The sequence below is a fragment of the Anabrus simplex genome, chromosome 1 (assembly GCF_040414725.1).
Source record: "Anabrus simplex isolate iqAnaSimp1 chromosome 1, ASM4041472v1, whole genome shotgun sequence".
NCBI lineage: Eukaryota > Metazoa > Arthropoda > Insecta > Orthoptera > Tettigoniidae > Anabrus > Anabrus simplex.
In genome coordinates this window covers 1,500,616,165-1,500,760,343 of record NC_090265.1, presented here as the reverse complement: position 1 = coordinate 1,500,760,343, position 144,179 = coordinate 1,500,616,165, and the positions used below count along the sequence as shown (strand labels likewise).

The 144,179-nt window shown below is 40.8% G+C and overlaps 1 protein-coding gene across 1 annotated transcript; it reads right to left on the bottom strand.

The window, feature by feature from the left end:
- Positions 1-47,641: 47,641 nt before the first annotated feature.
- LOC137498528 (uncharacterized) lies at positions 47,642-125,233 on the bottom strand. The gene is made up of 2 exons (XM_068226129.1): positions 125,023-125,233; positions 47,642-49,941 (listed from the first exon to the last, which is right to left on the bottom strand). The coding sequence occupies exons 1-2, from the start codon at positions 125,231-125,233 to the stop codon at positions 47,642-47,644; spliced, it is 2,511 nt and encodes an 836-aa protein (XP_068082230.1).
- Positions 125,234-144,179: the final 18,946 nt, after the last annotated feature.

Genomic DNA, 144,179 nt, shown 5'->3' with positions numbered 1-144,179 from the left:
GATGTTATTGTCGGATTGGACCGAATTAGTTTAAATGCTTAGGCCTACATTTGAACTAGATTTGAGGTCAATATTATGCTTATTGGCAGTGGCAGAGTATGATATTTGATTCGCTAGTCACCAGACGGAAGTTTTCTTTGACATTAAAGTAGACTCATTTTTTTGTTATGGTTATTTTGCAACCATCTTAATTAGTTGATTCTAAATTTCTCCTGAATGCTGATTACATGGACAGGAGGAATATGATTTGCTTAGTTAACTGTTCAGATTTGATTTGGAGAATGTAATTGAATTTTATTGTAGTCTGATAGAGGCATTAATTTGGGAAGTGATCATTGGAAGATTAATCGTGGTGAATCTAGGCCCACGCGTCAAAATATGCTATGTCATTAGGCCCAGACGACAGTATATGTGTGTTAAGATAATTATGTGATGATGGATAAGCCACTACGGGCAATTATCTCAGTATGTGAGAAATGAGGGAATGATAATGAGGCGATGAGCCGGATAAATATAATGGTCAGCCGAGGAGCTGAGAGTTAGTAGTCAAGCCATTGAGCTTAATACACGGAGCGATATGCAAGCTCTGACAGCTTGATATCACAATGTGCATATATGTGCCGGCAATGTGAAGCCGAGGTATGAAAATGAGCGGGAGGACCAGATGCCCCGTGAAGTGAAAATGCATTTGTAATATCTATTATCACGACGAATTAATAAATGTGGCGACATGGCATAGCATATTGTACTAGATAAGTATAGGTAAAGATAGCAGGTTAAGTCTGCAATAGTACTCATGAGGATAGTTAAATCCCATTTTATATGCCAACATCGCATTATAATAAGTGTTTTGAACTTTGGTTTTAAATAGGAGTTTGTGAACCTCATTTTTCGTAATGTTGTTGTGAGTTGATTTTGAGTTGATTTAATTTTAATTACTCCTTGTTTTTTTTTTGTAGTGAATAGAGTAGGGGAGCCATGAAACTGATAATTGGACATGGTGAATCAATATTCTTAACCAGAGAGTTGAAATTGCAGGACTCTGGGCAAGATAACATGTTTATCGGTGACGATGCAATCTACATCATATTATGTTAAATTCATTTACGATTATGAGTGCGTGCATGAATAAGCAGCGGTATAGGAAATGTAAATATCACGTGGACTCGTACGTTGATCATCTCTCAACCCTGACGAGTATATTTTATTGATGTGTAAGTTAGATTATTCTCTGTGACTACAAGGTAATATTATTAGTTTACGTAATTTTAAGTCCATTAGTGTGATAGGTGATTTGTTCACTCATTTGTAAATAGTACGGCAGTTCGTGTAACGTAAGTACAGGATGTGTTAGGTTCGTGTTATTACGTCACGGAACACGACACAACAGATTTGTAGGACTTACTGAACGAATGTTTGTCGTAAATTAAATTGTATTTTATTAGGAAGCGATGTAATTGATTTTGATGATTAATTGCCATAAGTTGGTTCTGACAGTAATACTGGCCTTGATGCATAAACTTGCATATTTTTGAGTGTGTTAAAAGATGAGGTTTTATCTTTTTAAAGTTCAGTAAGATCCAGGGTTTAGAAGTTAAATTTGCAGAGTTCATAAGTATGATTACGTCACGCTGCACAGCGGTTTATTTGTGTTACATCTATCCTCAGGTTTTCAATGAGTGTATTTAATGTTAAATAATGGACATAGAGTTTGGAGATTGTACTCCTAGGAATGTTGGAATGTTCTAGATTACATGTAAGCTTAACTATAATGCATTACACGTTAGTAGAGTTCTTGTTTATGACACTATGATATCTATCGTAAACACACCATATTATATCGATCTAGTTGAATCAGTAAATGACATTTTATTGGGATATTATTGTTAAACGCACTATTTTGGTGTACTTGAGGTTGCATTTTGGTCAACGACTCACTTCACTTATATTTGTTGACAATTTTATTTGGATCATTTTTAATTAATTATTCTATTAATCAATTAATTTATTGATCACATTCAGATTAGTCATGATTAATTGCAGGTATTCTTATATTGCATCTTCAACGGTGACACTAAACTTGATTGAGCTTTGGTTCAAGCCTTATGCATACTTACTAAATTCTTGCTTTGTCAATAAAGTTTATTTATTACATAATCAGTCCGTGTCATGGTGGTTATTTTAGACTATTTACTGGTAATCCTTAGTTAGGCAACCCCTATGCACCAACCCACAGGCGACCTGGAACTGAGCACACCCGAGAAAGAATCTCTACGATGCGGTAAGTATATTTTTTCTAGCAGCCGGAGACAGCATATATCAAGAGGAACCACAGCTCTACCGACAAAAGGGTGCAGTATGTATTATAGACAGAAATTTTAGAATGAAGTTAGTCAAGGAAAAGCCTATATACAGTATACGTGTGCTAAGAACGTGATATTTCTGACAAGGAAACTAGACGTTATTTTAATGCATACCTACGACTGCTTTCACCGGTATCCAAATGATGAAAAGGTAAAGCGTAATTGGCTTAAATACTCAGAAGGAAAATGTGTAGCTTCTGAAACCAAATTAACGGTGGTAAATGATGTAATAATCTGAATAGGTGAATAGCTTCAGTTAGATTTATCTGGGGTACGCCAATAATGCCCTTCAGGGGTACCCAATATCCCTTCAACCGGTCCTGTTCCACACCAACACCACTGTGCACCTTACGTCGTATTTTCAGTTCCACCAATCACGAAACTTTAACTGGATTGATTACTAGACTGTTCGTCGAACCATCGTCTCCCTACATATACGGACAACACGACGTGCGATAACGTTAATGATACAGTCTCAACTGGAGCAGTGGACTGTGCTCAAAGCGTGATTCAATGGAGCCCTCTAGTGCGTAACTGCGGGATTTTAGGGATAAACGACTTGAAAACATGGGCACTGCATTCTGATGCGATTCTGCTCGTTCGAATGCTGGAGTGTTCCATGTAAGATGTTTACATGTTTGAGGACTGCTACACGTGAGAGGAATATCAAAAATCGCGTGGCCCAGGATACTATCCCTCGTGTTTTTCTGTGCATGGGGTTCCTGGTTAATAGATGGTGCGTGTAAATAGGCCTATGCATTGGCTTTTATTATGGTTGTTATAATGTTGTGTGTATTTTTTTCTTCAAATTAGCCTGTATAATATGTATATCATTTATTTGGAAATAGGTTTCAGTATTGTTCATAGAACTAATTTGCAACAGAAATCTCCTTTGGTCTGTTGCAGACTGGCCAGAAGTGAATCTTGCAACCAGAATCGTTTGGTATTGATTGATAATTATAAAGCAAAGATAAAGGACCTTGAACAACGTCTCTCTTCGGCTAACAACTTCATTAGTACGCAAAAGGATGCAATCAGTAACCTGAAGACGCAGGTAAGTTCAGTTACTATTATATTTAACAAATCTACTATTTGAGACGTAAAATGCATGTGGTTCATTATACGATGGTTGGGGCAAAAGTCATGGCAATTAGTTTTTTCTTGAAGATACCAGTCCGGTTGGCAATGTGACGATACAGACGAAAGGACAAGGCATTAACTGCATGTGTGGACATGAATAGCACTGAAATATCGTAACACACTAAGTTATTACGGTACTATACAGGGCAATATGGCCTTCCCGGTGCAAAAGAATGACAACACAGTACACATAAAGTTGACATGACAAACCTGGGCCTAATGACCTTCAAAGTAGTCCCCTGCTACTGACACCACACGCTGCCAACGATGTGAGAGGGGCTGAAAACTATCTACCTCAGCATTTGCCGCACCATGTGTGAATCGGGTCACCTGTTGGCGCACAGCATTAACAATGTCCTCTCGTGCTGCAAACCGCCTACCACGTAGTGGTTCCTTAATCCTTCGAATGAGATCAAAGTCACAGGGCGAAATGTCGGGAGAGTACGGTGGGTGCTCCAATTCTTCCCATCCCCAACGTCGCAGTAGTTGCCCTACACACTGTGCTTTATGTGGTTTTGCATTGTCGTGCAGGATCATTGTTCTGTCCACAAGATCCGGACATTTCTCCCGAACGCCACGTCGTACCTGTCGCACCAGGAAGTCCCTGTAGTACTGTGCGGTCACTGCTCTGACATGTCGAACAAAGTGGCAAACAATGATACCCCTGATGTCATACACGACGATCACCATCAATTTGACTGGGGAAGGATTCTGACGGACCTTCTGCCTCCTTGGTGATCCAGCATGTCGTCACTCCGCGGACTGACGTCTCAGTTCTGGTTCGTATGCCCTGGCCCAAAATATATCGATGGCGATTATTCGTGACAAGAATTGATCGCCATCCTGTTGCCAGCATGCAAGGTGGTGGGAGCATATTGCATAGCGCACCCACCTTTGAACTTCCGTCAGTGCATGCGGTACCCACCGCGATGCGATTTTGCGCAGTTGCAGCTCATTACGCAATATCCTGTGGACGGTGCGTTTCTCGATGCCACTTGCCCTCTCTAAGTCTAGTAGCGTCCATCGTCTGTCTTCATCTAGGAGTTGCTCGATGACGACACGTGCCACGTCGGTCCGCACACTGACAGGTCGTCCCGAACGTTGCTCATCACTGGTTGACCCGCGTCCTTGCTGAAACTTTCCTACCGACCGTGTTATTGTACGGTATGGTAGGGCATTATTCCCAAGGTCTTCCACCAATTCACTCTGACATTCCATCGCATTTCTCCCTCGGAGAACGGCTATTTTGATGTAAGCGCGCTGCTCAACACGGGTTACTTCCATCTCGCACGACACTCATCAACTGAATGATTTCACAGCCCTCGCTGCGCTACTACCAGATATCACAGAGCCATCTGTTGTTCTACATGCACACTATACTTGCAGAACTTCCACACGACACATATACGTTTGTGATCCGTTCACATATCTACAAGAAAAAAAATAGTTGCCATGACTTTTGCCCCAATCCTCGTATTTTCTTGTGAGTATCCCATATTTTAGCAAATTTTTTCCAACTGTTATTAACAGTAAAAACGTTCTATTCACTACATACTTCCTCCGACTTCCTCTAAAATTTGACAGTCAAAAAAATGTATTTCCAACATGAAAATATCTAAAAATTATAATATAACCTCTCTCAAAAGACCAATTCTACAACACTTTGCAAAGATTTAAAACCAATAACTCAAATTCTGTGGGCAGAAAATCGGGGAGTTGTTTAACCCTGAAAGCGTCTCACTTCGAGAGCGTGTAGTGATGGCCAGAGAGTACCTAACAGAATCCTCCATTACGTCCATTTACTAATGAAAGGGACACCATTTTCAAGAGATGTTCTCTTCCAGAGGTGCACATGGTTCTGAGGTTCAAACTAAGAAGTACCAAATTAATTCCTGGGGACAAAGGCGGCCGGGTGTAGAGCTAACCACTCTACCTCGCCAGTGGAAGCCTTTTCCTCCCACCCCTTCCAATATCTTCATGGTCTGTACGGAGATGACTTTGCTACTTTGCTTTCCTTTTTGCACATGTATGTCCAACCCTCTTCCCGTTTCTTCACAGGGTCGGGTATGAAATGAGATGAAACCTCGTAGAGAGTTTTTATGAACGGATGCCGTTCCTGACGTCAACCTCATCATAGGATTTAATGCGATAAAATTAATGGTGTGATACATGATTGTAGGAAGGGAGAGGGTGAAACCCAGTACTGGCAAATAGCCTAATCCTAACGAAGAGCACCAAGCGGTCTGCTCAAAGCTTTGCGTCCCCATCCGACGTATGAATCACCAACAGCGTCGTATGCCGTAACTCCATATGAGCACTGCACAGATGTTTGGAACTGAATCCGGGCTTTTGGTATGCAATCTAGTGATTGGAAATTGTACACCACCACTTCTCCTACCTTGCTGGCTAACATTCTGATGGCGAAATATCTCTCGATCAACAGGAATCGAACCGGCTAACCACGATGTCAGGCCATATAGACTTCACGCCTTAACGATCATGGCCACCAGGAGGGCTTTATTTCCACATCATTTACAATTATTTTCTATCGGACCTCCCTTGGTCAACCCTTGTTCTTCGCCAGTCCTGACGGAATTAGGTCTGTGAAGCCTTCTCTACTCATGTTACCTGCATTCTTCGCTGTGTCAAACTCTTCTAGAGGTCGCCTACTGGCGTCAAGTCAAAAGACCTGTATCTGGCGACCCGAACTTGTCCTCAGACACTCCCGGCACTAAAAGCCATACACCATTTCATTTTTTCAAAACACTACACTACAAACCACCATAGAAACACACAATAGTGGTCACATCCCTCCGTATAGGGTTGGCATCGACCGTAAAAAAAAGCTATATTTAGAGTTAAGAAGGGATGATTATTCCGTTATAGTGTCCCTTCAATTAAAAATCACCAACAGTTCTAAGATCCGAGATTCATAACTCAGGACTTTTGCCACATGTACGTCACGAACATGAGGACATTGTACCTTATTTCTAGTTCCGGAGTACTTATTTCTCCTTCAAAACTTACCAGCCAGTTCCGCCGACAAGTCTGTTCTCCGGGGCTGATTACAAGACATCTCTCAACTTTCTGCTAGGAAGTTTTTATAGCCGCAATTTAACTATTTAAAAGTTGAAATTATCTTACGTGGTGCATGATTAAATTATAATTAAATTATAACATATATAAGTTATAGACAAATTCGGCGTTTTCAACTCAGTATTTTTTAATATGAAGTAACAGATTTATCATCATCTACTTCTTTTACAAACGGTTAACATGCACCCTCGGCTTCGCCCGCGTTTGTTAATTCGACCGTTAGATGTTTTTAATTCAAAGCAAAATAAAAGCATTATTTTTATTACATTGTTTTAACATAAATTGCATGAATTCCTTTATTTTTATTATATAGTTACTTTCAGTTCTTAAGATACCGGTTTTGTGGATGGTACAAATAATATTAAAACAATATCAAAGACTATATTATCTATATAAAAAAAGCAATCTGATTTTTTCCGGATAAACTACATTGTGTCGTTCCATTTGGAGCTATGATGTATAATGTATTTGCCTACCCAATTCTTGAACAATTCACGTACAGATGCGAGAAGCACCGTTTTCGAACATCGAGTCCTACAACCTAGACGATTGCCCTTGAGCCTTGTTGATGCACGTAGCGAAGTTGAAACAAACGGTGAACTGCAGACGCCTAAATCGGAACGGTTTATCCTTCCTGGGATGTCCAGTCATGATAGTAGGACAATAATATTCAGCATCAGTTTCTTGACTATGAGTCGTGTTCCGTTGCAGAGGGAAGGAAGGCTCGTATTCCTGAATATGATAATCGGCGTCACAATTGCACTGTCCAGCTACATGGCTGGCGTTTGGTCACAGTGGTCCCGGGATCGATTTCCAGCAGGGTCGGGAATGTTGACCATAATTGGTTAATTCCGCTGGTATGGGGGCTGGGTTTGTGTGTCGTCTTCATCATAATTTCATCCTCATCACGACCTGCAGGTCGCCTACGAGCGTCAAATCAAAATACCTGTAGACTATCTGGCGACCCGAACTTGTCCTCGGACACTCCCGGCACTAAAAGCCACACACCATTTATTTTTTCAAAACACTAAACTACAAACCACCACAGAAACACGCAATAGTGATCATATCCGTCCATATAGGGTTAGCGTCAGGAAGGGCATCCGGCCGTAAACAGGAGAAAATGCATTATGTGCTACACGGTTTGCACCCCCGGAAGAAGCTGTAGAAGAAGAAGAAGATAATGATGATGAAATGAAATGTCGTATGGCTTTTAGTGCCGGGATATCCCAGGACGGGTTCGGCTCGCCAGGTGCAGGTCTTTCTATTTGACACCCGTAGGTGACCTGCGCGTCGTGATGACGATGAAATGATGATGAAGACAGCACATACACCCAGCCCCCGTGCCATTGGAATTAACCAATTAAGGTTAAAATCCCCGACCCGGCCGGGAATCGAACCCGGGACCCTCTGAACCGAAGGCCAGTACGCTGACCGTTCAGCCAACGAGTCGGACATAATGGTGATGATGATGATGATGATGATGATGATGATGATGATAATAATCGGTGCTACAATCGTCCGCTCCTAAGATGTGAGAACGTTCTCCAGTTGACTCCAGGTTGTTAAAATATATAAAGATTTACTTAAGGGGTTATGAAAAGGGTTGTTTAAGCCTTTTCTTTTTTAGTTCTTAAAGTCCCAATTATCCCTTTTTGGATTGAATAAAATTCTCGTATTAGAATATTTTGAGCATAAAACACAAACGTATTTGCAAGGAACAATAAATTAAAACCTTAGAATGCGGGCTCTAATTATCATGATTTCCCTCGCATGTTATAAATGTCGACAGGTTTCATATTTTTTCCCGCAGAAACTATGTGGATATATTTTTTTCTTACTCTGCCTCTGGTTATATTTTGCAGTTATTCCACCTGAAAATTCAAATCTCGAAAACAACGCAACAGAGAAACGAGTACCTGGATCAGATACATCGACTGAAGACTAACATGAACGAGGAGGTACGTAGGTAGTGAATGCTTTGTGACTGCTATTAACGTTTATTTAGGTCTGTGTAACCGTCGGTTCGTGTTCTTTGCAGATTGCCCACGCCATGACAGACCTGGAACAACGCGTGAAGCTGGAGGTAGCACAACATCAGATGAAAGAAGTGCGCAGCTACTACAAGAGACAGGTCTCGCAGACAGAGCAGAAACTTAAGGAGACCTCGCACCAAGTGGAGCAGTTCACAACCACTGTCGAGGTATGACACTTTGTGAAAGAATACCAGACAAGTAAATGTAGCCAAATGAGGCCGCCTACTTCTTCATATCCCCCCCCCCCCAATGCCGTGGTAAAAATTTGTGATGGAACATTTGAATCTGATATCTACTTAACCTACTACTAACAAACTCAGAATATTATCTTTCTTGTTTGACCTCCCTTGACTCTCGATCTACTCCGACCACAACAAATTAGGCTTTTACACTGACTGACAGAGCAAATGCAACACCAAGTAGGAGTGGTTCGAAAGGGATGAAAGTTGGGGAAAAAACAGAGACGGCACGGACGAATAATTGATCTTTATTTCAAACCGATATGCAGGTTACACAATGCGCACGGCATCGACTCACTAGGATGTAGGACCACCGCGAGCGGCGATGCACGCAGAAACACGTCGAGGTACAGAGTCAATAAGAGTGCGGATGGTGTCCTGAGGGATGGTTCTCCATTCTCTGTCAACCATTTGCCACAGTTGGTCGTCCGTACGAGGCTGGGGCAGAGTTTGCAAACGGCGTCCAATGAGATCCCACACGTGTTCGATTGGTGAGAGATCCGGAGAGTACGCTGGCCACGGAAGCATCTGTAAACCTCGTAGAGCCTGTTGGGAGATGCGAGCAGTGTGTGGGCGGGCATTATCCTGCTGAAACAGAGCATTGGGCAGCCCCTGAAGGTACGGGAGTGCCACCGGCCGCAGCACATGCTGCACGTAGCGGTGGGCATTTAACGTGCCTTGAATACGCACTAGAGGTGACGTGGAATCATACGCAATAGCGCCCCAAACCATGATGCCGCGTTGTCTAGCGGTAGGGCGCTCCACAGTTACTGCCGGATTTGACCTTTCTCCACGCCGACGCCACACTCGTCTGCGGTGACTATCACTGACAGAACAGAAGCGTGACTCATCGGAGAACACGACGTTCCGCCATTCCCTCATCCAAGTCGCTCTAGCCCGGCACCATGCCAGGCGTGCACGTCTATGCTGTGGAGTCAATGGTAGTCTTCTGAGCGGACGCCGGGAGTGCAGGCCTCCTTCAACCAATCGACGGGAAATTGTTCTGGTCGATATTGGAACAGCCAGGGTGTCTTGCATATGCTGAAGAATGGCGGTTGACGTGGCGTGCGGGGCTGCCACCGCTTGGCGGCGGATGCGCCGATCCTCGCGTGCTGACGTCACTCGGGCTGCGCCTGGACCCCTCGCACGTGCCACATGTCCCTGCGCCAACCATCTTCGCCACAGGCGCTGCACCGTGGATACATCCCTATGGGTATCGGCTGCGATTTGACGAAGCGACCAACCTGCTCTTCTCAGCCCGATCACCATACCCCTCGTAAAGTCGTCTGTCTGCTGGAAATGCCTCCGTTGACGGCGGCCTGGCATTCTTAGCTATACACGTGTCCTGTGGCACACGACAACACGTTCTACAATGACTGTCGGCTGAGAAATCACGGTACGAAGTGGGCCATTCGCCAACGCCGTGTCCATTTATCGTTCGCTACGTGCGCAGCACAGCGGCGCATTTCACATCATGAGCATACCTCAGTGACGTCAGTCTACCCTGCAATTGGCATAAAGTTCTGACCACTCCTTCTTGGTGTTGCATTTGCTCTGTCAGTCAGTGTGTTTATCTTTCGTTTACTTTTCGTCTTAAGCTCTCTCTTCTTCATGTATGAATGGTTTTCACGTATTATCATTTATCAGGCTGTAAGAGGGGTGGGTTCCCCCATACAGTTACCAAATATATACACTAAAGGTAGCACTGGCGCTTTCGTCGCTTGCGAATCTGAAAGAGAGCGCTGTTTGCCAAAAGCTGGTCCGTCTGGCACTTTCACTACTGGAGCTTCCTGATAAATTGTACAGTAGCATATACCTCTCTGATGGAAAATTCCAGTTTCTATGTTCGCACAGAGAGGTTCATAAAGGGTAATGGCTATCATTTCACACGGATGTTTCTTTGAAATTCATTTTCGTGCGTATAATATAATATTTTGCGTGACACGTGTTGGTATGTGGATTGACCTACTCATGTCGACTTCGAGTTCCCCCTCTTCCTCTCCATCCCGCTCCTACTATATGAGTGACTGAGGTTTTGGACCTTACCTTGAGGACTATAATCAATGTTTTAGGAGATATAACGGATGACATTTGTCTTTCACTGTCTGGCCAAGCTGATTGTGAAGGTGAATACGAATAAATGTATTGGCAGGTCATATATGCATAATCCTAATATCAGAAGTTGGGTAACAAAGGCCATTTTTGCTTCGTAACCAGTAGATTGATACAATGTTATTCTTCATTATAATCAGAAGGTAATGTTGATATATCGACTTATTTCTTACAGTACTGATAATATTGACGGGTATAATGTATCGTGTCCACCTCTGTGGTGTAGTGGTTAGTATGATTAGCTGCCACTCTCGGAGGCCCGTGTTCGATTCCGGCTCTGCCACGAAATTTGAAAAGTGGTACGAGGAGTAGGACGGGTTCCACTCAAAGTCGGTAGGTCAACTGAGTACGCCCTCGTTCGATTTCCACCTCAGTTATCCTCGAAGTGGTTTTCCGTTTTCTCTCCTTCCCAAATGATTCCTTTAAATTTAGCCCAAAGTGTATCCACATTACTCCCTTCACTTATCCAACAACTGAATTGTGATTTAAGGTAAGTCCCAAATTCATCAACTTTAGTTTTTCTGTACAATTTCTTGTCTTGTGTGACCCTCTTATTAAGCCTTTTTAGTACCAGTCCTACATCCATTATTACAGCCTTATGGTCACCTATTCCTTCAATTACCTCAGTTTTATCAACAGTTTCCCATGGTTTAACCAAGAATACATCTAGTAAGTTATTGAGACGAGTCGGTTCTTGTACTATTTGTGTAAATCCTCCCTCCCAAATTAACTTATTCGCCAGTTTCTGTTCATGGGCTTCACTTGCAGCTCCATTCCATTCAACTTCAGGCAAGTCTAGATCTCCCCTAATTATTACCATATCATTATTATTGTTTTTATGAGTATAATCTGTTATTTTCTCAAATATTTCCATGTCTCTTTCCTCTCTTCCAGGCTGTATGTTCCTATAATTCCCACCTCCTTCATATTATCACAAACTAATTTTATCCCTAATATTTCATCCCTTTCATCGGTAAACCATTCATGTGAACAGTTAGTTTCCTTCACCAGATTAAACACCCCCCCCCCTCCCTTTTTATCTCCTCGGTCTCTACGATAGACTGTGTACCCGAATGTGTGTGCAATCAGTATTCTTAACATCGGGAAACCAGCTATTTCATAAAATACCCTTTTGTTGTGTTTAATAGCTTCCTGGGTTGATGGAAATTTTACATATTTTCCCAGATGTCTGGCTAAACATTCTGATACCTCAGCAATAATTCTACTGACATAGGACTGGCTAATACAACGGAAATCTCCACAAACGATTTGAAATAATAACAATAATGTTGTCCTATTGTTACTTACAAAATTGGCAGAGAGTACCTACGTATTCATATTTTTAAAAATTGAGCTTTTAGTTTATATCAATTATTTTATATCAACCATTAGTAACCTATTAAATAGCACTTTAGATGTAATTGGTCGCAGAGCAAGGAATTACACTGGGGTTTTGGTGGTGGTGGTGATTATTGTTTAAGGAGAAGTACAATTATGCAACCGTTCTATATTAACATTAATCAGAGGGGAAAATGGAAGCGATACAACACTTCGGAAAATGAAGATATCGACCGAAAAAAGACAATGGCCACGAAAGGCGTGAAAATCAAAGATTCTCTTGGCCTCGCATACCTAACACCGTCGGGATCAGAAGAGAACAAGAGTTGATCAAGGGAGGTCGGATAGAATAGATATGTGAGAAGTGTGGCACAAATAAGTGGAAGCATGTCAGTACCCATCTAAAGGTCCCGTGGTCGCCAACCGAGGCTCCCAAGAGCCCCTCGGGTCCCCTTTAGTCACCTCTTACGACAGACAGGAGATACCGTATGTGCTATTCTACCACCCACAGCGAGGTATATACGTTACCGCTATGTACATTATGAAATGTGCGAGTAAAACTGAAGTGGGATTGAGAGGTTATGGTTGTCTATGTGTACTTGAAAACGTGTACAGTAATAATAATTAGGGACCAAATACAGAAAAAATATTCTTAATTGCTCCTGAAACAATAATCACGACCACCACCACCACCACCACCACCACCACCACGTTACTTATTGAATATTAGTAGTAATAATAAGTGTTACTTGCCCGCATACTGCCAGTTGCATAAAATCTTAGAGCAGTCAATAATTTGATATGTACTGGCAATGGCAGTCCTCTGCTGTTACGATATCCAACATCTTCTGGCATCACCAGCGGCATTATAATGTTATTTACACATTCCTTAGAGAATCTTTATCGTATTTTGAATGCACGGTATGTGAGAGTATCGAAGGGATTTTCACCATTTCTCACAATAACCCGTGGTATCAGCAAATAATCATTGCACACGTAATCCAAGAATTCTTGGAAATCATCGTCTTCGAAATCCATTTCAATCCTAATCGTACTGAACAGATGTCATTTAGGCAAGCTGTAGCAAGAAAGTGAGGTGTAAGGTTGGTCTCCAGCTGTTTTGAATCTCACTAAAGGTTAACACTTAAGTGTAAGTTAAGTTTGATCTTTGAATACCAACTCAGGCTTTCCTACGCGTGAAAGGAAGATGTAAGTGAAAGTTAAGTTGAAGTGATGTCACAGTCTAATATATACAGTCGCGAAGCAAGTGACCGACCATGGTAGAGCGCTGGCCTTCTTAGCCCAACTTGGCAGGTTCGATGTCGGTCGGTCGGTCACTTGTTTCTTGGCTTACGCTGCGTGAACCGTCAACGATAGACCCTAAGTGTAAGCGTACGAATTGTAGAGCATAGAAACCTCTACAAAAAAGTCCGGGATGGTATATACCTATTTCGAACCGGTTGCCCTCTAGAAGCGATTTTATGTTATAGTCCGCGGTAAAGAAAAATAACTCCTTAAGATTAAATAAATATTTCGATATTATCGTCGAACTCCTCATCGAAATAAATTATTTGACCTCCTCCACTATTTAATACGGATTACAATTACCTTGTCAGGACATTATTTGCATGAATGGTTCAGAAGTTATGACCATTTTAGACTGTAGTGGTAATTCGTTCCCATTTTGTCTGCTAGCAAGTTGCCTCTACCTCGCCACTTGGAGCGCTGTAGTCGCCTAGGATGAACAATATCATCAGAGCTTCACGACTGTATATATTATACCGTGGTGATGTCTCTGAATACGGCAGTATTTGTGAAATTTCGAAGTTCTAAAAACTTTAGTCACCCAATGCAAGGTTGAATGGGAAACATCACAGGATCATCGCTCTTTGTTCCCTTACATTACATATTTCCCAGTAGGGAATAGAACCAGAGTCCTCAGACTTGCCAAAAATTCTACATTGAAACCACCAGTTTACAAAATTACATTAAAAGAAAGGAGGTTGAATCCTTCCCCCTCCCCCCCCCACTCACACACACTAAAAATATCTACCCGCAGGAGCTATCAAATGTCTAGGTAAATTCTGCCATTACCTTGCGTCGCTGCATCTTCCTCGCGCAGGCCTCGCCCCTGCTTCCCTTCGGCCTCCGTCAAGTCGCACTCCTCAAGCACTGGAGCGATTCAGACAAGACGGCCCTGAAGTGCCCTGCTTTTATAGTATCATAAGGTAAGCTTCCAGAACTCTTTACTGATAGGCTGGATTTCTGTACACACTCCCGATTTGAATTGGCTAGAGAACACATTTCCAAGTATCTGATAGGTTGATTACAGTCGAGGAGGAACCAGCTGACGTTTTGACAACTTCGGTACATAAACAAAACAATCCTCAGAAAAAATTGTTTACAACCCCAAAAATAAGTATTACTCTATCCACTAGTTAATCTTTAGTCCAGAGGAGGGAGCAACTAAATCGATGTTAGAGATATCTAACTGTAGGAGACGAATGTTTCTGGGAATTCACAAGTTCAGGTCTGTTTAAATAGATGGCCTTAGAGAAGGTGAGCAGTTTAATAGTCGGGGAAGGTGTATCCCTGGAACAATTATTATTATTATTATTATTATTATTATTATTATTATTATTATTATTATTATTATTATTATTATTTTCATGATTGGTCGTGTGATTTACAGAGGAAAATGTTCATGTGATTGTTGTTCTTCTTCTTCTTAATCCATTTACGTCCAGGTTTCGTTTCTCTTTGGGCTCAGCGAAGGAACGCACCTTTACCGCCTCAAGGGCAGTGTCCTGGAGTGTGAAACATTGGGTCGGGACACCAGTACCTCGTCCAGGCCGCCGCGTCTGCTATGCTGAACATGGGCCTTGTGGGGAGGATGGGAAGATTGAAAGAGATAGACACGGAAGAGGGATGGAAGCGGCCCTGGCCTTAAGTTAAGTACCATCCCGTCTTTCGCCTGGAGAAGTGGGAAACCACGGGCTGAGGTGAGAATCCAACCCCCCCCCCCACACACCTTTTCTACTCACTTGACCTCCCCAGGCTAATTAGACCCCGTCCCAGCCCTCGTACTATTTCTTAAATTTCGTGGCAAAGCCAGGAATCGAACCCGGGCCTCCGGCGGTGGCAGCTAATCACACTAATCACTACACCACAGAGGCGGGCAATGTATTGTTATGCCTCTAAAATTAACAGTCGCCTCCATTACTTCACGATAATATGACATATTCACAAATAACTACACAGTTAAAAAATAGGGGAACATGTTTTGTAACTTTTGGTATGTGAACGTTAATTTGTTAGATAGATTTCCAATGGTCGTACAGCATACCTTGAGATCTTAGCTACTCAGGGTATGTTAAATTAAAGTTATACTCCATCTGTAGGTGTAGCCATACATTGAACAGTCAGGTGACACCTCAAAACAAACTGAATAGCGATGCGTCCGTGTGTCGTTGTGAGGTACAGAGGCTACTGCGGTCATTTGAGCACGTTGTACGTCAACCAGCACAGGATGACCGATATCTGACCATCTGTGCGTTACGGCGTCGTTCAGCAACTGCCGGAGAACTGCAATAAGACCTGAGGAGGATCACTGGAGTCACGGTGTCTGACCAGACAGTAAGGAACAGGTTAAGAGAAGTGTCCTTACAACCCAGACGTCCTCTTCGAGTGCCCCGTTTAACCCAGCAACATCGCGCAACTCGCCTTCTGTTGGCCCGTACCCACATCAACTGGCAACTTCGCCAATTGAGACCTGTGTTGTTCACAGACGAGTCCAGTTTCCCCTGACACAGCGTTATGGACGTCAACGTGTATGGAGACGCCGTGGTGAGCAGAACATGCCAAATGTTGTCCAGGAAGGCGACTGATTCAGACAAGCTTCTGTGATGGTGTGGGGTGGCATCAGTATTGATGGCCGTACGGATCTTGTCGTCGTCCGTGGCAATCTTACCGCTGCGGGTTACATCGAGCAGACACTGCTACAGCATGTGTTGATTGCTGCATACCATGTTGGCCCTGAATTCGTATTCATGCACGACAATGCCAGGGCTCATGTAGCGCGCATCACCAGAGCTGTCTTGCGAGAAATGGACATTCAAGAGATGGAATGGCCAGCGATGAGTCCCGACCTTAATCCCATCGAGCATGTGTGGAATAGGTTTGACAGAAGTATTCGTGGGCGTCCTGTTCCACCACAGACTCTCCAAGACCTCGAACAAGCTCTCATTGAAGAATGGGACCTGATACCACAACGTGACCTCCGTCGACTTATACGGAGCATGCCACGTAGGAGCCAAACTGTGATAAATTGTCATGGAGGACATACACCATACTAAAGCTCTCCAACTGTGATAAAAATCCACCCTGGAGGACTGTTATCACTTTGTTTTCGCCCCTATTTGGACATTTCCGTTTGTGTTCTGAAAATAAACGCGAATCCATCGATGTTCTTTTGTATACTTCAACGGTAAAGAATAAAGGTTTAGTTGGTAATATACCTGGGTGTGAGGTATTGTTTTGTGGAGCTTTGTATACTTTTTAAAACATGTTCCCCTAATTTTTTTGAACTGTGTACATACAGTATAACTGAATTTCTTCCTTCTTGGGCTGAAGTGGTGTACCGGTACGGTTGTTATCTGCAGCAAATGTCTGAAACTAAATTCAAAACACTGAAAATCTGGCGAAGTATTCTAAAGCTAGTTAAGCGTGGAACATTTCTGAGTGTCGATTCTTTCATCCGGTGTCCTACAGCGTAACCAACATAGAACCCTAGCTGAGAGGTATGGTAGTATTTTTTTTTTTTTCAAAACATGCTAGCAGGGTTATTTTACACGCACGATGTGGAAATAGTGGACTTTTCTGTTCTTCGGAAATCCAAACGCTCGTCATAACAAACTCCCTGTTTGTCCACAGATCTTTTTGAAGCTGGTGCAGGATCATCCGATAGATAAGAACGTCGAGCCAACGACAGAAAACTCTTCGCGAAGAGAAGCCCAGGAGATAGCGTGCAGCATCTTGAACCTTACTCCCAGTCAGCTCCAGGCATTGGCGTCCGACAGCAGTGAGGCGTTGACCTCACAGAAACAGGAGGTAAGAGCGTCTTTATAGGGATAACTTTCTTATGTAGAACTCCTTCCACTTCGAGATCGGGAAGGAACAATGTTGTTAACATCATGATAAGCGCTACACAACATCTACAATGCAAAACGCACCTACAAGAAGATGATGTGTTGGTGCAATGTTGTAAGTTACATTTCACAAAAGTGGTCTTTGCCAGAGGTCATAAAATGATCAAAGCAAGCTTTCAACTAACACCATGAGCAGTGAATTTCCACAACGTTCACTCCTTCTAAATCAAAAACAGACTTCGCTGGTATAGTAAATAGTAAACCGTACAGGACAATCATATTAATTGTGTAACGTGGTGATTCAATATGCGCCCGGCTCCTTAGGTGACGATCAGCGTAGCGGCCTTCGGTTTAGAGGGTTCAATATTCAATTCCCGGCTGGGTCAGGGATTTTATCCATGTCTGCCTATTTCCTCTGACTCGAGGAATGGGTGTTTGTATCTATCCTAACACATACATATTCATATACACACAACACATCACACTACTATCAAAAAGAAACACGTAATAGAGAATATACATCCTCCACATAGGGTTAAAAGGTCACCCGTTCGTAAAACTAAGTCAGTTCGCATGTAGTGCTGGCTACAGAATAAATTGGGAAAAAGAAGTGATTTAATATGCCTTCTTGTAGAGTAGGTGCACATATGATTATCGTGAATGGCTTGCACACACTGATGAAGATTGATTTTGATTTGGAATGCATTTTTTGTGATTAGGGCCATGATTCGTTCTGCACTCGCTGTGAACGCTGACGACGAGCACTTTGCGAAAAGTAACTTCTGTCTCGTGCAGATCATCTATTAAAATTTTTCTGTTCATCCCATGGGAAAAGTTCTAATATTGCCTGTACGAACTGGAAGCTGTGTGGCGCTTTTAATGATATCAACAATAGATTGTTTCCACTAACTTGTGCCAGGCTCCTTACTTTCTTATATCCTATCCGACCTCACTTGGTCAAATCTTATTCTTTTCCGATCCTGACGATATTAGATTTACGAGGCCTAGGGAGTCTTTCATTTTCACGCCCTTCGTGGCCCTTGTCTTCCTTTGGCCGATACCTTCATATTTCGAAGTGTCGGACCTCTTCTATTTTTTTCCTCTGACTAGTGTTTAATAGAGGATGATTGCGTAGTTGTACTTCCTCTTAAAACAATAATCACTACCACCATCCATCAACAATATAGTGAGTGCTTTCCTGACCTAGAAGTGGGAAGGATTTCACGGACTTACGAGTATGTATAGATTGTTATGGTTCAAGCCCAGAAATATATTGGGAGTCATTATAGTCGATTTAGAATATAAAATAAAACAGAAATTATAATTACGCATTCGTGATTTATTCCAAGTGGAATTCTTCAGCCGTTACACACCTCTGATAGCGATTAAAAATAATTAAGTTTATATCCGCCAGGAATTCAATTCCTTCACCCTCTCTCTTTCTGGTGTTCTAAGTACTTTATGCTGGTGTTCAGACATCTGAAAAGACACTGTTAGTGAGGTTAAAATGGTGGATACAGTAAATTTTCGTACATCGTACATCGTTTCTATTATCTTAAACAAATGTGGAATTGCTATCATGTAGGATGGCTGTTCAGAATGTAATAAGTCTATTTGATTAGCAGTCAGAAAAACATAATATGCGGCACCATACAGAGTTCCACATCTTTAATAAAATAATACATTCTAGAGAAGTCAACTTCCTCTTAGGCATATGACTCAGGTACGAAATATCTGAAAATACAGACGAACAATTGCCTTTAGGTCTCTACATGACGTTATGTAGGGCAAATGCCTTAGCTCAAGAGCTAGAATTTCTCGGTTCACTCCCTCACATGTGACAGAGACGCCTCTTAGGCCAACCAATAAATTGGGGCGCTATATATTATGGAATGCCAGATCCCATACAAAATGTCTTGAGCTGTTATGAACGGCGCTGCGATGTATGCGGACCTCAGAAAATCGTCGATTAACTATCGAACTATCTGGTATGTTTAAGATGTTCAACTGATAGATCCAGAGAAGTACCTTAGCCACCGTAAACAGTAGAATCCATTTCGGGATCGTCAAGAAATACGTAAACGTTCAAAATAATTCACACAGGTGCACTTTTCTACCTCAGTCCATAAATGCTGTATGGGATTAGGATCACGGAAATAAGTGGGAAACTAAAATAAAGTGACTTCACTGCATACCACTCGAACCACTCCTAATGTTTGGTTTCCTCGAATAGCGGCAGCTTAATGGTGGTGTTGATTACTGTTTTAAGAGGAAGTACAACTGGACAACCATCTTCTGTCGGCAACGTCATCATGAAAAAAGGGGCATGGTTTCCTAGAAACCGTTGACCGCCATCTGGTGTTCGTAGGAAGTGCGTGGCTTTGGGCCGATGACCTACGAAGTTAGACCCCTTTAAACAACAAGTATCATCATCATCATCAAATACATGGCTCGCCTCAAGATTACCGACCGTTTCTATTTGACAATTCTGTCCATTATTAACTTGTAATAAATTATAGCACATTACTCTTAAGATTCAAGTTGCTCTCATAGTCAGCTGTGTACTGGATGCTCGAGGGCACATGGTGAAAGAAATGTAACGCCTAGGAGTTGGAAGGAAGCGGCCATGGCCTTAATTAGCCTAAGGTACAGCCCCAGCATTTGCCACGGAAAACCATCTTCAGGGCTGCCGACAGTGGGATTCGAACCCACTATCTCCCGTTTGCAAACTCACAGCCGCGCCCCCTAACCGCACGGCCAACTCACCCGGTGAAATGTAACGACTTGCCTTCCAGGGTGTAATATTGTTTATGTTAGTAGCTACTTCTGACCTTTGAAAATAGCAGACCCCTGGGAATGCCGGGCGCAGTTTCTGGTGAAACGTTGGGAGCTGCCAACCTAATTCGAACACGGTCTACAAGGTCGATAGACAATTTACTTAATAATAATAATGTTCTTGTTTTTACGTCTCACTAACTACTCTTGATGATTTTCGGAGACGCCGAGGTGCCGGAATTTTGTCTCGCGATAGTTCTTTTACTTGGCAGTAAATCTACCTACACAAGACTGACGGATTTTAGCACCTTCATATACCACCTGACTGAGCCTAGATCCAACCTGCTAAGTTGAGTTCAGAAAGCCAGCGCCTCAATAGTTAGAACTACTCAGCCCGGTAAATTTATTCTTGGGATATTGTGTGTTAAAAGATTTGGTTTGAAAGAGCCCTGTTTCTCTCATAGGTAGCTTGAGGACACATGGTGAAAGAAATGTACCTACTTGCCTTCCATGATATTGTTTATAGAAAAGTATAAAATTATTTAGCTGCTGTAAACAATAGAAACCATTATAGGACTGAATAGGTTAGCTCAGTGTGTTGCGGCACAGCCCGAGAGACAGGTGGGTTCGAATCTTCCGTCGGCCATCGTCGACATGGTTTTCCGCGGTTTCCCATTTCACCTCCTGGCAGTTGCCGGGATGGTATCTTTCCCAAGGCCACGACCACTTCCTTCCGATTCCTTGCCCGTACAATTTCACCTCACAGCCAAGACCCTCACACAGCGGTACATGTAGTTCAACCCCATGGGGTGTACCGCGACGACCAGCTACAGATATGGCGAGTCGAACATGTCCTCGGACACTCCCAGGACTAAAAGAAAAGCCATACACTAAAATAAAAGGCATTACAGGATCAACAAAAAATACATAACGAACTAGTTGTTCCTCGGAAGAGCACGGTTCATCAAAAGGTTATCGACCGTTTCTGCTTGACATTGCTGTGTATTTATTGTACGTAAATATACTCGTACCTCATACTCTTAAGATTAAAGCTGTATCTCCTGTTAAGTTACTGTGAAATATTATTACTATTATAAATTAATTTTACAATTCGTGCATAGAGAACTGAAATAGTAGGGTGAAGTAAGATTTTTTGGTGATAAAGGTAATTTGGTGATAATGTTTTAAACGAATCCCACCACAAAACCTCTTCTATTTTTGAGCTCGTCTGTTGTCAGCTGGGTGTCCTGCGCTCGGGCAAATACAGTAGAGACAGTACGGGACACTTCCGGATTTAGCCTTGATGAAATGGGAGACAATTCGCAAGTGGCGCACCTAGTGGCGTGACCTGAAAATCAGCGCTAAATTCAAATATCAATGGAAATGCATATACGGAAATGAATAAATAAACAACATCTAGAAAGAAAGGGTTACTAAGGTATTAACTTCAAAGTTGCTAAAGCAATTCTGGATAAATAAATGAAAATTTATTTAACAGGTTATTATATAAAGACTGAAATTAGACATATAACCAAGATGTGAAATGGACTTCTGTGAAAGAGCTTGATCTTTCATTGATGCATTACATTTTTAGCTTTAGTATTCCTACCTGAACTTTCTTTCTTTTCTTTGCTAGTGGATTTACGGCGCACCGACACAGGTAGGTCTTATGGCGACGATTGGAGAGGAAATGCCTAGGACTTGGAAGGAAGCAGCCGTGGCCTTAGTTAAGGTACAGCCCTAGCATTTGCCTGGTGTGAAAATGGGAAACCACGGAAAACATCTTCAGGGCTGCCGACAGTGGGATCCGAACCAGCCTGAACTTTCGCGGCTAGATTTGTCTCTTTTCTCATTTAAAAGCATTGTATCATCACATTAAGACACTTGTCAATAAAAATATCGGCACATCCTTACACACATGATTCAATGAATTTATATTTAAGAGATGGATAATTTTCCTTTTAACTTGAAGCCTACTAACAGAAAGAAAATCTATAAATTTACCCTCAAGAACATTTAAAATTACCCTATAAGCAATACTTGCCATCATATTAGGGTAAAGCAAATTTGCATCGTCATATTGTTTCAACAAAATATGTACATTTCTTAAATCACCCATATTTCCTTAAGTGCTTGACAAAGCATTACGGTATTCCAAATGGGGTAACTTGATACACAACCAGCCACACACATATCCATAAGCATTTTCTTGAATTAAATCAAAACCCACAGATCACACTTAAAACAACACATCGGTATTGAAGGTTAACTGCTGCACTATACAATAAAATAAGATTATATTTTCAACCAGTTAAAATATGGATCGCGCAGGTCAGAAATTTTGGAAGTACTATACAAATCTCTTTGTTGCTGGAAGAATATCTATGCGAACACAATATTTTCTTACATTTTCTTCTCACGAGGGAAACGGAAGAAAGACGCGAATCCTTCTGCACTTCATAGTCATTGCACCCAAACGCAGCATATATCTTTCCACTCATAGTGAGAGGAGATATAAAGGAATGACACACGCTACTGTTCACTTAGGTCAACTTAATGCAAACGCAGAAATAACGTCAAAAACTTCACAAACAAATACACGTGCTCTTATGACAGAATCAGTAATTCTCAGGTCACTCCGCTAGACAGAGCTCTAATCGCTGTCCCTCGATATCTCGCAGAGTGTCGCGTATTTAATCCTTGGACCATTTAACTTACTGAGGTATGAGATTTCGTAACATTCAGCTGCAGTAATTTGGCAAGTGCAGACTTATTAAATACAGCGTGCTATTCCAGTGAAATAAACTGTGGCAATATACCGTTTGTTTTAGTTAGTATTGGTGTCAAACTGTTCGTAAAAAGCGAGTTACTTTTTGCATAGGGAGAAAAGTTGAATGCAATAGTCATTTTCTGCACAAACCTTAAGATATTACCGAAATACTTAAGCAGTTTTTACTCAGCTCATTGTAACCGACACTAATGTTATTTTCTATTTCCAGCTTGGTTCTTTGAATATCTGAAGGAATGAGAATTTCATATATGTTTCAGTTGTAGGTAGTGCAAATTAACAAATTTCGTCATCATTTTCAGAAAAAAGACTATCACCAAATTATCTTACGGTAAAATGCGGAAAAAATCCAAGATGAAACGAAAGCCTTGACAAGATGTTAATCCTTAAATGTATAAGCAGTACAACAGTGCAGACTTAGTGGAGGCTGCCAGATTAGTGACTGAAGGTAGAATGGCATTGTACCGAGCCTCAAAATTCAAAGGTGTTCCGTGGTTGTCTCTCAAACGATGGTTCCAAAACAGTGAAAAAGGAGGTATTGCAGAAGGTATCTTCCCCAAACTTGGATTACACGCAAAATCATCCCAGCAGTAAACTAGACCAGTTTAAGTTCCGTTTATTCTTCAGTCCTGCATTTATTTCAAGTTTCTCCCATGCCAACATAACAGATGGATTTAGAAATTTGACCTCTTTTGCAGCTATTGCCTCATCTCGCATAACTGAGGGACCTTTATCAAAAGGAAGTGAATCTGCAGACTCAAATTCCAATGTTGAGCACTTCGTTTAGCTTCCTAGTGAACCAAGAATTGAAATACTCACAAAAATCAGAAGAGACTCTTCCGCAAAGTGCCACACCCCTCCCGAGCAGCGACAGTACGAGGAAAGAAGACCTAGCAAGGCTGGTGTTGACTTATTGATTCCTTGGACCTTCTGATGTGAAGTTAGATTTGATTGGATTGATTGGATATGTGTCATGTGCAAAACAAATCGTATTCTAATGATTCCAAACGTAAAACTGAGGCAAAGTGGGTTCAGTGCAGCTCTTGTAGACACACAATGCATGAAGATTGCCAGACACAAAATACTGATGAAAACATAATAGTGTCTATTTGTCACGTGTGTTGTGAAGACTCATCAGAGGAAGAAAATTCCTGTGAAATGTAGGTTTACAACTCTTGAAAGTAAGAAGTGTTCTAAAATAACGATCACCAAATTACCTTGCTAGTATCACCAAATTACCTATATGTATCACCAAATAACCTGACTCAATTGAGTTGCACAAAATCATATCAAAATTCAAGATGAAGTAATTGCAAGAAAACTTTCGTTATCAAAACCTATAGCTGATGTTCTATTCTATACGATACATGGAATTAAAATGAAATAAATCATTTATGTTTCCCCTTTATGTTGCTATAATCTACAATTATCACCAAATTACCTTACTTTGCCCTACTAATTATTATCTTTAATAATGATATACTTCTGTTCTTGAAATGAGCGTACAAAAAATGAGCAACTACAATTCGTCAGAATGCATATACAAATACTGTAACGCATGTGCAACACACATAGCAATCAACGAGCAGTACACGTAATCAAATTTTAAATAGTAATGGAAATAAAACTCTCCTCGCATTACTTGTATGCTTACTTTATATTTACCTTACCGGCACATTCTTTGTATTTATATAATTTGGGCAGTACTGTCACTGTTAATGTATATCTTTTACCCTGCAGCTGATGGAGTGGACTAACTACTGTAAGAAACTCTTCAAGATGGGCGACTTCTCCCAGAACCTGGCGGAGTTTCTTTTCAAGGTGGTGTTGACGCATTTTGAACCTGACGTTAGCGAAGAAGACTGACACTTAGATAGCACTGTGTAATGTAAAGTAATGGCCAATGTAAACAAAAATATTCCTTAATGGAGAGGTCATCGACATGTTATTTCAGTGATCGATTGTAACGTTTGTACTGAGTGATTAGTTTACTTCGCTTAATATTTAAAAACCCTTATGTCAAAAATAAGTTGTTTCTACAATTATTATATGTTTATTTTCTTTCCTAGCACTGTATTTCACCAAATTGAATATTTGGTGAAAAGTCTAAACTACTACTATAAACGTTTTCATTCCCCACCCTGAAGGGGAGGGGCGAGCCACCTCTCTCTGGCCAGGAGATTAGACGGGGTTTGGGAGAATTGAGAGAAGAGGAAGATGGGTAAAAGGCGGTTTGAATAAGTAAAGGAGATGAGAATTAAGGACGTGTAGGTTATCCAGCGCTTTATTGACAGATTTACAAGTACAAAGACATGTATAACAGAGATGCAAAGAAGGGAAGATTTAACCAAGGTTGCAAGGAAAAAGGTGAAGTGCAAGGATGTGATAGAAGGAGGTGAAATTAACAAGAGAAGTGAGTAGGAGGCTGAGGAGGTGAGAGGTTGGCGATGGTGGCGAAAAGTAGCGTGGTGGGTGTAAACAGTCCAAACGTTTCGATTAACCGTTTAAATCAAAGCTAATCGATAGGCATATAGAAGTGTCAATTATTCATTGAATCTCCAATACTAAGTGCCTCAATACATTTTCTAACATCAGTATGAAAGGTATTAAGTGTAAGGTCGGAGCCATGAACACTCCAATAAAGACGGCATTAGTTAGCATTACAAACCTAATTAAGACCATGGAATAATATCTTATGAAGTCACTGCTTGTTACTCGTGCAGTTTTGGGAAAGGTAAAAGGAATTATTAAACGCATAAAAACTCTTGGCGCAGTAGCACAACGGGGATGTCAGCAAGGGCCTCCTGGTATAAGATAGGCATGCTGCTCCAATACACAACTCAAAAAGAAGAAAAGGTGACATCCTTAGATGTTTCTAACTACATTACAGGAATGTAAAGTGCGATGGGGATTAAACTATTACGGCAGTAACATGTCCTGTTTGCATAACAGGGGGCTCCACTGTCATCCGGATGTTTGGGAGGTGTCAGTGTCAGCTGAAAGGTGCGAGTGCCTCAATTCAAAGCGTATGTGCGAAGGATGGTCTGTGTGGAGTATTTACAAGTCATAGCTGACCTTGCGGACCGAGAAAGGCAACGGACGAAGCAGTTGTCAAATGAAGCCACTCCTGTACTTACACTGCTTCAAGAAGGCTACGCGCAGGGTGCGTTGCCAGAATGGTAGGGGTTGCTCCAAATTCGATTGGCAGTCTTGTTTGTACAGCCGGCCAAGCAGGTTGTCTGGCCGGTCCGCCGTTAACTTGACGAGGACGGTAGTGTGTTTGTTTATTTGAGGTTGAAGTTACTGAAAGAGTATAGTTAGGCAAAATGGCATCCAAAATTACACAACAAAACACACTGCAAGTTGTATTCGGCACGGAGCAACAGAGACCAACGGCCCACGAAATTCAACAGTGGATAGAAGACGTTCAAAAGGTATGGGATGATGAACTACAAACAAAACTAGTAGGAAAACAGAATACAGCCTATCTCAGATTTAATATTGACAGAAGCTACCAGAAGTACTTGCATTTCTTTAGAGGTAAAAATTCTCTTATATTAATGAATGGCGATTCAGTGACCGTAAGAATCATCCCTGTGAAATAGAACTTACCACTGCACGATTAATGAATTTACCGCCGAACATTCCGAACGATCGGGTGCAGTACCTTGTGAAAAATTATGGCAAAGTGTAACAGATAGGAAACGAGAAGTGGTCAAATGGATAATCGCTATCAAGTCGATACAGGAATAACGGTAGTTCAGATGTCAATTGATAAACGTATTCCTTCAACCTTCAATGTAGCGAGTTTTGAGGCATATGTAACCTATACCGGACAAGAGCAACACTGTTTTTCATGTGGAAGTTCTTCTCATATTGGGACTAATTGTCCCACTGTATTTATTAACACCAAAACAACGACGGCATCTAGATCACGCCTCATATTGAGCGATCTATTCAAACCTCCCTCCTTTGACAGCCCACGGTCAGATACAGAGCCTGCTCTCACGGATGTAAACAAACCAACGTCCGTACAGAACATGGTAGAGAACGGTGCAGTGGAAAGGAACATAGATAGCAACGTCAACCCTACAACATCTGGCACAAGTCATGACAATAATTTACAACACATGAACGTAGTAAACACACCAGTGTTAAATGCCAGTTCACAGCATATAGCTAACACACCTACAGGGAACCAACCTGCATTAGATTCCAATGACAGTTCAGACTCAGATACCATACCAGTAGAATAAACGTTAGATACCTACCAGGGACATACTCGTATCAGATCAAGGAACCGTAGAAGAAAATAAAGCGATCACAAACACATTGAGACAGGTAGACCAACAACTTGATACAATGGCCATCACTCTTCAACCTTTGACAAAGTCAGAAGCTGAGAGCCCGCGCCTTCAGGAAAGTACTTATCTTCGTCTGATATGGATAGGTCTGTCAATGCTGAACAGAATCCTTCCACTCCCGGATCATGGAACAGTCAGATGGACCTCGAGGAAGAAGAATTGCAGAGGGAGGACCCAGTAGCATAAATATCGGTTGAAATAACAAAATGTAACCCCGGTCAGCTAAAAGTACGTACGTTAGTTAGTAAACAACGAAACCATCCGTATAAGACAGGGACGAGTAAGCAAAGATTACCTCCCCCGTCTACGAAGAATAGTTTGATAGAATATCTACAGTACATGTGGACGGCATTCTATGTTTCTCTCTGTTGTAGTGTCATGACCCTTACACTGACAGTGGGTACAATCAACTTCAACAATAATTCATCACCAACTAAAATGTATTCTGTACTGAAATTTCTACAGTGTCATGGTATAGATCTAGTAATGATACAGGAGGTCTCTGTCAATTATTTTTCTTCGGTATTAAACTACAATGCCTGTGTAAACACTGGAAGTGATAACCAAGGTACTGCTATTCTTACTAAGTCAGGTATTGAACTGCAATCAAAAGAGAAGCTTCCCTCTGGTGTGGACTGAGTGGCACATTTCAAGATTGCCTGTTTTACAATGTTTATGAGGTCCCTTTAAGCCGAGCAGGAGTTTAGAGACTTTAGTTACAAACCTCCAACTGTGTTATGCTTGGGTGCTAAAACATAATTCGCCAGGATTTACTTTCTTTTCTTCAAATTCAGCAGCAAGACTGGATCGATTTTATGTTTCACAAAATTTAGCTAATGAAATAAGTCGTGTGTAAGTAGTACCAGTCCCATTTTCTGAACATGCAGCTGTCATCCTACGTATAAGATTAAATATAAATTGTATACCTAGAGGACGCTCTTACTGGAAGATGAACGTAACCTGTCTTCAAAATACTATTATTCTTGAAGAACTGAAATTGTTTTGGTCAGAATGGAGTAAAGGAAAGATAGATATCAAGATTATGCTGATTGGTGAGATCGGTATGTAATTAAAGCCGAAAATTACATATTTCTTTAAGCGAAAATCTTACGACCTTTATCAAGACGAAGAACGTCTAGTAAACCTTTATTTTAGGTGTATTCATGGCTTACAAGAAAATTACCAGCCATCACCATAGCGAAGAAGTAAAATCAGCCGTATAAAGCAAAAATACTTGCTATATATCATCAACGAATGCGGGGACTCAAGATACGCAGTCGGGTCAACGATCGAATCGAAAATGAACGGATCAATCATTACCATTTAATGAAGGACTTCAAGCACCGCAGATCATCTCTCATACTGAAAGTTCGAGACCCAGAAGGAAAAGAGTACATAACACAATCGACTATAAGTAAGGCTTTCGATTCATTTTATAGACAACTGTTTGATGCCGAGCCAACCCAAGACAATGATTTTTTTCTGACTAAGCTTCCGTCTCAAGCCTAGAAGGACCCATAACCAAAGAAGAAGTTTTAAAAGCGATACGTCAAGGGAAGAGCTCAAAAACACCTGGGAATGATGGAGTACTTTAGAAAGTTTACTCTACCTGCTGTTCGATAATCGGAGAAGACCTCACCTATATCCTGAACACTATTTTACAGAGGAAACAACTTTGTGAATCACATCGTCGAGGGACTGTTGTACTGATAGAGAAGTTCTCTACAGTTACCACTGTCAAAGACTATCGCCCAATCATCCTTCTAACTTCGGACTACAAAATATTAGCCAGATTTCTCGTCAACAGATTACGACCATTATTATCCTCCTTCATTCACCCTGAACAACATTGCGGAGTGCCTGGACGAACAATTATTTATGTTACCTGTTCGCTGCCTGATTACTTGGCGTCAACCGAACGCAATCATTCACAGAGCTCACTAGTGTCCTTAGACTATCAGCGTACATTTGGCAGTGTGAATCATCAGTATCTTCTAAAATGTTTAAAATGGCATGATCTTAGTCCCACATTCATCTCTTGCATTCATTACCTGTACATAAATGTATCTGCGATTTTGCAAATTAACGGCTTTCACACTGAAACCATTCCCATTAAGAGGTTAGTTAAACAAGGATGTCCGGCTTCGATGGTGCTGTTTAACTTGGCCATAAATCCTCTCATTTGCAAGCTGCATAAGGAAATATGAGGAATAACACAAGGAAGCGCAAAGCTCGCGGTAGCTGCTTACATGGATGACGTCAGTGTAATGTTACGTTGGATAACGATATACTTCAGATGCGAAATACTCTCGCACAGTTCACTGCAATATCTGGGTTGTGTATCAACTACCGTAAATCCAAAGTGATTTCCCCTAGGAGACTGGGCATCATTACCTCAACTTCCAACCCTACAAACGGTATAAACACACAAGATACTTGGAATATAGTACGCGCGAAAGACCAGTGACATGCATCAATAAAACTTGGCACCTGTTGTCAACAAGATAAAAGTCTATGCAAAAGAACTCTATTTGCCGAGACCTCTCTCTAATCCAAAGGATCTGGACTGTCCACACATACCTTCTATCACAATGCTGGTATCTTGCAGAAGTACTACCACTGCTCTCAACGTTTGCTAGACAGATTATATGTGTTAGTTCCTGGTACATTTGTCATGGAAATATCTTCCGAGTACCTATAACTTACCCTGTATCTTCATCCAACAGCTGGTGGACTTGGGTTGGTAAACGGCATCATTCAATATCAAGCCCTCTTCTTGAGTCGTGGAAGAAAAATAGAAATGAACCACCGGAGCTTCTCATCTGCTTGGTTGAAACACTAGTCTACTGTGACAGACTTGCCCAATCCACCTGATCTTCGGATTGCCCCGCCTGCCCTAAAGTGTCTCCGCATTTATTTGCAAGAATGGTGCTATTTGACAGATTGATCTGTCTAAAGCATTTGATAGGGTGGATCATGAAAGACTACTGGCAAAAATGAGTGCAATTGGACTAGACAAAAGAGTGACTGCATGGGTTGCTATATTTCTAGAAAATAGATCTCAGAGAATTAGAGTAGGTGAAGCTTTATCAGACCCTGTAATAATTAAGAGGGGAATTCCTCAAGGCAGTATTATCGGACCTTTATGTTTTCTTATACATATAGATGATATGAGTAAAGGAGTGGAATCGGAGGTAAGGCTTTTTTGCGGATGATGTTATTTTGTATAGAGTAATAAATAATTTACAAGATTCTGAGCAACTGCAACGTGACCTCGATAATGTTGTGAGATCGACTGTAGGCAATGGTATGTTGATAAACGGGGTTAAAAGTCAGGTTGTGAGTTTCACAAATAGAAAAAGTCCTCTCAGTTTTAATTACTGCGTTGAAATGAAATGAAATGTCTTATGGCTTTTAGTGCCGGGATATCCCAGGACGGGTTCGACTCGCCAGGTTCAGGTCTTTCTATTTGAGGCCCGTAGGCGACCTGCGCGTCATGATGAGGATGAAATGATGATGAAGACAACACATACACCCAGCCCCCGTGCCATTGGAATTAACCAATTAAGGTTAAAATCCCCGACCCGGCCGGGAATCGAACCCGGGACCCTCTGAACCGAAGGCCAGTACGCTGACCGTTCAGCCAACGAGTCGGACATTACTGCGTTGATGGAGTGAAAGTTCCTGTTGGGGATCATTGTAAGTATCTAGGTGTTAATTTAAGGAAAGACCTTCATTGGGGTAATCACATAAATGGGATTATAAATAAAGGGTACAGATCTCTGCATATGGTTATGAGGGTGTTTAGGGGTTGTAGTAAGGATGTAAAGGAGAGGGCATATAAGTCTCTGGTAAGACCCCAACTAGAGTATTGTTCCAGTGTATGGGACGCTCACCAGGATTACCTATTTGAAGAATTGGAAAAAATACAAAGAAAAGCAGCTCGATTTGTTCTGGGTGATTTCCGACAAAAGAGTAGCGTTACAAAAATGTTGCAAAGTTTGGGTTGGGAAGAATTGAGAGAAAGAAGAAGAGCTGCTCGACTAAGTGGTATGTTCCGAGCTGTCAGCGGAGAGATGGCGTGGAATTACATTAGTAGACGAATAAGTTTGAGTGGCGTTTATAAAAGTAGGAAAGATCACAATATGAAGATAAAGTTGGAATTCAAGAGGACAAACTGGGCCAAATATTCATTTATAGGAAGGGGAGTTAGGGATTGGAATAACTTACCAAGGGAGACGTTCAATAAATTTCCAATTTCTTTGAAATCATTTAGGAAAAGGCTAGGAAAACAACAGATGGGGAATCTGCCCCCTGGGCGATTTCCCTAAATACAGATCAGTATTGATTGAAGTCAAGTTCGTACCAGAAGTGCAATTAACACATTGGGTTTATGCTGATTTATTTCGTCTAACACCCACACCACTCTTGCGTTTACTTCAACATGTCCCTTCAAACATCGACTTTCAACAACTTTGGAAGAACATTAGTTCTCCTCACCTCCCTGCTAAAGTGCGATCTACATGGTATATGGTAGTCCATGACATTGTACCAACAAAGGAATGGCTATATCGAATACGATTGATTGATTCAGACTCCTGCTCATATTTTGCTCAAGGTGACTCAATACTTCACAGACTGACCAATTGTCTGAGGTTCAGACCGGTGTACATGCAAGCAAAAGCATTCTTTCAACAAATGAACTTCACAATCAATAGAGAGGACCAATTCATAAAACCAAATTACCTCCTTACTCCAAGGACAAAACACAATTCTACACTCTGGATAATTGGACACACTGTCCATTTTATAATGACTACTGATGGACAGCTGGACAAGGAGATTTGCAGTGCATACCTGAAGAGAACAAGACGGAAGTTGTTGCTACCCGAGATAACGAAGTGTGTGGACATTATCTAAGTGCTTTGTAATCAGTAGGATATTTGTTTTTGGTGTTTTTGTTTTATTTTGTTACAGGAGTTGAGAAAGTGCAACAGGAATTTCGAACACATTACAGACTCTAGATTCTCAACAGAAATAAATTAAAACACAATATAGTAATGTCTTTATTTTGTATAAACCTAAACTACAGTAGTGTGTATCACTTTCTAAGTGTTTCTAACATTTGAATGACTGTCGATAACAAGTAAAATGTAAATAGCATAGAAAAGGTAATCAATCAATCAATCAATCAATCAATCAATCAATCAATCAATCAATCAATCAATCAATCAATCAATCAATCAATCAATCAATCAATCAATCAATCAATCAATAAATCAATCAATCAATCAATCAATCAATCAATCAATCACTACTGATCTGCATTTAGGGCAGTCGCCCAGGTGGCAGATTACCTATCTCTTGTTTTCCTAGCCTTTTCTTAAATGATTGCAAAGAAATTGGAAATTTATTGAACATCTCCCTTGGTAAGTTATTCCAATCCCTAACTCCCCTTCCTATAAACGAATATTTGCCCCAATTTGTCCTCTTGAATTCCAACTTTATCTTCATATTGTGATCTTTCCTACTTTCAAAGACACCATCCAAACTTATTCGTCTACTGATGTCCTCCCACGCCATCTCTCCACTGACAGCTAGGAACATACCACTTAGTCGAGCAGCTCGTCTCCTTTCTCCCAAGTCTTCCCAGCCCAAACTTTGCAACATTTTTGTAACGCTACTCTTTTGTCGGAAATCGCCCAGAACAAATCGAGCTGCTTTTCTTAGGATTTTTTCCAGTTCCTGAATCAAGTAATCCTGGTAAGGGTCCCATACACTGGAACCATACTGTAGTTGGGGTCTCGCCAGAGACAAATATGCTCTCTCGTTTACATCCTTACTACAACCTCTAAATACTCTCATAACCATGTGCAGAGATCTGTAGCCTTTATTTATAATTCCATTTATGTGATTACCCCAATGAAGATCTTTCCTTATATTAATACCTAGGTATTTACAATGATCCCCAAAGGGAACTTTCACCCCATCAACGCAGTAATTAAAACTGAGAGGACTTTTCCTCTTTGTGAAATTCACAACCTGACTTTTATCCCCGTTTATCATCATACCATTGCCTACAGTCCATCTCACAACATTATCGAGGTCATTTTGCAGTTGCTCACAATCTTGTAACTTATTTATTAACTCTGTACAGAATAACATCATCTGAGAAAAGCCTTATCTCTGCTGAAATGAAATGTCGTATGGCTTTTAGTGCATGGATATCCCAGGACGGGTTCGGCTCGCCAGATGCAGGTCTTTCTATTTGACGCTCGTAGACGACCTGCGCGTCGTGATGAGGATGAAATGATAATGGAAACAACACATACACCCAGCCCCCGTGACATTGGAATTAACCAATTAAGGTTAAAATCCCCGACCCGGCCGGAAATCGAACCCAGGACCCTCTGAACTGAAGGCCAGTACGCTGGCCGTTCAGCCAACGAGTCGGACTTATCTCTGATTCAACTTCTTTACACATATCATTGATATATATAAGAAAACATAAAGGTCCAATAATACTGCCTTGAGGACTTCCCTCTTAATTTTTACAGGGACAGATAAAGCTTCACCTACTCTAATTCTCTGAGTTCTATTTTCTAGAAACAGAGCCACCCATTCAGTCACTCTTTTGTCTAGTCCAGTTGCACTCATTTTTGCCAGTAGTCTACTATGATCTACCCTATCAAATGCCTTAGACAGTTCAATCGCGATACAGTCCAACTGACCTCCTGAATCCAGGATATCTGCTATATCTTGCTGGAATCCTACAAGTTGGGCTTCAGTGGAATAACCTTTCCTAAACCCAAACTGCCTTCTATCAAACCAGTTATTAATTTTTTTCAAACATGTCTAATCAGAAAGAATGCTTTCCCAAAGCTTACATACAATGCATGTCAAACTCACTGGCCTGTAATTTTCAGCTTTAGGCCTATGTCTATCATCCTTTCCTTTATATACAGGGGCTACTATAGCAACTCTCCATTCATTTGGTAAAGTTCCTTCATGCAAACAATCCAGTGCCGTACCGAAATTACAACATTTCTTGAAGATGTAACTTTTTTAAAAATCTGTAATTGGCTTATTTGATAAATAAATATGTTAAAAACCAACAAAATTGGAGCACAAGAATAAAATACGATTTGGTATACGGGAGACTTAAAGTGTTGGCAAGCACCCTGGCACGGACTTCCAAAATTAATACAACCCCGTGGCAGGATCGTTTTGTGCTTCTACAAGATCTCCGAAAGCGCCAAGTTACAGCACGAGCACTACAGTTGTACCTACAGCAAGGTTAGCAGGGTTATGGAATACCAATTAGTGACCAGACAGACAGAAACAGACTTCGAGAGACTAATTTATGATCCCGACAAACCGTTCAAATACTATGATGGATAGACAACACCGTGGCAGGAAAAAGCAGTTTGCTAGAAATCATCTCCACTGGCAGCTAAGAAAATGACGTCCTCTGCTGTTCTTGGATGAATACTGTTTCGCATTATATCGCTCAGATGGTCGTCTGCGAGTCTACAAAAGACATGGGGAACGATTTCATTCAACAGCTGCACAATCTACCCTTGCTTATGGAAGTGGATCTGTTATGGTGTGGGCAGGGGTGATTTTTGACACGAAAACGATCCCCTAAGCATTCGCAATGGATTCTTAACTTCCGACGGTACATTGACGAGATCTTAGTGTAGCTTCTCGCGTGAATTAACTTGGAGAAAGCGCCGTATTGATTAATAATAATAGCGTGTGGCCTCCGGAAAGGCCTGGTGCAGTTCTTTCGAGTTGACACCATATAGGCGACCTGCGCGTCTACAAGGATGACCTATGATCAATTCTAACGGAGAAGACGTCACACACCGAGCCCTCGAGCCATCGAAATTATGCAATGAAGGTTAAAATCCACGATCGGGCCGAGAATCGAACCCGGGAATCCCGATACCAAAAGCCAGCACACTAACCATTTAGCCATGGAACAGGACATTCATGTATGATAACACTAGAGCGTATGATGCTAACATCGTTCAGAGATTCCTGCCAAAGCTCCACGTAGGCCTACAACTAATAAAGTAGCTATCGATAATTCCCGACTTGAATCTGATCGAGTAAGTCTGGTAGCAACTGGAGCAACGCATCCCAGTGAGAAATCAACTGCCCCAAACATTACAACCCTCTGAAAACGCTCTTTTGGAAGAATAGTGACGTCCGCCTCAGCTAAGCATGTGGCGCCTTGTCAGCAACATCAGAAGGCGTTATAATGTTCTTATCCATGAAACGGGTGGTTATACTCCTTATTAAAACGTTAAATTACCACATAGTCATGTTGGTGTATAACTAGCGGCCACGTTGTTTATGTCACGTTATGCTGTGACGTGTATTGAATGTCCAAAGATCGCTTTTTAATTTCAATTCTTAATTGTTGCGAAGAAAAAGGATTGTTTTCATTGCGTGTCTGGTTTTATTCAATATGTATGAGTATCAAGTCGGCCCCTTTTTTTTAGCAGTGTGTATTTATGGTGTATCCAAAACTTCACAACAAATGCCGTGGGGGAGGCGGATTAGAAAACTGCCCCTTCGAACATATAAAGTATGTCCTACAATGCGTTATTTCTGTGTTACGTGCGATGGAGTTACTGAACATACAGTACATTGGCCACGTCTATGTGTTCACCATGAGCAGTCTCAGTGAAGCCGCTCGAAGACACCAGTCCTGTGGAATAGCTGAACAGGCTGTTCCAGATCGTTGATGTCGTTGATCGGAGCAGCGTTCACCAGACTTTGCATGTGGTTTCACAAATTAAAGCCCAATGGTTTAAGATCAGGGACTGGGCAGACTACTACTACGCGCGATCCACTGTCTTGGGAAGATGTTCAAAAATTAGCGTTCATTTCAAGCGAAATGCGCTGGAGCCCCATCGTGCTTGGACCACCGTACGCGGCGAACTGTTAGGAGCATATGATCTAGTAGTAGAGGCAGCGTGTCCCTCAAGAAAATCAGATATGTTGCTCCATTGAATCGTCGTGGTAGCATGCATGAGTCGATCAGCTGATCATGGATAATACCACACCAAACATTGTGCTCACCATTTTAATTAACGACAACCGTACTACGGGAATGTTCAACTGCCCACGTGTATGTATTATGCATATTTATGAAACCATCTCTTCCAAATGTAGCCTCGTCGGTGAACGAAAAAGACGACGAACGACGAACGAAAATAACGTCATTATGGTAGTGGCAATGTGCAACGGTAAGGTAAGGGTTATTCTGCCCGAAGGCAGGTTGGAACCTCCGCAGAGGTGTTCCTGAGCCGGAGTTTACGTGCGGTGGGGTGGCCAGTTCCTTTCCGGTCCTCCATTCCCTCCATTCGCACCAACAGAGCGTGGCAACCCATCCAACTTCTCACCACGCTCAATGTTGCTTAACTTCGGAGATCTCACAGGATCCGGTGTTTCAACACGGCTACGGCCGTTGGCAATGTGCAACGCCTATAGCTCAATACCAAAGCATTGTAGGACATATGTTTGTAGGGACGTTTTTCTTGTATTGATCCCAATAATCACCCCTCCCCCCTCTCCCTCCGACATATGTTACAAATGTTTAGATGTAACTTGTATATATGTACAGTGTGAGCCTTCTGCCCCTCCTATTTTCACACCAGGCAAATGCTAGGCTGTACACCTTAATTCAGACCACGGACGCTTCCTTCCCACACCTACACCTTTCCTATCCCTTCGTTGCCATAAGACCTATCTATGTCAGTGGGAAGTAAAGCAAATTGTAAAAATAAATGAAAATATTCTGCCCCTGCCGGGCTGAGTGGCTCAGACCTATCTGTGTCGGCGCGACGAAAAGCATATTGTAAAAAATAAAATATTCTGTCCCTTCCGGGACGAGTGGTTCAGGCGGTTGAGGCGCTGGCTTTCTGAGCGCAAGTTGGCAGGTTCGACCAGTGGCGACGCGTGACGTTTTGAAAAGTGTTTCCACACTCCTCCTTGAGAGTACTGTATATTGTGGCTCACACCGCAGCTTTTGTACTAGTAGTACAGATGCCATTTCATAACAGTGGTAGGCTTAATAATTTATTTCTGTATAAGATAACATAACTTGAAAATGGGTAGTAGAGGTCATAGGCCTATGCACTATTTTCCACAAGGCCTGATTTCGTGTAGAGGACAGAAAATTATCTTTTAAGTTCTATGCAGTCGGAATTTGGTCCATGATGTCAATTATCCTGTACTAAGGTAAGTTTTCACCACACTGAAATTCTTGTAACACTGCAAGGAGATGTTTAGAGAAAGAAAGAGCAGAATGGTCAACGCTTACATAACATAGCCATTGCAGATCGCTGTACCACGAGTCATGAAAATATCGTACTGTCCTTATCGATTCCTTGACCAAATGTTTAAGAGAAGGTCTGGGTCTAACTTTTTCAATTATGTTTTCGTTTTCTTCAAAGGTTCTTAACGAAATTGGTGTGTTCATTAAAGTTTCTATTAAACATGAGCATTCTGGGCCCACCAACTCACTTAATTTCGAGGTGGAAGTGACAGTACTCGTTTTAACGTTTAATAAGTTGTGCAGTGCCTAAGACAAATATAAATTCACACTTTAACGAGAAAAGTCACATCGTATTTTAGTAGAAAAATAATTAACACAATTTATAACAATGCACTGTTGAGCACGGCGAAAGAACGGACAATACTGCTCAGCACCAACATTTTAGGCATTCGTTACCTATTTCATTGCGGTAACACGACTGGAGAACATAGTAGGACACATCTCAGTGTCGGATGGGGGGGTGGAGGGGCTTTGCTCAGCGCATGCGCAGTAATATTCGCCTAGCTGTCAGAAGAGATTCAACTCGTAACCACTGCCTGGAATTGGTAACAAACGGTCACGGTGGCTATCTACTGAAATAGAATTCTCGTGACACGCCCTGACGAAGAAACAAATGTATTAAATATTAATATTAATGAATACGGTACCAGATTTTTATATTTTCATTCTGTTACCAGTGGTAATAGTGGATACTAGGACGCTTCGCTACAGGATTCGATCCTGGCTCAGTCCGGTGGTAGTTGAAGGTGCTCAAATACGTCAGCCCCGTGTCGGTAAATTTACTACCACGTAAAAGAACTCCTGTGGGACAATCGGGGTCTCAGAAAACCGTAGAAGTAGTTAGTGGGACGTAAAACAATAACATTTTTATCAATATCTTCTGTCGCTTTGAATTTTAAATCTTCGACCACCCTTCAAACGTCAGGAACACGTAAGGTCTAAATTCCTTTGCCCACATTTGATATTGTTCCATGGCAATGAGTAGAACTTGCAGAGGACATTAGCTTCTAAGGTTAGAAAATGCCAGATGTCATCACAGCAAGATCGTTGTAAAACATGCATGCATCTGGAGGTTACAAAATGTTTATAATTGTTAAACAATAATATTTTCGAGCCGAATGAACTAACATTGTAAAATATGAGAAGAGAACGATACAGAGGTATTAAAAGTGACTGGGTGAAACGGAAGTGAACGCGCGTTAAGTAAGATTTGTAGACGTTTGACACGTGTGGTCGGCGTAGCTCAGTCGACTAAACAGCGTAGGTACTGTCCGTCGCGACGTTCGCTGATGGTTTGTATCTAACCTCGAAAGATGTTTGTGTTTTGCAATCGGAATTGCGGCTATTAAACACATGCCTCTTTTTGCCGCGTTTGACCAATAGGATAAGGATAAGGATGGTAGCCTTCTCCGGTCAAATATCGTAGAATGTAGTCTCAGTAGTGTTGTCCATTCCTTCATTAGGTTTTCAACGGATGAGTATGTAGATGTGTTTCTAATTTACAGTCGTGAATCAAGAGCAAACGCACTACAGGCACAACGCATTTACCAAAAGAGGTTTCCACACAGACGTCAACCAATCGAACTTACTTTCAGTAAATGTGGAACGCCGTTTGAGTACAACAGGGTCAATCTCTCGACTGCCTCCACTTGGAGAGGCACCTGCGACTTCTAGTTAGCGCTGTGAAGAGGAGGCGGTCCTACTGTTGATTGAATCGGATAGTACGATTACAGCGCTCCTCCGGTGATCTCCGGTACTACCGACGGAGGCAAAGCAGTTACAGAGCTCCGGAGGTTAACTGGAGGGCCGCCTCCTATTCGCAGCAGTAGCTTCGAGTGTAAGGACGTAGTGGGCTGTAATTTCAAACTTACGTCCATGAATGTAGGCGCCTTATAACAATCGTTGCCTATATATTTCTACACAAAAAAAATCTATATAATCGATATTCCATACAATACCCCTTAACAAAAAACGTATAGTCATTCAGAACAATTAATGCACCTTCTCATTTGTTATCAAGAAAATTTTTATTATCATCGACACATAATTCATATCCCATGTACCCGTAGGTATAAACCCCGCAGATACAACAAACAATATAGTTAAACAGGTTCAGTTGTTTTTCAGAAAAGTGCAGGCCCTACCTGTGCAGAATTTACACAGTATATTTCGTTCATTATTATTATTAGTATTATTATTATCATTATTATAATGACCGGGCGAGCTGGCCGTGCGGTTAGGGGCGCGCGGCTGTGAGCTCGCCCCACTGCCACGGCCGCTTCCTTCCCACTCCTAGCCCTTTCCTATCCCTTCGTCGCCGTAAGACCTATCTGTGTCGGTGCGACGTAAAACTTTGTAAAAAATATATATTATAATGGAATTATTCCCATTACATTGGCCATAGAATACAGTAGTTTTAATTTAAGTTTGAATTCGCTTTTAATTTCTGTACATATGTAAAAAACGCGAAAGACGTGACCAGAAATATGGGATGATTATTTACGAGCTGACGGAGGAGTTCAAGTCTGTAAGTGCTGCGCTGTAAAACATGGCACAAATGAATCGTAAGCTCCGGGTGAAAGTGCACCTGCAAAGGATATTACTACTACCACCTGAGTTTTCATTCCATCCTTGTTAGGGACGGTGGGCCTCCTAGACGGTAACGCCATCTCTCAGACCAGGGAGATTTTATCCGGTGAAGATGTTCGGTCAAGATGAGGGGGTTGGCGTCTGTGGCCTTCGGCATTCGCCTTAGTGCCGGAGAATGGAAAACCCCGGAAAACCATTCTGAGGACTGCCGACGGTGGGGACCAGCCCAGGAGGATATAATTCTGCCCAATAGCGATGAGGACAAGAGCCAAACAGTTGATGGAATCGGTTCCACCAGACGTGAGTTCACCGAGCAAGTGACCGCGTAGTTTGGGTCACGTAGCTATCAGCTGGCATTCGGAAAATAGTTGGTTCGAACCCGCTGTCCGTGTTTTCCCATTTTCACACCAGAAAAATTATTGGGCTTTACCTTAATTAAGGCTAGAGCCGCTTCCTGCCCACTCCTAGTCCTTTCCTATCCCATCGTAGTTGCGACGTATTAAAAAACCCAACACGTGCGCTCTCTACGGATTTCCCTGGTACAACTGCCGGATGTTTTGCCCCACTGGAAGGAACGGGGCAATCGGAGGCGCGCGGTCATCAGTTGCTTCATTTACACTGCACAGGATTGAACGGAAAGGAACGGGACTAGAGGCGATATTTGTCATTTTCAAGTACCGTACTTACTGATTCCAGGTACGTGTTTAAAATACTGACGTTTTATTGTCTTCTGTATTACGTCAGGTCTGGTTGTTGTACACTGCTTTTAATTACATTAGTTATGCCAAAACGCAAATCAGAAATCTGGAATTTCTACGAAAAGTTTGAAGGTGGAAAGAAAGCCAAATGTGGTTTGTGTGACCGGTCTTACTCCTTGAGTGGAGGTAACTCCAATCTCAATGACCATTTGAAGCGGTTCCATAAAGATTGCGTCAGTCGAGATGTAAACACATCTAACTTGACGGTACCAAAATACACCCCTGAGAAGGCTGAAAAAGTGAAAATTGACAAGGCTCTGAGAAAATTTATTGTTTGTGATAGCCACCCCTTTTCAATAGTCGATGAAGAGTCATTTCGGGCCTTTGTTGAGGCTCTTCATCCGAGATACCCATTACCATGTCATCAAACGTTCAAAAATGTAAGTTAAATATATCTATTCGGGTTACTTTCGAGCAGGAAACGTGCGTAGAAACAAAGTCAAGAATTATTCTTTATATTCCTTATTAGGTGATATATTCATGTCCCATGAGGTCTCTTTCACCCATTTTATAGACTTAAACAGACTAGAAACCTTTAGGTCCATACTGCACACAAAAATTTAGTTCGTTCCCCTTCATGTTTGTCTCTAAAGGGGAGAAATGTCGCGCGAGATAACTGAATATGTTTCCGACGTACAATTTCCTAGTAAATACTTGTGGATTGCGTAATTTCTTCGTATCTGCGTCATTGTTCATGGAGGTTTATATGTTTACAGTATATGCCAAAATGTGTTTCTTTCCACAGGACATATCACAGCGCACGTATAAGGAAGTGAAAGATATTGTTGTGCAAGATATCGCATAAGCGACCAGTTTCCTTGACTGTTGATGCATGGTCATCTATCAGGCAAGACTCATATTTTTTTACTACAGGCTTTACGTCCCACCGACACAGATAGGTCTTATGGCGACGATGGGATAGGAAAGGCCTAGGAGTTGGCAGGAAGTGGCCGTGGCCTTAATTGAGGAAAAGCCCCAGCATTTTCCTGGTGTGAAAATGGGAAACCACGGAAAACCATTTTCAGGGCTGCCGACAGAGGGATTCGAACCCATGATCTCCCGGGTGCAAGCTCACAGCCGCCTCTACGCGCACGGCCGACTCACCCGGTAGACTCATATTTAGCCCTGAAGATGGTTCTCCATGGTTTCCCATTTTCACACTAGACAAATGCTGGGGCTGTACTTAAATTAAGGCCACGGCCGCTTCCTTCCCCCTCCTAGGCCTTTCTTATACCATCGTCGCCATAAGACCTATTTGTGTCGGTGCGACGTAAAGCAAATAATTCATAATAATAAAATGTAATTCTAAAATATCTATGTCATTAGTGGTCCTGTCGATAAATACTACATAACTGAAGTTATATAGAATTAAATTTCCGATTATTTATGTCTTATACATTTTTACCGTACCGGTACCAGCTATGATAACAGAGATATTGATGAATTTCGATTTTTGTTGCTAAGTCCATATCAACGCCGAACCAAAGAAAATGGGTAGACGGAATTTAATAAAAATCGGTATGGTAAGTCAGGGAGTAAGGCGATACAGTATAGGCTGTAAATAACTTCATTCACGCTGGATGTGATGGTAGTTGAGGGAAAGGCACCTAAAATGTACTTTTTAAATACGTATGTTATTGGCCCTTTCTGATTATTTATGACTTATCCAATTTTACAGTACCGACTATGATAACAGAATTCATGGTGTAGTCCATATCAGCGCCAAGCATTACTGACATGGATATATTGCTCAGTAGTGTTAACTGGCGATGTTTTTGTCATGATTGTCTTAAGGTGTAATACCGCCTGGTCATCGATCCATATGGACAATCAAATTATTAAGATAATTATCAAAAAGGAGAAAAAATTGCGAAGGTCGATCACTTGAAGTGGGAGTCATGAAAGAAGGACTCTCTTTACATTAGATGCTCTAATATATAGAATCGGAAGAAAACTAAATAAAAGGCGTACAATATCGAAAGCTCATAAAACTGATCAACAATAGCATTGCATTGTTGTGATGTGTTTTTCTCTTCTGCTGCTACTCATCTCTGATAGATGGGGTTACTGTTTCGTCCCGAGTAAAACAGCCTGCCTGGATATTGGCGGAAAGTATCTGGGGATTTAGAAAAATGAAATGGCGTATGGCTTTTAGTGCCGGGAGTGTCCGAGGACAAGTTCGGCTCGCCAGATACATGTCTATATATTTGACTCCCGTAGGCGACCTGCGCGTCCTGATGAGGATGAAGACGACACATACATCCAGCCCCCGTGCCAGTGAAATTAACCAATTAAGGTTAAAATTCCTTACCCTGCCGGGTATCGAACCCGGTACCCCTGTGACCAAAGGCCAGCACGCTAACCATTTAGCCATGGAGCCGGACTGGGGAGTTAGATAACTTTGCACATGCTGTATGACTGTCACGTCAAGGGCGGGTACTGCAGCTAGTTATAGCAAAGAAAATTGTAAAGATGGGAGAAATGCCCACTTACCCAGCTCAGAATTTGGGGAACAGCATGAGGGGTGGACAAAAAAAAAAAATTATCATGCACATGCTAAGTAATTATCCCGTCAACTACGGGTATTTCAGCTAGAGTTATTATACGTATGATTGTCCGCACGAACAGTAGGCTATTAGTATTATTTTATTCAACGTAATTCTCAACAGAAATATGGAAGGTCTAGTGAATAAGAACGATCCTTATGTACTTACGAAATGTTTCCTAGATTAGTGCTTAAAATTAGATATCGTTTACAATATTTACCTGGTTTACCTGATTTACCTGGTTTACACACAAAAGCACGCACATACACACATTCAGCAGTTCTTTAAAAGAATTTTTCTTTATGTACCATTGGAATTTTGGAAGAGACAAATTCTTGACATCCCCTGTTGGTTTTGCGGAGAGTCAATAAAAACTACTGTATACTAGAAGTTAGAGGTGCGGGCAAAAAACGGAAAATGGGTGACTCCTCCTCCTTTTCCTCCTCCTCCTCCTCCTCCTCCTCCTCCTCCTCCTCCTCCTCCTCTTCCTCCTCCTGTCTAGGGCTATAAGAATTGAAATAAACTGTTACGTGTAGCAAAATACATCCTTGGCACGGGAGTGCATTTACCTAGGACTGCCTTTAAATATAAACGGTAGTCTCACCTTGGTACCAATATCTTCTACGTTCTCCTCCTGCCTTAATGCTTCTCGCAGGTAAATGTAATTCTCCGCTCATAATTTCTCTTTACTACTGCCTAAGTATCCAAATGATGATAGTGAAGAGTGCTTCAGGCCGGCGCAGAACTAGATGAAAGGATACAGTGGGAGAGTGCACAGAAGAAAGAGGAATCAACGTAACGTCAACAGAGTGTTTGAAGGGGAACGGTGGGAGGACAGAGTGAAGCTGAGGATATTAGGACATTGCCCTACCTGAAGAGAATCTAGATGATGATGGTGATGGGTATTTTACTCATGTGTATTTTCAATTTTACACTATAATCAGTATGCATATTCAAATAATTGATCTTCGAACTAATAAAATTTCACAGTTCTGTGTCGAATTGATCTAGAAATATTTCAATATTAAGTATAGTTCCGCGCACCTTTTAGGGATATTTCTTTGTACGGGGGGTGGAGGAAGGAGGGAGCTCTCACGGTTCCGGTTATACTGCCAACTGAATGAAAATGAAATCTGAATTGAATCGATAATATGATCGATCGATTTGAATTTTCTAAACCTTTATTATCTTAAGCCAACAACTGTGTCATACACACTTTATATAACATTATATAACATTTCTCTATGCGAATCTTGTTCCCATCATGAATTCTATAGTTTGGCTTTGCTGTGTAAACAACAAGCTTACTAGTACGTAAAGTGTACGCCAGATGTCACACAGCGATGCATAAGCGATTCATAGTTTGTGTTTCAAAGGTTGCCAATACGAATCTCGAAGATACCCGAGGTCGACCTATTCAGCACTAGGGTGCCCATGTATCGGTAAAAGGTGCGCGTATGGTAGGGGCCTACTGTATTTTCATCGACACCCCGCTTCCAGCGATCAGCAAAATTAAAAACTGGAATATTTGGAACAATTCACATAAATTTACATTTCTGATCTGCCGTTGAAAATATCTTATATTTTTAGTGAGACTGTCTTTTAAATTCGTGCAAAGGTAAAGCAAAGAATATAAGTATGAATATATATTTATTTCTTAAAGTTCATTTTACATACAGAAATATAAGTATTTAGTGTAATTAGAGACATTTCATACTCTATTTCATCCTACATAAATTGTCTCCTAGATTCGGAAGACATAATACTTATCAAAACTCCACTGATACGTTCTAGATTTCCATAAGAGCACACATTTAAATAGGTAGTAAAACTCACACTGAAGGCATAGAATAATAAAAAAGAAATAACACAGCTATAGCAGTGAATGGCAGTCAGTATTTTATTGAAATTGCAAGACCTGTGACTCAAGTGCCATAGCTGTACTTCGTCTCATTCCCAGTTTGGGAACCAACGACAGACAGTACCACGTGAGAGAGAATTGTTTTATTTCTCAGTCACTTGGAAAATGTTTTACCTTGACTGTATATAGCCACTGACGAATCTAGTAACATGACCACGTTTTAAATCTTTAATGGAAGTATTTTATGATAATATAGTGAAATCATTAAAATAGGAGAAGCATGAAACGAACACTGTGAATACATAAGTTCAAAATTCTGAACAAAATCCTCTGTTTACAGTAAATTACATAAAATAACTGCTTGATATGTAGAAAAGTAAAACGACTGTACTAAAGTAGCTGGTTTGATGAAGTAAACGTGCCTCTTTCTTTGAAAATAATTATGTATGTTTCACCTCCATGGGCCTTAATAATAGAAAATAAACAGATATCTATATCAGATTGAGTGCCCTGTTTTGAATACTGTTTGTCATGATATTCACAATAAAATTCAATGAAAAAATAAATAAATAGATGAAAATGAAGGTAATTCCACAACTAGCACGGTAACCTGTTTGCCATGCAGATCACTGTGCGGATATTTTGGAAACAAATTGTCTGAATCCCAACAACTCAGTCATACTCGAAATGCATTTATCTCGGTCTTTTATTTGGTTCTGATTAAATATTGAGGTGATATCTTTTTTCACAGGTCGAAGCCGTCTTCCGTGTAACCGAGCGAGCTGGCCATGCATTTAGGGTCGCACCTGTGAGCTTGCATTCGGGAGATGGTGGGTTCAAATCCTACCATCGGGAGCCCTGAAGATGGTTTTCGATTGTTTCCCATTTTCACACCAGGCAAATGCTGGTTCTGTAAGTTAATTAAGGACACGCCCGCTACCTTCCCAATCCAAGGCTTTTCCCCTCGTCGCGTCACCGAAACCTTCGATGTGTTAGTGTGACGTTAAACCACTAGCAAAAGAGCGTCGTCTATGTCTCCGCCGCGGGCCACCATGGTTCCCACTTCAATTCAAGAAACCCGTTTCGTAATAAAATGTGAAGCCACTCATACAATTTAACTGTTCATTTTATTCAAATTTCACTCTGTGCCAACGTATTGAAACACTGTCTGCTGAACATAACAGAGGAATCATTTCTCGTCCAGTCTGAAGCTGAAAAACTCGAAGGTTATGTGGCAAAGACGAAATTACATTTTTCTTCCGATATTAATTTCCCTTTTTGTCAATTAAGGTAACCTTTCACCCTCTTCTAAATTATATTGATTATTCATTTTAGTGATTTCGTAGTCTGCAGCGTAAACTTTATAAGTATTGTTAGGTTATATCACTTCACATTAATTATGGTCTATCTTCGTTTATGATGAAAACAGGAGATGCTAAAACAAATTTAAATTAATTTAATTTAAAGTTATGGACGACTGGTATAATTTCTAATATTTTAACATTTTCTTATCATCAGAAGCAAGTGTTATATAAACTAAATTCTGTGCAGGTATTTAGAAGAAAATGTCTAGTCCTCTGTTAAGATGATAGCTATGTCTATCAGATACATTTTTGCTTATATTTATTAACGCCTGCCATCTATGCTCATAAATATACATTTTACTGCATGTATATTTAAAGTAGTTAAAGCCGTATTCAAACGCATTTCGAGCAGAAATATCTGAAAATGGCTTTGTGGTCCTCTTAGTCCCTGAAAGATTGTCGTCATCCTGGAACATACAGCCAAAGTGAATAGTATTATACTTTGTCCTGCTGCATCTTCAGTCCCTTCAGTTTATACAGAGGATGATCCTAACAGATCGCTATAGGAAGGTGTGGATGACATTCACTGCTCCAGAGACCGTAGTCATTCATGCAAACGTGCCAAGGTCGCGAGAACTGGCATTCACACCTCACAATGTAAAGCTGAAAAACTCGTCATTATTGTGAATCATTGTATCATGTCCCTTTGATTCTGTCTAACACGTACGTACTTATTCATAGATTGTACATCATGTTGTTATTCATTGACTTTACACCCTAACTGAACACTGAAGAGGCTGAAGAACAATGCTATTTACATAGCTGACTGTGAATCTAAAGTCTATGACGAGGGTCGTCTTCTACTCTTGGGTATCTAGCAGGTGAGTATGGTTGTTGCTCCTGGCTGTGGACGTAGAACCTCCGGCCAGAATTATATGGTCTGCCGTCATCCTTGACGGTCAGGCTCGTGCCAACTTGCATGGACCAGTGTGCAGGTTGGTGAGGATTGTAATCACGATAGGGCTCCGGGGCAGGGTTTCCAATGGTACGAGGTGGTACACTATTCGGCTTCCGGAACTGTTCATACGTAGTTCCCCCGGGTTGATTTGGCTGATAAGGGGCTGGAATTCGGTTATATCTGGTCTGGGAATCAATATCTTGGTATGGTCGCTGAGGGTAAGGGGCTCGAACAGGTGACCGAGCCGGTACTCTTTCAGCGTCGATGATGGTATAGCTGGTGGGAGTAGAGGTTGGTCGATAGCGATCTCGATATCTGTCATCACGAGCAACTCCAAGAGACGGTGATCGAACGACTGGATCGTCGAATCTACTCTCCCTTGGGAACTTGCTACTGGAGCGCCCGAAATCATAGCGGCCATATTCTGTACCCGTTGTACTGCGATAAACATCTCGAGGATCACCTTGGCGAACAACCTCAGGCAAGTTTGCGTAGTAGATAATCCTTCTTGGAGCCAACCGTCTGTCATAATCTTCCAGTCTACCCTCTCGAGGTCTGTATGTATTGTCTGAATCTCGTATAGGGTATTCATACCTCCGGGGTTCTTCCAGGTACCCTGACCGGTCTCTTTCTGATAGAGGAATTTCGTTACTTCTGTAACTGGCAATATCGGCATTCGTAGAAGGATTCACATTACTTCTATCGCTGTATGTTCTCAGTGGGTCGGAAGTTGATTCTACGGGTCCTCGCTTGGTTATGAATTGAGCATTTGGTAAATTTTGAGGTCGCCAGTGAGATGGGTTTTCATCAACTGAATCAACTGCTGGCGAGGATGTCCGCTTGTTTCGTAACAATAATTTATGAAAATATCGTGGAGCATCCGTCAGTGTAAACCCTGGTTCCTTATCCATTAGCGCTTCGCGCTTCTGAATGTTCCTCTCGGGTAGCGGTTCCAATAGATCAGCAACTTCATTCGTTCTATTCCTTTCGCTACCCACGTGATATGAGTTATTTCTTGCGGGGAGCACTGAAATAATACCAGAATGTGCCGAGAAAGACTTGGTTTCAAAATTGTTTTCAGTGGGATAATTCTCTGCTGATCCATCCATGTTCTTAGGAACATGGTTTTTTGAGTTTGATAAGGTTGGATCGTTTTCATCTGATACTTTGGGGGAATCCATGGACACACTTGGTAATATATTAACAATAGTCGGTGAAATGTTTTGTGATCCTACCGATTCTGGAAGGTCATCGTTACTTTCAGAGAATGTCCCAGTATTATCAACGCTTCTAAAAGGAGTATTCTGTATAAATCGTTCTTGTGGAACATCAACGGCTACAGGAAAACGTTGTTCTGCAATGTTAGAACCACCTACTACGACACCTTGGTCTGATGTTTGTTGATATTCCTCAGAAGGGTCACGAGGTTCTTGAATCACAGTGTCCGGTATAATTTCAATTATAATCGGTATTTCTTCTATTGGACGTCTTTCTTCTATTATTTCGTTGCTTGTATCAGGCAAGCCACTCCTATTATCTTCAGCAGGATACCTGTAATCGTTTTCATTTCTTACCTCGTAATTTTCCACTGAATATGGATTATCGCTTGTTTCGGATGTTTTCTCAGAAAGTTCATCGATTCCATCAGAAAAACGTGGAGTATAATAACGAGATTCTATGTTGGATAGAGAACCGTCCGTCTTTAGTCTTTCACGCGTTTCTTCCGCAACGCTCGAAAAATCCTGCAGGATTACTTTCCTTGATGGTTCTTCGCCGGTTCTCTCGGATGAACTTAATTTGTAAAAGAAAGTATTTTGGACTGGTTGTTCTTCAATTAATCTTACTGGTATCGCGTTTACAATCGGAGAAGAGCCTGTAAAAAGTAGCTGCCTGTCACGTGGTCCACTTATAGTGTCTGAGTATTCTTGAAATGGGGCGTGGGATTGAGGATAATTTCGCACGAGAATAAACTTTGCCGGTACAGCCGCTGCTTGAAAAGCATCAAACCTATCTTGTTGTGGTGTCTCTACTTCTTGCTGCTTTGAAGAAAACATAAAGAACTCATTTGATGGAGGAGGATCTTCAAATGGCCTGACTTGTTGATTTGGTATCACCGCCGAGTTGATAAAGTACGGCAAAGCGCCCAAAATCCAGTACGTCAGCATCTCTCCTGCACCTGAAAAAATAAAAGCAATTGTGTCTCATAATGCCAAATAACATTTGTTTATTTTATTTATTTTAGACTATTCGACTATTTTTATTTTAAAATTCCTTTTAACTTTAATAAGTAGCTAACCATCCTTATTTCTATAATAATGGTAGTACCGTCCAGCCGAGGCGGTAAAGGCGAGCTTGGTTCAACGGAAACGACGTGGTATCAATTATGTCAGAAAGTTAAGACCTTTGAGAAGGAGACAACTACTGTATTTGAGAGAGGTAGCCTACATGCATTGGGGTTTTCCTTGAAAACGAGTATCAGGTTAATACCTAGCGGGAGGGGGATGGGGGAAGGAGAAGGGGGACAGGGGAGGGGTAAAGGTGCGAGGTCATACTACTAATAAAAATCGTCATTATATAATATTCGAGATAGATTAGTGGTTTGGACTTTATCCGGTCATAGTTTGAGCCAGTGGGTCACTGTAAAAGTCTATTATTATTATTATTATTATTATTATTATTATTATTATTATTATTATTATTATTATTATTATTATTATTATTATTATTATTATTATTATTATTATTGTAGTAGTAGTATTGCCAGTAGTGCGTTCTAGGGTTGGTGAGCCATCCTCTTAACCGGAGGATCTGGGTTCAATTCCCGACCACATCAGAAATTATTAACTGGATCTGGTTGTTTGAGATCCACTCACTCTGCAAGAGTGCAGTTGAGGAACTATCTGGCGGTGAAGTAGCGGACCCTGTCTAGAAAGCCAAGAATTTCGGCCAAAAGGATTCGTCGCGCCGTAATCTGCAGGCTTTCGAACTAAACAGCGGTCGCTTGGTAGGCCAAGGTCCATCAGGGGTGTAGGGCAGTGGTTTTTTTTATTATCAAGATTATATCATGCATTGTGTAATGTATATTTCCAATAAATTACCCCTGTGAAATTGAAACTGAGAATGTATCTCTAGTTTATTTATTATTTTCTTTAAATGTCGAAGCTTAGCCCCTAAGAACTTTCGGATCCATGCAAAATATTCTTGTGTACATAGGTAAACGAGAAACAGACTACGACTTTACTCAACGGGTGGTAAATTATACTCGTGAAGGGAAGACGTCAATTTTAAGTTCCGGTTTGAGCACTTGCGGTAAAGAGAGTGATTCTGCCGTCTTCGGCCAAGGCAATGGGTGCACCTGACTTTTATCGATTTAAAATGGATAAAAAATAATGTGATATTCAATCTCGTGTGCTTAGTCTTTGTAAAGATATCCGGTAAATATGTCTTGTTGTGGGGTCCCGGAAGTGCTTGCAGAAGCAAAACAAAGTTGACTGGCGGTTCACACAACATACCACTGTACATTTAATCGTTTACTTGTGCTGACTGCTGGTATGTGTTTATATTATCAAAAAAAACTTCTAAACAGCGGTCGCTTGGTAGGCCAAGGTCCATCAGGGGTGTAGGGCAGTGGTTGCGCTACTCTAGGCTTGAACTCGGGAGATGATATATTCGAACCCCACCGACAGAAGAAGTCTTAATCGTGTTTTCCATTTTTCACACCAGGTAAAAACGCCTCCACTTACTAATACCAGGTTCCTCTCTTTTATTTTTTTCCTATCTGACCTCTCTTGGTAAACTCTTCTTATCTTCCGACCTCGACGGTATTAGGTTTGTTAGGCTTAAGGAGGCTTTCATTTTCACCCCTGCAACTCAATAAAGCTACAGCTGATACCTTCCCAGTCTTAGTCCTTTCCCATTCCATCGTTGCTGAAACCCTGTATGAGTTCGTGCGTCGTTGAGCACTTAACTTGTAGCACTTGCCTGGTGTGAAATTGGGAAACCACGGAAAACCCTTTTCAGGGCTGCTGACAGTGGGGTTCGAACCCACTATCTCCCGAATATTAGATTTTGTAGTTTTGTAAACACAAAGTAATGTTAGGAACTTCTAAGTATGATTAGGTAGGCTAATGTTACTCTTTAAAGTAATTATTAAAATTAAAGAAGTTTGTGTTGATTTAAATCAACCTGTCTCAATGTAGTTGACGAAGGCCACACATTTCTAAGTTGCAGAAGAAGCAATGGCCTGTAGGAAAATTACACCAAAGAAAGAATCATACGGAGCTAGTTGGTGGTTATTATACTTGTAAAATACCTGTATAAATGGTAAGATATTATTATTTTTAATCGTTTATAGCTAAGGAGTAAGGCGTAAAAAATACACACTATTTTTTACAGGTATGTTGTAGTGTTATAATTCATATTCAAATTGTTTGTCTGTCCGGCTCCATTGTTAGGGCCATTTTCCTTCGTGGTCAAGTTACCAGGTATTCTCGTACTTACCTATAGCTGACTGAATATAGAATATCGCATTAAGAGAAAGTAAAGCTGATCAAATATGAGTGAGAGTTAAAAGTACAATTGTAAATTGTAAATCAGGGTAATAATTGTTTAACTAAGTCGATAAACCTACATTTCTGAATATCTCTAAACATCCACTTTCAGACCATGCTAAAAATAATATACAATTTTGCACTTTCCAGTTTAGTATGTAAAGTTTAAAGATTGAGGTATGTTTACAAACAAACTTTTGCATTAGAGAGAGATTTAATCAATTGGATTCACTTCCCCTTAAATTGAATATATGTGGCTCAATAGCAGAGCCAGTTAACTTGTTAATGTTAGGTAAACGTTGACAATAAAATAACCTCTGACTGAATATTGTGACGGGCAATGAGAGGGGACCTAACAGTCCGCGCACGAATTTCCGGGGTTTTCACCTCACTTCCGGTCTACAGGATTCAATGCCATGCGAGCGATGGTCACACAGATATCGAGCAAGGCTCCTCACGCCAACGGCATTAGCTGTTACCTGCTGTTACACCTCCATCGAACTAGGAAAAATCAAGTTCACTTGATTTAGCTACGTTAAGAGAATCCATTCTCGATGCTCAAGGATGTCCTGTTGGTTCTAAAATACAAATATTTTCATTCCAAAAATGATCTAAGAATTTATTCCATATTTGCGTGTCTCTGTACATAAGAATGAAGACACTGAATATACTGAATATAAATTGCTATATTTTTATTTTATTTTTTTATTTTTATTGTTTTGCTAGTTGCTTTACGTCGCACCGACACAGACAGGTCTTATGGCGACGATGGGACGGGGAAGGGCTAGGAGTGGGAAGGAAGTGGCCATGGCCTTAATTAAGGTGCAGCCCCAGCATTTGCCTGGTGTGAAAATGGGAAACCACGGAAAACCATTTTCAGGGCTGCCGACAGTGGGATTCGAACCTACTATCTCCCGAATACTGGATACTGGCCAAACTTAAGCGACTGCAGCTATCGAGCTCGGTATTTATTTTCTTTACGTCGTACCCATACAGATAGGTCTTATTACGACGATGGGATAGGAAAGGCATAGGAGTGGGAAGGAAGCGGCCGTGGCCTTCATTAATTTGCCTGGTGTGAAAATGGGAAACCACAGAAAACCATCTTCAGGGCTGCCGACGGTGGGATTCGAACCCACTGTCTCCCAGATGAATATAAATTGCTATCTTTCAGCTTCTCATTGAACTCTTATTTCTTAGTTTCCTTGGCCACGTCTCGCTCCTGGCCCAGTGGAATTGCCTCAAGTATTCCGAAGAATAGCGTGTTATTCATATTAAATTCGTATTGAATTGTATATATTATTTTCTAACCTATTTACTGTATGTCCACCACTTAACCCTTTTCCTGGAGGTTAGGGGGACTATTTAATCCATAATACCAAGCTCCTTGGCTGAATAGTTCAATCCTTCATCGGGCCGAGGACTGAGCCACGTCTGGTTAATTTCTCTATCTTAAAGGCTGGGAGTTCCTGTTAATTCACATCTCCATTTACATGAAACATGTCACAGTACCAGTATGCACAGCGGTGGAGATAATTGTTTTAAGAGACGTTATCAAACATACATTAGTCTCATACATCCTCTACATAGGGTTGGCGTCGGGAAAGGCATCCAGCCGTAAAAACTGGGCTTAATTCAGATGTAGTTCTGATCCTAAATAACTGGGGAAAGGTCAGGAACAATATGTATTGTTACTATTGTTAATAGTAGTAGTAGTATTAGTAGTAAACGATAAGTAGGTAGACAAGGGAAGAGCTGGTCAAATACAAAGAAACATATCGACATTTTATTGAATTCTTACAGGGGAGCTAAAATACCCAAAAAGGGTTTTTGATAGACGGGATTTACTGATATATTCTTGAAACATTTTTTAGATACCTACTTAAGAGACCTTGGTAAAAATAGATGAAATATTCGAATTCTCAACGTTTGCACAGCCAGAATCCTCCTCTATTGAAAAATGTTGATTTCGCACAGTCGCGATAATTTTTCAGTAAGTCGAGGCTTTATTTAAAGGACGTTGCATGGCCATTTACATCTCTGCATGAACTCTTATTTCTTAGTTTCCTTGGCCACGTCTCGCTCCTGGCCCAGTGGAATTGCCTGAAGTATTCCGAAGAATAGTGTGTTATTCATATTAAATTAAAATCCTCTACATACATCTCTTGCTGGACTGACTCCTGAAACCCATAAAAATATGTTTGTTCTGGTACCAGCATCAGTGCAATTCAAAATTTTACCTGTATATAGGAGACTACCTTCAACAGAATTATTTCAAAATGTTGCCGAGAATCTGAACAAAATACCAATGAAACCCGTCATGCATCGATATGGAGAAAATGTCCGAAAGAGGCCTTTGTGTCATCCAAAAGATTGAGCATAGATGTTTCTTAGACCATTGGAAAATTCATTATGGGATGTAGTGATACACTGGAACTGAAAATATCTCTACGAAATGAAGAAATTTCACCAACATATATTAAATTAGCTACACCAAGAAACCAAAAGGAAAACATTCCAATCAACAGTCTGTCTCTCGTCAGAACAAAACAGCCAGGGGAAAAGTGAAGATCTTGAAGGTGCAAAGAGAAGGAAAAGATAAGAAGCAGGAAGGCAAGACCTATGGTGCTGGTGAATTTTAAGAGAAAATGTTGACTAAGCTAAGAGTTTCTAGTACGTTTAGACTTCAAACTCAATTAGGCCTATCGCATAACTTAATTTTTTGTCATATGTAATATTCCAGGTGATCCCAATTATTACCCAGCTCTCATAAAAACTGGTTTACAGATACTACATGATCATAAAAAAATCATTAAAATGTCAACGAAAATTGAAATGAGTTAACTGAGTAAATTTTAGGAGATTAAAATATACTCGTTTTTTAATGTAGTGGAAAGGTATTATTTTTCACACTGAAACGGTCATTTAGTTAACGAGCATGTTACAAATTTCCGTGCAACAGGAATTAGCTAACGAACCGTTAAACGCGCCCGTTAACTAGCAGACTGTTAGGAATATTGAACGAACCTATAAATGCGTCCTAATAATAATGTTATTTGCTTTACACTCCACTAACTACTTTTAAGGTTTTAGGAGACACCGAGGTGCCGGAATTTAGTACCGCAGGAGTTCTTTTACGTGCTAGAAAATCTACCGACACGAGGCTGACGTATTTGAGCACCTTCAAATACCACCGGTCTGAGCCAGGAGCGAACTTGCCAAGTTGGGGTCAGAAGGCCAGCACCTCAACCGTCTGAGCCACTCAGCCCGGCATAACTGCGTTCTTTCAACTCACTCTGAGGGCCGGCTTCATCAGTGTTCCTTAAAAAAACAGAGTTTCAACCTCATACAGTACACGCATTTTTATAATGCATGGGGCATTTTTAAATATAGTCTATCCAATTTTTCAAGTTAATCATCATCAGTCATGTAATCCGGCTAAAATGGACACACAGTTCCATTACTAGTATTCTGAACATAGAGTATCACTAAAGTTTCAAACTGATTGGTGGAAAACTCTAGAAAATGTGTCCCAAGGTTCCTTAATTACATTCTGAAATTCAATACGGATACAATGAGGGATATTTGACTATTTTACTGCGATTCATGCAGAAAAATAACAGAAGAATTTATAATATTGCACAATCAAAGGTCGGTAAAAGAATTTCAATCATAGCTCATTATTTAACGACCTACGGGATAGGAATCTGGAGCACTGTTGAAGAGTTCAGAATGGTTGAGAATGGTGATGGTGGGTGATGATAGTTTAAAGGAGAAATAAAATGAGATTATTAGTTGGATTTTGTCTTTTCTCACATGGTACAGCACAACAGATATTACTATTGTCGGGTAATGTGTAAATACGTTACCAAAGTTAAATCCATCTTTCTTATATGGTATAATAAGTCAATATGTGTGTGTGTCAGTAAGTTCAGACGAGAGTAGAGAAATCAGAAAATGACTAATGTAGTATACCACATCCTTACTTACGTGCAGTGGTCGGCGATCGCTCAAATGGTAGCTAATACAATCCCGCAGAGAAAATACGTTCCTAAGGTCAGACAACATTAATTCTTTTCTCGTCTGGTATTGATACATAAGTAGTGTATCCGTAAGTTCATAGACCACCAGCAAAATAAGGTAAGAATAAAAATGTGTGGAAAATGTAACTATTAGCTTGGTATGAGCACTAGTGTCAAATATTTATAATTGTATTTCCTTATCCACATCAAGTCATAGAAACTGTTCAGTTTCTGACTACATAACCTTTCTCTATAATCGGATACTCATTACACCCTCAGAATACACTGCGGACGAAGTGGGCAGATGCCGGAGGTGACGGCTACTACTTCCCTATTCTTAACCCTTTTCTACTTCTTTGCTAGTTGTTTTACGTCGCACCGACACAGATAGGTCTTATGGCGACGACGGGACAGGAGAGGCCTAGGAATGGGAAGGAAGCAGTCGTGGCCTTAATTAAGGTACAGCCCCAGCATTTGCCTTGTGTAAAAATGGGAAACCACTGAAAACCACCTTCAGGGCTGCCGACTGTGGGGTTCGAACCCACTATCTCCTGGATTCGACCTCACAGCTGTGCGCTCCTAACCGCACGGCCAACTCGCCCGGTCTTTCCTACTTCAATATCGCCGAAAATGTATCAGAGTTTGCACCATTTAACTTATTATCCAGCTTACTCGAGGTATTTCTGAGGTCGTTGGAGCCGCCTGGCCCATATTGATTTTGACGAGGAGTTTAAGGCCGAATGCCGTTCCTGATTCCGCGTGATTGTTCAGGTGATAGTTCCAACCAGAAATACTGTAGACCGGGAAATAGACTCAGCCGTCCAGATGGAAAACCAGTGGGCTATTCACGTCTCCCTACACCCCCCTCTTTCCTCACCACCTTCTAGGGGGACATTAGATGAATTGAAAAAGAAAACAGAAACTGGGGTGGGGTATTAATTCGGCAACTAAGTGAGCAGTTCTTTTCTTAACAGACGCCGTTAGAGAATGGCATATATTAGACGTGTCCCACCCCATAATTTTCGGTTTGATTTTAGTATATTGGAAGGCCTAACAGTGTTCCACTGTAATATACTGTGCCCGTTCGCATCTCGTAGACCATTTACAAAATGGCGGCGTAGGAAGGTTTGGCCCATGCGATCTATTAAGGCAATGAACTTCTTATTAATACGGCATATAGGAGACCATGCACGTCACGGAACGGACTGATTTGGAAGACACTGCAGGACAGTAGAGGCTCATTTTGAATTGTTTTGAAAAAAAATATAGCAGCGGAATGATTGTTTAAAGATATACTCTAAAAATTTCAACTTGAAGTGAGACGCAAATACAAGCGAAGCTTTACATCTGAAGATTATCCTAAACTCCTGGGGAAGATATTGACTGTTTTTACAATCGGCGATAACATCTGATAAAATAATTTACCGGCGTATGTTATAAAGGAGACGAAATATTATAGAAATAAGCAATTCGAGGTGAGATACGTCTGACTTGGATCCGGTGAGCAGCCACTCTGCGATTGAAGAAAAAGGATACACCATATTGCAGAACTGATAATTTCGTATGAGAAGAAAGTTACCCCTGTGGTTATAAACTTAATATCTATATACGGAGAACTTATTCCAACCGAAGAAAACTTCGTCGTTTAGAATAAGCAGTAGAACTATGGAATATATCATGACTGATTGCTCCGCAAAAGGAATTTTCTACGTTGTCTGCAGATTTGGAATGATGACTGCTTGCTAAATCTACATGATGGACTGAACTGGGGATAGTCACCGGCGAGCCAGAGGACCAGCTGATGATGATTGGATCGGCCAGCCAGAGGACCGGATGATGAGGATGAGCACCGGCGAGCCAGAGGACCAGCTGATGATGATTGGATCGGCCAGCCAGAGGACCGGATGATGAGGATGAGCACCGGCGAGCCAGAGGACCAGCTGATGATGATTGGATCGGCCAGCCAGAGGACCGGATGATGAGGATGAGCACCGGCCAGCCAGAGGACCGGATGATGAGGATTTGACCGACCAGCCATGTGACCAGCTGATGACCAGGAAGACGTTATCCAACCGGAGATCCAGATCCTAACAGAGGGTCTAACCACAACCAAGGAATGGAGCGACAACCAGACCAAACGTAGCATCTGACGAGCTAAGTCCATACATTTTTTTTAGTAGAGTAGTTTCTTGCAATCTACACCCTCACTCTAACTTCGGCATGTGCTGAATAATTGGTGAAATTTATGAATTAATTAAGAACGTGTGTGAAACATAAAGTGAAGTGTGAGATATTTAAGGCTATAAGATAAGATGGCAGTGTAGAATTAGAATTCTATTATATCATATACAGGCTACCGCACTTGCATACATACAGTAGAAACTAGCATGAGTAAATGAAAGAAGTGTTACTTGTGAAGACCTAATAGCAATGAGTCTATATAACAAGTGAAATTTCGATTAATCTCGTTTACCTGTACAAAGATTACGTCACGAATTTACCTGCGCGACACAGATGAATATAGTTAAGTTACGTATTCCTTTCTTCATAGAAAGAGGGCATTGAACTCAAACCGCTGTTTTTAAGATAAAAGGTTATTCAAATGCGTTTATTACAAGGCAATTCTAAAATGTTTGGCATATAGTTTTGGGTGTATTCGGCTATATGCGTACGGCAATATGTATGCCGGTGGTATGATAATGTGTATTTGAATGGTGTTGAAATGTGGTTACTTCTTGGAGCATATTAAGGAATACTTGAAATATAGATGATTGTTTATATTCTGCGGTAAGAGAAAGAATTGTCCGCCTCTGTGGTGTAGTGGTTAGCGTGATTAGCTGCCACCCCCGGAGGCCCGGGTTCGATTCCCGGCTCTGCCACGAAATTTGAAAAGTGGTATGAGGGCTGGAACGGGGTCCACTCAGCCTCGGGAGGTCAACTGAGTAGAGGTGGGTTCGATTCCCACCTCAGCCATCCTGGAAGTGGTTTTCCGTGGTTTCCCACTTCTCCTCCAGGCGAATGCCGGGATGGTACCTAACATAAGGCCACGGCCGCTCCCTTCCCTCTTCCTTGCCTATCCCTTCCAATCTTCCCATCCCTCCACAAGGCCCCTGTTCAGCATAGCAGGTGAGGCCGCCTGGGCGAGGTACTGGTCATTCTCCCCAGTTGTATCCCCGACCAAGGGTCTGAAGCTCCAGGACACTGCCCTTGAGGCGGTAGAGGTGGGATCCCTCGCTGTGCCCGAGGGAAAAGCCGACCCTGGAGGGTAAACAGATGATGATGATGATGATGAAGAGAAAGAATTGCTATTCGCCGAGGAAACGTTGTGTTAGATTTACATAAGGTGAGTTTCTGTGCCATATGGAAAGAATATGTCAAAGTGTGAACATCGCGCAGATGAACATTTTAAGATAAGATTGACATGTATTTTGGTAGAATTGTGAATCGTGACAGTTTTTATCTGACATTGGTAAATGGCATGTACCGAGTACAAGAGAATTCTTTAACATACGGTTTACTAGGCTCATGACTATACATGTGATATTCTTTGGTGCGGTGACGTTTCAATATAATACGTATTAATTTCATTCTGTACTGTCCATACGAGTTGAGTAGCTCGTACATATAAGAGATATTGAGTAAGAGCAGTTAGCTAAAGCACATTGAGCCGTTGGTGGAGGAGTGTGTGGATCGGAAACTACTTGAACAGTTAGATAGATGTTCATTTCTTTTCATGCAGATATGATTTCAGTTGAAGTGTTTTAAATATAAAGAATAGGATAATGGTTAGTTAGGAGCCATATGTCGTAGGCTCTAGGGAGGTATTGTCTTAGCCCGTAAGTTGTTATTTATGCGTATTCAAGATAAGTGACCAAATAATCAGAGTTCAGATTTATGAATGGAAAATTTGGAGAGCAGTTTTACGATTTCACACTCACGCAAGAGTTTGTTTGGGAAATACACTGACTGACAGAGCAAATGCAACACCAAGAAGGAGTGGTTCGAAAGGGATGAAAGTTGGGGAAAAAACAGAGACGGCACGGACGAATAATTGATGTTTATTTCAAACCGATATGCAGGTTACACAATGCGCACGGCATCGACTCAGTAGGATGTAGGACCACCGCGAGCGGCGATGCACGCAGAAACACGTCGAGGTACAAAGTCAATAAGAGTGCGGATGGTGTCCTGAGGGATGGTTCTCCATTCTCTGTCAACCATTTGCCACAGTTGGTCGTCCGTACGAGGCTGGGGCAGAGTTTGCAAACGGCGTCCAATGAGATCCCACACGTGTTCGATTGGTGAGAGATCCGGAGAGTACACTGGCCACGGAAGCATCTGTACACCTCGTAGAGCCTGTTGGGAGATGCGAGCAGTGTGTGGGCGGGCATTATCCTGCTGAAACAGAGCATTGGGCAGCCCCTGAAGGTACGGGAGTGCCACCGGCCGCAGCACATGCTGCACGTAGCGGTGGGCATTTAACGTGCCTTGAATACGCACTAGAGGTGACGTGGAATCATACGCAATAGCGCCCCAAACCATGATGCCGCGTTGTCTAGCGGTGGGGCGCTCCACAGTTACTGCCGGATTTGACCTTTCTCCACGCCGACGCCACACTCGTCTGCGGTGACTATCACTGACAGAACAGAAGCGTGACTCATCGGAGAACACGACGTTCCGCCATTCCCTCATCCAAGTCGCTCTAGCCCGGCACCATGCCAGGCGTGCACGTCTATGCTGTGGAGTCAATGGTAGTCTTCTGAGCGGACGCCGGGAGTGCAGGCCTCCTTCAACCAATCGACGGGAAATTGTTCTGGTCGATATTGGAACAGCCAGGGTGTCTTGCACATGCTGAAGAATGGCGGTTGACGTGGCGTGCGGGGCTGCCACCGCTTGGCGGCGGATGCGCCGATCCTCGCGTGCTGACGTCCCTCGGGCTGCGCCTGGACCCCTCGCACGTGCCACATGTCCCTGCGCCAACCATCTTCGCCACAGGCGCTGCACCGTGGACACATCCCTATGGGTATCGGCTGCGATTTGACGAAGCGACCAACCTGCCCTTCTCAGCCCGATCACCATACCCCTCGTAAAGTCGTCTGCCTGCTGGAAATGCCTCCGTTGACGGCGGCCTGGCATTCTTAGCTATACACGTGTCCTGTGGCACACGACAACACGTTCTACAATGACTGTCGGCTGAGAAATCACGGTACGAAGTGGGCCATTCGCCAACGCCGTGTCCCATTTATCGTTCGCTACGTGTGCAGCACAGCGGCGCATTTCACATCATGAGCATACCTCAGTGACGTCAGTCTACCCTGCAATTGGCATCAAGTTCTGACCACTCCTTCTTGGTGTTGCATTTGCTCTGTCAGTCAGTCAGTACATACGTAAAGATATGATCAGATTTACATTCGCAATCTGACTTTATCCCATTTAATTTTTATTACGTTTCAATTTAGCAAACCATCCATTTTTATCACAGTGAGATGACTTGAATGTGGTGAGAATAATTTATATAATTAGCGTGACAGTATTCACAACGAGTATTTATATGGAGACCGTGATTGCTCAGTGATCTCTTGAATATAATTGGAGAAAATCAATTACATTTCCGAACATGGCTACGAATATAGAAGTAAATAACTAATATGAATTTGAACATTAAATGAGAAAGAATGTAAATAATTTAAAGCTTAATTATTTTACTTTTATTTGAGCCAGCGCTGACTCTAATCCTTTATGCTTAAATATTATTAAGATAATACTACCCAGAATTCACATTAACTTACATTGAACATGATTTATTCAATAAATTTTCTTATATTTTTCTTTTAGAAAGTGCCTGTGTTTTGAATTCCTTTTGGGTAACGGCTAGTTTGTAAGTTAGCTAATAAGTTTTGTAGATATAAGTAATTGATGAGTTTGACAAAAAGAAAGAGATTCTTTTTGAGGTTATCGGCCACAGGTCCTTACTTGAGCGTATAGGTATTCCCATGATGTGCATCTCAACAGACCGAGTCTCTTACGAAACCACGTAAAAAAAACTAACCATATAAAATCACAGATTTTATGAGCGATAGATGGAATACCCTGAGAAGAAATTGAGTTACCGGGAGAACTTGGCACTGACCGCTCGATAGGCGGGTGCAATACTGTCATGCAAATATTCTAATGTATTCAGGCCAAGGAAGTAAGGCTCAGTCATCTTCAAGACTCTTGTTAGTCATCAGAAAATGTTGAGAATAATCATTATACTGTACGACAACGTTGAGTGACAAGTTCAGACAGCCCCACGCTTATCAGGTGTGACATTCTCTGTACTTCTACTCATGGCAGTCGGAGTGTAAGGAACATGGGGCATATTGCTACACACCCAGACCGCATTTGACGACAAGAACATTTGACGACTTTAAACAATGACAGGAGGACACAATTTGGACTTTGGATCTGGTTATTAAAGCAAGTATGAAATAGAAACTTAGATTATTGACATCTGGTGAACTTTTATTATTATATTCAATGCATCCAGTAATCAATCTCCACTGATCTGCTGACTCCGTAACAATTGTTTACTAAGTTTTTTCTTTTCTTGTGGTTTAACGTCATATTAACACATCGAAGGTTTTCGGTAACGGAAGGATGGGAAAAGGCTAGGATTGGGAAGATAGCGGCCGGGGCCTTAATTAAGGCACAGTCCCAGTATTCGCCTGGTATAAAAAATGGGATAACATGGTCAACCATCTTCATGACTGCCGACGGCGGAATTAGAACCCACCATTTCCCGAATGCAAGCTCATAGCTACGCGACCCTATTCAAGTCTACTTCTTAAATGCTATTCAAAGATCTTAGAAATTTAAAGATGATCTCCCTCTGTAAATTAATACAATCCCTAATTCTTCTTCGTAAAAATAAATATTTGCCACAATTCATCCCCTTGAATTTCAAATTTATAACCATGTTATGTTTTTCCTACTTTTAAACTCTAGTCAAGCTTATTCGTCTACAAATGCCATTCCACGCCATCTCTCTGCTGACAGATCGGAACGTACCGCTTAGTCGAACACTTCGTCTCCTTACAGCCAATTTTTCCCAACCCAACGTTTGAAACGGTTTCTTAACACTACTCTTTTGTCAGAAAACACCCAGAATAAATTGTGCAGCTTCCCTTCGGGTCTTTTCCGATTGTCGAATCAAGTAATCCTGGTCAGGGTACCATCATACATTCGAACAACAGCCAACTCGGAGTATTATCAGTGGCATACGCCCTCTCCTTCACATCCTTACCGAGCTCGATAGCTGCAGTCGCTTAAGTGCGGCCAGTATCCAGTAATCGGGAGATAGTGGGTTCGAGTCCCACTGTCGGCAGCCTTAAAGATGGTTTTCCGTGGTTTCCCATTTTCACACCAGGCAAATGCTGGGGCTGTACCATCATTAAGGCCACGGCCGCTTCCTTCCAACTCCTAGGCCTTTCCTATCCCATCATCGCCATAAGACTTATCTGTGTCAGTGCGACGTAAAGCAAATAGCTTCACATCCTTACTACAACCCCAAAATACTCTCATAACCATATGCAAGAGATCAGTGACCTTTATTTGCAATACCATTAATGTGAATACCCGAATGAAAGATCTTTCCTTAAATTAACATCTAAGTACTTGCAGTGATTAGGTACCTCCACTCATTCGACATTGTAGTTATAACTCAGAGGACTAATTTTCCTCGTGATGAAACTTACAACCTTACTTTTATCCCCGTTTACCCTCAAACAACTGTCTGCTGTCCATTTCACAACACTGTCGATAGTTTCTTTTTTTCAGTCGTTCACAATCCTGTATGTCATACATACTCTGTATGGCATAAAATCATCCGCAAATAGCCTTATCTGTGATTTCAGTTCTTTACTCATATTATCCTACATACAATATATAAAACATAAGCGTTCAATAACACTGTCTTGCGAAACTTCCCTCTTCATTACCATAGGATCATATAATGCTTCTTCACCTATTTTAATTCTCTGAGATCTGTTTTCTAGAAATTTAGCACACATTCAATCACTCTTTTGCCTACTACAGTAGCCCTTATTTTCGTCATTAGTCTCCCATGGTCTACCCTACAAACGTCCTTGGATAGGTTATTAGCAATGCAGCCCACTTGACCTCCTGAATTTAAAACAGCATCTGCTATATCTTGCTGGAATCCTACAAGTTGAGCCTCCCTGGAATAATCTTTCCTAAAACGAACTGCCGTCTATGAAATCACTTAGTAATTTCGCAAATGTGCCTAATAGAATCAGAAAGAATACTTTCTCAGAACTTACAAACAACACATGTCATGATGACTAGAATGTAAGTATCCGCTTAATGTTTATCCTCTTTCCTTTGTATACAGGGCCTAAAATAGCAACTCTCCATTCATTTGAAATAACTCCTTTAAGCAAACAGAAATAAAAAGTACTTAAGATATAGTACTATATCCCCACCCATTGCCTTTAGTACATCCCCAGAAATCTTATCAATTCCAACTGCTTTCATAGTTTTCAAATTTAGTGTCATTTTTTGTAATTCTTTTATTATAGATAAATTACAGTAGTTTGCCAGTATTCTTCACCACCCCTACCTTATATCCAACTATCTTTCCATACTGATGAATGAATTATTTTGCCTTCTGTAAGTCCTCACATATACACTCCTCTTGTTCATTACTGATTGCTGGAACCTGCCTCTCTATACACACTTTCTATTTATCAAAAAATCACGAAAATCCACAGCCTGTTTCCAGTCAGTGACCGGGTCAGGTATGGAATGAATGAAGCCCCCATCTAGCGGCGAGGATAGGAATTGTGCCGGCTGCCGAAGCCTGTCGCACTCCTCTGGGGCAATAATTAATGACTGACAGATGAAATGAAATTATATTTGAGAGTGTTGCTGGAATGAAGGATGACAGGGAAAACCGGAGTACCCAAAGAAAAACCTGTCCCGCCTCCGCTTTGTCCAGCACAAATTTCACATGAAGTAACCGGGATTTGAACCACGGAATCCAGCGGTGAGAGGCCGGAGCCACGGAAGCTCCTAAAATGTATATGGCTGCCAATTATACTTACCATCATGTTATCCTTAGCTGACTCCTTCGCTAAAATCAATTTCCTGGTAAGTTCCTTCAATCTGTCCTTACTTCCAAATTCATATCTATTTCTTTCTAAACTGTCCGGCTCCATGGCTAAAATGGTTAGCGTGCTGCCCTTTGGCCAGAGGGGTCCCGGGTTCGATTCCCGGCAAGGTCGGGAATTTTAACCATCATTGGTTAATTTCGCTGGCACGGGGGCTGGGTGTATGTGTCATTTCATCCTCATCACGACGCGCAGGTCACGTACGGGAGTCAAATCCGGAAGACCTGCACCTGGGGAGCCGAACATGTCCTCGAACACTCCCGGCACGAAAAGCCATACGCCATTTCATTTTTCTTTTTCTAAACTCTATCTCCTTCTTAATCTCTTCATTTATCTGTTATAATACAGTGCGTCTTTACCATTCCTCACCACCTTCAAATGTAAAATCTATTTTTTTTCTAGTTGCTTTACGTCGCTCCGACACAGATAGGTCTTATGGCGACGATGGGACAGGGAAGGTCTAGGAGTGGGAAGGAAGCGGCCGTGGCCTTAATGAATGTACAGCCCCAGCATTTGCCTGGTGTGAAAATGGGAAACCACGGAAAACCATTTTCAGGGCTGCCGACAGTGGGGTTCGAACCTACTATCTCCCGAATACTGGATACTGGCCGCACTTAAGCCACTGCAGCTATCGAGCTCGGTGAAAATCTATTTTTACACTCCTCAGAAATTGATTTTAACCCATACCATAGGCTGTTTACATTTTCACTTACCATTCTCCACCGATCGTAATGGTTAATTTTTTTAAACTCCCTCTTGCCTGTCTTATCAGCCATGTGGTGGTGCCTAATAGTCCTACTTTTACAACGTTCCTTGCTTCGACATATATTTACTTATCCATATGAGTTTTTTAATGTGTTTGAAATGTATGCGAGAACGAATCCCTTTCAGTTCTGTTACCGGAGCTGAATTTTCAACGCAGTTATAGTAGGCATATATAGTATTGCAACTTTATTTTAGCACACTGTATAAGTTGAGAGTAGCTTAAAATAATTGTTCAAATAAAAATTACTACCTAGTAGTTTAAGAAAAGCAGGGTTACATTGCTCTGTAAGTTTCCCTAAAAAATTGGTAGCTAATGACGCTTCTGCCCATCTCTGTGATTTTGTTCTACCGATCATTGGCTTACATGTGCAATATTACAATTCGTTTCCAGCCTGTCGTGAAAATGGGGAGCTTTGCTTTGAGTAGTTCACTATCATGTGAGTACAGTGACAGAGCAAAATAATTTAGTTTTTAATGTCAGTAATGATCTTTCACAAGTTAATACAAACAATTATGAACAATATCATATTATAGGTACGTTAAGTGTGAAACTATTACGCTTGATTTGCTTAGAACATGGTGCAATATTCCTTACGATTGTGTTGGTACTGACAACGAGCTTGGATATATTTGATCATTAGCATCGTGAACCTCTGCATGTAGAACAGTCCAATTCGAAGCCCAAATAATTATATACGCAAATACACATAATACGCATATTGGACTGTTGTACACACATGGGTCCATAACGACTTGGGTGAGTGTAAAAATAACAGGAAAGAAAATACACTTAACCTATTACTACCCAAGGACAACGATCTTTTCATTTTTTTTATTACTATTAATTCCAATCGTTATCTTAACAATCACTGGTAGCTTGTCGTTTACTAAACAATCGATAAATACATTTGTGTGAAATTTGTGTTCAGATAGGACACGTGGTATAGATATAGATTTATTTCTATAAGTGCTATATCTTCCAGACAAATACAAATAAAAAATAAAGAAAAGGCTGCTACACTGAGATATTAAATATAGTTTTGTAAATTCGTGAAATGTATTTATTTGTTTCATTTAATATTTAATCAAACAAATCCAAGGTACAAACCGCCACCACCCATCGAATTGGCTGCGTGGTTTGGGTCACTTAGCTGTGAGATTGCATTCGGGAGATAGTGTGTTCCAACCCCACTGTCGGCAGCCCTGACGATGATTTCCCGTGGTTTCCCCATTTCACACCAGGGAAGTGCTGAGGGGTTGTACCTTAATTAAGGCCACGGTCGTTTTCTTCACAGTCCTAACCCTGTCCAGTCCCATCTTCGTCATCAGACCTGTCTGTGTCAGTGCGACGTAAAACAAATAGCAAAACGCCATTGAGGGTTTTGGCATGTCAAAGCGACTATCGTCCTGTCGGATGGCTGGTAGATATTGGATGCCATTTAGTCAGCGTGACGGTATCCTCAACCTATTGCTTGACTTTAATGGCCAGGTCCTCTGCCTCTCATATCAAATAGTTCCCCACTTGGTCTCACGGGGCTGAGTAAACTCCGTTCCAGCTCTTAGCCCACAATGAGAATCCTTGGACGAGCCGGGAATCAAAGAGCCATGTACGCTTCCCGTACATCACAGGGAGGGGGTGGGGGTGACCAGTTGAATTATACGTTCATTTACATTATTTTATATAAACTATATACGGTACAGTACTTGATTAACTTCCCGACAATATCCTATAAATAGATACGGTATTCAAGTGTAAAGAAACATATCATAATGACCCACTTTCAAAATTAAATATAACACTGGTTTAATTCCCACTACCATAAAATACTTTGGGGCTCATAATCACATCTCACGGGATAACCCGTAAAATAAAATATATGAAAGAAGAAGCGTTATTTTTACACACATAATAATTAAAATACTTATAATTTCATGTTAAGGTAACAATATTATTCACATAACTGACGTTTAGAATGTTGTACTTCATAACTGAGTTCGCGGGCACAACAATATATATGGTTGAATGTTTGAGGTACTGACATATTAAGTCAATAACAGTTCGAATTTTAGTCATCTTCAGCAATTTCAGTACTAATTAAAAGCACATTTGGCTTTTGGATAACAGATGAATGAAGAAAATTGTTCATGACTAACGTACTGTATGTAAAAATACACACTCCATTAACCGGCTGTGTGAGTACAGCTCAGATAAATATTTTTGTAATAGCTCAGATTTGCATGCTTGGCTGTAAGTAAAGAGACCTTTTGCATTAATATCCATCCTATGACTGCATTCCGTAGTTCCCCATTTCAGTTCCATATAATAGCACAAGGATACCTTTATCAAGTCACTTGATTCTCAATTCTAACCTCAATTAATTATAAATATCCGAACTTCTGCGTATACTGTAGTAAAAAGAAAAAAAATAGCAGTAAGCTCACTGCGTTGATGAACCAAATGTCCGAAGACATGCGCCAAAATGAAACTACATCAATTTATTTTCATATACACCTCTAAAATATGTATTTAAACGACATTTTCCATATATTATAATCATATACCCTTTCGTCTAAACTATATCAATGTTTATTTCATAACAATTAACGATACTGCTTCTAATGACATTAGTATGAATGAGATAGATTGATGTTTGGATCGTTAATCCATAGACTCGGTCGATGTAGCTCCACATACCCTAACTTGTGATAGCGTTTTATATGTACGTCAACTATTTCAGCCAATATCATCTCTGAAATATGTATGCACGATCCATATTCTACACATTATTATAATCTTATACACCTGCACCCGAAATTCAGAATGCAAGGTCAGGATTAGAACGCATCCCACCAACACACCTCCTCCTTCAAGTAAGTTCTGCCAACACCTGAATTCAGTATTTCTATTTAATAAGAGGAGAAAAGAGCTTACCAGAGAAAATATGTAAGTACTATATCGTACCTGAAAAACTGATCCCATCAGTCCACACTTCACTCAATCGTCAGCAAAATCAGCGTAGCCTATTAACAAACTGAACTGACAACGAAAAGCATGAAGGTTGATTTTGGGTCATATTGTAAAATGATGAAATACACACAGTGGAAGTGCTGTCCGTTATGGAAACATCCTGTTCTCTCGGTATTTTATTTTTATGATCTTATCTCTATTGTAGCCTACGCCCTGGAAAAAAAATCTTTTTGTTGTAGCAGTTGAAGGCTGTTCGGGGCCATTGAACTCGGGACCAAGTTATGAGAGCAGAAACGAACTGAACAAGTGTGAATTATGTTTCTGTTATTCATCTGATATTTTCAGTAATTTCCGGTTTTCCAACACAGTTAACCAAGCCCTACGTTAATTTTTATTTGCGTCCTGTAAAACTAAAGCCGTAGGGATTTATTCTCAGAAATGATATAGTAGCCTACTTAGTATTCTTTGGTAAACTCTTGTATTCAATTATTCGCATTATAATAGTTAGATAGATAGATAGATAGATATTAAGTGGCAAATTAAGAGACAGCCATCTATCTGAGATTTAAGTACATCTAGAAAAGTGTACACGTATTTAACTTTAATGTTGATTCTATTCTGTTTAACGTTTATTGAATTTTCGGAAATATATCTCCACTTTTACCCTTGGCCACTTCCATAAGCATTTAGTTATGATCATTTTTGTTACATCCAATGAATTCAAACGCGAGTGTCTCATTATCCTCATGGGAACCAGGAAGTGATCCAAACAGAGGAATGCACATCTTGATACTATCATTTTTAAAGTTTCTGATGGATTTTATTCCCCTTTTTCAGCTACTTTTGGAAGACAGAACCTTATTTACCCACAGTTTTGTTACTCTGGCTCAAAACATTTCTAATCAAACAAATAGAAACTTACTGAAATTCCAAAAATAAACTGAAATTTAGGTTATAATTTCTAAGGACGTGTTTAAAAATATAGGTTTGAGACTTCTGTAACTAATATACCATTTTGTTCAGCCAGATAAGAAAATTCAACTTACTAACTGAAATAAGTAGATAAAATTATGCTCACGTACGTCAACATTTCAAAATAAAAAATAATACTTGGAATTTATTGGGAAAAAGTATATAAATTTATTTATTACACTTATTAGTAACTTACTTCTAATTTATATCTTCTAATTTTCAGCTTTCGATGTCTAATTGTTCCTAGAACAATGCACCTACGTTTATGACGATGTTTTAAATATAAAACTTAGTATTACAACTTAACAACCCCGCAATCCTTTCAAATATTTTAGAATCTAAATGTGCATGTTACAAAATAAAAAAAATATACCCCCTTTTGCTCAGAGGAGAAGTCATTGCTATAAAAATAACAAAAATCATGTTTTGATCCTTTCACGCTTCCCGGTTATTATTATTATTATTATTATTATTATTATTATTATTATTATCATTATGTTTTTATGATTTATTTTGCTAAGAAAGAAGCTATACGTTTTCATTGTCGACTCAATTAATGCAACTGTAAAGCTTTACAGTCCATCGAAACACAACGACCTTTCTTCGCTATGGTGCTTTTTTACAGGTATGTTACAGTGCTAATTGTGTTATAATTAGTGTTTGGACATATTGACAAGCTTTAAAGTTGAATTTCACTGGAGGAAAGTGACGCATGCAAAGCTCTGGGGTAAAAGCAAAAGGATCTCCTTGAAGATATGATGACAACATGGCCGCTTCGTACCTTCAGGAAAATATATTTTTCTAATATTTGTTACCCTCTACCATCACATCAAAAAAGATCTTGAGTAAAATACTGTAGGTATACACGAATTCGATTCAATTACGTATTCGTAAATAGCGTGACGATCATCTGAAAAAAAAATAAAGTATTAGTTTGGTTAGCTGTGAACAGCTATAACGATTGTCTTTGTGTCTTTACCTTTCTTTATATCTAAAGTTGCTACTGAAACAGGTGGGAAAAATTTGAAGTAAATAAATCTAATGAGGAATAGTTCAAATCCATGGTATTTACAGAGTGACACACCCAAATGTAACGTGAAAGAATTACTTGTGAGGCAGACCATCGTAATACAAATAGTATCGTAACGTAACTTTTAAACATATTTGGAGAAATGAGGTTTTTCTTTTCTTCAGTTGATGCCTTCAAGTCTTGGAGTAAAATATATACCGGTAGTTATCATGTGTTTTATACTGTGTGAAATGGGACAACTTGCAGGGAAACTTAACGTTTTGTGAAGACATTGCTCTGCTTCCTCAGAGGTGAATTAGGACGGTTATAATAATGCCGAAAAGTTTGAATTGAATTTTACTACACTTCCCTTGATGAGCCAACGGCCGCAGCCGTGTTGAAACGCCGGATCGCGTGAGATCTCCGAAGTTAAGCAACATTGGGCGTGGTCAAGAAGTGGATGGGTTGCCACGCGCTGTTGGTGAGGGAAAGGATAAGGAAATTCAGAACCTCTTGAAGACACACGCCGAAGTGGAAACAGTTCCTCTAACAGTGCTTAGCTTCCTTAGCGGAAGTGTGTAGTGGTTCCGCCCTGTTGGAACACTTGCTTGTCAAAATCCAAATCGTTAAATTGCATGACACCGCTCTATGACTTGCTCCCTGTATTCGATAGGGTTTACGTTTATTGTGTTAATTATGCATGCATTGCCAACAACGCCATGGATTGAAACTGCTGCCCGTACGGTTACGTCGAACCCCTTCCATTTTTCCCGCTGATTAGTGTAATAGAGGAAGGTTTCCCAGTTGTACTTCCTCTTATAACAATAATCACCACCATCACCACCACCACCAACACTCTGAGTGAAGTGAATTTTGCGCTTAATTATCTGGCTTTTCCCAGCCAAGGAAACACATGTTTTGTTTGTTTACATGCCCACAGAAGAAGAGTCGCCATCGCACGTCCACAATATTGCAATTAGGTATGGTAGAGGCATGATTTTTTCGCATTAACGATAAGCGCGACAAAAAATATTTTGAAGCGATTTTGCGATATCTTTACGAATCATATGTTTCTGGTTAAAAAAATATGGATATTATGTTCGCAAATTAAAGCGAATTAAAGCGATAAGGCCATTTTAAAGCGAAATTCAATTATTTCGCGATAAGCGCGATATTACAGCGAAATCTGTAGTGAATAACGAACTTGACATTTTGTTCCAAGATTATGTATGAAAAGAAAAGGAAGAGCAAACAAGGAGTCATCAATAGGAAAGAAATATGTTATCATGAATGTTCTGGAAAATTTCTTTAAGACATGGTATCAAAGAAAAGCGGTTGGCTCCATGCTTCTTGCCAAACGAAATGTTTGAAATGTTGTTCTTGTGGTGGCTGGTAATCCCACCCCAGTCTGTCTCCTCACGGCATGACGTCTACAAGCAGCACAATTGATTGGTGTATTTCGGCTTCGTGGTCAGGTAAAATTAAGAAAGTGATCACAGACAGTAGCGAAGATGGGTCGCTCGACAAGTGTTACGGTGCACAGCAGAGCTAAACAGTTTGCGAGTGAAGGTTTATACGTTTCGGAAAGCAATATTTTAATGTGTAAATTTTGTAATGTTCGTATAGAGTGGGAGAAAAAGATCTATCTATCTTCTTCTATCTTAATCTGTTTACCCTCCAGGGTTGGCTTTTCCCTCGGACTCAGCGAGGGATCCCACCTCTACCGCCTCAAGGGCAGTGTCCTGGAGCTTCAGACTTTGGGTCGGGGGATACAACTGGGGAGTATGACCAGTACCTCGCCCAGGCGGCCTCACCTGCTATGCTGAGCAGGGGCCTTGTGGAGGGATAGGAAGATTGGATGGGACAGGCAAGGAAGAGGGAAGGAAGCGGCCGTGGCCTTAAGTTAGGTACCATCCCGGCATTTGCCTGGAGGAGAAGTGGGAAACCACGGAAAACCACTTCCAGGATGGCTGAGGTGGGAATCGAACCCACCTCTACTCAGTTGACCTCCCGAGGCTGAGTGGACCCCGTTCCAGCCCTCGTACCACTTTTCAAATTTCGTGGCAGAGCCGGGAATCGAACCCGGACCTCCGGGGGTGGCAGCTAATCACGCTAATCACTACACCACAGAGGCGGACGGGGGAGAAAAAGATACTGTCTCAAAACATTGTTTTAAAAATAAGGAACATTCAGGACGTAAATTTAGCACTCCAACAGTGAAACGGCAGGCAACAAGAGAACTCTGATTAGATATGCAAAAGAAAACTAAGAGTGAAAAAAATAGAATTTAGTCACGAAACAACAGCGATGCTACTCAAAGCCAACATCCCGCTGGAGTCCGGAAACGGCTTCAAAAGTATGTACCAGGCATGTACATTCTATCAATTAAACCTCCACAATCAACGATCAGTGATAGTAAGACTAGGTTTTCTAAGACCTCTTTCTGATAAAGATTTTTCTTTTTTCTGTTGGTTAGGATCTGGGGACCTTTCCACAGCCAACCAACTATGGAAACAATACGTCCCCCGTTGCTCAAACGAAGTACTAGCAAGCAGCAAACAATCTTTGGAAGGGAAAACGGACTTGGCTCTTAGTAATTTATACATCTACCATTCATATAAATAATTCAGAACCACAATAATGAAACCTTTAAATATTAATTTTAGAATTTCATTAAAGCGAAATTAAAGCGACACGGCAAATCTATTTCGCGAAATAACGTAAAAATTAGTATCCTTTTCGCGAAACCGTTCAAAAATTAATGCGAAAAATTCATGCCTCTAGGTATGGATATCCTGAGGCTTCAACTCATGATTCATCTTTATGCGATAGTAGTGAGCTCCAATGATCTCTACCGTACGCATGAAACCGGTTCTTTCTATAATTCTTTCAGCTTTTCAATGGAGACCAGAGGACTTTATCCGTCACTCGACCGACGTTTTCATTTGTTCTAGTTTGAACTGACTTCGTACATCATTTATTAATTGAACAAATTGGGGTTGGTTGTAACGAACATAAGAAGTATAGGAAGACCTAAGATACGATATTTAACGTCAGTGTTACATGATTTCTAGATAAATCGCGAAGAGGCAGAACAAGGCACAATGTTATCTGTAAACGAAGAATTACGGGGACAATTCACTTACATAGCCTAACATTTGGATGGTGATATTTACTTTCTATGAGCTGCCTAGTCGAAACGATAAAGGTTCACCCGGAAGGATGCGGATTTGATTCCCCGTCAAGAAGTCAACAAATTTAGAAACGAGATACCCACTTCTAGAGAGCCACACAAATTAAGGTTCACACAGCATACTCCAAAAGTGAGCACCAGGTTATTTCCTGAAGATTAAAGGTCGTAGGGCATATACTTAAAAACCGAGCTCGATAGCTGCAGTCGCTTAAGTGCGGCCAGTATCCAGTATTCGAGAGATAGTAGGTTCGAACCCCACTGTCGGCAGCCCTGAAGATGGTTTTCCGTGGATTCCCATTTTCACACCAGGCAAATGCTAGGGCTGTACCTAATTAAGGCCACGGCCGCTTCCTTCCCACTCCTAGCCCTGCTCTGTCCCATCGCTCGCCATAAGACCTATCTGTGTCGGTGCGACGTAAAGCAACTAGCAGCATATACTTAATAATAACATCCCACTATATGCCGAGGTTACGGGTAACCCTCACTGTCCACTCCTCCTTGGGCCTTTACGGCCTGTACGGAGATAACTCTGGTTTTATATTTACTTTCTTCTTCCTAACTTCTTAAGGCTCGCTCCCACCTAATGGAATCGAATCGAACCGAACAGCCGAAATTTCCACTCGACCGCTCACATCTAGCGGAACAGAATCGAACGGGATTCTACGGGAAACTTCAGGCTTGTAATGGACGGTCTGATAGAAGGAGTGAAGAGGCAGAGATCGGAGAAGTTTCTGGGTGCATGAAATTAACAAGATAGCTGAAAGAAGACTATTCAAACTTATTAGAATGTTTATTGCGCGATGAAGCTGTCTCGACGGTACCTCAGAGTTAATGTATTGCAATTTCAATCACTATTTCAGATAGCAGAATTTAACAGAAAAGTCCAATTTTACAGGAGGGAAGGGCTAGGACCGTGGCCTTAATTAAGGTACGGGCCGAGCATTTGCCTGGTGTGAAAAATGGGAAAACCACGGAAAACCATTTTCAGGGCTGCCGACAGTGGTTTTCGAACTCACTATCTCCCGAATGAAAACACATCTACGCCACCCTAACCGCACGGCAAACTCTCTGTAACATTAATTAAAGACAGTGAAGTGTAGTTATTGTCCACAACAGAGCAATTTTGTATACAGTAGCCTACTATTTGTTAGGAACACATATACGACAGTTTGAAACCTAAGGAATGCGACTTAGAAATCGTTCACTGTAAATATAATAAACACTTAAATATAGATCCCATATGAGATGTGGTGTCAATTATCGTACTGATATACCGTATGTGGACTCCAACATAACATGATTTTGTGAGGAAGTCAACAAAAATTATGAAATAAATTGTATATAGACTACAGTAACCTACCGCAAAATTTTATATTCTAATAAGTTTGGTTTTTCATAGCCTTGCTTCTTTCCTCCAGGCATTATTTTTACGTTGTTGTAGTAATGCTCGTGGGTCTTGTAGTAGAGGAAATTATATTTTTGAATTAAAATGGTAAGTTTTCCGTGTCTTGTATTAATAAACTAAATTAACTAACACAAAGCAGAACGTTCCCGACCGTATCCAAGAAACAGCTGACTTTCCAGCTGAAGGTGATACACATTTGCCGCCAAATGTTCGTCCGAAAGATTACGACCCGACCGTCTACGAAGTTGCACGAATCTTGATAATTCTGTTCGATTCCACTCCGCTAGTCGAAAAATATTCTTGGCAGAGAATCCTGTTCCGTTCGGTTCGATTCGATTCGACTCGTGGCGATCGCCAGCTCTGTCTCCCATTTAAACACATGCTAAAAACAAATTATGTTCGGTTCGATTCGATTCCATTCCACTAGGTGGGAGCGGGCCTTTAGTCTTGCTTTAGGACTCACTTTCAGTAACTTGCACTCTGCTATAGGACTAGGAGTTTGGTGTTCCGAGATTTACAAGGAACTTATTTGTATAAAGTTTGGCTGGCAGATGATTCGAGACAGGTTGGCAACAATGTTGGCTCCATAATACTAGATATAGCCTGATTGGGTGGTATATCTATTTGCATTACATATGCTCAGTGATGTGATTCTCTATTTCCACCGAACAACATACCCGAAAGGAAACAAATACTTGCAGAATTACCAACATTCTAAAGTAATGAGACAATGTAACTTTGCATGTGAGGTGATACATGCGACAATAGTAACTGAGTGTTTTTGCACGTGTGTCACGAACGCCTGTTCTTCTCTCATTGCTTGGCCGCTCACCTGACAAAATTTACCAGCTCATACCCGCTAGGGACATAATGACAGCAAGCTCTCAACCCAGGCGTGAAGTACTTACTCCTCGCCCCGGTATTCAGAGTACTGCAAGTTCAAGTAATTACACTCCCTATTGTTCTTTACTGTCTGGTGACACAATACTTTCCACGTACAATCGAATCAGGAGAGAGGTATTGTGTCACAGTATTATTATTATGCTATAGTATATACCGGTACAATATGGATCAAATAAAAAATTGCAAATCAATCACAAATATACGTTATTCGCAATAAAAAATGCATATAGCGTACTTATGCATGGAGAGCACAGATATAGATTTGCAAAATTAGGGCTTTCAGCCACTGGCTGAGGTTTCGGCAAAGTCCTTCCAACTACCAAGTATTTGCGAAGAGGGCATTCGTTCATGTGCCAAATGGTCTGGAACTATGATCAATAATCAAAAGTTGGAGAGTTTTTTCAGTCTGACCGAAGGCACATATTCCACAGTTAGGCCCGCATTCACGAACGTTAGTAAACTTTGCTGTTGTCTTAGATTTCCAAAACTCGGATAATGTCATTACCTCGGATAACGTACACTTATTTATTCACCACAGAATGTATTATCTCGGTTTACCAAAACTAAGTTATTGTTTGAATCTAAATTCGAACCTTACATTTTTCTTGTTAACGCACGAAAAACAAATGACTAAGTACTGCCGCCACCATCGAACTGTAAATGAGTTTTGATTTTATTTGGGATTTACAAATAATGTATCATAAATTGTGTCCGCTATTGACCAAAAACGAAGAAGGAAGACTCATATTTCCAAGAGAATGAATTGTTACTGAATTGGGTGAGAGAAAGCATTAATATCATCAAGAATAAGGAAAATTATAACGTACACATTGTATATATCACTCGGAACTAAGGTATTATACCTTAATTCTTCATTAAAAAGTAATCCAGTCGTGTACTGTACAAGATAATAAGCTACAGTCGAGAATTCATCTTAAATATTGACAATGTCGAATGTGTTTCAAAATTTGTGTAATCGTACTCTTCAAAGTATGTAGCGCTTTCTTTCTATCCACCTACAATGTTTTATTGCATAATCTTGGTTATATTCCTCACCGCTCTGATTTTATTTTCTCTTTGTATATCTGTCTTAATGTAGGAAATGGAATGAAGTATGGCTTTTAGTGCCGGGAGTGTCCGAGGACATGTTCGGCTCGCCAGGTGCAGGTCTTTTGATTTGACTCCCGTAGGTGACCTGCACATCGAGATGGAGATGAAATGATGATGAAGACAACACATATACCCTACTTCCAGCCCCCGTGCCAGCGAAATTAACCAATGATAGTTAAAATTCCCGACCCTGCCAGTAATCGAACCCGGGACCCCTGTGACCAAAGGCCAGCACGCTAACCATTTAGCCATGGAGACGGACTGTCTTAATGCATAATGTACCTACATAATAAAACCAAACCAAACCCCATGGCAATACAGCCCTTGAAGGGCGTTGGCCTACCAAGCGACCGCTGCTCAGCCCAAAGGCCTGCAGATTACGAGGTGTCGTGTGGTCAGCACGATGAATCCTCTCGGTCGTTATTCTTGGCTTTCTAGACCGGGGCCGCTATCTCACCGTCAGATAGCTCCTCAATTCTAATCACGTAGGCTGAATGGACCTCGAACCAGCCCTCGGGTACAGGAAAAATCCCCCGACCTAGCCGGGAATCGAACCCGGGGCCTCCGGGTAGGAGGCAGGCACGCTACCCCTACATCACGGGGCCGGCCACCTACAAAATATATAACAAAATTAAAAGTGCACTAAGCCAGAATATGAAGCTTTTGGGGGGAGGGCACTGTATACAGGATTTAAAATGCGTAGAAATGGATACACGTGTTGGTAATAAGACCTCGGTATCCCACTGTCGAATAAACCAAGCCTAAGCTTTCTGCATGAATCAGTGCTTGAACCGACTCTAACGTTCACTTATATCGGCGCCAATATTATTTATTATATCGGTAACAAAAATGCGTGAGGCGTTTTCTCTACTAGTAGTAGACATTCCAAATTGATGTTTGAGAAACTGTCACCGGATTTAGAGAATATTGAGGTCATTGCAGTGACAAATAACTGAAACTACTTCCAGATGCCGTCAAGAATATCATATCTACTACAGAATGTAAATGAGCATTTAGTGGAATGAACATTATTCTGAAACCTTCAAGAAATCAGCTTCAGGAGTCAACGGTAAGCAGCTTGCTCTTCTTGAAGCTAATAGCGGCTCCTATACAACACAGTTTAAGCCTGAACAGCGTGGCTAGGTAGGGGTCGCCTAATTGAAGATGATAACAGGATTATGAAACGTAAAATTCCGGATGCTGCATCTTCAGAAATTAAACTGATATTGGAACTTGAAGTGGTGAATTTAATTCAATCAAAATATGTTTACAATTTTATTCACTTGTCTTACACAATATAAAATATGTAATTTTATTGTTTTCGTAAAGTATAAGTGAGTTTCGTCAATGTATTCTTGTGTACAATTGTATAAAATTGTTGTGACACATACGTTGGTTTTTCATACACTGGTTTGGATATTATCCAATTACGTCCAGAAATATTTTTGATTGGATTATTTCTTACCCTGGCTCCACTTACTTGGTAATAACTAGTTGTATTTAAATTATGCTGCCAGCAACTGTCCCTCCTGCGAGCTCATACGAACACAGGCTACGTCAAATCTTTGAAAACTCGGATTATGCGAAGTGTTAAAATACAGTTTAAAACGTTAGCCACCGAGCGAGATGACAGTGCAGTTAGGGTCGCGTAGCTGTGAGCTTGCATTCTGGAGATGGTGGGTTCGAATCTCACCGTCGGCGGCCCTGAAGATGGTTTTCCATTGTTTATCATTTTCACACCAGGTGAATTCGGGGATGTACCTTAAGTAAGTCCGTGCATGATGCTACCTTTCCATTCTTAATCCTCTCTTATTCTTCAGTCACCAAAAACCTTCGATGTGTTAGTGCGATGTTAAACCACTAGAAAAAGAATATCTTTGACTATTTTTTATCTGCGGTCGTGAAAGCCATTGTTAGTAATTTTTGTGTTTCCATCAACTTAGCATTTCATTACTTAATATAGTATTATTTAAATTAGTTATAGAATTTGAATAATAATAATAATAATAATAATAATAATAATAATAATAATAATAATAATAATAATAATAATAATAATAATAATAATAATAATAATAATAATAATTTTTATGTCCCACTAACTACTTTTACGGTTTACGGAGACACCGAAGTGCCGGAATTTGGTCCCACAGGAGTTCTTTTATTGTACTTACGGTACCAGTAAATCTACCGACATGAGGCTGACGTATTTGAGCACTTTCAAATACCATCGAACGGAGCCAGGATCGAACCTGCCAAGTTGGGGTCAGAAGGCCAGGCCTCAATCGTCTGAGCAAATCAGCTCGGCTTACAGGATTTTGACTCCACTTCTGAGCTGCGACATCACCTATATGTACTAATACATGTAAGTCGAGATGTAATGATGTGTAGAGGTGAATATAAAAATGCAAATAGACATGAATCACCGCTGCATATTTAACCAGCCTTTAACACTTGAAACTTGGTCGCAGAGATCCTTATATCCCTATGAACCGCAGAAAAAGCGAAAATTCTCAGAACTCCCCGGGAGTATGAGCTGTCGGGTTCGAAACTGGAGCTCAAAAGTACAACAGTGTAAGCAAATTTTCACTCAGAGGTAAACTATTTCCGAAGCAATTACCTATAGTTCTTGTGGGCTTAAAAATGTCCTGAAAGTCCAAATTAATTTTCAACATCAAACTCTGAGAAAGTGTTGAAATTCAGAGGAGAGAATTGAAGGGGTCTGACCCTTCGAAAATGTAAGTTGTCGGCAAAAAAAGGGAAGGGTTACAATGGATGTGAGCATGAACGATTCCTTACGCCACGCAAACCTACGAGTAATACCATCGCGGTCGAAAGAGTGCGTCAGTTGGCCGAGGAAGGTCAGATAGGAACGATGGAAGTGAGAAGATTGCCAAAGGTAAATAGAAGAAACGTGTCAGCTTCGGGGCCCATCGTCGCTACCACACGCTCGCAAGTTGAGACCTCTTGGAACACAATACACGATTTTTTTTTTTTTTTTTTTTTTGCTATGGGCTTTACGTCGCACCGACACAGAAAGGTCTTATGGCGACGATGGGATAGGAAAAGCCTAGGAGTTGGAAGGAAGCGGCCGTGGCCTTAATTAAGGTACAGCCCCAGCATTTGCCTGGTGTGAAAATGGGAAACCACGGAAAACCATTTTCAGGGCTGCCGATAGTGGGATTCGAACCTACTATCTCCCGGATGCAAGCTCACAGCCGCGCGCCTCTACGCGCACGGCCAACTCGCCCGGTAATACACGATTTACCGACTTGTGTATGACCTGTATTGGCATATAAACAATGACTCGTAAAGAGAATACAGAGCACTCGGCACGTGGTTCCCAAGCGAAAGGGAATTACGGTTTCTCAAGAGCCGTACTGTAACGGAAGTCTAAGAGTACTACAATGCCATCTGTGCGTAACGCATCGTATCCGGGGCGAGTCCACTCCATTGTGTACAAATAGCTCAAGTCCGCCACAGCACAGTGGTTCATCCAGATAAAAGAAAAATACTACCTTTAAGATACACGTTCTACCTCGTTTCATACATTAACATTCTACTACGAAAGAACAAGTACACTTTGAAAGTGAAACTCTAAAACAATATTTACTAGCCAACAACGTGATCAATTCTTGTGCTCATACACGTATATTATTATTATTTATTAGAAGGTTATTTCATTCCTACCCTATGGGTAGGCGGGCCGTCAGCTATACAAAGTAGCTCTTAGGCCGTGTACAATATATACATGTAAAAGATAATCGAATGTTTAGTGGTATGTATAGACATACGTAAGGGAAAATTAGGAGAATAACGAATTAGGATACACAGTTATACAGATAGGTACAGAATAGGATAACAAAATGATGAATATACAACGAAGAGAACATGTTTGCATCGTAGCGTATTGGAGCAAGAGTTCATATAGTCCATTGGGCGTCAATGCACTGACAACATAAGCACTGCACTAGTCAAGATCACAACATACCGAGTAGGAAATGAATATAACGTGCACTGACAATTGTTACAAATAACAGACGAAATTGCAGAAAGAAAGGAAAGACAACACTGAATATAAAGAATATGGAAGAAAAGTCGGTTGAATAACGTTCAAGAACACCAATTGCTAGCTTAAGCAAGTCCACATAACGTAAATAAAGAACGTGCCGCAGGTAGAATGTTAATCGGCACGAATAAATGCACTGAGAAAAACAAACAGAAATTAGAAGCACACGCATTACCTTGTGGCACTGCAGAAAAACGAAACGGAAACACTGTCACATAATACAATATGTCCTCACTTCGGACGAAAAACAGTATTAATAATAATAATAATAATAATAATAATAATAATAATAATAATTGTACCGGGCGGTACACCTCCACACCGTTTATTTAAAAGTTGCGCCAGTTGAAACTCCTCTTCTGGAGGAAGTCTGAACTTTATCTACGGTCTTAATTTCAAAATTTCTCAGAAGATGTCACTACCTGGAAAATTTTGAGTTTGTGAACTGTGTCATTTTCGACGTACTTTTGTCTTGCTTGTATTAAGAAGTGTGAACTTTCTCTTCTAGAGGACACTACTGAAGATCAACAATAGTGCACCCTAGTGCGGAGTCAAAGAACTATTTTGTTGGAGAAAATTTAATTTCAGGAGTTTGTTCTTTGTTAAATTTCTTTCTGACATTGTTTAAGTTGGCAATATTTACCCCTTTCTTCCCCTTGTTTTGAATGTATCCAATCACGAATTTTTTCAATTAATTTCTGACCAATCTGGTGTATCTTTCCCCAACTTGAATCTGTTGCGGGGTCCTACCCAATAAAATCTTTGTGGGAGGGTGTTTTCTTTCCCCTAACGCCTAGAACTTTCTGCGAGAGTATTTAAACTGCTGATTTTAGGGTCTCCGAGCCACTTCTGTTCCATCTTTCAGTGTATTAAGTACATAGCAGGAGGCGGGAAGTGCCTCTTTCCTCGGCAGCGGTCAACAATAAGGTAATGGCCGATTAATAAATTTTTTCTTTGCCAGCTCAGCAGTTTAACTTTCGGGGCAGGTTCTAAGCGTTCCCCTATGTAACCTTTTCCTAAAATGTAACTTCTCTTTTCTTCTATTCTCTTGTAAAGCGACATACTGGGATAGAGAGTGTTAACCCTCTCGAGCTCCCACTCACATTGTTTGAGGTGAACTTATTTTTCGCAACCTATTCTTCAGTAATGTAAGTTAGTAGTTTCTTAAGTCACCTCTGTAGTATGGGATTAGCCCTTGCATCAGTGGCCTTAGAGCCAAAATAGGTCTTAAAGACAAAGTGTATTAGGAGTGCAAGTTCGCCTCCTCTCAAATTGTGATTTTAGAGGTCATATATTAACTTTCTTGTCATTTAACAGACCTCAGTAGATTGGGTATTTTGCTCCTGTGTATATGTCCTTTGAGGACGGCTTAAGGTGGAGTTCGGAGTGGCCTATGATAGGCTTGTATTTTAAGGGGAAGTTGCCCTTTTTGAAAATTGTGTTTCTGCCTCAAGGAGGCTTTTGGATGTAATTGGAAGCCGGTGTTTCTGGCATGTTTGGGGGTTTTCGGCCCCTTTGTTGTATGGTGTTCATTGTAAGGTTGGGCTCATGGCTCAAGAATTATGTTTCTGACCTTTTGAAGCCCCAAATGGGGTACCTATGTAAATGTAATTGTCAATCGTGTTTCGGCTACTAAGTACCTGTTCTATTTGTTGTTACCTAATTTTGAAAAGAAAATATAACCTTGCTAAATTTTAAAATTAATTTCACTTTAGTAGCTTGAGACCCCTTCACCACCCAGCACCTTCTTTCATGCATAACTACCACCAAAATACGGTAACAAGTGGTAGCAGAGCGTGGTTGAATGGGTCTCAATTTAGCCCCTTTTGACGGCTAAGCTCTGTTTTGATCCGAACTCTAACCATTTTCTCAGTTGCTGGAAATTTTTTATTGAGGTTTTTCAAAATTTTTCTGTTATCATGCCCGGCCCTCGCGATGTTCTCCTCCTTAACTACTTGCGCAAAGAGGAGTTGATCTACGAATTAACTATTAGAAACGTGCAATCTGGAGGCACGGTTGCTATCGACACTAACAAGCTTAGAGGCTCCCTTGATTTGCCCATTTCCATCCCCAATTTGGGAGAGAAAGAAATTGATGACTCTCTTTCCACGATCGTCGAGAACATTACTGGGCTAGCATCGGTCGTTAGTTTCTTTGATGAAAATGATCCGTCTCCTAATCAAATTAAGCGTGTGCAAGGCAGGCTATATCATTTTTCAAATAGAGTTAATGATCTGTTGTCTCTAAAGGTGAATGACGTTCAGAGGAAGGAAGCTAATACGCTCCTTGAAACTATTTCTGAATTGTCTAGTAAAGTCACTCAATTGTTAACTGGGGAAATTCCTCCCAAATCTGATCAACCCACCATAGTGAATGTAGGTAGTGAGGAAGAGTCTCCTAAGGGAGAAGTAAATAGGAAAACCCCCACTGCTCAAACTATTTCTGCCCCATTGGACAACGAGTATGAACGCCGTGCATCGTTGAGTAACATCCGTTCTGAATTAACTTCTTTGCCCCTGAAACCTCTACCTACTATGTCACCCGGGTTTAGCAGCTTGCCTCATCCATTGGCAATGTTGCTAAGAGGTATCTCTAAGTTTTCTGTCAACACCACCAGTGAAGTTATTTCATTTTTAAGATTTTTAGTTGAATTTCAGGATCACGCCCTTGTGTTTTCTCTTTCCCCTTGTCAAATTTTACAAATAATCTATCCTTATGCTATTGGTGTTCTCTCAGATAAAATAGTAAGAGCTATTGCTGAACAGTCATCTATTGAAGATTTTCACGCACACTTGCTTGCAAATTTCATTCCTGCCCGCGCGAGGTCATCTCTGATTCAGAAATACTATTATCGGGTACAGCGCTTGGATGAAAACTTGGCTGATTTCATACAGGACATTAAGTTTTATACTAGGGTGTTTGCCCTTCATTTTCCTGAAGATCAGATTGTGCAGGCTATTGTAGAGGGAATTTCACCTCCCTATAGGTCATATTTGTGTTTCGCGGCGTGCCCGCAAACCTTCTCGGAACTTGAAGCGTTGGCCGTCTCGGCGGAAGGAGTTAGATACGCCGATTCTTTGCGTGTCGCGAAAGAACCCCCGCCTTCCTTTAGTAACACTCGGCCTCCACCTCACCGACCAGTCAATCCCCGTAAATGTTATGCGTGCGGGGCGCCTGACCACCTGCGCAATAAGTGTCCTCTGATCAAGTCTAGTAGGGCAAATAATGGAGCTGGTTCATCACAAGGCTGTTTTAAATGTGGGGCTTTCTCACATATCGCCAAGAATTGTCCCAATTCGAATAGCACCCCCTCCTGCTCAACTTCTGGGGTAACTTCCAACAACAATCTAAAGTGACTAGTGGCTTCGGCTGAGTCAACTAATTCATCTTCCCGAGGCTCAGCCCCTGGTAAGCAGATCGAAAATCCTGGGAACGTTAAATCTGCTAATCTGTCCTTTGAATGCCTCAAAGAGTGTCTTAAGATTGCGGCGGATACCCCCGCACCTGTTCCTTTCCTTAAGATTGAGGTAAATAACGAACCTATAACAGCTCTATTAGATTCAGGCAGTGTTTGTTCCATTATTTCGGCTGAATGGTACTCGAAATTGAAGTCTGTTTGTAACCTACCTGTCTATGACTCTTCTCCTGTGAAATGTGTTTCTGCTAATACATCTCCATTAGAAATTCTAGGTTCCTTACTGGTCAAAATTCGTATTTTTAAATTTACATGGAAAATTAAATTGTTTGTGGCCAAGCAATTGTCTTGCCCCATTATATTGGGAGCTGACTTTATTTCTCACACTGGTCTTGTGCTCGATCTCCAGTCTAGGTCGTGCACATTCAAATTTGCTTCTAGTTGTAAAATTCCACTATTAAAGTGTAATTCTGTGTCATGTTCTATTTCGCCTACCCAGGATGAGATGTTGTTAGACCTTAGACATCTACCTGAGGAGCAGGCTGATAGTATTCGCAAACTGTGTCAGTCGTTTCCCGAGGTATTCTCTGATACTCTTGGCGTTACTGACCTGATCGAATACAAAATTGAGGTCACGGATTCGATTCCTGTCCGTTTTCCACCGTATAGGCTATCTCCACCTAAAATGAAGGCTCTGAAAGAAATCATCGATCAGATGTTGAAGGATGGTATTATTAGGCCCTCTAAGTCAGCGTATTCTTCGCCTATTTTTCTAGTCCCGAAACCCCAAGGGGGCTTCAGGCCTGTAATTGACTACAGGGCTCTCAATCGGAAGGTGGTGTTACAATCTGTGCCCCTTCCCGACCTTCATTCTTGCTTTTCATGGTTTCGTAAGGCCAAGTTCTTTACTATCTTGGACTTGAATCAGGCCTATAATCAAATTCCCCTTGCTGAAGAGTCTAAACACCTTACAGCGTTTGCCACGGACTGGAATTTATATGAATACAACCGCGTACCTTTCGGGCTCCCCACGGGAGCAGCTGTACTCACTAGGCTACTAGATAGGGTCTTCTCCGACATCAAATTTGAGTACTTATATCACTACTTGGATGATGTCGTCGTGTTTTCGGAGACCTTCGAAGAACATCTAGATCATCTGCGAGAAGTTCTGAATCGCCTTCGTAAGGCTGGGTTAACTGTCAAGTTGTCCAAGGTCGCTTTTGCTAAGCCCTCTATGTCATTCCTAGGGCATATTGTGTCACCTGATGGTGTAGCAGTCGATCATTCTAGAACACAGGCCATCCGTGATTTTAAACCTCCCAAGGACATTAAAGGTATCGCCAGGTTCATTGGTATGGTGAATTTCTTCAGAAAGTTCATTCCTAACTTTGCTAATAGAGCGGCGCCATTGAACCTTCTTCGTAGGAAAGGCATCAAATTCGAGTGGGGACCTTCTCAACAAGCCGCTTTTGAAGATCTGAAATTAGCTCTCTGTAATGCCCCTGTCCTTGCCATGCCTGATTTCTCAAAGAAATTCATCGTCCAAACGGACGCGTCGTCGTCGGCGGTAGCGGCAGTCCTTCTTCAAGAGACTGAACTAGGGAGGCGACCCATCGCCTATGCATCTAGGACTCTATCGGCTCAAGAAGCCAAGTATTCCATCTATGAGCTCGAAGGGTTGGCAGTCTTATTTGCCTTAGAAAAGTTCCGTCTCTATCTGGAACATGTCAAATTCGACCTGGAGACAGATAATCAAGCATTAAGCTGGGTCTTAGGTAGGCCGCGTCGTACTGGTCGTATAGCCCGTTGGGCCATCCGTATTTCTGCCTTCCAATTCAATGTCAGGCATATCCGAGGTACCGAAAATGTTGTCGCTGATGGACTCAGCCGTATGTTTTCAGACGATGTTGAGAAGCATGAACAGGTCGACAGTCCATCACCTCCCGAGTCCATGCTATCTGAGGTTAATGCAATCCTAACAGATGTTCCTATGCTGTTTAGGGATATCGAGAAATACCAACGTGAAGATCCGACGCTGGCTCCGATAATGGAAACCCTTTCTTCTGGGGAACATGTTGTCCCTTATGTTCTGAGGAATGGAGTTCTATGTTGCCCTTCGAGGCATGATAAGATGATGAAAGTTGTTGTTCCAGCGGTTCTTGTACCTATGATCTTCAAGTATTATCATGAGACCCCATTAGGAGGGCATCTTGGTATCTTTAAAACTCGTGAAAAGATTCGTGATATGTTCATCTGGAAAGGTATGGACGGTGAAATCCGTGAATTAGTAAAGGCATGTAAATCCTGTTTGCTTAGTAAACCGACCATGTCCACTAAGGTAGGTCTTTTGTCTTCTCATCAAGCGTCGCGCCCCATGGAGCGCCTGTATATTGATTATGTGGGACCCTTCCCCCAGTCAAAGGGGAATGCCAACAAGTTCATCTTTGTATGTGTAGATGGTTTTACTAGATTTTCCTGGTTATTTCCGACTAAGCTGGCTACCGCTCAGTCCACCATTTCTTGTCTTAATACTATCTTTGCTTCTTTTGGTCCTTGTCAATACATAGTTTCCGATAATGCTAAGGCTTTTGCATCTAATTTATTTCGTAAATTCTGTTTTGACTTATCCATCTCTCATGTAACTACTTCTGCTTATTACCCTCAACCATCTCTGGCTGAACGGGTTAACCGTAATCTCAGGTCCGCACTCATTGCCTATCATCATGAAGATCCTTCCAGGTGGGACACGTCCCTGCATTGGATAGCTTTTGCTTTGAATTCGGCGGTTCATGAATCTCACAAGTTCACTCCAGCTTCTTTAATGTTCAAGTTTGTTCCCAACTCGCCGCTCTCTAACCTCTGGTCTCTGAATGACATTCTACCCGAGATAATAGATCCGGACAACATTAAAGATCTTTGGAAGAAGGCTAAAGCCAATCTTAAAGTGTCTCATGAAAAGGTTAGGGAAAGGTATGATCGTGGACGGAGACCAACCCCTTTGAAGGTAGGTGACCAGGTTATGGTCAAAAATTTTGTTCCCGCGGGCAAGCTTGCCCCCAGATTTCATGGGCCTTGTATCATTCTCGATTTTCTTACGCCGGTTACCTTATTGTTAAGTAATCCAGCCACCGAGAGGATATTTAGGGTTCACCTGTCCCAGGTGAAACCGGTGTAATTTTGTGTTAACTTGCTTCATATTATTTTGAAAGGATATGAAGGTTATATTTTTTTTGAGTTTCACTTTTATGGCATTCTGCCCCTTCTATAATATTTTGGTTTTAGATGTAAGCCTTTTGTAAAACCCGCCCCGATCCGTTAAACTGCCATCCTGTTCTTGCCACGGCCATTACCACGCTCCCGTCTCCTGCTCCACCTTACACTGTGGCTTCATTAGATTAAATGCCACGGATATCTACACGCCGCTGGCCCCTCAACCTCTCCATAATGCCTGTGCCTTCAAAAACACGATGGTCCAACACAATTCTGCCGCCTAGCCTTAATGTTTCAGTGCCCCCGCAGCCGCGCAGCGCCGTGCAGCAACTGGGGAGGGGGATGGGCCCCCTCCTCTCCAGCGAGGACGACATGTGCACGGCGAGCCGGAGCTCTCCTCCCGGCCAAGGCTGATGTGCGGCGCACGACCTGCTACTTGCCCGCAGCCTGTATATGTTCACCGCGGGCGCGGCGTGCTTCAACACCTCTGCTCCCCTCATAGTGCGGGCGAGCGGTATCTCAGGGTACTTGAGGGGTCCGAGCGGCCTCCTTTTGGACGCAAGCTGCAACGGCCGGTCCGGCCATCCAACTTCATCAACATCAAAACTTGGAACTTATTTTCAAACAAAAGTTTATGTTCTTCTGTGTTACCCCGTGGAGGAACTTTTGGGGGGGGGGGAGGTCTGTACCGGGCGGTACACCTCCACACCGTTTATTTAAAAGTTGCGCCAGTTGAAACTCCTCTTCTGGAGGAAGTCTGAACTTTATCTACGGTCTTAATTTCAAAATTTCTCAGAAGATGTCACTACCTGGAAAATTTTGAGTTTGTGAACTGTGTCATTTTCGACGTACTTTTGTCTTGCTTGTATTAAGAAGTGTGAACTTTCTCTTCTAGAGGACACTACTGAAGATCAACAATAGTGCACCCTAGTGCGGAGTCAAAGAACTATTTTGTTGGAGAAAATTTAATTTCAGGAGTTTGTTCTTTGTTAAATTTCTTTCTGACATTGTTTAAGTTGGCAATATTTACCCCTTTCTTCCCCTTGTTTTGAATGTATCCAATCACGAATTTTTTCAATTAATTTCTGACCAATCTGGTGTATCTTTCCCCAACTTGAATCTGTTGCGGGGTCCTACCCAATAAAATCTTTGTGGGAGGGTGTTTTCTTTCCCCTAACGCCTAGAACTTTCTGCGAGAGTATTTAAACTGCTGATTTTAGGGTCTCCGAGCCACTTCTGTTCCATCTTTCAGTGTATTAAGTACATAGCAGGAGGCGGGAAGTGCCTCTTTCCTCGGCAGCGGTCAACAATAAGGTAATGGCCGATTAATAAATTTTTTCTTTGCCAGCTCAGCAGTTTAACTTTCGGGGCAGGTTCTAAGCGTTCCCCTATGTAACCTTTTCCTAAAATGTAACTTCTCTTTTCTTCTATTCTCTTGTAAAGCGACATACTGGGATAGAGAGTGTTAACCCTCTCGAGCTCCCACTCACATTGTTTGAGGTGAACTTATTTTTCGCAACCTATTCTTCAGTAATGTAAGTTAGTAGTTTCTTAAGTCACCTCTGTAGTATGGGATTAGCCCTTGCATCAGTGGCCTTAGAGCCAAAATAGGTCTTAAAGACAAAGTGTATTAGGAGTGCAAGTTCGCCTCCTCTCAAATTGTGATTTTAGAGGTCATATATTAACTTTCTTGTCATTTAACAGACCTCAGTAGATTGGGTATTTTGCTCCTGTGTATATGTCCTTTGAGGACGGCTTAAGGTGGAGTTCGGAGTGGCCTATGATAGGCTTGTATTTTAAGGGGAAGTTGCCCTTTTTGAAAATTGTGTTTCTGCCTCAAGGAGGCTTTTGGATGTAATTGGAAGCCGGTGTTTCTGGCATGTTTGGGGGTTTTCGGCCCCTTTGTTGTATGGTGTTCATTGTAAGGTTGGGCTCATGGCTCAAGAATTATGTTTCTGACCTTTTGAAGCCCCAAATGGGGTACCTATGTAAATGTAATTGTCAATCGTGTTTCGGCTACTAAGTACCTGTTCTATTTGTTGTTACCTAATTTTGAAAAGAAAATATAACCTTGCTAAATTTTAAAATTAATTTCACTTTAGTAGCTTGAGACCCCTTCACCACCCAGCACCTTCTTTCATGCATAACTACCACCAAAATACGGTAACAATAATAATAATAATAATAATAATAATAATAATAAACACAAGATAAAAACTAATGGGCATACACGTATAATTTGAGTAAGGTTATTGCTTGATAATGACTGCATTACGTTTAAAGTTCCTATGACTAACTGCATTGAGAAGCACTGGAATACTGAATATTTGTCTTGACTACTACTACTACTACTAATACTAATACTACTACTAATACTACTACTACTACAAGTCAATGTTTCCATTCCTCCCCTCTCTCAGGCGAGGAGATTTGTGGCGAAGTTGTGAGAGTTGGCCGTGGTCTATACGAGAAAAAGTCGCAGCTTTGTCTTAAAAAATAAATTCCGTAACGTAACAATTTTAAGCCCAGCAGGCTTATTTGATCGTTGTTGTTTTGTTATTATGGTGCTCGTTGTTCTCTCGTAGTCAACCTAAGAAATATTTAGTCATTAGCTCCGTGTCGTTCTGTATGTATAAACTATGCGATGATTGCGTTATTGTCTAAAGAAACTATGAAATTCGTTTCCTTTCATCTAATATTCGCTAAATGTACATTATGAAATGTGCATTCGGTAGCAGTGGTATAACCTAATAAGAGTCATAGACACTGCTTGTATAAAAAGCGTTCTTAAGGAATTCAATCAGCTGTTCGAAATGGTTTAAGGGAGACCAGCCTGCGTCGTTTGCAACATTTTCTTGGCAATACCGCCACCTTTTAGAGAATTTCCGTGAACAGTTCGTAATTTCTTTATAAAATTCTAATATTAGCGTTGTGTTTGGAAGGGCATCTAGACCTAAATCCCCGACTAAGTCTAAAGCTGCGTCAGAGTGCATCCAGCGACTTCAGGACATAATCCATAACAATTCTTGTAATATTCATATATCATTGGCCTGCAGATCAACCGCAGCAAGTCATTGGTAAAGTAAAGTTCTAAAGTTCTAAAGATAATAGGCAACTTGATGTCTTTGGAGTGTACCGACTGGGAAAATGTAGCACTGACGCTGATTCCAATTTATGTGGGAAACGATATGGAAAGGAATGTGATTATAGCGGGAGATCTCAATTGATCAAATGTCAATTGGGAAGGTAATGCGAACGACAGCAAGCATGACCAACAAATGGCAAATAAGTTAATATGGGAAGGACAGCTGATTCAGAAAGTGATGGAACCAACTGTTTTTTTTTTTTTTTTTTTTTTTTTTTGCTAGTTGCTTTACCTCGCATATTGTGAGATGGATAGATAGGTCTTGGGGCGACGATGGGACAGGGAAGGGCTAGGAGTGGGAAGGAAGCGGCCGTGGCCTTAATTAAGGTACAGCTCCAGCATTTGCCTGGTGTGAAAATGGGAAACCACGGAAAACCATTTTCAGGGCTGCCGACAGTGGGGTTCGAACCTACTATCTCCCGAATACTGGATACTGGCCGCACTTAAGCGACTGCGCTATCGAGCTCGGTATGGAACCAACTAGAGGGAAGAATATCCTTACGTGGTGCTGGTAAAACCAGATGACCTCTATAGAGAAACTGAAGTAATAGATGGTATTAGTGATCACGAAACGGTTTTTATCGTAGTTAAAAATAAATGTGATAGAGAGGAACATCGTAAAAGTAGGACTGTTAGCCAGTACCATATGGCTGTAAAAACAGGCACGAGGGAGATTTTATAAAGTAACTATGATTGGTGGAAAACGGTAAATAAAAATGTAAACAGACTGTGGGATAGTTTTAAAGCAGTACTGTATTTTTGAGGAATGTGAAAATAGGTTTGTACCTTTAAAGGTGGTAAGGAATGGCAAAACATACCTTATTATAATAGAGAAATAAATAGACTAAGAAGGAGGTGCAGACTCGAAAGAAATAGAGTTAGAAATGGCTGTGGAAGTACGGATAAATTGAAGGAACTTACTAGGAAATTGAATCTAGCAAAGAAGTCAGCTAAGGATAACATGATGGCAAGCACAATTGGCAGTCATACACATTTAGAGAAAAATGGAAGGGTATGTATAGGTACTTTAAGGCAGAAACAGGTTCCAAGAAGGACATTCCAGGAATCATTAATGAACAAGGGGAGTGTGTATGTGAAGATCTTCAAAAGCCAGATGTATTCAGTCAGCAGTATGTATTGTTGGTTACAAGGATAATGTCCAGATAGAGGAGGTGATTAATACTAACGAAGTATTAAAATTTACATGTCATAACAATGGCATTTACAATAAGATATAAAAGTTGAAAACTAGAAAAGCGGCTAGAATTGATAAGATCCCTGGGGTTATACTACAGACAATAGGTTGGGATATAGTACCAAATCTAAAGCACTTATTTGATTATTGTTTGCATGAAGATGCTATACCAAATGAATGGGGAACTGCTAGAGTAGCCCCTGTGTATAAACGAAAGGGTGATAGACATAAAGCTGAAAATTACAAGCTAGTCAGTTTGACATGCATTGCATGTAAGCTTTGGGAAAGCATTCTTTCTGGTTATATTAGACATCAAATAGCGAATATTTACGATTAACTTAAATATTCTATTTAAGTGGTCTAAAATCTAAAATGAAACTGTTAAAGTTTGTTACGTGTATTAGACATGTTTGCGAAATTAATAACTGGTTAGATGGAAGGCAGTTCGGGTTTAGGAAAGGTTATTCCACTGAAGCTCAACTTGTAGGATTCCAGCAACGTATACCAGATATCTTGAATTCGGGAGATCAAATGAACTATATCGCTATTGATCTGTCGAAGGCATTAGATAGGATAGATCATGGGAGACTACTGGCAAAAATGAGTGCAATTGGACTTGACAAAAGAGTGACTGAATGGGTAGCTACATTTCTAGGAAGTAGATCTCAGAGAATTAGAGTAAGCGAAGCTTTATCTGACCCTGTAATAATTAAGAGGGGAATTCTTCAAGGCACTATTATTGGACCTTTACGTTTTCTTATATATATATACTAGCAAGATACCCGTGCTTCGCTACGGTATTATACTGAAATTTATAATTGAATGCTTATTGTTTTAGATATATATTCCGCCGAAATTCGCGATCTGACTCGCTTTCTGCGAGAATCCGCCAAAATTCGCGATCTGACTCGTTTTCTAATAGATTACGGCAAGTTCCTCCCATTCTTCAATCTTTCTTTCCAGCAATCGATTTCGTACTTCCCGGGCTAGGTCCAGGCAATCCAGCCCGTCAGTTGGGTCCCTAAATCTTTGCCATCTTTTCCTCTAAGCATTTTTAATATGGATCAAATCCTTCAGGAGATCCGGCGTGGTGTCGTCTTGGGTGCCTTAGCGGTACTGAACCCGCGACCGGACTGCATTCTTAGTCATTACCCGTCCAGGACCCGTTTCCAGCGCGGTCCGCACATTTGACGACTGTCCAGATTATTATTATTATTATTATTATTATTATTATTATTATTATTATTATTATTATTATTATTATTATTATTATTATTATTATTATTATTATTATAGATGTTCTGGACCCAACAGCAAGATGCAAGATGCGGTAAATTACATCTGCTGCCATTGTCATTGTTGAGAATGTGACCAACATCATTGTCGCGCGTAGGCAAGTGTGGGGGATTTCTGGCCATACGAATGACATACTTCCGTGCATTATTGACATTATAGAGGTGAACAATTGGACGGTCAATCTCATTCCTATCGTTTATTTCAAAGGTGTTTACATTTTTATTTATATGCCAGGAGAATCTACTGTAATCTCTGAACGTTCTCCGAAGGAAAAGATGACTCTTGAAAACGAACCCAGGAAAGATTAAAAATGATCGGTTTATGATCAGAATAAGTACATCGAAAATCTACAACCTGTTTCCAGTCATTCGACAGCGTCAGGAATGGAATGAATAAAGCCCCAATCTAGCGGCGACAATAGGAATTGTGCCGGCAGCCGAAACCTGTCGCACTCCTCTGGGGCAATGATTAATGGATGACAAATGAAATGAAATTATATTGGACAGTGTTGCTGGAATGAATGATGACAGGGAAAACCGGAGTACCCGGAAAAAAAACCTGTCCCGCCTCCGTTTTGTCCAGCACGAATGTCACATGGAGAGAAAGGGATTTGAACCACGGAACCCAGCTGTGAGAGGCCGGCGCGCTGCCGCCTGAGCAACGGAGGCTCCTTATAGAAACATTATAACAGTAAAATCAAATGGTCTCGCCTCCTTTAACACCCCACCGTCGTTAAGTTTATTTATGCCCCATCGCCCCCCCCCCCCAAAAAAAGAAGCAGGCGTGTTTCTTTACGTTTAAAGACGATTCCAAACACCACTGTTTACGTCTATTACCTTCAGTTTAGAGATTAAAATAATTCACTTTCTTTCACTTTCTCAATTCCCCCCCCCCCCCGCGCAAGTGAATTTTCCGGCAAAAATACTTGTTTCTTTAATAGTAAAGGATCTTCTAAATACCAATTATCACGACTGTAACTTCTTCAATTTTTGATTTATGTGTCCTCATGAAAGGAATTCAACTCCTTTTCACTCCCGCCCCCCAAGATGATTCCCCCCCCCTCAAACGGGCTTTTCTTTGTTTTTAAAGGAGATCCAAATACCAATTTTCACGTCTTTAGGCCCTAACAACTTTAGTTTTTATTAGATGTAAGTATTCTCATACAATTAAGTCAATTATTTTTTTCAATTCTTTAACCACCCCCCCCCCCGCCATTCATTGGATTTTCCGAGAATTCGTGTTTCTTTACTTTTAAAGCAGATTCCAAATATCGAATTTCACGTCTGTAACATCTTCATGTTTGAGATAACAGTAGCCTAATTAAAAGAATTCAACACCATTTTCAGTCACTTTTACACCCCCCTTCCACCCAAGGGGTATTTCCGAAAAATTAAAAATACACGTTTCCTTATTTTTAATAGAGATAAAAATACCATTTTTCACTCCTGCAACATGCTAAGTTTTTTGAGATATACTGTATAAATTCTCATTTTAAAATTTCACTCCCTTTTTAGTTCCCCTTAAGAGGAGTTACCAAAAACAAATCGCCTTTGTTTCTTTACTTTTACAGGAGATTCCAAATATCACTTTTTACGTCTGTATCATTCTACGTTTCTCAGATATTCTGTAGATATAGTCTTTCAAAAAGTTCACCCCAATATGTCACTCCTGTTTAACCGCCATTAATTGGATTTTCCTAAAACAAAAAAATACGTGTTTCTTAATTTTTAAGGGAGTTCCCGTATACAAATTTTCAGTTCTGTAAAATCTTCAGTTTCTGAGATATATGAATCCTCATTAAAGGCATTCAAGCCATTATTCACACTTTTACACCCCTCCTATTGGGATTTTCCGAAAACAAAAAATACATGTTTCTTCATTTTTAAAGGAGATTCAAAATACCAATTTTCACGTCTGTAAACTTTTAAAATTTTAAGATGTAGATCATTTTAAAAATTTACCCCCCTTTCACCTCCCATTATTTGGATTTTCCAAAAACGAAAAATACCTGTTTCTTTATTATTTTTAAAGTAGATCCCAAATACCAATTTCCAGGTCTGTAATATCTTCAGGTTCTGATATATAATTAGCCTCATTTAAGGCATTCAACACATTTTCACCCTTTCCCACCCTTCCTATTGGGATTTTCCGAAAACAAAAATATGCATGTTTCTTTATTTTTAAAGGAGATTCTAAATACTAATTTTTACATCTATAAACTTTAAAAGTTTTGTGCTATAGATACACTCATTTCAAAAATTCACCCCCCTTTTCACCCCCATTAATTGGATTTTCAAAAAACAAAAAAATACGTGTTACTTTATTTTTAAAGGAGATCCAAAAACCAATTTTCAGGTCTGTAATATCTTCAGTTTCTGAGATATAAGTATTCTCATTAAATGCATTCAACCCTTTTTTCACCCCTTTCCACCTTTCCTATTCTGATTTTCCAAAAACAAAAAATACGTGTTTCTTCATTTTTATTGAAGGTTCTAAATACCAATTTTTACGTCTGTAAACTTTCAAAGGTTTGAGATATAGATACACTCTATAATTCACCCCCCTTTTCACCCTCCCATTAATTGAATTTTCCAAAAACAAAAAATACGTGTTTCTTTATTTTTAAAAGAGATCAAAACTACCAATTTTCAGGTTTGTAATACCTTCAGCTTCTGAGATATAAGTACCGGTATCCAGATTAAAAGCATTCACCCCTTTTTCACCCTTTTTCACCCGTCCTATTGGGATTTTCTGAAAACAAAAAAATACGTGTTTCTTTATTTTTAAAGGAGATTCTGAACACTAATTTTTACATCTATAAACTTTAAAAGTTTTGTGATATAGATACACTGATTTTAAAAATTCCTCCCCTTTTCAACCCCCCCCCCCCCGTTAATTAGTTTTTCAAAAAACAAAAAATACGTGTTTCTTTTTAAAAGAGTTCCAAAAATCCAATTTTCAGGTCTGTAATTTCTTCAGTTTCTGAGATATAAGTATCCTCATTAAATGCATTCAACCCTTTTTTCACCCCTTTCCACCTTTCCTATTGTGATTTTCCGAAAACAAAAAAATACGTGTTTCTTTAATTTTGATTAAGATTCTAAATACCAATTTTTACATCTGGAAACTTTCAAAGTTTTGAGATATAGATACACTCTTTTTAAAAATTCACCCCCCTTTTCACCCTCCCATTAATTGGATTTTCCAAAAACAAAAAAATACGTGTTTCTTTATTTTTAAAAGAGATCAAAAGTACCAATTTTCAGGTCTGTAATACCTTCAGTTTCTGAGATATAAGTACCGGTATCCTGATTAAAATCATTCAACCCTTTTTTCACCCTTTTTCACCCGTCCTATTGGGATTTTCTGAAAACAAAAAAATACGTGTTTCCTTATTTTTAAAGAAGATTCTAAATACCAATTTTTATATTTGTAAACTTTTAAAGTTCTGAGATATAGATACACTCATTTTAAAATTTCACCCCCCTTTTCACCCCCTTAGGGACGGCATATCCAAAAATCCTCTCTTAGCGAGCACCTACATCTTAATTTGAATGTATTGCCAAAATTTCATTTCATTATGTCCAGTAGTTTTGGCTCGGCGATGATGAATCAGTCAGTCAGTCAGTCAGTCAGTCAGTCAGTCAGTCAGGACAAGCTATTTTATATATATAGATATACATATAAATGATCTGAGTAAAGAAGTGGAATCAAAGATAAGGCTTTTTTTCGGATGATGTTATTCCGTATAGAGTAATAAATAAGTTATAAGATCGTGAACAACTGCAAAATGACCTCGATAATATTGTGAGATGGATAGTTCGCAATGGTATGATGATAAACGGGCTTAAAAGTCAGGTTGTGAGTTTTACAAATAGGAAATATCCTCTCCGTTTTAATCATTGCATTGATGGTGTGAATGTTCCTTATGCGGGTCATTGTAAGTACCTACGCGTTATTATAAGGAAAGGTCTTAATTGGGGTAATCACATAAATGGGATTGTAAATAAAGGGTTCATACAGATCTCTGCACATAGGTTCCAGTGTATGGATTACTTGATTCAAGAACTGGAAAAAATCCAAAGAAAAGCAGCTCGATGTATTCTGGGTGATTTCCGACAAAAGAGTAGCGTTACAAAAATGTTGCAAAGTTTGGGCTGGGAAGACTTGGGAGAAAGGAGACGAGCTGCTTTACTAAGCTGTCATTGGAGAAATGGCGTGGAATGATATTAGCAGACGAACAAGTTAGTGTGGTGGTTTTAAAAGTAGGAATGATCACAATATGAAGATAAAGTAGAAATTCAAGAAGACAAATTGGAAAAATATTCGTTTATAGGTAGAGTAGTTAGGGATTGGAATAACTTGCCAAGGGAGATATTCAATAAATTTTCAATTTCTTTAAAATCATTCAAGAAAATGCTGAGAAGACAGCAGATAAGGAATATGCCGCCTGAGCGACTGCCCTAAATGGAGATCAGTAGTTATTGAAAGGTAAAGTTGTAACAACTCACTGGGCGGTTAAAATACCGGGAGTGTCTCAAGTCCGGTAACACGTTTATTAATGCAATACACAAAAATTAAGAATGATACTGCTTTCGTATGTAGGCCGTTTTAAAGAACAACTCAATGGTGTCTGAATGTTACGGCCAATGCTCGTAGTTCCCACATTCACCGCGGTTGGCGTTTTGTAATGATGGAGCGTTCTGGCGAAGAGCGCGCTTTCTGCGTGTTGGGATTCTCCAAAAATAAGAGTACTGAAATGAAATGGCGTATGGCTTTTAGAGCAGAGAGTGTCCGAGGACAAGTTGGCTCGCCAGATGCAGGTCTTTCGATCTGACACCCGCAGGTGACCTGCGCGTCTTGATGAGGATGCAATGATGATGAAGACGACACACACACCCAGCCCCTGTGTCAGCGGAATTAACCAATTATGGTTAAAATTCCCGACCCTGCCGGGAATCGAACCCGGGACCCCTGTGACCAAAGGCCAGCACGCTAAACATTTAGCCATGGATCCGGACATAAGAGTACTACAGATGTGCAACGGAAGTTCAGGACTAAGTACAGTAAAGAAGCACCAAGCAGGAAGGATATTTACGGCTAGCATGTCAAATTTGTCAGAACTGGTTGTTTGTGTCCTGAGAAAATAAGAGATCGTCTTGCAGTGAGTGAAGAGACCGTTAACCGTATGAGAGAGGCATTCATATGAAGTCCAAAAAAGTCAGTTCGTAGAGCAATGGTTATTCCCACAAATGCAAGAAGATTCCGACAATTTCCTGTTCCAGCAGAACGGGGCAAGAGTTCAATTACCGTGTAGACATATACCGAGTTACGCATGGTAGCCATATCGAATCGTTGTGAAATCGAACACTGAAAACAATATAATATGCATATGCATGCTGTATCGTTTGTAGTTTCGGTATAATAAATTAATAAACTGTTATCGGACTTCAGGGACTCTCTGAATATGGAGATTGGACATGAATTCGTACATTTAGGCTCATTATTGAGCGAATGCTGGAGGTTCAGGGAAGGATATTAAGTGGAAATTCGTCTTGGGCGGGCTGCAATGGACAAAATTCGAAAAATATGGGGTGATAGGGTGATAACACGAAATAAAAAGCAGTGCCTTGTTACAACCTTAGTGTTCTTCATATTCTTCTATGGCTGTGAAACTTGGGTAACGAAGGCAGGAGCAAACATTGTATTGAATATTTGAAATGTAGTGCTGGAGAAGAATGCTTCGGATTTCACGAGCGTAGAAAAAGCTGAATGATTCCATAATCAAACAACTGAGAAAACTGTACCCTCCACATTGGTGGATTAGAAAAATTAACAGTTCTTCGGCCACATAATTAGGTGGAAGGAAGCCAATTTGGAAAAGGTAATTGTCCAAGAAAACTGAATAGCAAAAGGACAAGAGGAAGGCCGACCAAAAAGTGGATTGTCCAGGTGCAAGAAATAATTCACTAGCCCCTTAGAAACTATACGGGAGACAGAATAAAAGTGGCGTGTCATTATAATGATAACAGCACAACTCAATTTTGACTGGCAGTATGGAAGGTGCCTGCTATTATAACAAAAACTCCTCAACTGTAATATGCCTGGAAGTAGGAAAGGGTGTCTGCCATTGTAACGAAAACTCCCCAAATAGACTGTGACCGCGCATTAGGTAATTGGGCCTCCCATTATAATGAAATGAAGATCGACTAGAATGAAGGCATCTACTAACTACTGTCTCATAATATGTGAGCAAGCATATGCTCGGGTATGAGCATAGGGACTAAGGAGACAGAAAGATAACAATTAAAGTTTGTTATTATTATTATTATTATTATTAGTAGTAGTAGTAGTAGTAATAGTGGTAGTAGTATTGTGATTTTTATTTGTATTTTTTTCGACATTGGATTTCAAAATGTTCTAGTTGTTAACGTTTTGATGGTGATGACAAAGCCAAATGTTGATAACTGAAGGTCGACATTAGAAATATACAGCACTTAGTTTTAGGACAACTTCAATACAAAGAATATTTGTAGATGTTTCCATTTTAAGATTCGGTAAAAATGTATACGAAGCAACCATCCACCTGGTAAATTTCGAACATACCTATAAACCGTGTATTTTCTTAGTGGAGTCTATATCAGTATTCTCTCGACTAGACCATTCTGTTGCACTTTAGATAGTCATACTTTTCGCAGCTACGATTACAGTCATTTCTCCTGGCATTATTATGTATGGCCTTTTTGCTGGCAGGACGTTGTGTTTACGGTGCACTATGTCTTCTGGTATGGGCTAGAGCAATATTGTTACTTTCATTGCTCTGTCTCAGCTTTATCCTTGGCTTTGACAAGATGAAAGTGACTGAGGTATGAGTGATGCTAGTAATGCCATTCCTTATGCAGCCAGTCCCTGCTATGAATGGTGTGAAAATGTTGCTCCTAGGGTCAGTTGGTGCATGCATTTCAGTGGGCTTGGCAGACTGATATGTAATAGCAACGGCTGGCTCGGTGAGGAAAGCAACGGGAAACTACCTCACTCCTCATTTCCCTAGTACGCCTCTTCAGTGATGCCTAGGCCATTTATGACAGCTGATGGCGGAGCTGTTGAGGATCCAACCAGCCTTCGGGCTGAGGACTAAACATACATACATACATTATTATGTACTTGCAGTAACGGTCATGTCTGTAAATGAGTAGTTCAAAACTGGGATGCAGCGAGTGAGACAGTTAGCCAAAATATTCTTTAGGATGTCATAGGACGATGACACGAGTCACTATTTTCAAGTCCGCATCCGTAGTGATAGCAGTTAGCGCTATTAGCTTCCATCCTCGGTGTCCCGGGTTTGATTCACAGTACTGCTAGAAATGTATGATTGGCAGGAGGGTTGGCATGTGCTCAAAATGGTAAATGCAGCCCACCTCCATACAGTGTGAGCTTGAAGGGAGGTGCACCACTTTGAAAAGAGAACACAAGTTTAGGATTTTTATCATTTCTAAAAATGAAATAATCACAACCATACATAAACTCTCCTTAATCAAGATGGTGACGTATATATTGTATCTTATTAGCAGCAAACAAAGATTATAAAGCAAGGAGAGGAGCTGGAGCACATTATGTCATAAAGTATAAGGTATTTACGTGACTGGGAAATATCTTGTTAGACAAAAGATATCAGACGAGTGATTTCGCGAGCGTTGCTCCTTAACGAAAGGAGCCATTCATAGAGCAAAGTCCTCAAACTATTGAATCTGCTTGCGGAAGGAAGCAATGGTGGGAAATTGGTGACTGGTAGTACTTAAAATATATGAATGCTTGGTTAGCTTATTTCATCACAGAGAAGTTATATCAGCATAGAAATACTTCCTAGTTGTGCATCAGTTCGATTTTTTTGTTATGAAATTAAAATCTATAAATTAGAATACACTATTGTTCACTAAAATCAGAACAGATAACGTAAGATTTAAAATTAATTTTTACAGGGTATATACATTGGACAATGCTGAATAAATTATGTCTTGCACATCTAGTGCTTCATGATTTCCATCGCGTGCTTCGCGCGCCGAAGAATTTAATCAAATAAATTTCGAATGGTGTTTTCTGATGTACCCAAACGAACTCTATTCACCTGCATCTAATGACATAGATTTTCTCGTGGACGATCGTACCATTGCACCCTTCTTTTGAGCATATCGCAGACAGTTTTAATGGTTGACAAATTAGTCTGTCAATGAGGCCAGTACAGTAGTGAAACGTTGTTTTCATGAAATATGGAATGCTATGCTGAAATATGTTTGTTTTTGTTTTGGGTGTTTTGTTTTCGATTCGGTACGACTAGGCTGACTAGTGTGACCTATGCTCGGGAACGTTTAGTCTCGAATCTCTGTTTTTGTAATCTTTACTCTAATGTATGAATTCCATCGCCGATAAAGTATTTACGATTATATTTGCTCGCAGTTTTTACCGGTAACGTAACCTTTATATACCGGTATTGGCAGGGGCGGCCCTACCTTATGTGCTGAAGTGCTGCAGCACACTGCCTATTGGAAAAATAAATTAGTTTAAAAATATTATCTACAATGAAATACAGTGCATTGAAAATGACGTCAGTCAAATAATACGAAATTATTCAACTCCCCTCACAACCAGGTAACTACTGGTGCGCTCCACGCCGGGTGCTGTGCGATCACAGCTCAGCGAGGATTTCTAAGCTTTTAGCCAGAAACCAGGAACTCTGCCTTTTGCGCATGCGTGCCGAACTTTTCCGATACAAAGAGCATGTGTTCCGATAGGCTGTGGAAACAACAGCCAAGACATCACTTCACAGCGATTCTTCGTTCGACCACAGGCAGGCAGCACTAGCACTAGTCACACTTGCATTACGACCGATATGAGAACGTGGCAGCTGGCACCCGCTTGACTCAGCGGTAGTATTTAATAGGGAATTGCTCAAATCAAACGGGAAAACAAAATACTGTAGAGCTGTTCCCGCCAGGTCTTTTAATACCGAAGAGGGCAGAATACTACCAACTTGCCTATTCCATAGCCACATTTGAAAATCGATGAACTGTAAAAACTGTACTTTTTATGTTATCAAAATAAGGACGTGGTATTGTGATTTTCTTTCATTAAAATGTCTAGTTTATAAATGTCACTACAAAAACATATAATTTTTCATTACGACGTTGCTGGTATTATTTCAATGATGTTGGTAACAATGGGAAGCTCTGTTTTTGCGCGCTCCCTCCAAGTGTTTGAGTTCGTGAATATTCTGCCATTGCTAGTGTTATTGTGTGTTTAATTATATAGTTTTATAGCTTTTTGTGAGGAATGTGTATATGTGTTGGGGTTGTTTGCGTGTTTGTTCAGTGTGGAAAACTAAGTGGAGAGCCTCTTGAAAACCACATACCGGTATGTTTCTAAATATTTTTATTTTTTGGAGTGGGTATGGGTTACAGCACACAACTGATTTTCTGCACCAGCCGCCACTGGGTATTGGATGTATTTTGCCTGTAGTGATAAAGGTTCCCAGTATTACGGTTATATATGGGTACGGATATTTTTTAATACCGGTATTCTATCCAAACCGAAATTATTCCGGTATTCAGTCTCTGGTCTCTGCTCCATAGCCCTGAGCAGATGTGGGAGACGAAGCTCCAGGGGTTCAGTAATGTAGTTCGTACTGCATCGACCACTGTCATTAGCGTCGATCATCACAGTAAACGTAACCGCGGTAAACAAAAAGAGTATGGCAAGGCTCATAAATGAAGATATGGACATTTAAAACATCAACGGCCCACAAGATGCATATCGATTGCTTTCTTTTAAAACCTCGTATATCCTAATGCTCTTCCTACCCATTATATTCCTTAAGACTGGTCACGCCTCTCAGTCACATATTTATATGCAGTCCATTACAACAATTTTCCTTGTGTTCATTTTCCTATGCCTGTGTGTAAAGGAAACTGAACCTTGAATATATTATACTGTAGGAGTGCGTAAGTTGACCATGAAAATGTTCCTACAATACGGTATGGCAAGGTCTATTTTCCTTTACAAATTTGCATATGAAAATGAACACAACGAAAATTATTCTGAAAAATGTGGCTGGGAGGCGTGACTAATCTTAAGGAATATAATTAGTAGGAAGAGAATTCGGACGTACGAGGTTTTAAAAGAAAGCCATCGATACGATCGTGGGAACTGATATTCAAAGATTCAAATATAGGGCCTGTACCGACCTGGGACAGCGCTTAGCAAAACAAGAAGGCGAATACAAGAGCCCAAGCTGTCTCAGACGAAGTGGCACAGATTAAATTAAATTGTGTAGGGGTAGCGAGCCTGCCTCTTACCTAGCGGCTCCGGATTCGAATTCCGTCCAGCTCAGGGATTTTCACCTGGATGTCTGGCTCTTTCGCTGAATGATCAAAGTAGTGGCCTTTGGTGCAAAGGGTCCCGCGTTCGTTTCCCGGTTCAGTCGAGGATTTTAACCACGTTTGGTTAATTCCTCTAACTCGGGGATTGGAGTTAATACGAATCGTCATTTACACACAATGTGCCGCAGAAACAAGCAATAGTGAATACATCCCTCCACATTGGGTTGGCGTCAGGAAGGGCATCCGATGGTAAAACTAGGCTTAATCCACGTCAGTACCGATCCCAAACTGGGAAAATGGCCAGAAAAGAAGAAGAAAGAGAAACAACTGAAGGCTGGATCGATAACACTCAGCCTTTGTGAGAACAATGGAGAAGCTATATTGACGGTGAGATAGCATCCCTGGTCTAGAAAGCCAAGAATAACAGCCGAGAGGAATCGTCCCGCTGACCATGCGTTACCTCATAATCTGTAGCGCACACGCGCGAGGTGAGAGAAACTCCTGGTGGTATTTATCAAACGTTAAGCGCCTAATTACACCGGTTGAAAATACAAGGAACATTAAGGTATTGTGACATCATTGCCATATCGAAAGAATTACCGATAGCAGGTGACGGAATCACTTACAACCAATTCTAAAACTGCTCCTGTTATTTTTCTGGGTCTCGTATCATCACTCTGTGCACATCATCACTCTGTGCAGGAAAAATGACCTTCACAGCATTAGTTCTTATCTTAGCTCGAGGTAGCAGATCCAGGAAGACAATTCATTCTAGAGATGTGTGTCACAATCGTACGACACGGTAATTCTAGTTGAAGGTCTTAGAGCATCATGTTCATAATCTCAACACGCAGTTAACAAGGTTCTCTGCAATTACTGGCCGAAAATGAGGTCGAAAGTCACGAAGTCATGATGAGCCAGCGTTATACCCTAATGATTCTACATCCCTACAACTGTCGGCTTTACGAGACACTGAAGTGCCTCAGAATCGGTCCCATAAATCTTTCGACTTCTATATCTCCCATATAAGTACATGTAAGTTATAGCTGATTAGTGCCGAGATCTGAGCCAACAGTCTTCAGCCAAGGATAGGAGTGTGTAAACAATACAGTTACCTACTAGCAAAATTGAAATCTGTTCCCTAACGAGCAGAGCAAGATGGCGCACCACAGAGCTGTATGGTTCAGAGCGATTCATCCGAAAGGAATACATTTTTGGTTGGTTTCCAGGTCGTGCCGTAGCATTCTAATTCTGAAGTAAATATATGTGTAGTATGGACTCGATGCTACTGGTAGATGAAACTGCTCAAACAAATACAGGGCCGCATACTTGGTCATGGAACTTGATGGATAAGAAATAATCAGAAATTAAATATTACACAATTTATATCAAGGTTCTGATAAAGTAACTGAAATAAAGGTGAGAGAATTTTAATGGCTAGGCTATGTAGTCAGGATGGATAGGCGCAGGATGCACGGGATTGCATTAGATGTAATTATTTATGGGAAAATAGAAGTTTGAAGAACAAGGCTAAGATGGCTAGATGATGCCCAGATAGATCTGTGTAAAGTTGGCACTTCTTTCTTTCTTTCTTTCTTTCTTTCTTTCTTTCTTTCTTTCTTTCTTTCTTTATTTATTTTATTTATTTACATTTTTGTTTATTTATTTATTTATTTATTTACTTATTTATTTATTTAGCTTATAGCACAAGTCAAGCCGCGCACAAATTGACTAACATTATGAAAGCGACAAATAATTTACAAAACAGAACAAATATAGAAAGTCAAAGTAAAACATATAGTAGAAATCGAGAGAAATGTGTATAATACAGAAAAATAGAAATAAAATATACAAAAACAGTCCGCCTCTGTGGTGTAGTGGTTAGTGTGATTAGCTGCCATCCCCGGAGGCCCGGGTTCGATTCCCGGCTCTGCCACGAAATTTGAAAAGTGGCATGAGGGCTGGAACGGGGTCCACTCAGTCTCGGGAGGTCAACTGAGTAGAGGTGGGTTCGATTCCCACCTCAGCCATCCTGGAAGTGGTTTTCCGTGGTTTCCCACTTCTCCTCCAGGCGAATGCCGGGATGGTACCTAACATAAGGCCACGGCCGCTTCCTTCCCTCTTCCTTGCCTATCCCTTCCAATCTTCCCATCCCTCCACAAGGCCCCTGTTCAGCATAGCAGGTGAGGCCGCCTGGGTGAGGTACTGGTCATTCTCCCCAGTTGTATCCCCGACCAAGAGTCTGAAGCTCCAGGACACTGCCCTTGAGGCGGTAGAGGTGGGATCCCTCGCTGTGTCCGAGGGAAAAGCCGACCCTGGAGGGTAAACAGATGATGATGATGATGATATACAAAAACACAGAAATGATGTCAAATATAGGTAAATAGGGGATACATAAATTAACAAATAAAAAAGAAAACTAAACTAGGATGTCCAGTTGTTGCAGCCACTGAATAGCAGTTTTTGATACTTTCAGAAGGTCGTCGATAGTTCCAGGGAAGGCTCTATGTGTGCATCTGGAATTCTTCTCCGCAGTCACACTCGGAGAACGTCGAAGGCCCCAAGAATGCATTGTAGAGCCACTTCTTCCGTGCCCGGTGCGTACTCTGTTTAATCTGTTTAATGGGAGATGAAATCCGGGCGGCAGCTGCGTAAGGTCAAAGATGGATCTCCATTCGTCAGGGATCTTAGCAGTCCATTCTTCATTCCAACTTTACAGTCCACAGTAGTTTTCTTTCATCAGTTTTTGAGCCAGCAGCAGGTGAAGGTATCTGGCTTTCAGTCGGGTTGAAGCGATTCTTTGGATGTCTTGGTGAATTGGAAGTTATTCATTGGCCTGTATTTTATTTGGCACAAACGAACGCAGAAAGAAGGCGCAAGACCGGTTATCAGCCGAGAGACTAAGATCAAACTATGGCGACCGTACTGCCAAAGAAAATGAAGAGAAGGAAGAAGATGGACCACATCACCTGATATCTTAAAATATGCATATACAAGATATTTCAACCTGCCTGGGCAGCAGTTGTAGGCCAACAGGGTTCAATACTAACGAGAGGAAAACTAGATAAATGGACAGGAAATACACAATGGTCCACCAGCCCAAAATTTAGTTTTGTGCAATTCGAAATTTATAGAAAAGATAAAATTATCTGTCCTTGTTTCTATAGAGTATTTATACAACGATATGTTTGGGTTTAAACACGATAATTGAGATGAAATCGTTACCTTCAATGGTAATTTCATCATCATCATCATCATCTGTTTACCCTCCAGGTTCGGTTTTTCCCTCGGACTGAGCGAGGGATCCCACCTCTACCACCTCAAGGGCAGTGTCCTGGAGCTTCAGACTCTTGGTCGGGGGATACAACTGGGGAGTATGACCAGTACCTCGCCCAGGCGGCCTCACCTGCTATGCTGAACAGGGGCCTTGTGGAGGGATGGGAAGATTAGAAGGGATAGGCAAGGAAGAGGGAAGGAAGCGGCCGTGGCCTTAAGTTAGGTACCATCCCGGCATTCGCCTGGAGGAGAAGTGGGAAACCACGGAAAACCACTTCCAGGATGGCTGAGGTGGGAATCGAACCCACCTCTACTCAGTTGACCTCCCGAGGCTGAGTGGACCCCGTTCCAGCCCTCGTACCACTTTTCAAATTTCGTGGCAGAGCCGGGAATCGAACCCGGGCCTCCGGGGGTGGCAGCTAATCACGCTAACCACTACACCACAGAGGCGGACCAATGGTAATTTAATAATATAAACTGTAATGAATGCCTGAAACAAACATAGCTGCAGATAACACTTACATTGAACAGGAAGCGTATATCAAACCTATGAATAGATGCAATATAATTTGCAAACTTTCTACATGGTTTTCCGTGGTTACCTATTTTCACACGAGACAAATGCTGGGGCTGTACCTTAACTGAAACCACAGCCATTATTTTCTCAATTGTAGTCCTTTGCCATCCTTGCGTCATCGATGTGATAGTGCGACGTTAAACCCCTAGCAAGAAACGTTCCAAAGTTCTTTGGTCAGGCTGGATTGTAATGTTCAAATGATATTCACGTCACACATTCACTCACTTATCGAAGGTACTCGATGACTTCGAAGATGTAACGCATAATTTTCAGAGCCACTAACAATGTTTCCATCTTCCAACCAGGAGGTACTAGGTGACGTATAACACTATTATGCTGTGTGAAAACCGAGAGTTAGTTATTATCTCGGTAACCTGTAACATTTCGTCCTTATCTTTAATAGTTTACCTCGGTTATTTACCGATAAACATTGATGCATTGCAGTATGGATGCAGTATCTTCTTTCGCAATAATTCGGGGCGTGCTGAAAAAATATATTGTCCGATCAGATGACCCACCTAGGAATGCTCCTGAACTGTGAGAGAAGTACAGTCATCTTCTTATGTCCTTGCGGCAACTTGTAATCATCAAATGATCAACAATATACAGAACCGTTTGAACAATGCGTGAGATGCAAGGGTGCACATTTTGAACACATCCTGTACCGACGCACTTAGATACGTGTTGCCGACGTCACCTTGCGTGTTATAATGACGTATCTTGATGTTTAGACCATGTTTGTAATTTTAGTACTGTTTGTTTTGCCGCATGCATACATGGGCCTTCTGTTCATACAAACATACGCACAAACTCTATTAGTAATGAGAAAGTGTTAGAAGGTAAGTATACAGAGCTCGATAGCTGCAGTCGCTTAAGTGCGGCCAATATCCAGTAAACGGAAGATAGTGGGTTCGAACCCCACTGTCGGCAGCCCTGAAGATGGTTTCCTATTTTCACACCAGGCAAATGCTGGGGCTGTACCTTAATTAAGGCCACGGTCGCTTCCTTCCCATTCCTAGGCCTTTCATATCCCATCCTCGCAATAAGACCTGTCTGTGTTGGTGCGACGTAAAGCAAATAGAAACAAAAAAAAAAAGAACGTAAGTATTGGGTGATCATGTTTGTTAATTTGAGGGAAACGATTACCGGTCACCGACAGACGAGTTTCACGAAGTTTCAATCGATGCTTTCACTACCTGGGATTATAAGCATGATACCTGATAAATTTCGTAAGTACACAAAGTAGATGACTACAGATTTTTTACTCCTAAAATGAAATGCCCAACCTTAGTTTGTGTGATCCGATGAGTCTTGTATCACGTGTAATGGCAGCCCTTCTCGCTGAGGGACTGTGGAGAATGAAGAGTAGTATGAATGGATGATGTTCAGTGTCAGACCGACAGAATGGTAGAGTCTGTCATCGAGAAAGAAGGGGGCTGTTGATAAATCGTAGGTAACAAGTAACTTAATTAAACTTTAATAAGGCGTACTCTCCGTCAATTGAAGGCAGGAAAATGCCGGGCGAGTAATAAATCTATCACAAGTACCGGTCTACATCAGACGCACCAGAATGAATGAATTGCGTTAACAGTGAATAACCTTGTGGCCATTTTGTCCCCTCCCTTATAGTGAGTACTGACCGAAAAGATCGCCAATTGTTTAAAGTATGGGACTTTACATTTTCCTGGAGACGCCCATCGAATAGAGAACGCCGATAGGAAGCTCCCTTTGTGGAACAGTGGTAGAATATCAGCTTCCGGTTCTTAAGATCGCAGATTTAAACCTGTAAGAGAGGGTCGGATTTTTGAAGGGCCACTTGTTTGAAGTATGTGACTTTGCACTTTGCTGGAGACGCCCATCGAATAGAAATACGCCGATAGCAAGCTCCCTTTGTGGAACAGTGGTAGAATGTCAGCTTCCGGTTCTTAAGATCGCGGGTTTAAACCTGGCAGAGAGAGTCGGATTTTTGAAGGGCGGAGAAGAAGGGCACTCCATGTTGTACATTGACGGTATGTAAAAGATCTCTGGTGGGACATTTGGTGTTTATCCGACAAAATTAATTTAAAAATTTAACCATAGATCGTCAGACAGAGATCCATTTCTCCGTCACCTAGTACAGTATTGTAAAACAGAACGTCGAAGTTGACACACATTCGGCCTGTAAGACATGAAAAGAAATTACCTGCATACGGTAGCTGAGCGCACATGATTATTATTATTATTATTATTTATTATTATTATTATTATTATTATTATTATTATTATTACAACGATCATAGCAATGAAATCTGCAGTAAACATACCAATTAACCAAGATGAGTAAGTTCAGTTCCTTTTCTGCAATTCTGAAAAGTGAGTTAGAATCAGTTCAGAATAGCTGAAATATTATGAACTAGAATGAGCTGCTGCAGAACACAACTTAGTTACTATAGAGCGTTCCAACCTTAAATTGCAGTACAGCAGTAATGGGATAATTCCGTCTCTTTCCTGCTCCCATGTTTTGCGGGTAGCGCTGTCCTACTCTAATGCAGCGGGTTTGCCAAATATCCGTGAATCAGTATGTTATCGGTTAAAATGGGTGAATATCGTGTTATGTACAGAATTTCAAGGCGCATTTGATGCCGTTAACAAAAAAAATGTAAAAAAATAATTTAGTGTGCAAATGCTAATATAATGGAAAGTTTCGCCAAATGCAAAATCTTCATTGCATATAACTTATCATGCCATAACTCCTATTATATAATCATTATTTTCCTAATTTTTTCACTGCTGGTAAAGAAACATTTCAGCTCGATGTAGATAAGTTTATTTTTAAATTTAAATGATAACAAAATGCAGTATATGCGTTTATTTTCAGTCATGTTCAGGGAATTTTATGTGTAGGCGCGAAAAAGTCAGTCGCTGGCCAGCGTCTTTCCTATTGAATTTGCATGGGGGGTCAAAGCGAGGCAAATGGTCTTCAGATATGGAAGTTATTTTTAAAACAATCCCGAAGTTCCTATCTTGCTTAGTTATTAATTTGTGACAGGAAGAATATCTCTTGAATTTTGGTTTCGCGCGTGACTCGGCTGGCTGGCTGAAGTACCGGTAGTGATCTCCCAAACATGCGCTTTTAACATTTCCAGACAGTCGCATGCAGTGCAGTGCTCATTTCGTCAGTAGTATGTATAATAGTGATTAAATACATATCAGTGACAAATGTACAATTCTTGAGGGAAAGTGTATTTCGCTTGTGTGGTTCGTGAGTTCGTGCTCGTGCGTGGGGATCTAGTTTTGAAGAAAATGTGCAGAAGGATCATGGCGTGGTTAAAGCAAAGCAAACGCTCTTCGAATATGGAAGTTATTTTAAAATCATACCTCAAGTCCCTATCTCGTTATCTCTTAATTTATGACAGGGAGAACGTCTCGTTTGTTTACGTTTCACGAGTGACTCGGATGGCTGAGCTTTTAAATATACTGGCAGCCGTATGCAGTAGTGTTCATTTAACCAGTATTATGAGATTGATTAAATAAAGATCAGTGATGTATATATATAATATTTAATGGCGTGTGGCCTCCGAAGAGGCCGAGTGCATGTCTTTCCAGTGTTGACGCCGCATAGGCGACCTGCGCATCTATAAGAATTGGGCCCCTACCTGTGATGAATTATAATGCTGAAGACGGCACACACACACACCCAGCCCCAGAGCCATTGGAATTAACCAATGAAGGTTAAAATCCCCGACCCGGCCGGGAATCGAACCTGGTGCCCTCTGGACCAAAGGCCAGTACGCTAACCATTTAGCCATGGAGCCGGACAAGATCAGTGATAAATGTATAGTTCTTGAGGACAAGTGGATTGTGTTTGTGTAGTCTGTGTAGTTGTCAGTTCGTGCTCGTATGTATGGTTCTTAGTTCGAAGAAAAAGTGCAGAAGGATGTATAATGGATCGTCAAATTAAAAAGAAATCTTCCGTAGGTAAACTCAGGGGAAAAGAACGCAATATTATAATGAGTGTTCTGGATTATTTTTTTAAGACTATGAATATGAGCAGCGCAATCAGTGAAACAGCTAAAGCTACAGGTTGTTCCGAAAGAACACTCTTTGCTATAAGGAAGGAACACACACATTGTCCTTTGCGAACTCTCGAAAAAAAAAAAAAGAAAGGAGAAGGACGACAGAAAAATTAATTATGATGAAATTGTTAGAAGTAGATGCGTCGGGTGGTTCACTCTCTTTTATTTGCTAACATACCACCGACATTGAACGTGATTTTGAGTCGCGTAAATGGAGAAGATTCTTTGCCACGATTTTCCAAAACTACGTTGTATCGCTTCTTACATGATATAGGCTTCCGTTATTTAAGACGGCATAATAAAGCAGCTTTCACTGAAACCGATGAAATTATTTATTGGAGGCACAGATATATCAGGGAGATAAAACGTTTGAGGGCACAAAATAAAGCTAAAATTTACACAGATGAATCGTCGGTAAATATTGGGCAGACAGTGACAAAGGAATGGAAGGATACGACAGTGAAAAGTGCATGGCAGGCCGCTTTTGAAGGGGTGAGTTCGGGACTTAGGCCACCGAAAAGCCGAGGACCGTGATTTGCCTTAGTCCACGCGAGTAATGGTTTTGTTCCAAATGCTGAACTAACATTTTTATGCCATGAAAACATAAGACGAATGGGCAAATTACGTGAACGATATAAAGAAAAATGAAAGAGTTTTGTGGAAAGCAGACGAATTACAGGACGATGTCGACGATGAAAAGTTTTTAATACGACTTTCTTCATCGTCCGGATCATCCTCAAGTTCATCTCCCGAACCCGTTTCATATAAAGCGGGAACATCAGGCCTTGCAGAAATATTAGAAGGTGTACGTCCAATGTCTGAGAGCAATGCCACTGATTAAGGTATGTTGTGTTTATTTTACCATCCTACAAATATTAATTTATGAATGAATGAACTTAAAATTACAAAATTACAAGCGAAAAATGTGGAACTGTGACGCCCTGTTTGAGTCACACTCGAGTGTGATCTTCACAAGTCGATTTCGCAACAGCGCGCTCCATCTACGCTGTACTGCAATTTAAGGTTGGAACGCTCTATAGGTTCCGTGTCCACATATTTTTTACCCATTCAAACACTCATTTTAAAACATTCTTATCGCTCCTCTCGGGAATGAATATTAACGTAGTCAAGCTGCACACTGCGCACCGAGATCTAAAGCAAAATAAGTTTTAAAATATGTGAGATTATTAAAGACTGTCAGTCCACCTCTGTGGTGTAGTTGTTAGTGCGATTAACTGCCGCACCCGGAGCCTCGGGTTCGACTCCCGGCTCTGCCACGATATTTGAAAAGTGGTACGAAGGCTAGAACGGGGTCCACTCAGCCTCGGGAGATCAACTCAGTACAGGAGGTTCGATTCCCTCTTCAGCCATCCTCGAAGTGGTTTTCCGTGGTTTCCCACTTCTCCTCCGGGCAAATGCCACGGCGGCTTCCTTCCTTCTTCCTTGTCTATCCCTTCAAATATTTCCATCCCCCCACAAAGCCGCTGTTCCGCATAGCAGGTGAGGCCGCCTGGGCGAGGTACTTGTCATCCTCCCCAGTTGTATCCCGCGACCCAGAGTCTGAAGCTCCAGGACACTGCCCTTGAGGCGGTAAGGGTGGGATCCCTCGCTGAGTCCGAGGGAAAAACCTACCCTGGAGGGTAAACAGATAAAGGAGAAGAAGTAATTCACATTGATTTCTTCGATAAGAAAGAACTAAGAATGTTTTCTTCTTCAGGACCGAAACTCATAGTTATGGTACACATTATTTTTTAAGGGAAGGTTGTGTACCGGTGACTCTTCAGCTTTCGATTTTGAAAACTGAGCTCACCATGAGCCCACAATACTGGAGTATGTACCGCTAAACGATAACTGATCAAGTCATATTACTTATACAACCAATATTACTGTTATCTTCCTGGTGCAGAAGACTGGAAAATTACCATGATTGCTCGTAACGACATGCATTGTTCGCGGTACAGAGATAGCTACATACTGCAAGTGTCGAGAAGTGCATCGTGCTAACTCCGATGTTCCTCTCATACACAAGAATGTGAATTATTTTTCTTATTTATAGCGTAAGCTTCAGTTGAAATATGTTATCAACCCTTCCTATTATCATTTTTTGTTTGGTGTCAGTATATTCCATCAATGTCGACCATGAACATCACCAAAAATGGATTCATTCTCATTCGGAGAGAAGTTGTGTATAAATGTGAAGTGTGTCTGGACTCTTTTCAACTTCAGACGGAGGATGGACCTTTCATCTGCAGGTACGTAACTTATAGAGTGAGCTAGCTCCATGTCCTTGTTGAAAGGCACGTTATTTGAACATGTATGTAATTATTATTATTATTATTATTATTATTATTATTATTATTATTATTATTATTATTATTGTATGTATGTTAGGTGTTCAGCCCGAAGGCTGGTTTGAACCTCTGCAGCTCCGCCAACAGCTGTCATAAATAGCCTAGGCATCACTGAAGAGGCGTACTAGGGAAATGAGGAGTGAGGTAGTTTCCCGTTGCTTTCCTCACCGAGCCAGCCGTTGCTATTACATATCAGTCTGCCAAGCCCACTGAAATGCATGCACCAACCGACCCTATGAGTGATATTTTTACACCATTCATAACTTTCACTTTCATATTGTCAAAGCCAAGGATGAGACTGAGACAGGTCAACGAAAGTAGCATATTTGTTATAGCCCGTACCAGAAGACATAGTGCACTGTAAACACTACATCTCGCCAGCAAAGGCATTTATTATTATTATTATTATTATTATTATTATTATTATTATTATTATTATTATTATTATTATTATTATTATTATTATTATTACTATTATTATTATTATTGAAAGAGTGAGCTGAAGTGCACATGTTGTCTACTTTATTCCATTATAATTTTGAATCTCACTAATACATGTTCATATATGACATGCATGTAAAGGAATAGTTTCGAGCTGCAGTTGGAGACAGATTATATTGGCTGGACAGTCTCATGAAGTTTCAAAGTCAGAATTTTGGTTGTAACTCTCTCCCTGCGTACGACTGAATTGTAAGAATGGTGTCAGATCATTAGACCGAAAATATAAAAGAGTTGTGAAGGTATTTATTTACGGTGTCTTAGGAAAACGTTATAGAATAACCTTTGTGAATATAGTAAGGATAATTTTTTTTTGGTCCACCGTACAATAGCTATGTACAAACGAAGAAAAAAATATTTCGTATACCTGTATAGTCACGATTTATAACGTGATTCTAATATCTACAGCAACACTAAAATTATTTTCTAAATGTGTGCAGAAGTGCCGTAATAGCAGTTAAAAGAAGTGAGAACACTGCCCTTGAGGTGGTAGAGATGGGATTCCTCGCTGAATACGAGGGAGAAACAACCCTGGAGGGTAAACGGATTAAGAAAGAAAGAAAAAAAGAAGAAAAATTGAATTTAGTTTCAAAGGGACCCAGTATTCTCCCTAGAACCTTTTTAATGGGCGGACCGCCCTGGCGTTTTTACAGACCGCCCCCGCCGGGCTGAGTGGCTCAGACGGTTAAGGCGCTGGCCTTCTGACTCCAACTTGGCAGGTTCGATCCTGGCTCAGTCCGGTGGTATTTGAAGGTGCTCAAATACGTCAGCCTCGTGCCGGTAGATTTACTGGCACGTAAAAAGAACTCCTGCGGGACCAAATTCCGGCACCTCGGCGTCTCCGAAAACCGTAAAAGAGTAGTTAGTGGGACGTAAAACAAATAACATTATTATTATTATTATTATTATTACAGACCGCCCAGCTAATATAACCTAGATATGTGCTAGTTCCATAATATGTTTGAGCCGTTTACTGTTTCAAATTTCATTTTAAATACTGTAAAACTGTTTATTTAAATGACAAATCTTCGAATCTTTATTATTGTCAGAATAATCGCACCAATTACATCGGAGTTTAAATGTTTAGCTTGATTACCACATAGTGTCGTACGCGACCGGTGCCTGGATTAGCGTGGAATCGCATGCGATTCCGCATGACGTCACAAACCCGTATGGTACTCCACAGCAACGAAATGGTAAGCCCCAGTGCTACATGATTATGAATGAACAGTGAACTCTAGAATACTCTGTTATGTCTTGTTTGTGATAACAGTAAAATAGTTCAATTTTGCAGTTAATGTTTACTTGTCTGATAGTATTAATACCCTGAGAGGAATAAACTGAAATTTCATCATATCCATTTCTTACACCCTATTTCTCGCCCGGCTACTCATTCCTGACACCCGGCTGACAAAACTTTCTGGGGAGAACACTGACCCATTACACAAAACTACAATAATTAACAATTGATGCCTCATTAGTTACTTGATGTGTGTGGGACAGTTTCATATTTTTGTACTTCGTTAATACTGAAGAAATGTTCATCAGGTAATAGTTTTCACCAGGTACTTCTAATGACACTTCCTTCAAATGAAATGAAATGAAATGAATGGAATAAAGTATTTCGTTAAGAACTCTGCACGTGCAATACAAGGTTATTTATTACAATTTAATATAATTTTCTTTTGAAAAATACCGGTCTAACCTGAGCTTATAATTGAAATTTATTTGCCACCATAGGACTACACATTATTATTATTATTATTATTATTATTATTATTATTATTATTATTATTATTATTATTATTATTATTATTCATCTGTTTACCCTCCAGGTTCGGCTTTTCCCTCGGACTGAGCGAGGGATCCCACCTCTACCGCCTCAAGGGCAGTGTCCTGGAGCTTCAGACTCTCGGTCGGGGGATACAACTGGGGAGTATGACCAGTACCTCGCCCAGGCGGCCTCACCTGCTATAGTGACCAGGGGCCTAGTAGGGGGATGGGAAGATTGGAAGGGATAGGCAAGGATGAGGGAAGGAAGCGGTCGTGGCCTTAAGATAGGTACCATCCCGGCATTTGCCTGGAGGTGAAGTGGGAAACCACGGAAAACCACTTCGAGGATGGCTGAGGTGGGAATCGAACCCGCCTCTACTCAGTTGACCTCCCGAGGCTGAGTGGACCCCGTTCCAGCCCTCGTACCACTTTTCAAATTTCGTGGCAGAGCCGGGAATCGAACCCGGACCTCCGGGGGTGGCAGCTAATCACGCTAACCACTACACCACAGAGGCGGCATTATTATTATTATTATTATTATTATTATTATTATTATTATTATTATTATTATTATTATTATTATTATTATTATTCATGAGAAAAGTTAAATTCATGCCTGAAACTGTTTCGGAAGAATGGACATTGTGTTTTTGAGAGTCAATCACCATCTGAACCCCTTATGGGAGAAATATTTCGAAGTATACGATATTTTACACCTAAGACTGTAACGGTTCAAATCCCGTTACAAGATGATATCTGTATTTTTATTATTGTATGATTTTATCTGTATTATTATTATTATTATTATTATTATTATTATTATTATTATTATGTCAGTGTTATTATTATTTTATCTGTGATATTGTACTATTATTGTAATTATCCGTTTTATTCAATTTTGCAATTGCCTGTTGCTTGCAAGATTGCACTTAGATGTATACACATATACGTATGTGTAGTATAACACTCAATACCTGTACAGTGAGAATTGTTGTATATATCAGAGATTGGAAGTGACGTTGTTATATTGCGACACCACTGGCGATTCTGCCAAGTCATCGCCGAGCCATGGCTACGTCATTGTATTTATTTAGAATATGCGCGCACGGTGTCATCGCCGCGGGGCTATTTCACCACTGTGTGTAATATCTGTCGCGTAGGTGGGAGTATGTCATTGTTATTTCTGGAGATTACGTAGTTGTGTCAACCAAAGTCTATATAAGGTGGATGCACATTGTAGCGTCAGTCATTACTTATACGGATGCAGTACAGTGAAGTAGTCTACTAGATCAAGAGGCCTTAAGTGGTCAGCCAACCAGTGTGAACGAGAGATGGTGAAGACTCAGTGAGCCATTATTGGTCATTGAGAGAGTGAGACCAAATGGTTGGTCCGTCACTTAGTGGAAGACGCGGACGCAAGGCTTACCAAGGAGTCAGAGAGGGCAACCCTGGACCTACCAAGAGGTCATACCATATTGATTTACAAAGAAGTCAGATGATATGGAGAAGAAGCAGTCTCAAGGATGTATCACCACGTTAGGCGTGACACATCTACAGTAAACACCAGAGCAATGGATTACGTCGTAATTACACTCAAAGTGTTAAAGGTACAGTCAAGTGAATCAGTGAGGGAAATATTTCGTATAAATTGTTAAATGTCCGGTCAAGTAGAATTCAAATTCATGCTAAGTTTCTTTCAGTTGCAATGTCATAATTTCATATTCTCATCTGTTTTATCGCAACAAGACTCACTATTTTTTTGATATATTATTTAAAGAATATATATTGTTCTATCAAACGAATTCATAGTTTCATTTCATTGACAGTAAAATATCTTAACCTCAAAATTAATGGGGAAACCGAACGCCAATCTCCTTTTCCCAGAACTTATATGGTATGTTGTCAAAAGTAAGCTTATTACCCCACACCTTAGAGATGGTCAAGAGTCTCATTCTATTATTGCTGTACTGAGTGACAGCTGGCGCCCTTCAAATAACGTATGTGTAAGTAAGCAGGTAACAAGTAAGTGTGAGTACAAGGTTCGACGAGTGTGTATTTTATTTAATGAATATTAATTTTCATAATTTCCATTTTAAATGCAGATATTCAGATTTTTCAAGTTAAAATTCAGATTAATATGTTTGTAAAGTTAGGCAGCGAGTCAGGAACATGTTCTCATTTTGGCCCCGCAACGTGGTGCACGAAGAAATTCAGAATTTGGTCTGAATGACAGCATATCATAGGTTCATTTGGGAAGAGTATGCGCATTTAAACCAACGGAAATTATTACCGGTAAATATCAGGAGGGTAATTTTGTGAAATATATTTGTATTTTGGGGATATGTCAAGGGATTTGAAGAGGGAAATTAATTTGAGATCGCGTACTATCACTAGTGAACCAAAGATGGACAAGGAAGACAATAACAAGTCATGTGACGACGAGGTCATTGCTTCGGCGGACATCCAAGGTGATATTCAGAGTAGGGAGCAGGTGAATACGATGAAAGCTTCTGTGGTAATTCAGGAAAGTGCAGAAATTGAGAAGCACACTGAAACTCAAAAGGAAATCGCGGGGGGAATGAACCAAGATTTTTTTAATTTGCTGATGGCCAGATTTACCGAGTTCAGTAATGAAAATAAGAAGCTCAGTGAAAATAATCAGAAACGTATGGAGGAAAAGATTGATACGAGTAGTGAAAATAGTAAGAAAGAGATAAGTAATAAAATGGAAGCAATGATTGGTATTAGTAATGAAAATAATAAGAAACAAATGGAAGAATTAATTGGCAGAAATAAAGAAAATTTTAATGCGATTAGTGATAAATTAGATAGGTTAAGTAAATCACTAGATTCTAAAATAGATACTAAGATAGTAGAGGTAACTGGTCAAATATACAAGTTAGAAAATAAGTTTAATAAAGTGTGTGTTGACCTTAGAGGAGAAAGGGAGTTGAGTCGGAGCGGTTTTCATACTCAAATTGAGCATGTCAAAGGAACATGTACAAACAAGATCATACTGTTAAGTAATAAGATTTCGAGTAATAAGGAAGAAATTCATGAGGTAGTCGAGAAAAGATTGGACAAGATTTACAATGCAGTTGGGGAAGAGATGGGGGAACAGATTAGTAGAAATGAGCAAAGTGAAAGCAATCTTGTGGAGGTCACTGAACTACGGAACGAACAGGAAATGCTATCACAGCAGGTGAGAGAGAGAGAGGAAGAATTGCAGGAAGACGTGAGAATAGTGGAAGAGAATTCTGAGAGAGCAGCGGAAGAAGAAGAAGAAGAAGAAGGAGAAGAAGAAGTTGTGAACTGCCAGGGATTGATTCGGCAGGAATTTGAATTTGCAGGTGAGATGACGGGAGAAATGATAGTGGTGAGTGGTTTGTTCAGTAGGGATCGTGATTTAACCAAGTTTTCTGGAAAACAGTTTAATTCTATAGAATTTGTAAAAGTAGTTGAGAAAATATTTTCTAGTAAGTTGAGGAATAATGTTATTGAATGGGAATACGTGTTGGAGATTTTGTCTAATGTTTTTATCGGTGAAAGTAAAATATGTTTTCGAGTGTACTGGGATAATATGTCTAATTTAGGAGAATTGAAAGACAAGTTCGTTGATAGGATTTGGAAGGAATGTGTGGAAGGGTGCGCGCGCGAGAGAGAGCGCATGATGTCTAGGGAAAGTAGTGTAGCAGAGAGAAGGGGAAAAATGTTAGCCGTGTATCAGAGGAGACGGGGTGATCATGATCCGCAGAGGATTAATAGTTGTGTTGATGGTGATAGTGGTCGGAAGAGTAATCAGAGAGAATTAGAAAATGGGAGGCGTATGGATTTGAGTTGTGAGAGAGAGGATCAGAAGAGTAATCAGAGAGAATCGGAAGATGGGAGGCGTATGGATTTGAGTTGTGAGAGAGAGTATCAGAAGAGTAATCAGAGAGAATCGGAAGATGGGAGGCGTATGTATTTGAGTTATGAGAGAGAAGGTCAGAAGAGTAATCAGAGAGAATCGGAAGATGGGAGGCGTATGTATTTGAGTTATGAGAGAGAAGGTCAGAGGAGTAATCAGAGAGAATCGGAAGATGGGAGGCGTATGTATTTGAGTTATGAGAGAGAAGGTCAGAGGAGTAATCAGAGAGAATCGGAAGATGGGAGGCGTACGGATTTGAGTTATCAGAGGGATTATGATAAGCCGAATATGAATGTTATCCAGGTGTCGTTATCGAGTCAGAGTATTTCAGATTCACAAGGAATCGGATAAATTAAGTGAACAGTCTGAAGGTAGTAGATGAACAGGTATGTAGTATAAGTAGTTATGTAGTGAAAGTAGATTTAAGAGTACAGTGTGATTGTGACCGAAGTAATGTTAAGTGAGATATTTAAGTAATGACGTAGTCGTAGATCAGGCAGTAATTAATGGTAGCAGTAAGTTAGACCTAAGAAGTGTTCTGGTAAGTGATGTAAGTACTTGTAATGCCGAGAATGTGATGTAAGTAGTGAGGGAATAACTCCGATGATGGAAATTGTGATATGAAGAAGGTAAGTGAAGGTACTATCAGATCTTATAACAGCCGTTGGGTGAGTCAAAATAAATTAATAGCGGTACCAATCATAAGTAAAGATAATTGTAAGTTTCAACTATGTCTTGTTGTACCCGAACTTGTGTATTCAGTTGTTTTAGGAGCTGACTTGGTTGCAAATCATGGAAGTAGAATAGACTTTAATTTAGGTAGTGTGTGTTTGTTCTATGAGGAAACTAGCAAAGAAGTACGTGTTAATTATGATGGTCTGAGGTAAGTGTGTTGGTGACGTGTGTTCTTTGAAATATATGAGAGGTAAGTGAAGTTGTTCCTAGTGAGAGGAAATGTGTTGTTGGGTGTGTTACGTGTCTATACGATCAGGATCTGAGGGATCGTCGGTATGAGGCAGTGACGTGAGGTAATTTGAGTGAATTACAGGAGGAGTAATTGTGTTCGATGTTAGGTAAGCATCGAGATGTATTTAGTGGTAAGTGAGGAAGAACACGTATTTGAACATAAATTTGTAGTGGATGACCATTCATCATTTGTGGGAGGTAAGTACCCCATTCAACTTAAAAATGCTAGTGACGTCTAAGAACAAATAAACATTATGCTGGATTACGGAATAATTGAACCATCTTGTAGCCATAGTATTAATTCTTTAATTATTGTTGCCAAGAAGGATGTGATTTATTGATATGTAAGTTAATAAGGGCAAAATTGATTCGTTTGAGTGACAGAGTGCTACTCAGAGTTCCATTTCATCATCTGCAGAGGCGGGAAATATGTTGAAGTTATATTTTTGTATCAGGGGTATTTCACTATTGTGAACCGTATCGGGAAGTGTGCATGTTCTTTAAAAGATCAGGAAGGGGATATTGTCGGTATTTATAGTATAATCAATGTAAAGAAGTACTTCACGTGAGATTTGTTGAAATAAGAGTAAGATGATTAAATTTTGTGAGAAACTGGCAAAATAAAACTAACATCTGCGATATGCGTGTGAACCAAGTGTCGTATTGGTGCATTGGAAGAATAAGTGCTACATTGTCATGTTCTGTGTGACAAAACTGAGAACAGGACATTGGACAGTTATCTGCGATAACCATATGCGAGAAAAGTTCTCATATAAGTGATATTTCACAAAATATTTTGATATGTAAAAAAAAAAAAAAAAAAAAAAAGGAGAAGAATGTTGTATATTGATTGAAAATTATTTGTGTGTGTTAAATCAAGTGCTATACTCTTGTGATTTGTATGAGAGAAAGAGAGAGAATGGGACACTGGACAGTTATCTACGATGGCAATGTGCGAGAAGAATTCTCATATTTGTGATATTTTATAAAATGTATGGATGCTGAAAAAGAAAATTATTGTTGTATACTCATTTAAAGTGTTTATCTGTGTCAGTGTTATATATATAATTTTGTTCATAAATCAATCGATTCTTTGTTCTTCGATTTATTTATGAGGGAGGCGAATTGTAACGGTTCAAATCCCGTTACAAGATGATATCTGTATTTTTATTATTGTATGATTTTATCTGTATTATTATTATTATTATTATTATTATTATTATTATTATTATTATTATTATTATTATTATTATTATTATGTCAGTGTTATTATTATTTTATCTGTGATATTGTACTATTATTGTAATTATCCGTTTTATTCAATTTTGCAATTGCCTGTTGCTTGCAAGATTGCACTTAGATGTATACACATATACGTATGTGTAGTATAACACTCAATACCTGTACAGTGAGAATTGTTGTATATATCAGAGATTGGAAGTGACGTTGTTATATTGCGACACCACTGGCGATTCTGCCAAGTCATCGCCGAGCCATGGCTACGTCATTGTATTTATTTAGAATATGCGCGCACGGTGTCATCGCCGCGGGGCTATTTCACCACTGTGTGTAATATCTGTCGCGTAGGTGGGAGTATGTCATTGTTATTTCTGGAGATTACGTAGTTGTGTCAACCAAAGTCTATATAAGGTGGATGCACATTGTAGCGTCAGTCATTACTTATACGGATGCAGTACAGTGAAGTAGTCTACTAGATCAAGAGGCCTTAAGTGGTCAGCCAACCAGTGTGAACGAGAGATGGTGAAGACTCAGTGAGCCATTATTGGTCATTGAGAGAGTGAGACCAAATGGTTGGTCCGTCACTTAGTGGAAGACGCGGACGCAAGGCTTACCAAGGAGTCAGAGAGGGCAACCCTGGACCTACCAAGAGGTCATACCATATTGACTTACAAAGAAGTCAGATGATATGGAGAAGAAGCAGTCTCAAGGATGTATCACCACGTTAGGCGTGACACATCTACAGTAAACACCAGAGCAATGGATTACGTCGTAATTACACTCAAAGTGTTAAAGGTACAGTCAAGTGAATCAGTGAGGGAAATATTTCGTATAAATTGTTAAATGTCCGGTCAAGTAGAATTCAAATTCATGCTAAGTTTCTTTCAGTTGCAATGTCATAATTTCATATTCTCATCTGTTTTATCGCAACAAGACTCACTATTTTTTTGATATATTATTTAAAGAATATATATTGTTCTATCAAACGAATTCATAGTTTCATTTCATTGACAGTAAAATATCTTAACCTCAAAATTAATGGGGAAACCGAACGCCAATCTCCTTTTCCCAGAACTTATATGGTATGTTGTCAAAAGTAAGCTTATTACCCCACACCTTAGAGATGGTCAAGAGTCTCATTCTATTATTGCTGTACTGAGTGACAGCTGGCGCCCTTCAAATAACGTATGTGTAAGTAAGCAGGTAACAAGTAAGTGTGAGTACAAGGTTCGACGAGTGTGTATTTTATTTAATGAATATTAATTTTCATAATTTCCATTTTAAATGCAGATATTCAGATTTTTCAAGTTAAAATTCAGATTAATATGTTTGTAAAGTTAGGCAGCGAGTCAGGAACATGTTCTCAAGACATAAAAGAAAACACTTCTCGACAAATTACAACTTTGTACGCCAAACTGGTTTGGAGGGATGAATAATTTCGTTTACGGAGCTAACCTCATTTGACACTTTAGGGGTGGAACATTAGAAAGTATTTCCTATTTCACATCTAGGATTTAAAATATATACCGCTATTTGGAATTTTGTCTTCTTACGTTAAACCATTTCGGAGGAAGGAATGAATATGTATTTTTCGGATCTTAAGCCACATTAGTCCGCCCTTAAAACTTTTAATTCAGGATACAGCTATATACAGATATTTACATATTATGACAAGCTCCAGCTCGAAAGTCTAAGGTGTAAGATAAAAGACTTCGTCCAGTGGAGCGTTATCCGGAAGCGTGTCCATAACGCTGGCACCATTTCCTCGCTGGATAGCAATTCCTATCCGCTGCCTCAGGAATTATGTTGATCAGGAGTCTCCAGTGATTGCTGATAGTTGTTTACCAATATCTAAAATCAGACTTCTAGCCTTTTGACACCACGACCCCATCGTTTCGACTGCGAATACCACAAGGATGTAGTTATCCGTTACTGCTCTGTATTTCGCCCGTTTATTGCCCACGACCAATTCCGCAGCAGAACCAGCAGCCTTGCAAGTGTGAGGCAAATGAGATGGTGCTAGAGTATCGACACACGTGATCTGCCTTTGTTCCATGGGACTAAAGTCAGACCTTCAGGGCGTTTTCCGTCTGTGCGACTAATTCCACTCGGTTCTAGGACAGAAGGGACATCGATAGATGTAAAAGCTCTTTTGATGTCATTCAGTGTCTTGAAAATCGACCAGCACTCTTAGGGCAACTTAAAGCATGGCAGCCAAAACGTCGACTTCCGCTCCACATATGCACTTATGTGACTGCCAAATTTTGCAACCAAGACGTACGCCGATTGCGATTTTAAACATGTTATCCATAAGTGTGCCCACATTGGGTGACGGAAAAGCCTTTAATAATAATAATAATAATAATAATAATAATAATAATAATAATAATAATAATAATAATAATAATAATAATAATAATAATAATAATAATAATAATAATAATAATAATAATAACAAGCAAATGTAGCCGTTCTTCGCTACGGTACTTTACATTGTATACGGACATCGATGTAAATTACTGTACACGCAGTGAATAAGATTTTTAATATTGCATGTCCCTTAGCGTTATCCAGAAATAGCAGGGGGAGGTTCCCATACGCTGTTTCCAATTTAAAGTGCGAGTTGCGGAGTTGTGATGATAACGGCAGGTTCACTTGCCTACTGTCATTCACAATCGAGCAGGCAAATTTTCATTATAATGGGGGGGCCCCATTACTTACTGCAAGGTCGAAATCGATTTGGGGAGTTTGCGTTACAATGGCAGGCGCCCTTTCGTACATCCAGACAGATTACAGTTGAGGAGTTTTTATTATAATAGCAGTCACCTTCCATGCTGCCAGTCCAAATTGAGTGCTGTTATAAATATAATGACAGGCCCCTTTTCTTAATGACAGTCACACCGAGTTGGTGAGTTTCCATTATAATAGCAAGGCCACTATGCCTAATACCAGTCACATTTTACATGGGTAAATTTGTTTATAATGGCGGGCACACTTGCCTACTCCCAAACACAATCGGTTAGGGGAGTTTTAAGCAAAATTGCATGCTCCCTTGACTTCTGCCAGTCAAATCGAGAAGGGAATTATTCATTAAAATGGTAGTCCATCCTTACAAATGCTAGTTACAAAGGAGCTGAAGAAGGATCCCATCCGTGCTGCCAGTCAAAGTAGATGTGGAGAATAATGATTACATTAGCAGAAGCCTCCTGCTGAGAGTCAAAAGTGACTGAATGGGTTGCTATATTTGTAGAAAATAGATCTCAGAGAATTAGAGTAGGCGAGGCTTTATCTGACCCTGTAATAATTAAGACGGTAATTCCTCAAGGCAGTATTATTGGACCCTTATGTTTTCTTATATATATAAATGATATGAGTAAAGAAGTGGAATCAGAGATAAGACTTTTTTCGGATGATGTTATTCTGTATAGAGTAATAATTAAGTTTCAAGATTGTAAGCAACTGCAAAATGACTTCGATAATGTTGTGAGATGGACAGCAGGCAATGGTATGATGATAAACGGGGTTAAAAGTCAGGTTGTGAGTTTCACAGATAGGAAAAATCCTCTCTGTTTTAATTACTGCTTTGATGGGGTGAAAGTTCCTTTTGGGGAACAATGTAAGCATCTAGGTGTTAATATAAGAAAAGATCTTCTTTGGATAATCACATAAATGGGATTGTAAATAAAGGGTACAATCTCTACACATGCTTATGAGGGTATTTAGGGGTTGTAGTAAGGATGTTAAAGGAGAGGGTACATAAGTCTCTGGTAAGACCCCATCTAGAGTACGGTTCCAGTGTATGGGACCCTCACCAGGATTACTTGATTCATGAACTGGAAAAAATTCCAAAGAAAAGCAGCTCGATTTTTTCTGGGTGATTTTCGACAAAAGAGTAGCGTTACAAAAATGTTGCAAATTTTGGGCTGGGAAGACATGGGAGAAAGAAGACGAGCTGCTCGACTAAGTGGTATGTTCCGAACTGTCAGCGGAGAGATGGCATGGAATGACATTAGTAGACGAATAAGTTTGAGTGATACCTTTAACAGGAAAGATCAAAATATGAAAATATGAAGATAAAGTTGTAATTCAAGCGCCGAATATTCGTTTATAGGGAGGGGAATAACTTGGAATAACTTACCAAGGGAGATGTTCAATAAATTTCCAATTTCTTGGAAATCATTTAAGAAAAAGCCAGGAAACAACAGATAGGGAATCTGCCACCTGGGCGACCGCCCTAAATGCAGATCAGTATTGATTATCACTATAGATGTAAAATAGTAATTAAAATGGCAAAACACACCCTTTCTACATCGCTACTAAAAAATCAACTTCAGTGAATACATTCATAGATCGACATGCCTTCATTTAGAGATTAACTGCTGCTAAATGCTACATCATATCGACAAGCGTATTGTACCATAAGACGCCCCATTTAGCGGTCTAAATGACTGGTCTTAAAGATATTTTACCCTGTCTAATCTATTTATGGATAAAATTGAGTTAGAAACGTTGAATAAGGTGAAATTTTGGGTAATGTTTTCTCACAGTGGATTACTTTAGGGTATTAATATGACAGCTACAGACATAGAATTTGGCACCGGGCGAGTTGACCGTGCGCTTAGGGGCGCGCAGCTGTGAGCTTGCATCCGGGAGATAATGAGTTCGAACCCCACTGTCGGCAGTCCTGAAGATGGTTTTCCGTGGCTTTCCATTTCCACATCAGGCAAATTCTGGGGCTGTACCTTAATTAAGGCCACGATCGATTCCTTCCCATTCCTAGCCCTTTCCTATCCCTTCGTCGCCATAAGACCTATCTATGTAGGTGCGACGTAAAAAAAGAATTTGGCTCACGTATGGATACTGCGTGGGCCAATGTTCGTGTAGAATTAGATGATTTTATCTTTCGTATAAGTAATTAGAACTACGAATTATACATGTACAAAGAGCAAAATGTGCGTATTACCAATAATAATAATAATAATAATAATAATAATAATAATAATAATAATAATAATAATAATAATAATAATAATAATAATAATAATAATAATAATAATAATAATAATAATAATAATAATAATAATAATAATGGTATTTGCTTTACGTCCCACTAACTACTCTTACGGTTTTCGGAGACGCCGAGGTGCCGGAATTTGGTTCCGCAGGAGTTCTTTTACGTGCCAGTAAATCTACCGACACGAGGCTGATATCTGAGCACCTTCAAATACCACCGGACGGAGCCAGGATCGAACCTGCCAAGTTGGGGTCTGAAGGCCAGTGCCTCAACCGTCTGAGCTACTCAGCCCGGCATTATCAAGAAATAGAGAAAAATCTAACATATAAGGAATAGAGATACGACGAAACGTCATAGGACGAACGTTGTAGATTACTCCAAATTGAACGGAGATTGTGCCATCCGTTTTGTGATACGACTTGCCGTTTAGCCGCGAAATACCTCGAAACGAAGGTCTGCACCGACATTAAAATTGCCTCAATATTTCGATAATTTTTTTGGGGGGAATGAAATATTTAAAGATCTTGGAAACTTTCAGTCGGTTACAGGGTAAGACATATAATTTTACCAAATTTTAATTTTCTGGCTCGTCTGGCAGATTGTGCTTCAATCTGGCTTTGGAGAGGTGTGTTAAAAATGAGGACTTTCAGAAAACTAAACAAATATGTAGATGGTCATTATTACACCTGAAACGGTTAACTGTACGAAAATTTCACCAAATTAGTCAAAGTACAGACCCACGGTCGTTACGATTTTATTTATACAGATAATAATAATAATAATAATAATAATAATAATAATAATAATATCGTGTGGTTATTGCCAGTGTGGTGCAGACCCTCCGATGAGGGTGGGAGGCATCTGCTGCGTATAGAAAACTGTGTGTTAGTGTCGTGTAGTGTTGTTTCTGATATATGACTTGCAGGAATGTTGAGGACGGCACAAATACCTAGTTTCCGAGCTAAAGGAATTAACCGTTGCTCCCTGAAATCGGCCAGGAACCGAACTCGGGTCCTCGAGATTCGAAGAGCAGGACACTGACCATTCAGCCATGGAGTTGGACATCAGCACGCTAAGGACGTGTAGCTGGTACATTTCAATACTAGGAACACTTTATAGAATGCAAGTTTAATCAAATGACTTACTGCCCTACTGTACCTCTTTCTTCGACGTTACTGGGGCGAGGTGTAAGTTTGCACAGTACTGCACAAACCGGTAGCAGAACGAACGTCAGGCAATAAAATGTGTTCATGACCGATGCACATCACGGAGCACTGTGCAAGCTGTTCTCAGTGAACGTTATTTCGTGACGCTACCCTCGATGTGCTGATCTCTCAGTGCTCTTAAGGATTTATTTTATCTTATTGACAGCGGAAGTTTAAAAGATCTAAGAATGTTGATACCGTACCCTAAAAACCTCTGCTCATGATAGTGGTAGAGTTTTAGGTGTCCTCAAAAGCGTAAATTATTGCTTTACATGAGTCCCTTGCTGTTGCCAATGCAGGCAATGGATAATTAACTATCCCTGATACTTGTGTGCACATGTTCCATTTATTTTTTAATTGGTCCGAGTCACAGACCACTAATCTTATAATCTCCGTTGATCAGTCCCACAGGTCGATAAACGATGTCGTCAATGATCAGACAACAGTGTTAAGTTGGTTACCAGTGAGGGGAGGAGGGAGACTGGAAACTTAGAGTTAATTACTCCAATGTTATACCATATTTGACTGAATGGTCAGCGGTCTTCGGTTCAGAGGGTCTCAGACCTGATTCCCGACCGATTCGAAGATTTTAACTGCATATGGTTAATTCATTTGGCTCGGAGACTCCATGTTTTTGTTCGTCTTACAGTACCGGTCAAAAGTTTAGGACCGCATTAAAAAGTCACGAAGTTCCATCTAGAACCAACAATTGTGCTGCTAGACCTCTATATATTTTTCCGTGAGCTCTTGCATCTAATATGATATACATCGCCTGATTTCAGTGATTTACGCTAAGTTTTGTATAAGTTATACAATTTTAATTGTTGGAAAGTCACATCAGAAAGTCAACATTTTTGGAAATATTATGTACTGTATCTTGTAATTGGTTTCAAGTATCACTACCAAGATTATTTTATAGACTTAGCAATCGTTGTGGGTCATTTTAGTATAAATATAAAAATTCCGAAAAAATGCGGCGCCCATTTTTGTGCGTTTACTTCTTTCAAACCAGCACAAAAAATAATCAATTTTTCCTTGTTCTTGCCATAGGTCTCAGTGTGGGCTATCAGCATAAGAAATGTGTTCTTGGGTGCCATCCGCAGAGTACAAATGAAACTATCAGGGCAGATAAGTTTGAGGCCGATAGGTCGTCCTGAGACCTTGGGCCATACATGACAAAGGCAAAGAAATATCAACAATTTTGGCTCTGGTTCAACAAAATAAAACACGCAAAAAAACCAGTGTCGCATATTTTCGGAATTTTGATATTTATACTAAAACGGCCCCCTCCTATTCCTAAGTCTACAAAATAATCTGGGTTGTGATACTTGCAACCAATTAGAGTACCCAGTACATTATATTACCAAAATTTAATTTTTGGTGTGACCTTCCAAGAGTTAAAAATTCATAACTTCCACAGTATTTGGACTAACTCAATGAAATAAGGCGACATATATTATGTTGGATGGGAGAGCTCAGAAAGAAAATTACAGAAGTCTAGTGCACAATTTTAGGTTCTAGATTACATTTCCTAAACTTTTGACCGGTACTGTAATACACTTCTCCTCATTCCCACACAACATACTACACTACTAATCACCACAGAAACACACAATTGTTAATACCTACCTCCACATAGGGTTGGTGTTGGGAAGGGCATCCGGCAGGAAAATTGGGCTAAATCCAGATGAAGTGCCGACCGCAGCAACAATCAGCAACCATTGTGAGTTGGGTCTTGACTGTGATTGTCAGAAAGTTCTTCATTCCACACAAGTTGCAAAAGAGTACCTGATTTCAAATTCTTTAGCACATTTTGTAACCCGTTCCACATACATACATGCATACATAAGTTACATACATACGTACTGTACATAGATGGTACGAGTCATTTATCTGTACGCTCTTGTTTAGAAAGTGTTGTTGTTTGAGTCATCAGTCCATAGACTGGTTTGATGCAGCTCTCCACGCCACTAAGTCCCGTGCTAACCGTAATACTACATCCTACATCTACTCTGCTTTGGTCTACCCATACAGTTCATACTGCCTATAGTAGCCTAAAAGTCTAACTGAACAAGTCCTGTGTATCCTAAGATGTGTCCTATAATTATATCTCTTCTTCCGGTCAAATTTCGCCAAATTGTTCCCCTCTCATCAATTATTCGATTCAGTATCTCTTCATTCATGATTCGATCTACACACCACACCTTCAACATTCTTCTGTGTCGCCAAATTTCATAAGCTTTATTCTATGTATTCTTCTTCTTCTTCTTCTTCTTCTTCTTCTTCTTCTTCTTCTTCTTTACCTGTTTACCCTCCAGGGTCGATTTTATCCTCAGACTCAGCGAGGGATCCCACCTCTACCGCCTCAAGGGCAGTGTCCTGGAGCGTGAAATATTGGGTCTGGGATACAACTGGGGAGGATGACCAGTACCTCGTTTAGGAAGTCTCACCTGCTATGCTGAACAGGGGCTTTGCGGGGAGATGGGAAGATTGGAAGGGAGACAAGGAAGAGGGAAGGAAGTGGCCGTGGCCTTAAGTTAGGTACCACCCCGGCATTTGCCTGGAGGAGAAATGGGAAACCACGGAAAACCACTTCCAGGATGGCTGAGGTAGGAATCGAACCCACCTTTACTCAGTTGACCTCCCGAGGCTGAGTAGACACCGTTCCAGCCCTCGTACCACTTTTCAAATTTCGTGCCAGAGCCGGGAATCGAACCCGGCCCTCCGGGGGTGGTCTATTTCTTTCTGAGCTAGTTATTATTCATATTTCACTTCAATAAAATGCCACACTAGAGAAGAAGGGTTTCAAAAATATATTACTAATTCCTGTATCAATGTTCGAAGTGAGCAAAAATTTCTTTTCTTATGAAAGCCCTTTCATGCCTGTGCTAGTCTGCATTTTATCTTCTCCTAATTCTGCCATTGTTAGTTACTTTTCCACCCAAGTAACAATATTCATCTACTTCCCTTAAGACTTAGTTTCCTAATCTTTCCAGCTTCACCTCATTTCGTTTGACTGCACTCCATTACTTTCTTTTTGGATTTATTTTCATCTTGTACTCTCCAAGATCTCCAATTTCTCCAGATCTTCTGCAGTCTCAGATAAAATAACAATATAATCTGCAAATCTCAGAGTTTGGACTTTCTCTCTTTGGATTGCGATTCTCTTTCCAAATACGTCTTTGATTTCATTTACTGCCTGTTCTAATAAACATTCTAAAGGAGGAGGGAAAAACACCTCGCCTTGCTACACTCCTTTCTGGATTACCGTTTCCTTTTCAAAGTCCTCGTTTCTTATCACGGCAAAATGATTTTTGTACAGATTGTAGATAATCTTTCTTTCTCGGCATCTAATCCCGATCACCTTCAGAATATCAAATAGCCTGGTCCAATCAACATTATCGGTATCCTCTAAGATCAGACGTAAGGTCAGGATCGCTTCACGTGTCCCAACATTTCTTTTGAAACCAAACTGATCCTTTCCCCATCAGCTCTTGGAAAGCGTATGCTCAAACCTCACCCAAATCTGAACATAATTTTCTATGGTTTACTATTTTTACGCCGGCCCTGTGGTGTAGGGGTAGCATGCCTGCCTCTTACCCGGAGGTCCCGGGTTCGATTCCCGGCCAGGTCAGGTATCTTTACTTGGATCTGAGGGCTGGTTCGAGGTCCACTCAGCCTACCTGATTAAAACTGAGGAACTATCTGACGGCGAGATAGCGGCCCCGGTCTAGAAAGGCAAGAATAACGGCCGAGAGGATTCGCCGTGCTGACCACACGACACCTCTTAATCTGCAGGGCTTCAGGCTGAGCAGCGGTCGCTTGGTTGGCCATGGCCCTTCGGGGCTGTTTCGCCATGGGGTGCGGTTTGTTTTTTTTTTTTTTTTTTTTTTGGTATTTCTTACATCAGAAAAATGCTGAGACTCTACTCTAATTATTAAGGTTACAGCCTACTATTCCAGTCCTACCTTGATCCTAACCGATTATCGCCGAAAATCTGTTTGGATCAGTGAGACGTTAAAGAAATAGAATAAAGCTAAAGCTTTCATATAGTTTCAGCTTTTTCTACCCGGGTGACTGCAGTATTTAATATTTCGAATTACTTGCTAAGAAAGTATGTCAAATCATGTAAGAGTCTGATAATTCTACATTTAAATCGGAATATCTAAACATTTCAATATTTTTCCCATGGCGATTAAAACGATAGTAACGATAGAATTATTTTTTTGTTCACAATCTGCTTTACGTTGCACCGACACAGATAGGTCTTATGACGACGTTGAGATATGAAAGGCCTAGGAGTGGGAAGGAAGCGACCGTGGCCGTAATTAAGGTACAGCCCCAGTTTTCCTGGTGAGAAAATGGGAAACCATGTAAAACTATCTTCAGGACTGCCGACAATGGGGTTCGAACCCACTATCTTTCGGATGCAAGCTCACAGCTGCGAGCCCCTAGCCGCACGACCAACTCCTCCGGTACGATAGAATGTGGGGTATCATGATTATACATGGAACGTGATCTACTGCTCAGTGGGAAAATGAGCCACAAATCCCATTCGTCGCACCTATGACTCGGCTATTCCACCCCAGTCCTAACATTTACAAACTACCTTCTCGAGCCAAGTTAGGAACAGTATTCAGTTAGGGATGGCCTGTTTCCAGTCATTCGATCGGGTCAGGAAGGGAATGAATGAAGTCCCATCTAGTGGCCAGGGTAGGAATTGTGCCGGCTGCCGAAGCCTGTGGCACTCCTCTTGGGTAACGATTAATGACTGACAGATGAAATTATATTGGAGCGTGCTGCTAGAATGAAAGATGACAGGGGAAACCTGTCCCGCCTCCGCTTTGTCCAGCACAAATCTCACACTGAGTGACCGGGATTTGAACCACGGAACTTAGCAGCCCGCTGCCACCTCAGCCACGGAGGCTCTGAGATTGCAATAACAATGTTGAAATCTATAAACTCGACCACGATACTTCGTGGTACTTGTTGGTATGATATGGACCTAATTAATTGTTTCTTGTTCTTAACCTGTTGCTCACAACGCTTAGTTTTGTACTGAGAAATGCATTCGGGAAGTTCTGGTTCAAAGCTTTGTGGACTTTTCCAAGTCTCCTTCTTGTTCCTCTAGTTCTGTGTCCCTTGGTTTCCTTTGTCATCGATTTCCATTTTCCCTTCCTTCCTCTCTTAACTTCCAGCGTAATTTCTTCTTCTACATCGTAAATTCATCGCAATTTTCTTCCGGTTCTTCTTCAAATATATCTTTCGCTACTTTTCATTAATCCATATAACAAAGATGTTAGGCCACGTAAATAATAATTAATAATAATAATAATAATAATAAACGCATAACGCAATGTTCAACCTAGGTTAACTGTCTAGTCTTAATTACTGAAATAATATTATGCGACTTAAAAGTGGTTGTCTGGTTTCGTCGTCGTTGCTGCCCTTCCAGTCTGAACACAACGAGCAACAGGAAGTGGAGTCTCACGATGTTCGTTCTTCGTGCAAGTTTGTTATTGTTCTTCTTCCGACACATGTAGATGTGAAATAACGGGAAAGAATTTCTACTTCCGTCCTTCTATAAAAAGACAACGCATCAAAACCTTATGCTTCGTAGCTTTCTAGGTCAGTTTATTTAAGGAGAATTCGACACTTTGTAGAGAAAACTGTTGGACAACAAGCTTCTTCCGACAACCTTGTCCGACATTGACATACGTAAGTAAAAATGCTCGTTGACCTTAAACTGTCATCAAATATCAGTCCATTTCTCTTTGTTGGTTTGGGACCTTAGTCATAAAGAAGTCACAATAGGCCTATATCAAAATGAGATTCAGTAACTAGAGTTAAGAGGTTTCCAACCTTGCTGTATTTTGACATCAGTTTTGACTATATTCTGCGGAATTTCAAGCGAGCAGCTTCCATTAGTGTTACGCAACTACGAGTACATGTCAAAAACCTGCGTGTTCAGGCGACAAATAAACATGTCTTCGAGCAACATGTAACTTGAGTGATACATACATTTCTATTTACACTTACTTTGGCATTTGTAATATTTTACCAGTACCACATAGAAATTTTCAAATATCTTGCCCATGTAAAAAAAAACATTCGTTTGAATACGGTGTATCTTATTTGTCATCACCCTTGTTAATAAGAATAAATGTGTAGAGTACGATTTCACCCTTTCGTCTACAACTGGAAGTTTTGACGTGAGTTTTTTTTACCCTTTTGCTAATTGTATAACATTACACAAACACGCGCAAGGTTTAAGACAAAGAAACCGCCGCGGCCTTTACCTGTTTGGATCCTCAACATGATGAAATTAAAACTATCTCTAAGCTGAACACATCCCTTAAATCTGTATAATTAAGATACAAATACATAAAAATTAAGTAAATCCTTGATAGGCTGAACAATTTTCAGCATCCAATACATTGGGACCATAAGGCGATATTATTGGAACTGGTAGAGTAGAATAAAGTAATGAAGTTAGATTATGTGTATTTAATCATTTAATATGCGCATCCATTATATATGTAAGAGAGCTGAAAAAACAGAACAAATTAGAATGTATATCAATTTTCCTCCACAAAGTTTATGTGTAGTTACTTATGTGGTAGACCAAAAACCAAATATTTTCTACCGTGTCTTTTATCACGTTCCACAGTATAGTTTGAGACGCTCTACATCTTATGGAATGGCCCAAAAAGCTTGATACACAGCCCTCGTTTGTAATTTACGCATATGGTTGTTGGCTTGCCCTTTGGGCACCATTCACAACGCAGCTGCTTTCCGGATGGCTTCAATCCTGTCAGGTGTCGTGGGTTATCGCATCGTGCGTCCTGGAGACATTTCTGATGGCTGAGAAATAATTTCAGATCTGATTTGTTCTGCTGTGCTTGCAATTGTGTATACCTTTAACAGGAATGCTTATTACTTGAAACTGATCATCTTGCACGAAAATTCAAGGCGCACAACCCGAACACAATGTGGTAGTTGGCTATCGACTTTCTTACTCTAGTAACAGCTATGGAAGGACTGTGCTCCGCCGAGCTTAACTAGTGCCTTCCCTCCATAGTATTACATATTTCACAAGTGGCTATGCTATTTCTTTAGAAAGTAATATGAATATGTGTACTTCTTTCATGTTGAGACAGGATCTCGCTTCAAGCTGACACGCTTACTGCTTCTTTCACCAAACTTTCTTTTACAATTGGCTTTATGTCGCACCGACATATATAGGTCTTATGGCGACGATGGGATAGGAAAGAGCTAGGAGTGGGAAGGAAGTGGCCGTGACCTTAATTAAGTTACAGCCCCAGCCAGCGTTTGTTTGGTGTGAACATGGGAAAATGAGAACCCACTATCTCCCGAATGCAAGCTCACAGCTGCGCACCCGTAAAAACACGGCCAAACTCATAGTGTCATCTTTCCTGCCCAACTACCCAAGAACAAATGTGATTCTCTTCCGATCCCAATAATATGAAATTTGCAAGGTCTAGGGAACCTTCTTTTCATATTGTTTCTCCCCCCACTGCCCTTTCCCCCTTGTTAATATTACAAGAAAACAATAATATCATTGCTATCTCCTTAAAATTACTATGAATGCAAGTCCCACCTCCCTTGCCAATGATGTAATTTGTTTTCATATAGTAATTTTTTGTAGAAGAACATGCCGATTTTAGCATAATATTGAACTTCAAAGATGAAGATTTTATACTGCATCATATTTTTCATTCAGTTACTTATCAAGACCCCCATCATGATTCATTACTTCTTCTTTCTTAATACGTCACCCTCCAGGGTTGGTTTTCCCTCGGACTCAGCGAGGGATCCTGCCTCTACCGCCTGAAGGGCAGTGTCCTGGAGCGTGAGACTTTTGGTCGGGGAATACAACTGGAGAGGAGGCCCAGTACCTCGCCCGGGCAGCCTCATCTGCTATGCTGAGCAGAGGCTTTGTCGGAGGATGGGAAGATCGGGAGGGATAGACAAGGAATAGGGAAGGAAACGGCCGTGGCCTTAGGTTAGGTACCATCCCGGCATTTCCATGAAGGAGAAGTGGGAAACCACGTAAAACCCTTCGAGAATGGCAGAGGTGGACATCGAAACCCCCTCTGCTCAGCTGAACTCCCGATGCTGAATGGACCCTGTTGCAGCCCACGAACCACTTTTCAAATTTCGTGGCGTAGCCGGGAATCGAACCCAGGCCTCCGGGAGTGGCAGCTAATCACATTAACCACTACACCACAGAGGTGGGCCATTCATTACTACAAGTGCGTTAATGTGAAATATACATTTTAATTACTAATTCATTATTAATCAAAATTATTTTCGTAACTCCTAGTGGGATGAATTACAGAGATATATTTGTTTGGTATTTGCACCGCTTCGTTATTTGGTTGATTGTTTGAACGTCCCTGCCTGCGAAGTTGTTGTTTTTGCTACAGATTCAATTTAGGATCATCCAATATCCTGTGCCATAGCTTCTGTACACTTGTATAACCTAGGACCTGTTGTAGTGTATGTAAACATTATTTCTGAATAGTTGATCCGGATGTCGAAGTAACTATTATAGAGTTGCCTTGGAGTGAAAACGGAATAGTCTAAAGAAAACCTTTACTCGGCAGCCTAAGGTTTTGAACTTTGCATCTTCTAGCAGAGCGGCTTCCTTGACCTAACATAGAGTATCGGTTAATATGATCAGCAACAAAGGTTGACTCAGATACATTTATTTCGTTTTCCTAGCCTTACTCTGTGTTTCACTTTTAGGCACTTAACATGTATGTTTGCGGATATGAAAGTGATCTCTTCTTACAAATAATTTACAGTTCTACTCCTGAACATCATCCTCAAATTACTACGAGGACATGTTCGGCTCGCCAGGTGCAGGTCTTTCGATTTGACGCCCGTAGCCGACCTGCGCGTCATGATGAGGATGAAATGATGATGAAGACGACACATACACATATCCCCGTGCCAGAGAAATTAACCAATGATGGTTAAAATTCCCGACCCTGCCGGGAATCGAACCTGGGACCCGTGGGACCCTTTAGCCATGGAGCCAGACACCTTGTGAAATATTACTGGCGACCAAACTGACAAAGAAGCAACTCACGACTAAGGCCACCATACAACGTAGTTGATGAGGAATTCATTTCTTGATATATCTCATCCAGGCAAAAGGCTATCAGTTGTGAAAGAAATGTCTTCGAGCTTCAAGACGATCGGCTTCTTTTTGGAAGTCCTGGGTTTAATTCTCCGCTCGTCCAAGGATTGGCAATCTATGTCGTGAGGACAACTGAGGAGCTGTCTGATATGTGAAACAACGAATTGTTACGCTGACCTTGTGACATCAGCAGGTCATGTGGCTGAGAAGCAAGAGTCCTGACAGACTCCAAAATCTTTAAAAAATATTACGCTTGGTCATTCTATAATACGTTTCTGTGGTTTCTTATTGTAGCTCCGGGTGATTGACGGGATGATATCTCACATACAAGCCATGGTTTCATCCTTAAATCGTTACAATTACCTTCAGTGCCAACATAACAGTCTCACAGATACGCTTGTATCAAGAGTACAGGGCAGTGCTATTTACCAAGCCGCTTACAAGATGAGAAACAACAATAACATGGATTACGTTTTTTCACAATCACCACGATACATATAAGTTATCCAGCACCAAAACTAGAGCTGGGAACGGAGCTGTTGCTCCTATGATTGCAATCGGTAGTGCGAGTGCAGCGCTCCCTCCGGTATTCTCCGGTAGTCAACTGTTGCTTGGAAACCAATCGGAGGTTTCGGAGGACGAGCGGAGGACGGAGCAACAGTACTGAATGTGTGCTCGCTTGCACTTCCAGTAGTGGAGCGCAACGGATGTGGTAGCGACGTAGTAAATACTGCTTTATAAGTATGAAGAAGGCATATATATGAAATATATACATTCACATTTATCGTTAACGTGTAATAATATATATATATTTCCGAAAAAAGTCCATGCAAATAGAATAGACCTTTTTCGTTATATTACCTTTGAAGTGTAATATATCTGATAGACTATAACAACTCCCGTATGTCCCCGCGGTGTTGGGGCCAAAGCGCCCGCCTGTCGCGCGGCGGCCCCGGGTTCGATTCCCAGCCGGGGCGGTGTTTTTTTTAATTGTAATGAATACTATTCCAGTCCTGGGGACTGGGTATTTGTGACGTCCTTAATCTTCCTTTCCTCACACACAACATTTCACACTACCGCCATTCCAATTACACACAGGTTCATACAATATGGTGCCTGTAGGGGCAAAAGATCCACATGGGTCGACGCCCCAAACAAATAGCATTTTGAAGAAAATAACCAGTGTTGAAAAACAACGCGAGAAGCGGGACTCCATTCAGTAAACCAGCGCTTTCGGAGCTTGAACGCTAACCACTCGACCACCGCCGCTTCGTGCTCGTGAACCCAAAGCACCGGTACATATTCGACGCGAAAGGTTATCTTGCGATTTTCTCGAGAACGTGATCCGAACGTCATGGCCTCCCCTTGTAAGTGTATTGTACCTGTATTCAATCTGTGCGTATTAAATTTGCGTCTATATTTCCTCTGTTTGTTGTGTTGTGTAGGTAATGCAAAGTATATTAGAAAATAATTGTGGTATTGGTTTGATAGTCCGCCTCTGTGGTGTAGTGGTTAGCGTGATTAGCTGCCACCCCCGGAGGCCCGGGTTCGATTCCCGGCTCTGCCACGACATTTGAAAAGTGGTATGAGGGCTGGAACGGGGTCCACTCAGCCTCGGGAGGTCAACTGAGTAGAGGTGGGTTCGATTCCCACCTCAGCCATCCTGGAAGTGGTTTTCCGTGGTTTCCCACTTCTCCTCCAGGCGAATGCCGGGATGGTACCTAACTTAAGGCCACGGCCGCTTCCTTCCCTCCTCCTTGCCTATCCCTTCCAATCTTCCCATCCCTTCACAAGGCCCCTGTTCAGCATAGCAGGTGAGGCCGCCTGGGCGAGGTACTGGTCATACTCCCCAGTTGTATCCCCCGACCAAGAGTCTGAAGCTCCAGGACACTGCCCTTGAGGCGGTAGAGGTGGGATCCCTCGCTAAGTCCGAGGGAAAAACCAAACCTGGAGGGTAAACAGATGATGATGATGATGATTGGTTTGATATTTAATCCCGTTTTAGATGGTATTCGTGTTTTATAATATTTAAAGGCATTTAATAAATTTGTACAGAAATTTGTACCACAAATGCCACGAAGGCCGTCTGATGCATGGCATTTCTTTGAAATACCGATGATAAACATCAGCAAAATGCACAAACATTTTGCGGCCGCAATTACGCGACGGGTGGTAGTCGGCTTCAGCAGAAGAAAACAACATTGCTGTATTAAGCGAAACAGTTATGTTGTGAGAAAAGGGCATTGAATATACGGGTGAAATATCTTTACGTTGTCATGCCGCTACAGTACATTCAATCGGTAGTTTACTCGGTATAACCGGATGATGACGTCACAACAACTGCACCGCTCCGTCCCAGCCACTAGCCAGCGCTCTACCGTCTGAACTACTCAGCCCGGTACAGCATATAAACAATTCCAATCACTTCATTCTCTTCAGTAATAAATTATCTTTCTTTCTTTCTTTATCTGCTTACCCTCCAGGGTTGGTTTTTCCCTCGGACTCATCGAGGGATCCCACCTCTACCGCCTCAAGGGCAGTGTCCTGGAGCTTCAGAAACTGGGTCGTGGGATACAACTGGGGAGGATGACCAGTACCTCGCCAGGCGGCCTCACCTGCTATGCTGAACAGGGGCCTTACGGGGGGATGGGAAGATCGGAAGTGATAGACAAAGAACAGGGAAGGAAGAGGCCGTGGCCTTAACTTAGGTATCATCCCGGCATTTGCCTGGAGGCGAACTGGGAGGCAAATTCAGTTGACCTCCCGAGGCTGAGCGGACCCCGTTCCAGCCCTCATACAAATTTTTACATTTCGTGGCAGACCCGGGAATCGAACCCGGGCCTCCGGGGGTGGCAGCTAATCACACTAACCACTACATTACAGAGGCGGACGCAAACTGAATTTCAACAGATCAAGATCTGTTATTCACAGAGTAACAAAATAATGAGGCAATCTTAAACGACTGCAGCATTTGAATGACAAACGTAGAAAGACACATGCATCTGTGGAATTGATACTGAAGCCTAAATTGTAATTCCACCCAAGATCACCATTACTACATTCCCCACATTAAAGTATTTGAATTTTCCGCCAGTGAATTCAATCGGAGGTCTCCAGAGGAAGAGCGAAAACAATTGCTCCGCTCCGCTCCTACCGTTCTCAGCTTTAGGCAGTCTGTCTTCGTCTTAGCTATGTCATGTTTCACAGTTTCATCTGAGATTGCATCGGTTCGTCATTGGACGTAGAGCTGGGAACGGAGCAGTTGCTCCTATGATTGCAATCGGTAGTGCGAGTGCAGCGCTCCCTCCGGTATTCTTTGGTAGTAAACTGTTGCTTGGAAACCAATCGCTGGTTCGGTCGGCGAGCGGAGGGCGAGCGGAGGACGGAGGAACAGTATTGAATGCGTGCTTCCTTGCCGTTCCATCCGTGGTGCGCAACGGATGTGCTAGCGACATGGTAAATACTGCTTTATACGTATGACGAAGGCGAATATATGAAATACATACATTCTCATTTATCGTTCGTGTTTCATTTGTCGATTACTTTTGTAACAATTTGCTTTACGTCATGCCGTCTTATGGCGACGTTGTGATAGGAACGATTAAGGAGGGCAATTTCTAGACGTGGAAATGGAAAACGACGAAAAACCATCTTCAGGGCTGCCGACAGTGGGGTCCGAACCCACTTTCAACCGGGAGATAGTGGGTTCGAATCCCACTGTCGGCAGCCCTGAAGTTGGTTTTCCGTGCTTTCCCATTTTCACACCAGGCATATGCTGGGGATGTACCTTAGTTAAGGCCACGGGCGCTTCCTTCCCATTCCCAGACCTTCCCTCTCCCATCGTCGCCATAAGACCTATCTGTGTCGGTGCGACGTAAAACAAAACAAAAAAGTATCCCCGACCGAAAGTCTCACGCTCCAGGACACTGTCCTTGAGGCGGTATAGGTGGGATCCTCTCTGCGAACGAAGGAACACCCAACCCTGGAGGGTAAATTGATAGAAAGATTATTATTATTATTATTATTATTATTATTATTATTGTACTCCCATATCCACTTCTGCGGTTTTCTGCGACGTTAAGGTGCCGGTATTTTGTCCCACAGGGGTTCTTTCATGTGCCGGTACACCTGCCGACATGCGACTCTCGTATGTCAGCATCTTCAAGTACCGCCGAGCAAAGTCGGAACTGAAACCGCAGACTTGAGCTCAGAACGCCAGAGCTCTACCGTCTGAACTAATCAGCCCGGTACAGCATATAACCAATACCAATCAGTTCGTACTCTTCATTAAAAAATGAAATGGCGTATGGCTTTTAGTGCCGGGAGTGTCCGAGAACAAGTTCGGCTCACCAGATGCAGGTCTTTTGATTTGACACCCTTGGGCGACCTAGCGTCATGATGAGGATGAAATGATTATGAAGACGACACATACAGCCAGCTCCAGTACCAGCGAAATTAACCAATTAAAATCAAAATTTCCGACCCTGCCGGGAATCGAACCTGTGACCCCTGTGACCAAAGGCCAGCACGATAACCATTTATTCATGGAGCCGGACGTACTCTTCCGTCATAAATGAGCTACACGTATAACACAATGTAAGAGCATCGTATATAATACATGTTTACATGCACTGGAATATACTTATTGCTTAAACTGTTTTACTATTAATAATATTGTAAATGCATTTGCAATGGTATTATATGTGCCAATATTCAATCTACAGTATTCTATCCACCTGCACCTATTGCAAACTGAATGTCAGCAGATCAAAATCTGTTGTTCATAGCGTAACAAATAATGCGGCTATCTTGAAACGACTACATCATTTGAATGACAAACGTGGGGGAACACATGCATCTGTGGAATTAGTAATTAAATTTAAATTGTAATTCCTCCTAAGATCACCGTTACAACATTGCCCACATTAAAGGATTTGAATTTTCCGCCCGTGAATTCAATCGGAGGACTACCGGAGGTCTCCGGAGGACGAGCGAAAACAACTGCTCCGCTCCGCTCCGCTCCTACCGTTCCCAGCTCTAACCAAAACTATGTACTTGAGAACTGTACCATTCGCATCAGGTCAACCACTGCATGGTCAGTGATGCGTTCTGTGTAATTTGCTCACCTGTGAAACGCCTGGAGTAGACCGGACACATTAGAACGGGTCTGAAGGTCGCGCGAATCCACACAGTCACATGAGCACTGGATCGCGAACAGCGAGGAGGACAATGCCTTAGGCCAGGGGTGCTCAGCCGTTGCCTACGCTATAACGTTATTCTAGGATAACGCAGGCAACGGCTCAGCTCAACATACAGCGATACATTCACTGGCGTGTGTTTCTAGCCGTCCACCGTCGAGTTAGTGGAATCAAAATATCAAAACCAGTGTTTAGCTCTAGCTGAGATAATGTGTTTGGGCTTTATTCATTCATTCATACTACAGCTGATAGAATGGGACTACCGCTTTGCAAAACATTATTTCAGCATAGCAGAACACCGATTCATATCCAACGAGACTTAAAGGGTTGAATAAGAAAATAACCTAAAATGTAGAATTTCCCATGACATATTGTATTATCTGATATACTTGATCATTTAAATATTTATTCACCTA

Coding starts and splice junctions, on each gene's coding strand:
- LOC137498528 (XM_068226129.1), bottom strand. CDS start 125,233: ATGGAACAAAGGCAGATCACGTGTGTCGATACTCTAGCACCATCTCAT. Junction 49,942..125,022: donor AAGTCTGATTTTAGATATTG/GTAAACAACTAT, acceptor TTATTTTTTCAG/GTGCAGGAGAGATGCTGACG.